General features: G+C 34.6%; 3 protein-coding genes and 1 pseudogene across 5 annotated transcripts; 3 read left to right on the plus strand and 1 right to left on the minus strand.

Annotated features, from left to right (window-relative positions):
- Positions 1–30,946: 30,946 nt before the first annotated feature.
- Positions 30,947–31,868, plus strand: LOC140754575 (uncharacterized; annotated as a pseudogene).
- A 7,108-nt stretch (positions 31,869–38,976) lies between these two features.
- Positions 38,977–94,653, minus strand: LOC140754518 (uncharacterized). 2 transcript variants are annotated; one of them, XM_073089544.1, is made up of 8 exons: positions 94,530–94,653; positions 92,996–93,198; positions 92,031–92,069; positions 71,601–71,714; positions 41,862–42,026; positions 41,345–41,436; positions 40,568–40,715; positions 38,977–39,733 (listed from the first exon to the last, which is right to left on the minus strand). In XM_073089544.1, the coding sequence occupies exons 2-8, from the start codon at positions 93,105–93,107 to the stop codon at positions 39,453–39,455; spliced, it is 951 nt and encodes a 316-aa protein (XP_072945645.1). In that variant the 5' UTR covers positions 93,108–93,198; positions 94,530–94,653; the 3' UTR covers positions 38,977–39,452. The 2 variants fall into 2 exon arrangements, with proteins under 2 accessions (XP_072945645.1, XP_072945646.1); XM_073089545.1 differs by lacking the exon at positions 92,031–92,069.
- A 1,642-nt stretch (positions 94,654–96,295) lies between these two features.
- Positions 96,296–98,152, plus strand: LOC140754330 (uncharacterized). Of its 2 annotated transcripts, none has more exons than XM_073089325.1 (6): positions 96,296–96,404; positions 96,922–96,950; positions 97,059–97,162; positions 97,239–97,351; positions 97,454–97,577; positions 97,659–98,152. In XM_073089325.1, the coding sequence occupies exons 1-6, from the start codon at positions 96,374–96,376 to the stop codon at positions 97,807–97,809; spliced, it is 552 nt and encodes a 183-aa protein (XP_072945426.1). In that variant the 5' UTR covers positions 96,296–96,373; the 3' UTR covers positions 97,810–98,152. The 2 variants fall into 2 exon arrangements, with proteins under 2 accessions (XP_072945426.1, XP_072945425.1); XM_073089324.1 differs by lacking the exon at positions 96,296–96,404 and adding an exon at positions 96,446–96,842.
- A 9,748-nt stretch (positions 98,153–107,900) lies between these two features.
- On the plus strand, positions 107,901–114,407 carry LOC140754279 (uncharacterized). The gene has a single exon (XM_073089250.1). The coding sequence runs from the start codon at positions 108,984–108,986 to the stop codon at positions 114,168–114,170; it is 5,187 nt and encodes a 1,728-aa protein (XP_072945351.1). The 5' UTR covers positions 107,901–108,983; the 3' UTR covers positions 114,171–114,407.
- The last annotated feature ends 28,624 nt before the right edge of the window (positions 114,408–143,031 follow it).

Genomic DNA, 143,031 nt, shown 5'->3' on the forward strand with positions numbered 1-143,031 from the left:
TGAATACAACGACATATTATGTCAATATTAGTGAAGTCGTTTAGGTTTGACAAAGAATGAAAAATACATACGTACAAACATATGGTCGAAAAACATTGCCTTCCTCAATCGGATCATATAGCTTTTCTTCATAAACGCAATTATCCAAATTTTTGATAATCCGAATGCCGTACGACAACAAATAGTTCGCTTTATCAAGTTTTTGCGGGAGTAGTATTATGGCTAATTTTGATAATGATTCCTAATTTAAATATGTCCTACTTTGGTGCGTAGCGAAAATACACAGTCAAAACAAACAATAAAATTCGATACAGCTCAACAGTAAGTCTTACATTGATGCTATTGCTTAGAATATACATGTCGGAGCAAATACGGCAGTTCCCCTATTATAAAATGAAATGATTAAACACCTGAGGTAAAACTACCTGCATTTTAAATAGGAAAACAAGTGCACGTGCGCCGGTCCTATAAAAAGGGCCGTACTGGCGACATCGAGACATTACTGCTCGAGCTGTGGAACAGTGCGGACCTCCTTAGGACGTCGTTATGCTGCCCGAAGAATAAACGAAGCTCAACAATTCTCGTGTGGTTTGCTTTCGAAGGTTTCATCGAGTCATTCATCAACATCATAACAATAATTATGACGTCAGCGGTGCTGACGTCACGCCTTTTAACCTCTCTTACTTCGTTATCAGAATTGGGATCAGAACAAGCTCCTATCTCGCCTACATCATCAGCTGCGGTTCCACCTGGCACATCGATAGAGGGCGTCCCAGAAAAGTGACCTATGATCAGCTTCATTGTTGCATACGGGCGACACGTTTGATACTTGTGTGGTCTATTGGTTCAGTTTTATAATGTTCACCTAATGTTTGAGTGTTCACAGGATAAGAAACTACTATAGCTGCTTATTGGTGTTATTGCAACTACACTGGACTTGTGTTGACCGCAAACGGAATGGGTGGCCTATGATACGGGTGGCCATAAGGCAGGATACTTTTTGACTGTGGTAAAACCAAGGCGGTGAGTTAGTAAGTGCATTTTCGGTAAGTGACTTTGGGCTCTTAAAAGATTAACGTACTTGGGGTACTTCACAGTTCAAGAATTAAGCCACTAAAATGTGATCACTATTTAATGAGAATTATTTAGTGTTTGAATGAACTTGCGGGTACACTCTATTTCTTGTAATTTTTTTTGTGAAGGTTATCATATTTCTAAATCAATTTTGATAGTTTACACTTTACTCAATGGAGATACTGGTGTAACTGTTCAATAAAGGTGTTTCCAATGTGGAGATACGATACCGTAGTGTTCGGTAGCGAATAATCTTAATACGAGTTAATCAGGATTAGCCGAGTAGAAATTTTAATATTCGGTTTGTTTATCTGACTTACAGGAACAGCACACGAGGACGTGTGACTCGTCACGATGGCCGAGTCGGAGATAGTCACCAGTAATAACAGCTTTGAAAAGAAAAGAGAAGAAAAAAAAAAAAAAAAAAAACAAAAAAGAAAAAAAAGTTTTTGCTTTCGTGTTCTAACTATTTATTGAAATGTGTTTACAGATACCTACTACAAGTAAATGGTGAAGAAAGCACGTAATCCAAGTGGTCCAGGACAACGAGCACTCAACGGATTAAAGAATACTTACAAGTGAATGGTTGAGGAAACACGTAGTCAGTGGTCCACGACAAGAAGCATTCATCATCTGAACAAAGTGTGAGTCGAAAACAATTTATTTGCTTTCTCTGAATATCTACGAAAGTGTTATCTCTGAATTAGTCATGTGCTACGCTTGTGCTAAAAATGGGTTTTCAATGCCGCGTCACACCGTCTTGAGAGTGGTACCTCTGAGCTGGTCATGTGTTACCCCTGAGCTATACCGCGGGTCCTTGATGTATCCACAAGAGAACCTTGAGACACTGATGGATAGCCGGGTATAACCGTGACCAGACACGTACACACCATAATCTGGAGAGTGATACCTCTGAGCTATTCACGCGTTACCCCTGTGCTAACCATGGGTCCATGATGTATCCACAAAGGAACCATGAGATACCATTGGGACCCCTTGTGGAGCCGTGGTAGACACGTATTCACCACAGATCGCCGAGAAACTTTAAATAACCTAAACATTATGACAGTTCTGTGGATAGAACTCATAAAAACGACCCATATTTATTTACAAGACAGGTGCATGGGAAATGTCTTAATGTGCCGCTTTTATAACACCATCTGTAACCTGTAATGGCAACATGTGTTGCTTACAGATACCTGCCTCAAAGAAATTATTTTCTTTCAGAGTTTGAACTTCACAACGCAGGCAGGCGCAGAGCACGCGCCGCCTGTCAGAATGGCCGTGTCGGAGCAAATACGGCAGTTCCCCTATTATAAAATGAAATGATTAAACACCTGAGGTAAAACTACCTGCATTTTAAATAGGAAAACAAGTGCACGTGCGCCGGTCCTATAAAAAGGGCCGTACTGGCGACATCGAGACATTACTGCTCGAGCTGTGGAACAGTGCGGACCTCCTTAGGACGTCGTTATGCTGCCCGAAGAATAAACGAAGCTCAACAATTCTCGTGTGGTTTGCTTTCGAAGGTTTCATCGAGTCATTCATCAACATCATAACAATAATTATGACGTCAGCGGTGCTGACGTCACGCCCTTTTAAACTGTTACTCCGTTATACAAAATGGCAAAAATATTTATAAATACATGCAAAATAAAAAATTAACATAAATATTGCTTTAAACAAAATAATCCTTACTCACTTTTAATTTTCAAATGACATTTAAAAGTATGAAACGTTCATAGCGATGTTTATTTTTTACAACTGTGAGGGTAGTATACTGACATTAATACATTGTAAGAATCGGCTACTTTGGAGACGGAAAAGCGTGGCTAAAATGCGGGTTTAGGTCACAGAGTGCTATAATAGTACATTACAATACGAGGACGAAAAATTTTTTCTGACAAGTGTGAGTGCAATCACACGAGTCAGAAAAACATTTTTCGTCCGCGTGTTGTATAAAATTTTATATTACGTGATATAAAATATTTTTAAGGCCAAGTAGCAACATCCAGGTTGTACCATGGCCACTGACCAAGAAACAACTGATCGACAGTGACCGAGGTACGATACTACTCCCACTTCAACAAAACCGTAGATTTTAAATAGTTTTGAGATTACTTATCTCATAAGTTTTTTATTGTTTTATCACTTGTTAAACTAAAGAACCCGTAGCATATATAAAGTCATTGACTACTATAAAACGTTTATAAGTATCAGACTTCAAAATACATTAGAAATACTTACTTTTTCACCAAAAAAACTTTTTAACGTCGATAATACCAAACAACGGCTAAATGGCGGTATGTAACAAACTTCAGATTGAATAGTCGGTAGTGCTGTACCGTATACCATAGATAGTAAAATGTAGTATTGCGCGAATATTTGAAACGAGCCCAGTAGTCTAGGTACACATAGTGCCAAGGTTCAACAGGTTCCCCTACCATGCAAAGAAATTTATTGTAAAAATTTAACACAATACAACATTCTTTAACATTTTGGTAGCTAACAACGATACCAAATAGCTGAAAAATTGTGCCATCTCAGAAAGATTCGTTTCAGACCGTAAGCGAATTCTAGCACTTTTCGAAGCTTTAGCAGTGTTACTTATCTTGCTTATTGCGAAAGCATTAGTGCATTTTACGATTTCTTGTAAAAGGTTATCTGTCACCAATAGCGTATAAAAATCAGCTGGTGACTTATCAGTCATTAAAGTGCGAATAGAAAGCGGCATGCCACAACAATCAGTAAAGGGAATTATATGTCGCTGATTACCTTTGGTATCTGTCTACTTAGACGACAAAGTAATTTGAAAATCCTGAATTGCGCCATCAATTTTGGCTTCACTACCCTCACTCGAAGACATGATCCGCAAACTCCTTTTGTTCATACAGGGGGGTGGAATATTTTCTTCATCATCACTGATACTTAGGTTTAATGTTTTGTCGAGAAGATCGATTTCTATCTATATATAGAATATACATATATAGGATGTCTTGCGTAATCCCAAAATCTTCGAATTCATCCATAGTGATAACAAATACTTTTGAAAACAAATGAATGTGTTGCAGTAGTAACGTATGTTAGATGTAATAGCACAGCACGGCGTCTCAACTCAAGATACGGACGGCAACTGCAAGCGCAACCGAACGCGGGGGTGTGCGAGGGGCTACCCGACACCGCGACCCGCGCGGCCCCCTGTAACCGAAAACCGTTTTTTCTCTCTCTGTAGGCCGCGCCGGTCAATGCTGCCTGACGTTAATTATTTCCACAAAAAATAATGGCTCCAATTGAATTTTGTTATAACTATGTAACATTTGAGTAAAAGATAAAAGGATTTATGCAAAAAAACAATTTAGTAAATTATAAACAGATTTATGATTTTTAATAGGCCCAAAGGAAAACTTCTGTGGTGAAAACGCCATAAAAGATTTAAATGATTAAAACGTATGTCGCTCAAATACTACTGCTAATGTCACCTAGTTTTCTGTTTAATAAAACCTTTAATATTCGTGTTTATCTTATTACAACTTCACTGACGGAAAGCACTGACCGCGTCAGCAAAGAACGTGTTAACAGTCACAGTATAAATAAACGTCAAAGTTTAGTATTTTTTTCTTATAAAATTTGATATTTTCTTCACAGGTTGTTATTAGTCAAAGGCAATGGTAGTAGTTTGAAGGTGGTAGAACCTTTTGTGGTTCAACTCCGGCGGAACCACCGCCACACCTATTTCTGCCTTATAACAGCAGTGTTAGGCGCTGCTGTGTCGGGGCGGCGGGCTGTGGCGGGAGTCTTATTTTTCTGAGGCGTTCCAGCATCTGTGGCCGACCTCAGGTAGGAATATCTCTATCTGGGTTTGATTACAGATGTCCATGGGCGGTAGTAGCCACTTACCATCAGGTGTACTGCTTGCTCGTCTGCTACCCCTATATTATAATTTAAAAAAGTACAAGACAAAATTCTACATGAAAAGCATAAGAAACTATCACGAACAAAAACGTCAGTATGCATTCGTTTTCTTAAAGCTTCAGATAACCTTTGAGCTAAATGTATTAACTGTAATAAAATAATAAAAACATCAGGAGGCTCATCTTCAGGGCTTCATAGAAATTTAAAAACAGCACATTCTAAGCTGAGCCATAGAGCTCATATAGAGGCCGTGAACAGAACCTTAAAAGGCCTCAGGAACACCTCCGCAGTCATGGGCGGGATTACTTTTGTATTTGCTGGAGATTTCCGACAGACTCTCCCCGTTATTAACAGAGGTACGCGAGCAGATATCATCAAAGAATGCTTGAAATCGTCTCCCTTATGGACTTCGATTGAAACATTAAAATTAAGGACGAATATGAGAGCTCATCTTCATGGAAGTGACAGTGATTTCCCACAACATCTGCTAAAACTTGGAGAAGGAATTTTCCCTGCTCCAAATTTAAGCGTATATAGTGACATTATTCTGGGTGAGTCTCTAGGCTAAATACTCCATGATTTGGGAAATTTAATAGATGCGGTATACCCTGATATCGATAATTTGCACGAAAAGGACTTTCATTGGTTGTGCTCTAGGGCAATACTGTCAACGAAATAAACAATCTAATCGTTCAAAAAGTCAGCGGTCAGATAAAAAAATAGAAGTCGATAGACACTAACTAATATTGAAGATACAGTTCATTATCCACAGAAATTTTTGAATTCCTTGAACCCTTCTGGATTACCACCACACGAATTGACGTTAAAAATTGGAATTTCAATCATGCTTTTGAGAAATTTAAGTCCTCCAAGCATGTGCAATGGGACTAAGTTGCTTATTAAGGAGTCAAAGGAAAATTTAATTGTAGCGACTATTATGACCGGTCGAGCAGCTGGTCAACTAGCTCATAAACCGAGGATACCGATGATCCCAACTGATTTGCCAATCCCATTTAAACGGCTTCAATTTCCGGTAAAAACATATTTCGTGTTAACAATTAACAAGTCCCAAGGTCAAACCTTCGAATTAGTTGGGATCGATCTGCGAAAGAATTGTTTTACTCATGGTCAATTACACGTTGGTCTATAGCGGGTTGGAGCCCCTGAAAATCAATTTATTTTGCTGCCACAAAATAAAACCACATCAAATATTGTTTACAGGGAGGCTCTTACTCAATAAATTAAATGGCTTTTGTTTTGCGGTTATGACCTTTTAACAATTAGTATAAGTATAAATAAAAAGGAATGAAAAATGAAAAAAAAAATAAAAGTGAAAAATAATATACAAAAAAAAAAAAAAAACAAATAAAATATAAAAAACAATGTAAATACAAAAAAAATATAACTTGGTTTTTTGTTTTCAATGAATGTTATTTTTTTAGAAACTCACTGTAAAACATTGTATATTTTCTTTTATTATAATATTATGCCCGTGCGAAGCCGGGATGGGCTGCTAGTTAGTAGTATATCGATGATTGGCCCCTTTGACCGGTAGGTTGATATATTTACATCAAAGATATTTATAAATTATGTCAGATATTATTGCACCGTAGTTGACGTCACATGTCATAACACATGACACAATTATTTCATCAACGTTATCATCACATGTTTTTGCTGCCTATAAATGTCAGATATTATTGCTGCGTTCGTGCAGGCATATATTATTGAACTCGTTATTGGGTCACATATTTTTGCTGATCTGCCCATAATAATATATTTATGCTCGTGACTGTACATAAATACAAAAAAATGACATAATTGTATTTATGCATACAAATAAATGTAACTTGATCAATTCCATTGTTATTACCATTTACGACCTTCTCTATCGGCCAGCCTCAATAACCTACTAACCTTTAAATGAAAGTTAAATTAGCTACCAAAAGTAGCTGATGGCAGTTGTTTGCGTTTCAATAACTCATGATAGTTAGAAATTTTAACTTTTACTATTTATCTATCTTTGGGAGGGCTTGGAGGGTTAGGAAGAGTCATACAAAAATGACATCGAGCGTTTCAATAACGTTTTGGCGGGTAACTTTAGTTTAATTAAAGAATTCAACTGTCAATGTTTTGCGATCTCTCAAATCGGGCTATTATCATCAGATAAAATTCGTAATTTCTAAATTCTAAAAAATAATGGCTTTGTTCAGTGACGAAAGTGACAATGAAATGTATGAGGCTGGAATATTCGACTCTACTGCTAATACAGAATCTGTAGAACGCAGAAAGTAGTCGTATAAACTATGAGAGTGAATTATCAGACACTGAGTTTACGTTTAGATTCCGATTAAATAAAACCAGTGTTGATGAATTATTAATAAAACTACTACCATCTTTGAAGGTAACATCATCTCGGTGAGTAAAAAGTTACATTAACATTATGTTATATTCAAATTGTTATATTCGGACTGTAGGTATTACTTTCATTTAAGTTTGTATATAAAGTAATATAAATTGTTTTTAGGAACTGTGGTGTATCGCCACTACATCAGTTACTGCTCACCCTCAGATTTTATGCATTGGGGACAATGCTTGTATCTGTTGCGGACTTCATTGGAGTTTCGATAGCTACAGCTAGTAGAATTGTGTCTGACGTATCACGTGCGATAACTGGATTATCCTTAATATGTGAAAATTGTAGATAACACTCAGCACGCCTTTCACAACATTGCAAGATTTCCAAAAGTGCTTGGTGTAATTGAATGTACACACATCCCTATACAGTCGCCCGGTGAGTAGGAAGTTAAGAACATTTGCTCTTTAATGTTAAAATATTTCATAACTAGTAATTAAACATTATTGCAATGAAATTTAATATTGTAATTTTTAGATTCATCTATAGGCGAAGAATTTAGAAATAGAAAGGGAATATTTTCTATAAACGTACAAGGGGTTTGTGATGCGGACTTGTTGTTCATGAACGTAGTTGCTCGATGGCCAGAGTCTGCACGATTCCACTATATTTAACAATTCATAAGTATTCAACTTGTTAAAAATATTTGATTGCATTTGCTAATATTATTTTCAGTGCAATGTGAAGATGGGTTATTTGGAAACAGGTGGTTCCTTGGTGATAGCGCTTATCCTTGTTCTGAATATTTATTGACACCTTTACTTAACCCCGTATCTACTGCGGAGAAACGATATTATGAAGCACATATTAAAACGAGAAATACAATAGAAAGGTTTCTATTAACACCGTTACTACATTGTTATAAGCAGTAGTCATTCATTCAAGTCATAATTATTGTTACAACAATTATTACGTTTTCAGATGTTTTGGTGTTTGGAAAAGGCGCTTTCCAGTTCTTTCGTTAAAATTACGACTATCGCTGCAAACAACACAAGCTGTTATTATAGCTACGTCTGTATTACATAATATTTGCCGGATAAACAATATCAGTGATGTGGAACCAGAAATAGAAGTATCGACAGAGCAAGTCGTTGATATGGTTGGAACAGCTGACCAACACCCAAATCATGTTCGGCAAAATCTTATAAATAATTATTTTAGTTTGCAAAAGTGAATGGATTTGCTTTAAAAACCCCAAATAAAGATTATTCTATTATTGTCATGTAAATATATAATATTTAATATATATAATAAAGAGGATAAAATTTTTATTTGATGTAAAATAATGACCATTGACCATATTCATTCATTCATTCGGGTGTTGTATGCGCTCGGTGACGGACGCAAACAGCGCTTACGAATAATTTATTTTATATTCGCGATTTTGCGCGGCAATCGCCGCTGCACGGAAAATGGCTATGAGATGTAAACAACTCATAGCCAATGAGGTGTTGGCGTTTATACAGCACGCCATCGACACCATGGATGAGGTCAGCATCCAACTTCACGCGTGAGGAGATCTGCAGTGCTAGGAACCTCGTGTTTGAGTCGCTTGGGATGAGCGACCGGATGCCATCCCGCAGGAAGGACGAAAAAGGAGAGAAAGGACTCCAGGACATAATAAATATCCTGAAGGTGACTGATGGTCCCTTCTGGTGATCCTGATGACATACCAGCTTTCGTGGCAAAGAACATCCACAAGCTGCCGCCCGTCACGTTCGACCATGCGGATGTAACCAGGCTGTTGAAAGAAATAACAACGTTGAAGACAAGCCTGGCAGAAGTAGTGCTGAAGTTAGAAGCCATCAGCGACCTACGGGCTGAAGTTGCTACATTACGCAATACGCTAGCAGTAAGTAGGTCGCCAGAGGTTAATAACGTCAACACGCGTCGTGGGGCATGTAACACCTCGTCAGCAAGTTTCGAGTCTGCGAAACTCAACACGACGCCGACCGCTGCGCCCGCATGTGGTGACACGTGCGTCACCCGCCCCGCACCTCCCCCCGCCGAGGTGTCGCTGTGCGTCGTCATGTCCACGCCTCAACGTGACTACGCTGCAGCTGCCTCCCGCCAGCTACCCGGGAAGCGGAAGACAACGAGGCCAGAGAGGGAAAGCGGGAACCCCCGCATCGAACCCCCTCGCAGTGTGGTGTCCAAACGTGTGGCGGACAAGGATGGCTTTATTAAAGTGGAGAGGAAGAAGAAAAAGCCTCCTTGTCGTAACCAATGTGGCACAGCACCGACAGGAGCGGATCATGTACTGCGTCCTGCTGTTCCCGTAACGCTCGTGTATGTTTCGCGGCTTCACTACAACACGAAGCGGTCTGACGTAGTGGAGTACTTGGCGATCAACACCAATTCCCGACTGGTGGTCGAGAAGTTGGAGGCGCGTAACGCAGTGAACTTTAGTTCATTTGTTATAAGCATCCCAACCGAACAATTGTCGACCTTCCTGAAGGAGGAGCTGTGGCTGAAGGGAGTTGTGTTCCGGAAATTCCGAGGACGGAGAGGACCCCCGGCAGTCACCAGACCCGCGTCTCACGTCGCCGCAAATACGTGATTTAGTTATAAGTAGATATATATTAATATGTATGTTCGTCTGTAAGGTATATATGATATGGACCTCTGTACTCAATTATACTTTTGTATCTTTGTTTATATTGTCTGAAATAAATGATAATTATTATTATTATATTAAATATTTTTTTATTTAATACTCATAACATACGAGGGTGCGTTTTTAAGTCCGCGGAATGGCAGGGTTGGAGGGGGGATAGCGGGCTCGTTAAGGGCGGTACGTGTTAAGTGACTCATAAATAGTATAAATATAAAGTTTTATCACAATTGCATCATTAGTTTTAAAACTATCGACAATTAAACAACTCAATCCGGAAGAAAATTGGAAGTATGGAGAAAATCGAGCATCGCGCCGTTATAAAGTTCCTTACCAAGCAAGGAAAGTCTGTGCAAATCATAATGGAAGAGATGTCATCGGTTTACGGGGACTCTTGCCCTGGAAAAACAATGGTTTACAAGTGGAACAACCTTTTTAAGCAAGGCAGGGATTCACTTGAAGACGACCCACGACCAGGACGGTCTGTTGAGGTGACCATTCCGGAAACGATAGCGGAAGTCGAAAAATTAGTACTGGAAGATGCTCGGCTAAAGAAGAAACAGCTTGCAGAAATGGTTGGAGTATCGGATACAACCATTTTTAAAATTCTGCATGACCATCTTGGCATGACTAAGGTCAGCGCGCGGTGGGTGCCGAGAATGCTCACGCCGCCTCAGAAACAACAGCGCGTTGAATGTTCCCGTGCGTTTTTGAACCTCTGTGGAGAAGATAAGGATATTGTACTGAATCGAATTGTTACTGGAGATGAAACTTGGGTTCACCATTATGAACCTGAGTCTAAACAAGACTCCATGCAGTGGCATAAAAAGGGTACAGCACCTCCTAAAAAGTTTAAGGTGTCACAATCGGCCGGCAAACTCATGGCGACAGTCTTTTGGGATGCAGAAGGAATTTTGTTAATAGATTACAAAGATAAAGGTGTCTCTATAACCGGAGAATATTACGCAACAATCTTGGAGCGGTTAAAAGAAGCCATCAAAGAAAAAAGACGAGGAAAATTATCCAGAGGTGTCCTGCTGTTGCACGACAATGCGCCCGTACACAAGAGCCGTATTGCACTGGCTGTCCTGCATAAGGTGGGCTTTGATATTTTAAATGACCCTATAGTCCAGACCTGGCTCCCAGCGATTATTATCTCTTTCCAAAAATGAAAAAAGAGCTTCGTGGAAATAAATTTTCTACAGACGAAGAAGTAAAGGACGCAATTTCCTCGTATTTTTCCGACAAGGACAAAACATTTTTTTATGAGGGTTTAAATAAGTTAATACAAAGATCTGAAAAATGCATTCGTCTTGCAGGAGAATATGTAGAAAAAGAAAAATAATTTTGACATTTTATTTTCGCTCCTTGTCCCTCATTCCGCGAACTTAAAAACGTACCCTCGTACACATCTTGATAAAGATAGCATAATCCGCCTTCTTAATATGATTCCCAAGCACGAGATAATAACTAATAACATCAGAATCGACCAATGCTACAAACAATAAACTCAAAGAAGTTTGGAAATCAATTGCCGAGGAATTTTGTGCAGTGACGGTAGACTTTGGGCATCCTAAACAACTTCAACGCAAGTGAACGGAGTGGGAGAATTTTACAAAGGCTCCATTAATAAGACAGAACTCTCGTAATAACTTGAGAGAACAATATATATAACCTATGTGTGGAAAGAGCCAAAAATAATATACACAAAAAGAGTGCTTTTAATACAGGTATAAAAGTGTTTAATCATTTACCATTTGAAATTATATCACTGGATGGATGTAATTTCAAATCAAGATTAAAAGTTTGGCTTTTTGAAAATGTTTTCTATAATTTGAACAAATATTTTAAATATAAACATTAGACTAAGAAATATTGAACTATCTGAAATGTATAAACTGTAATAAAATAATTATAACATCAGTAGGCCCAACTTCAGGGCTTCATAATCATTTAAATTCTATTTTTTCATTCTATAGTTTTAAAATGTAATATCAATGCTAATAGTCAATGTCAGCTGACAACGACTTCCACGGCAAGCACATCATCTTTTGCCACTACTACGGAAGATGAAGCACAAAAAAGAGCAAATTAAGTAAATGAACAGATTATTTTATAAGTTTCAATAGATTCCCAGAAATGCTTTCCCATATGACGTCTGTAGATGTCTTACCATTCAGTTTTTTTTACTTCAAATGACCGAAGGCGAGTAATGGCACAATCTGGCTACAAAATGACTACATCATCAACCGAATCAAAATATTGTGATGAAACACGGTGAAACTGTAAGATTGTCTTTAATAAAAAAAAATTAAAAACTGAAAAATGATGGAGTTAAGGTCTCTGTGACTCTAGATGAATAGATTAGGTAATCGGTGTTTTATAAATGTAAATATCCATAGTCCGATATTGTGTAACAGAAATCATTAACTCCAGCAATAACTCTAAATATATATATGTCGAGGGCAGTTGAGAATAAAAATCGATATTAACTGGGTTTCTGTTCAAAACATTGTAATTAGATTATAGTTTTAAAAAAAAGAACACTGTATTAACTTTACGATAATTTCTGAACGAATGTTTAATTTCATAATTCAAATTTGGAACTGTATCCAGTAAACACTTACGTATACGAACAAAGAGCTGAGGCTCTGTTCCGTCTCTATTCGGGTGGTTGTGTAACCACTATACGAACATAGACCTAAGGCTCTGTTCGTCACTATTCGGGTGGCTGTGAGGCCACTATACGAACATAGAGCTAAGACTCTGTTCGTCACTATCGGGTGGCTGTGTTGCCACTATACCAACGTAGAACTAAGGTTCTGTTCGTCATTATTCGAGTGGAAGTGTCGCCATTATTTGAACGTAGAATTAAGATTCGGTTCGTAACTATTTCAACTTTGTTTTACTATTTGTACACCTGTTATTATATTGAGTGTTGTCCTATCCTGTAAGATTAGTGTGTAAATAAACCTTTTGATTATTATTTATGGCTATTTAATCCCTGCAATATGGGAATTACCTTCCTTGGCTCCAGATCCTACATACATATATATATACAGGGTGTCCCGTAAGTACCACGACAAACTTGGGGAGAACATAGGTGAGGGTCTGGCCTCTCTGGGAAAAAAAAATTACCTTAGTAAAAGTGTCACCGTTTTTGCACTATCGATTGTTTTAGATTTTTTGAGAAATTCAGCCCTCTTCATCTTCTTTCGTTAACTGCGTGTACAAATTTGGTGATGCAGTGTTTATTTTTTCTGTTAAATACTATCAGATAGTTGGTCTATCATATTGAAATGTAAATTGGTTAAAAGATGTAAAGGAACCATGAAAAAAATAGGGATATTTTAATATTTTAATTTTTCAACTATTTTTCCCTCAACTTTGACTCGTCGCGGTGAAAAAAAAATGTACTGGACTATAAGTGTACGTTGCGCCAAAAAATATGTCCAGTAAATAGAGATTTCAAAAAGGTACCACACTTACTATTTAAAGTGGAAAAAAAAAGGTGCATGGTTCATTTCTTAGTAAATCCCTCGAATTTGGGCTAAATTTATAAGAAATCTACCATCCATATCCTGGCTCCATCATCAGATCTGTTCCAAGATGTCAAATTATGGTATTGTCATTCAAATTACATACATGTACGAAGTTTTACTTCGAAACGACAGTTCAAAGTAGGTAAAAATTGACTTAATAAATTGTAATACTTTGTTTGCTAGTTAGTTACTAAATTGTTTTTTTACAAATGAAGAATGATATTTTTAAGTGTGTAACTAGGTAATAATGTGATTTAGTACTGCCTGACACGTTGTGAGCCGGTAGAAACCGTAATTTAAATAAAAACTCGATCATTACGTTTTAGTTGGTTTCAGTCCCTTTCATGCAAAAACGGCCTTAACTTTTTTTTTCCACTTTAAATAGTAAGTGTGGTACCTTTTTGAAATCTCTATTTACTGGACATATTTTTTGGTGCAACGTACACTTATAGTCCAGTACATTTTTTTTTCACCGCGACGAGTCAAAGTTGAGGGAAAAATAGTTAAAAAATTAAAATCTAAAAATATCCCTATTTTTTTCATGGTTCCTTTACATCTTTTAACCAATTTACATTTCAATATGATAGACCAACTATCTGATAGTATTTAACAGAAAAAATAAACACTGCATCACCAAATTTGTACACGCAGTTAACGAAAGAAGATGAAGAGGGCTGAATTTCTCAAAAAATCTAAAACAATCGATAGTGCAAAAACGGTGACACTTTTACTAAGGTAATTTTTTTTTCCCAGAGAGGTCAGACCCTCACCTATGTTCTCCCCAAGTTTGTCGTGGTACTTACGGGACACCCTGTATATTCAAGGAAACTGAAATATTATCGTCAAAACTCAATGAATCTGAATGTAGATCTGAATATATCGACCAAATCGTGGGATATATAGCTGGAGACGTAATACGTTATTTAGTCAAAACTATGAAATGTGACGCATTAATTTGTTAGCCCACGATACTGTTTTCACAATCTAATTGATGTGAAAAGTTTACGCGATCTGTTTTATTCATCTCTAGAAATATTTTGTGTTTTCAAAAAAACAGCAGTTTCAATTAGGCTCTACCAGATGTGTCCTAACAAGAATTTAGTTTCTCTAATTTCCACCAAAGTATTATCATAATTTTTGGGTAATGGTATCTTTTCATCCAAGTACCAGAATAATAACTGTAGAATTATTCCAATAAAGTCTATTGTCGAACGATACATCAAAATAAGATTGCATTACATAGCCAAAAAAGGTACGGAAAAAAATTAACGGGTTGCACTCAGGGAGTGCCGGCAGATATGAAAACTTTCGAAACATAACCTGAATAATAAAATATAATAAATAAAAAACTAAACTGATACTCATTGACATTTTTTTCTATGCCGACACCGGATGACATCTTGACTTTTGCAGTTCGCTTTTCCATCTTACGAATTTTCGATCAGGCCACGTGACCTGACGCGAGTTTAACATTTTTTAACCATCACAAATAGTGCACAACGCCGCTTAAGAAGTTTTCACTTCAATAAAAATCCATCGAAAAGACGGTTATATAATAAGCTCATTTTATTTCAAGGGAATATGAAAACGATCAGAAGGGATTCACGAAATTACAATAATCATATTTATGTTTATCCACACCTCCATTATAAAAGACATTGCAAAAATCAGTTGACAATTCATAACTCATAGCAAGACTGAATAATCCAAAAATATAAAAATAGACAAAGTATTTAATAAGTGGTTTGTACATGAATCAGTGCAATTTGTCTGTAACAAACAGGGATTGATGACATCGTGTTGATTCCGTATTTTTATTTTATTTGATTTTATATTTAAATAAACATTGCGTCTATTAACTTGGACGCCATTATGGTTAGATTTAACAACACCTCATACTGGAGTTATAAAGATGGCATATTTTCTAGCAGAGCACAATCTACCATTTAGTTTAGATGACGATCTAAAGGATTAGTTACAATCAGTTGCCCAAGATTCAAAGGTTGAATCAGAATTAACGTTGGGAAGAACAAAGGCACATGCTATCGTTACAAATGTTACAGTAAAGTAGCAGAAAGGTGGCTGTCCTTATTAAAAGTTGTAAAAAGCTTCTAGAACAACTACCAGCATTAAAACGTATTTATATCCGTATTTACGGATCACTAGAGCACAAGAGCCACATCGGTAGCAAGTTCGCTGAAACATAAATCCATTATTTAGAGAACATAGCATCCATACTTGGACCAGATCAAGTATTTTCGTAGCAAGCTCGAGTCCCTATTGGCGTAACTGTGGCAAATAAGCAAGCACCTCTTCTAATGCACATGGAATATAGAATCAAATTGCCTGATCACGATTGGGTAATCGCTGAGCGTCATAAATTAATACCATCTGTTTCTGATGGTATCAAAAACACTTCCAGTATGCTAGGACAACCGCAAGCCGTTGCATATTCAGGACCAACATACATAGCTATTCGAGGTGAAAAGCATAGTTCATCTACTGCTAATACTCATGCTCAGGATTTAGAGACGCTTCTCGAACTTAAAGAGTTTTGACCATTAGCTGAAACTGACCATGCACTAGTAAAACCAGTGGTAATCATGACGTTTGATGGAGGGACAGATGAAAAAACGCATTATCAAAAATTCATATGGTTTGCTACACAACACTTTAAGCGACATGATCTCGATGCATTGTTTTTGGCTACCAATGCTTCAAAGTTACCCGTATCATAAAAATATTATGATGTTTAAATTTGAATACAGTGCTAATGCAAATATGCGCCGATAAACTCAAAATGTCAACCCCGGCATTGGGAGGTATGGTTTAAAAGCAATAATGCACCTGAAACGCCTGAAGCCTTTAGCAAAATTCGTTCCGGTGTAATGTTCGAAGTTGTACTAAATACCCGCGGTGACCCTTTTTTATGTATTGAAAGTAAACATAATAAACCCGTAGAAAGATAACTTCAATGTCCAATTGCTGTTGCTAACATTTAAAAAAAAATACCGGGGTACGAGCTTCCTAGTAGAAAAACTCTGCCAAACTCATTGATACAACAAGCTTACACTAAAATCTTTGATTTGATTCGAGATCCAATACAAGGAAGTTAGCTCAATTTGCTTAAATACCGATATATGGACATCATTAAAAACCGAGTTACATAGCCCTCACAGGTCAATATTTAACAGCCTACCTAGAATTCAAAACAGTGTTGTTAGGTTGCTGTCATTTTCTCGGCCACCATACATCAGAAAATATCGCCACAGAAATAACAACACTGGTTGTCAAGATTGGATTAAAGGATAAAGTTAACTTTATGCTGACTGATAATGCCCCAAATATAGTAAAAGCAGTCAAAGACATTCTAGGATAGAAAAATTTTGGGTGCTATGCACATAAATAAATTTAGTCGTTGAGAATGCTCTCACAGTAGTAGAGGACGATATTACCAAAGTAAAAAGGATTGCTCATGTGAAAAAAGTACGCTTTCTTCAGAGAGGTTACAGAAATATCAAGTTCAACAAGGCAAGGAACCAAAACGTCTTAGCCAAGGCGTAGGTACAAGATGAAACTCAACATATTTAAAGATTAAAAAGATTTGTTGGGCTTGAAGAAGGTGACGCTGCTGCTTTATCTTTCTCAGGTTTACTACAGTTAGATACAGATAATCACTAGTGAAGATTGGACATTTTTGTCACAATTGTGTCAAATATTAAGACCTTTTGAAGAGATTACCAATTCTATGAGCAGGGGGAAATACATATGGAGAAGTTCCATAATAGTCACAAGATGCCTAGAAGAAGCGTTTAAAAAAATATTTTTTTAAGTGCAAGTTTTCCATATGCACTTTTATGGACCCCCGCGTCAAAACGCAAGGTGTTGGTGATCAAAATGAAGCAAACAGAATAAAAGAAAGGGTAAGAAAAATTGACGTTGATCGCAAAAACAACTGAAACAACATGTCGAAAGAATGGATCATGTGAGGTAGAAGGAAACTGCGGGAAAAGTACAAAGAGACATAAGATGTCCGAGGTTAAAAATTAAGACTTTAGTAATAAGAAATGTATAAGATTGTATTAAGGCCTAATAAAAAAGTAATAAAGCATAATTGTGTTTCAACATACGAGTTGTGTGTCAACATGGTTGCAGGACAAGAGAAAATGGTGCAAGTCTCTCCACCGGGACCATTTAGTTTTATACCGGAAGAATGATCAAAATATAAAAGATTTCTCCGGCGTTGTCTAGCCATATAGAATATGTGGATCAAAATAAAATTGACTGTCTGCTTTACTGCATGGGAGAGAAAGCAAAGGACATAATTATCCAATTAAAAAAACGTATGAAAACCTTATAAAAACATTTGACATATTCTATTTTCTAAAAAAGAACGTCATTTATGAACGTGACAAGTTTAATTCGAGAGTACAAAAAGAAGGGAAAAAATTCGATGAATTCATTACTGAATTACACAAAATAGCCGAAAATTGTGAATATGGGACACTCAAAGAAGACTATTTGTATCGCAAGTAGTTATGCGCCTGAAGAATATAATGTGAAATGGAATCAATTTAGGGAATTGCTTCTTTACAAGTAACTTAGGAAGTTTAATTTTTTTTCTTTCTTCTTTGCTTTTCTCTTGTGGGAATTGTTGCTGTGATTTGATATGTAAAATCAAAGTATTTGTTCTATCTATTACTCGGGTACATGCCAGTTTGTAGGAAAAATGTATTTTTTTTATTTACGATCGAAAATTGAGGCAGCTATTAATGATTCAATTTGTCTGACTGTCTGACTTGTCCGAATGTCCTTTTCAAGCCTTCAATAATCAAAGTTTTTGGTTTAGCACCGACAGTCCGACACTATGTTCCAGTAAGACAAGTGTAATGTATGCTCTGGGTGTTTGCTTATATCTATTGTGTTGGTCATGTTATAAAAACTGGGTAGCAGCTAGTTCTGATGGTTACTGCTATGTATTTGATTTATACTGTGGCAAATATACTGATACCACGAAAACACCTCTCAGGACTCGAGTGGTTACATCGCTATTAGCAAAAATGCCAGCAGTTCCTGAAGAGCATAAAATATACATTGATTTTTTTTTTCAAGTTGCGACTTGCTTGACAAACTAAAGGAGACTGGTTTTAGAGAACAGAAAAAGAAAAAAAATGTCTTCTTACTTCTGTTAAAGAAATGAAAAAATCTCAAAGAGCTCATTTCGATCATCGCTTTGATACCAAGAACGAACTTTTGCTTGTCAGGTGGAAGGAACACAGTGTATGCACTATTGGTATGAATTTTGATACAGTTGAGCCCATTGGAAAAGTCAGATCTGATCAGATCAGAAGCCCATGGAGACAGAAGGTCGATGTAAATATTCCACATCTGTTTCAAAAATATAACATGTCCATGGGCGGCGTTGATGTTATGGATGCATCTATTTCAATCTATCGAGTGAGTATACACGGAAAAAAGTGGTGGTGGGTTATTTTCACCTACTTGCTTACTATGTGTGTATCTAACGCTTGGAGTCTGCACAGCATGAGCAGCAATGAACGCTTTGACCAATTAGATTTTCGACGACACATACCAAGACATTATTTACAGCGTAATAGCTGTATCGGAAGCCGTCAAACCGGTTCGGAAATAGCAGGACCAAGACAAATAACAACGGACTTAATGATCATCTCTACTTACAATTATTTGTGTGTGATTTGCATATGCCACTAAGTAATTCAATGTTTTTCCCTTGGAACATGAGCCATGACATGATATGGCTAACATCTGGCCTTCTTTAATTCCACAGTTCATATGGAGTTTTAATGTTCTTCTTTTTCATGATAAAACATAATAATGTCAGCGTGACATTTTATAGGATAAATATCTGTATGAAAAGAAAAAAACTGCTGATCTAAACGCTGAAATTCTTGAGAAGCTTAAGACAGACGATTTAGATATCCTGATGTGTCGTTCCCAAAGCTATGACAATGCTGCTGTTCTGAGCGGTGTGCATGGAGGAGGACAGTCCATTATTAAAATAAAAAATAATAAAGCAATTTTTATTGGTTGTATTGATCACTGAATTAATTTGTGTGGTAAACATTCATTTGTCCAAAATGTATTTTGCGTTACATTTTTTGGAACGGAAGAGACGATTTTTTCCTTTTTTCTGCCTCAACAAGCCGTTGGGAAGTGGTTATGAAACACAGCGAATTATCTGTAAAAAGACTCAAAAACGCGTTTGAGTGCATATTAGCGTGCAGTAAAAGCACTAGCAGAGAATTTTGAAGGACTTGTAGACGCAACTGAGGAGTTGTGTGATGGACAAGAAAATGTAGACACCAAAGGTGCTGCACAAAACCTTATGCATGCTGTGTGCAATTACACTTTTTTATGCTATCTATTCTTCTGATATGAGGTTTTGGGGATATAAATGCACATATTTCATTGTAAAGTAAAAGCTTGACTCTTGATGAAACTACTACAACAATAGAGGCACTTCGTCTTTTTATCGAAGAAAAACGAGATCACAATATGGAAGATTCAATAGATATTGTTACAAAAAATCAGAAGATTACGATGTTCTAATAGAAAAATAAATTCATTGTAAAAAATATTCATGACGGCTTGTGTGTCCGTAGCTTCATCTGAGAGGAGTTTCAGTAAACTGAAATTAAAAAAAAAACCTATTTGCGGGCAACAATGACCCAATCGCGGCCAAAAAGATGAAGGCGTGCTTTGTGACTTTTTGATGGAAAGTAAGAGAAGAAAGTTGCAAAGTTGCCAAATTTTAAGGCATCAATATTATTATAAGGATGACTTAATACAGTTGCTGTCATTGCATTACTTAAGCTACTAATTCAATGCTGAAAATAATCCGGTTATATTTATGAGGAAAATAAATCCAATTTTTAGTGAAAATAACATTAAGGATGTAGAAGAAAAACATATGAGCAGCACAAAAGTCCAACTTGGCATGAACTTCGATATGCCCGAATCACCGCTTCGAAATGCTTCGATGTAACCCGTTGTAAAACATTTGATGGCTCGTTAATTGCAGCATTAATGGGTGCAAAAGTACCTGATACTGTTAAAATACCAATAAATTAGAATCTGGGGGAACCGAGATCTGAAGTGGAATCAGAACACTTGAGTGTTCATAGTGATAAAAACAGCGAAGTGGATGCCGAAATTCTTTCATCCGAGTTTGAAAGCGACGACGAAGTATCCCTATAGAGGTTCGCGCGTCGGGACGAAGTTATTATACTGGCAAAGATAAGACAACAAGTTGACAAAAAGTACCATTCCGATGCAATGTTCGTAGTAGAGCAGAAAATATTATTACTCATTTGCTTGGTGTGAAAACAGCTGCAAAGGGTAAGTTGTCACCTCTTGAGTGTTTTAAACTATTTATTTCCGATGCTATGACAGATGAAATTGTGAATTGCACTAATGAGAAAATACTCTCCCGATCAACTGCTGATTCGCAACAGTCACAAACTACAAAGGAGGAAATAAAACCCCTTTACGGTTTACTTTTCCTCAGGTTTGATTCGTTCTGGACGTCAAAGTAAAATTGATTTATGGGGATGGGACAGAAATTGATATTTTTAGAGACTATGAATACAAATAGATTTGCTTATTTACTGAATAATTTGAGGTTTGATAGCGCGGCAACACGAAACGAGAGATTAACGACCGATAAACTAGCTCTTTACAAAAAACTTTATAAAAAAGCTTTCAGGATGCTTACGTTCCGTTCGAAACCCTGACATTAGATGAAGAATTGGTTGCTTTCATAGGTCGATGTGGATTCCGCCAGTATATTCCGTCAAAATCAGCAAAGTACGGAATAAAAATATATTCTTTAGTAGACAATAAAACATATTTTACTGGAAATATAATGTGGAAAGCATCCCGAAAATAAGCCTTTTTCTGTCAGCAACAAGCCTTACGATGTGGTCGATTATCTAGTCCAATGTGTATCTCAGTCTTCTTGGAACATTACAATGGATAATTTCTTCACTAGCTATAAAAACAGAAAATTTGCTCAAAAACCATACGTTCACTATTGTCGGGACTTTGCGCGCCAATAAGACGTGTATTCCTCCAGTTTTCAAGAAACATTGTGAAGTAAATACATCTCTATTTGGATTTTGGCCATGAAACAAAAAACAAAAAACGTATTAAAAACTATTACAGAGTCTTCCCAAGAAGTTTATAATAGAACTATTAATAACTTCATGCTTTTTATTGATAAGGCTAATTCATATTTAGAGAAATGGTTCGATTTCAACCAGACTAATTGGTTTTCTTTAATTAGCTGTTTGTCATTGAAGTCTTCGGTCACATTCGATCATTTTGAGAAAATTATAGATAGTCTAAATTTGTATAGACTCAATATTGGTATGGATGATTTATATTCAGAATTAATAAATTTCAAAGTAATTTATGGAAAAATATCAGAAGACAAAGATTTTCTTGAAATGAGTACTGGCCAAAAGTGGAGCCATTTATTAGTAAACACTTCAGAAGAATTTAAAAACATATCTAAAATTGTCCTATATCTACTTTCTGTTCCGGCCACCTCAGCATTTACTGAAAGAGTTTTTTTCAGTAATGAATGCTAAGTGGCGGGAGGATAGAAATAAAGCATCTATTAATTTAATAAAAAATGAGCTCCTCATTTATTTCAATTTGAGTTTTGATTGTGGTGAGGCGTTTGAAGTTTTTAAAAAAGATGGTAAATGAATAAGTTGTGCGAAAAGCTCCAAAAATTATGTATTTAAAAATAAATAAACAATAAAAAAAATATACTGTTCATTTTTCTAAAATACTGTTTAATATTCGTCATAGACCCTGAATATACTTTATTTCTTGTAAAAAAAGTTGGCAACCCTACTTACACAGCCCTTAGACGTGGCAGTTTTTTGGCCCATGAAGATGGTTTGGCGTCAATTATTGGACAAATGGAAAAAAGCAACGATGGGAGAACACAATCATGTGTAGCAAAGGGTTGCTTCCCACGGCTGTTAAAGCTGCTAATAGATTAGCTAAGTGTGAATGCTGAAAAATATTAAAGCTGGATTTAAAAAATGTGGCATTGTCCCATTAGATCCTAACCAAGTTTTAGCAAGACTTCCTCTTCAAGAAGAGAATGAAGAGACAAAAATAACAGCTGTGAGCGATAGTGTAATGAAGTTTTTAAAGGAACTGCGCTATGGATCCATGAATATTAGAGAACCCAAAAAGAAGAGAAAGCTAGAAATAGTAGCAAGAAGAAGTGTAAGTGCGGAGGAAATAGAAAAGAATGAAGAGCAAGAACCTGAAAAACTAAAGAAAAAAAGAACACCAAAGCAAATAAATGGATCAACTCCAAAACTTACATTGTTAAAAGGGAAGGGTATCAGATTCGAATACAGACGTAAACCTTCGTCAAGACCACAAAATACCAGTCAAAAAATGTGAAGACACCGGATAAAAATATCCCACACCTTTTAAAAATGCCCATTTTTAGCCAAGAAATACAGAAAAGAGGAAGGCTACAACAGATAACAACAGGCAAATTAAAAAACCAAAAATGTATCCCACTGTAGCAATTAGCGACGAATTTATGGAACATCAGCGACGACTTGAGGCAGAGAAACTTGCTAAAGAGAAAGATAAACTGGACAGAGCTCAAAAGAGGAAAGCAAAGAGCCAACGAACAAATTCAAAAGTGAAGACAAAACATGTAATGAAAACAGATGTAACTGGCACAAAAGAAAAAATTGAATACCCAGAAGGTGCGTTTGACAATAGTTGCTATGGTTTGTTTATGTAGATTCTGAAAATATTGTCTGTCTTCCTACTTTATATTTTATATGTCGTATTGTATGTAAATATATTTATTGAACAAGTACGCGGTGGTTTCTCTACATAGTTTTTGTTATTTTAGGTTTTGTTATTTTAGGTTTTATTATCCCATTAGAGAAGTTGAGGTGTTCTCGAAGACTTATTTGCTCTATTAGACGGAAAAAACTCCGAAGATGGCAATGAGAGTGATGAGGACGGGATGAAGCAGTTTTATCATCATTGACTACTATAGTGACCGGCATGAGTCGTGAGCACAACTGACAGCTGCGCAGTAGTTAATGTTTCGGTCTCTTTGGCGGAATGAAGAAGCCATGGGGGCGAGGCGGGGTGCCGAGCTGCACGCGATTGGTTCCTCAGTCAATGCACATCATCTATTGGAGGCTCGCGTGTCATTCGGCTACTGTACACTTTCGTGCAATTTTAGCGACTTACGTTTTGGATTTTAAAATAGTAGTTTATTTGTGAGTCTGAAGTTAGCCGAAATTCGAAAGTAAAAATGTTCAACATGTCATATAGATTCGAAATGTAGCGTGATTTAAAATAAAAAAAAGGAAACCAAATTTTAAGGAAATGAACTAGATATGCCTTCAAGTATATTTTTTTTTTGACTTACCATTCAAAAATTATATTCAAAAAACTTTTTCACCATGAGATTCTGATAATTTAAATTATCTTAGGAATATTTCGGAGTATGCTTTTCTTGATTGCGATATTATCTGCTGGTGCCTACTTTTTTTTTTTCGATTTTCGAAAAAAAAATTTACCTTATCATATCTCTTAAAAAAATAGTTATTTTAAAAAATAAAAAAAAAGCATTTGTTCAAAGGAGATGTTTCAAAATGTATGGGCTCCCGGCCACCTTTTGTACACTATACTAAAAACTAAGAAAACTTGCAAAGAACAATTCGTAGGGGTTCATTCTCTTCAAATCATATTCGTTTAATTGTTAAAAAACAATAATTTACACTTAAACTTGCAACACAACAGTGGAAAAACATCATGGCGGTAGTGATTACCGTAATAATGTCATCTGTCATCCTATTTTAACTTACTATATACATTATATACGCGAATGGACGTAGATATATAAATATTGTATTGTATGTATTGAGAAACAATGCCTATATTTGATAAACATTAATTATATTTACTTTCATAAATCTTGACTTAAAATAAAACATACCAAAATATGTACTTCTATACCAATTTATTTTAGTTAAAACATTTAATTGTGTAAATAAAACAACTTTAAGTACACATTTGATAATATTTTACTTATTCTTCACTTAGATACATTATTTATTCATTTTAAATATCTTCCCTTATCAATATTTTCATCCAATCATGTAGCAGGTTCTGTAATATCCTGTGACGAGCTCAGCCCAAACATCAAACAATGGTCATAATGTGAGCGCAACTACCTACGAGTACGGTTCGTTGCTCAGCGATGCAGTTGCAATAATAACTGATTATTTTGTCATCCCAAGAATGTCCTTGTCTTGTTAATGTAATTATCTAAAAAAAGAGAAATGTAAAAAGATTAGCTTCTCTAGTTTAAAATTATTAACGATTATTTCACGATTAATACAACTAACTGATGTATATTTTACCTGATGATATTGAATCCTTGTCAACACAATCCACAGCGATCGCACGAAAATCACAAGAGTCCATAAAACATAAGTTGGGTAAATAAGTAAGGTAGAATCACTCCAAAATCGTAAGCAGCACAGAGCAGAAACATATTCAGGATTAAAATGGAATCTCATCATCAGTACATATGTATTCAACGTTTACATTGGAGTCCACTATTATATAATATGTATATATCCACTTTTACACATATCAAATTGACAACTTCTTCTTTTTTAATTTGACATGTCACTTACATCTATAAAACCAGATACTATTTAAAAGGTGGTTTTGTTATTATTATTATAAATAATTAATTAAATTCAGAAATAATGACGGGATACCCAAAACAAAAGCCAGGTTGTAAAGTACTAAGGTAACAATAACTTTACGACAAAAACAGCGAAATACAGAATTACCGACATCCAAAGAGTATAGTAACCTATGTGTGGGGTACACATAGGTTCCCTGACCGACATCGACAGTTTTGAAAACTTGACATTGACAGTATTCCGCCATATTTAATATTTCAATGAGGATATTTTAATGCTAATTTTAAATATTTTTAAACAGGAATACTTTAGGTTATCAAAATATATGTGTATTTTTCTTCAATTATACAAATTATTTGTGTTTTTTAGATATAGTGTACATGAGATGGCCGAAAATGAAACATCTCCTTTGAACCATCTAATGGTGCCTATTTTTATTTTTTTCAATTTTTGAATTTTTTGTTTAAATAATTAAATAAATTAATTATTTCATTTATTTACATTGTCATATTAACTTAAAAAATCAATTTATTAACAAATACTAAAATGTCATACTTTGCTTTTTTAATTATCTACATGTGATCATTTTTATATTTTATTTTTACTTTTTTTAATGACTAGAGATTTGAATGAAGAGTTACATTCGCGCGTTTTCCCAAATAGCCAATCAGAGAGTAAGTATTCAAATTAAACCAATAAAAATTTAAAAATTGTTATTTTTTAATTTTGACAATGTGTCAACCGTATTTTTAATTTCAATAATTTTTTTTCTATTTATTTACAAAAGGTAACACTGATTGAATTGTTTCAATCTATACTTCGCGCTTAGAAGCAATTAGTTATTAAATAAAATAAAGTTCGTTTAATATCATGTATTTGTGTCAGTGTCTTTTGTGTTTCTACTTATAAAATTTGTTAAAAATGCAATTCGAAGTCAATGAGTGCATTTATGCTATTGTAAAGCATGTGAAAAAATTTGAGGATATTGGAGATAATCCTACAACTAATAAACCATTGTTCTTAAAAATTTGCCAACATTTCGGCATCAGAAAATATCAATTGCGAACTTTTCGGACGAATGTATGCTTCGCTTGGAAAAAAAATCGGGATGATATGGTTGGTAAAGTGAAACGAGAATTGCTGAAAAAAAAATGCTACAGAAAATAAAACAAATAATATAACTCGATCTTTAAGCGGTTTGTCAGTGACGTTGGAGCAGAATGAGCCTGAAGTAAAGTTGGAAGTTCAAAAAAGGAAGAAATATGAATACCATCTGAGAGGGTCACTTAAAATACCGTCTGATGAAGTTCTATTTAAGGCTCATCTCTCATCCGATTTACTTCATCATCATCTTCGAGAAGTGTTGCCTAAAGAAGTTAATATTAAATGTATTTTGATCTTCGATGGATTAAAGCATGGTAAAGATAATAAATTTTATGATTATGGTTACTGTCGTCAATCTTCTTGCCACGTCAGAATAAAATTAATTGGCCAGGTGAATGGAGTATCAACCAACGTTGATGTTTATTCTACAGATGATACTCCAATTCACACTGAATCGTATGCTTATGAACTTCGCGGGGCACAAAGAACAATTTTACAAAAACGGTTACAAAATACTTGCCCTCGCGAAGTTCATAATGAGCTAGTGAATGAAATAGATGAACTATTAGCAAAAGATGAAGGCAATCATCAATTTTGTTTTTCTGAACAAAGTTTACAAAAAGCAAAATCTGAATTTCAGTCCAAAAACGACCGGCATACTGATGACATCCAAGACATTATGATTAGATTGTCAGAAAGCAATTTTAAACACCCGTATATTAAACAATTTAAGACAGAATTCACGATTTATCTGGGCATCGAAGATCAATTTCAGCTCCTGAAAGATTCAAATGACTTAATAATTCATTATGACGCCACCGGATCTATAATTAAGAAACCTTTTGCTGATTCAAAAAGAATTTATTACTACGCTGGAATTGTCAATATCAATCACAAAATTTACCCAATTTTAGAAATGATTACGAATAGCCATACATCACAATCAATAGCCCAGTTTTTAACATTTTTTAAAAATTCTTACGCTGAAAATAAAATAAAATGGCCCATTTTTAATGGCATAGTCACTGATTGGTCTTGGGCGTCGATAAATGCTATTATGGAAGGTTGGAATAATTGTCGCGTTAGTGAATATCTCCAAAAATCCTATCAATATATGCATACACCGAATTCGAAATTTGAACTGCTTCCTCTTTACACTTGTTATCCACATTTAATGAAAATGGTTTCGCGACATTTAAAATTAAAACAAATTAGAAAACAAACCGCTTCCATAATTTTGGAAGCTTTTGCTGTGCTAGTGCACTGTAAAAGTATTACAAATTTAATGCAAATGATCGAATCATTTTTAATAATATTGATATTTCCAAGACAGTGTCAAAAATTTGAATCAGCCTTGAAACGTTTGACCGGAAAAAAATTATTTAAATATGAACTTTTTAATGAGAAAGATGATTTTACTGAAGTTCCAGATTCAACCAGCAGTGATTCAGCTTCAACTATATTCGAATCTAGTCCATTTTATCAAGATTCTGTAACAATATTAAAAAGGGTTCAAACAATGGCAGAAAAGTGCAGTGAATCAGCAATAATAAATGATTTACTAATTAATTCAGAAGTGGTTGATTATTTTATGCAGAAAATTTTTCCGTACATACCTTTTTGGTCAATAATAATGACTCCAGAAGAAAAACACCTAACAAACAGTTCCGTGGAAAATTTTTTCAAGCAACGTAAAACAATCATCGACGACAACACTAAAGTCGGCCGAGCAATCGACACGTTGTACTCAGCAATCACTGCTGATTACAAACGTTTGAATCTGGTACCACCCAAGGTCCAAACTAGAAAACGTTCTCAAAAAATAAATGAGCCAGATAATTTGAACTCCGTTGAAAGTTGGAACAGGCCTAAACAACAGAAGACATCAGCTGACTATCAAGAAGGAAAAAGATTGAAGAGATTTTATGAAACAAACGAGAAGATTAAAACTTTGCAAATTAATGATGAGAATGGGACAATAAATAATGAAGATTATTATTATTTTCCAGATGCTCCTCGGCAGTATTTGGTTGGGTTGGTAAAAAATGTGAATGATGACAATCGTTTTGAATATTTGTGGGGCGAAGACTACATTAGATTGTATGATTGTAAATGGCTGTTTAATTTTACCATCGATTATTGTGTAAATTTTTTAATTAATAATTCTCAATATTATAAAAAATTTGCATACACATTGTGTGAGCTAAGTTCAACAATACTTTTAGATCCTCATGCTGTTGTTGGATCCGACTTTATACCTGCACGAAGGAAGGAGTGGACAAATAAGTCGGCGATATTTTTTCCACTGAATTTAAAAAATATACATTGGGTTTTATTCTTCGTTAATTTGATAAACTATGAGGTGTACTATTTTGACCCGCTAGTATCCAGTGATGAGGAAAAATGTGATAAGCTGTTGAATAACTTTAGTTTTTACTTTAGTAAAATTTTTCCAAAAAGAAGGCAAACTTGGATCGTAAAGGAAGTAAAATACCCTCTTCAAGAAGATGACTTCAACTGTGGTATTTTTATTATACATTATATCAAACAAATTCTGCTGGGTAATTTAAATAATATTGATGGACTAAACCCTGATGAATTAAGGAAAGAACTTCAGAAAGAGTGCGTAACTAATTCTTTAAATGTATTTAATCTATGTACAGTTTGTGGACGGGGTGATGATAAAAAAAAAACAAGGTGGTTTGAGTGCGGGATGTGTAAGAGATGGACACATTTTGTATGTTTAAAATATTTAAACAAAACTGTTAAAGAAATGAAAGACTATTTTTACAAATGCGACCTATGTCGCAATTGGAGCAAACTCTGAAAATATTTTTGTTGTTCTTTTATTGATTAAAATTTTTTCATTGTTCTTTTATTGATTTTGAATTGATAACTTTGTTATTTTATAGATTAAATAAAAATAATTAACGAGAAATGTAAAATGTTAATATGTAACGAGAGAAATAAAGAGAAATATCGTTAAAAAAAGTAAAAATAAAATATATATTACTCAATTTTATAAAAATAATTTGATTTATAGTGTTTTTATAATTAACGTGTCATATTAATAAACTAATAAAAAATAAAGAAGAAATAAAAATGATCACATGTAGATAATTAAAAAAGCAAAGTATGACATTTTAGTATTTGTTAATAAATTGATTTTTTAAGTTAATATGACAATGTAAATAAATGAAATAATTAATTTATTTAATTATTTAAACAAAAAATTCAAAAATTGAAAAAAATAAAAATAGGCACCATTAGATGGTTCAAATTTGAACAAATGCTTTTTTTTTATTTTTTAAAATAACTATTTTTTTAAGAGATATGATAAGGTAAATTTTTTTTTCGAAAATCGAAAAAAAAAAAGTAGGCACCAGCAGATAATATCGCAATCAAGAAAAGCATACTCCGAAATATTCCTAAGATAATTTAAATTATCAGAATCTCATGGTGAAAAAGTTTTTTGAATATAATTTTTGAATGGTAAGTCAAAAAAAAAATATACTTGAAGGCATATCTAGTTCATTTCCTTAAAATTTGGTTTCCTTTTTTTTTATTTTAAATCACGCTACATTTCGAATCTATATGACATGTTGAACATTTTTACTTTCGAATTTCGGCTAACTTCAGACTCACGTTTATTTTTGTTATTTCGTATTTGTTAAGTGTTTTTGTTTTAATGTAGTTTATTTTTATTATCTCGGTGTATAAAAGTGTTGTGTTTTTTAAATTTTTGGTTTTAGAGTATTTCTTTTAAGTTTATAAAATTCTCGTTTTATAAAATTATTGTTTTTAAATTTTTGGTTTTATAAAAATTTTTGGTTTTAAAAAATGCCGAGGGTAAAAAATACCGTTTTAAATAGACAGGCAATGCAAATGGTCTATTCTGTTTATTGCTTCATAAAGAACAACGCCGAGTTAGGGATTGACAAAAGTATGCTGGAAATTTATAAACAAACAGCGGAAGCGACCAACACCTCAGTAGCAACTGTACGGCGGATCGTTAAAGAAGCCAATAGTTCAGAATTTCTGGTCGTATTCAGAACACCAGGAAAGAAAAGACCAAGAGAACACCCTGTCACAGATGTGGATAGTTTGACCAGGGGGTTATTAAAAGGTGTATTCAAAACTACCACCTCACCAATAAAGAAATGCCCACCATTGAAAAACTACGACAAAAGTTGCGGGCAGATATAAATTTTCAAGGGTCTGAGCGCAGTCTTCGCCGTATAATAAAAATGTTGGGTTTCAAGTGGAGAAAAACCGAGAATAACCGGAAAATTTTGATCGAACAATCCCATATTCGCTTCCAGGTATATATAATGTTCATATTTCATATTTTTAGATAAAATTCATCTTAATTTTTAAAGCAACACCGCTTTTAAAGCTTTAATAATCGTAAATCTTAGATCTTGCTAAGATAAACTAAATCGTAAAAGTAAATATTATTCACTTCATTTGGATTAACAAAATACTTATCTAGAAACTTATCTTGTTCCAGCGAATAAAATATTTGCAAAAAATGCAATAATTCCGAGAAGAGGGAAGAACAATTATTTATACGGATGAATCATACGTAGATTCGTCCCATTCATCGTCTCAGGCATGGTCAGATGGCACAACAAAAGGCCTAAAAAAGTCTATATCAAAAGGGCAACGAATCGTGATTGTCCACGCAGGAACTGAGACAGGTTTTGTACCAAATGCCCTGCTCACATTTAAAGCAGGTACTAAGTCGGGGGACTACCACGACAACATGAACTATGACAATTATGAAAAATGGCTTCGCACGCAGTTAATCCCAAACATTCCTCCTAAATCTGTTTTGGTAGTAGATAATGCATCCTACCACAACAAACAGTATGACCCTGCACCAAGTTCAAATGCCAGGAAGTGCTGAGATGCTGGGATGGTTAAGGGAAAAAGGGATTCAACACAAAGAAAGAATGCTGAAGCCCCAACTACATCATTTAATAAAAATTAATAAAGATCAATACAAGAAATTTAATATTGATAAGATTATGGCTGAACACGGCCACGATGTGATACGATTACCTCCATACCACCCAGACCTCAATCCCATTGAGATGGCATGGGCTGCAATAAAAGGCTATGTCGGCAGTAAGAATGTGACCTGGAACGTTAGCCACGTAACGGGTCTTGTTAAGGAAAAAGTAAATTTAATGGGAGCTAATGAATGGACAAAATTATGTCAAAAAGTAAAGGAAAATGAGAAGGAATATATAAAAAGCGATCACATAGTGGATGCAATGACAGAAGAATTTATAATTCACATTGGTGACGATGACTCCGAGACCAATTCGGAGGATGAGGACAGTGACGATGTTGAGGAGATAAATGAGCCAGTGGCCTCTACCAGCACCAACGCAGCGTCTAGTTTTATGGAAGGCATGTTACCTATTGCTTCAGATTGAGGCGATTTAAATTTGAAAAATAAAGAAAAACAGTTATACTCAGATTATATTGTTTTATTGAGTTGAGATTATTATATTTTATTCACGAAGGCCTACAACATTACTCTATCAAAGTAAAATTTCAAGTACCACTAATATTTTAATTAGTTTGTATAAATATACCTATCAATCATTTTGGTAAAAAACGGTACTGAATAAATTTGGCCAAAAGTGTACATGCGCGAGCTTACCCCCACTACTGCCCACCTGTGCTCACGACTCGTGCCGGGTATTATACAGAGCTTGAAGAAATTTTAGACGGATCCGGTTTGAATGATTCACAGCCAAGAACATCATCAACAATTTCAAATCTTCCATCATTTTCTAGTATGGATGTTGCTGTCACACATGGTAATATCGCAGGTAGTATTCAACCTACACCTTCCACTTCTAGAATGTCTTCAATTACAAGACCTGTTGCCCCTGTGGTTATACAACCTAATGACTCAGGTACCATGGAAGACAGTTTTGAAGATAGCTCAGAAGATGATGGCGATGAAGGGCGGAAAAAAGTGCAGTTTCCACACATTGAGAAATTTGAAGAATTTTTAGTGAAACCATTACAGTTTTACGCAGCACAAAATCAACAAAAAGGTTGGGACATTGTAACATTACAGGAATTACAAAATGCGGCAGCTTTAGCTTTTTGCTATTTACAATCACACGCACACATAATTCGCAATTCATCATTACAAGTGAAACATAAAAATTCTAAAGTTTAAAAGTATCGTATTAAATAAAACAAACTAAATAGTCCGACAAAAGAAAGACAAGAAAACTGATCAACTGACATTTAATTAGTTTTTTTTTTATATACTTAGTGTTTTACGGTGTTGGCATCTTGCCTTTTAGCCTAAGTTTATTGTACCAAAGAGAATGTAATCACTACGTTATTGTACTTTCATCACATATGACCAATGACAAGATTTGTTGAATACAGGGTTGCCAACTATAGATTTTTTTTCTGATAAATAAACAGGTAAAATCTCGTACTTACCTTTTAAACCTCGTACACACCCGGAATAGTGGCAATGGTAGCGAAGAAATCCCTGAAATGTGTGTAACAGCTTAAAAAAATCCTTTCCGTTCCTTTTTGAATTTAATACCGTCTCCCGTTATGTAAAAATCTCGTACATATTCATACGAGGCTGATAGTGTCCTCATATAGCCCGCGTCATACTTCAAGTCCGCTCTGAATTTAGTCACCGCGCAGGTGTCAGTCAGAGAGCCACTGCGGTCAAACACAACTACAAGCATATAAATCCGTAGCAACATAAGGGGAAGGGCACACTAATACAGCTAGGTACCCGTGGGGAGAGAGCGGGCAGCTGATGGGTACCTTACTGCTAATATCTATAATTTGCTGAAGCGTGTACCAATTCCCTGTCTGTCTTGCTCAAATGTACCATTAAATCCGAGAGAGGAAGATTCATGTGATTTTGATGAAGAGAACTAATTTATCTTCGTTTGAACAATTTCTAGACACTCAGCAAGAGGAGGAAGAAGACGAAGAATAAATCGAAAAAAGCATGATTATCTAAGTTGAGTATGATTTTTGAAGGTGGCAGAACCCTTTGTGGTTAGACTCCGGCGGCACCACCGCCACACCGTAACAGCAGTTTTAAGCGCTGCTGTGTTCTAGTTTGAAAGGTGTGGTAAGGAAGACATACTTTTCCGAGGCGTTCCAGCTTAGTTAGTTCTCAGAGGTAGCGGCGCATCTGTGGCCGACCTCGGGTATTCGATTCGGGGAATCGATTTCATAACTTTGGATTAGTACTTCCGTTTAGTATTAGTTTTATAAAATTTATATTATGTAGTATTAGATATAATTGATTGCCAACATAAATGTGTGAATTGTTATTTAAAACATCAACAGTTACAGTCATTATATTTTCCAAAGTCATGAACATTTTTTATAAAAGGAATGTAAGTAATGAAACAATAAATAAATAAACTTCAAAATGTGTTCACCATATTTATTATCAGAACTTTATTGTCAATAAAATAACATCGGACGGAGATTATCTGCAATACAAAATAAAAGTAAAAGGTACAATTTGACGCTAATAGTTTCATGCTAGCTGTGGTCAGATATAGGGCCCGTTCAAATTAAGTCGACGCGACAGTTTTTCGATACCGACTAACAGATCTTGCTGATCACAATAGCATTTGTTTAATGTTACAAGAATGTGAACAAAGCGGTTCTTGTTGTTTAATATGAATCGCAATATTTGTTTGCGGACCCATAAAGTTGGAAACAATTTAATTCTTTTAACATAAGATCAACCACAAATTTTAAACTATTTAAGCATCTTTAAATAATGCTCTATTTGACAATCACACGAATTTCAAAATAATATATTCCATTAGTGAATTATGCAATTTAAAAGGGCAATACAAAAGCAAAATAACAATTTTACATGAATTGTCTTAATTCTTAACATTTATTTACACATACAAATGAGATTACTTGACTGACGCTTCAATAATAATGTTACTAAACAACCCTTATTTCTATCATATAGAAAATAAAAATATATTGGACACCAAAAATAAAGTGTGTATTCTTCAAATAACATTTAGATTCAAAAATTCAAACATAATATTTGCTTGGCAAATCATTGACATAGTTCCAACGACACAAAATAACAATAATAAACATTTGAATAGGCATTTTATACTTACACTAAACCAGAAATAGGTATACATTTATTTAAGTAGGTACGTCAAACTAAGTAAGACCAGAATTTGGACGGACAGCAAAATTAATTTAAATTAAAAATTACTTAAAACACCTCTAGACAATGCAATATTTTAAGACACGTCGTGACATTTATCTGCAAAAAAAAGTGTTTAAATAGTCTGCCATTTGCTAAAAAATATATTTAATTGCAGGAGTTGAAATTTAAAGAGGTTTTTTTTTTATAAATATTTGGGTACTAGCCGCATTGAGGCATGAATATATTACTATTCCTAAAAAATCATTTTAACCCCTTTTCTGTAGACAAAAGGCAAATGCATTACCATAAACCAAAACCCAATAAAGCAGATGTAAAAATAATTAATTTATGTATAACATAATTCATGCTATTGGCATTTTGTTGTCAAACACAAATATTGCACTGTTCGAGGCTTTATAACATAAATAATTTCATAATACTACACAAGACTGAGAAAGGCGAAGGTAAGGCACATTCTCTCGAGGACCAAGGCACTAATGTCTAATACTTATTATCTCATATTGGAAAATAAACACAAAGTCAAATCTATTCAGGGTCATATGTAATATATTAAAAGTGGCTTGAAGTAATAAAATCAAAAAAATAAGATAATAATATTTTGTTGAGAATTATACCAGACGAATATCGATATCGATTTTTCATTTCACAAATTTAAATAATGCAGATTTAATTTGAGCTTGTGAGTTAACCTTAAGGAGTTGACTAAACATGACCCGGAATATGCAATGTTGGCGATATTTATACCTCAAAATTCTTTATTCCTAAGTGCTCATTCCTATTTTTTGTAAATAATAGTACATTACATCTGAAATGTCTAATTAAATTGTTATTATCATAAGTATTGGAAGAGAAAAGAATCCATTTTAATGTGAACATGTTGAAAAATTTAAAACCAATGCTGAAATCATTTTTTTATCGATTATGATTTTCTTCAAGTCATTAGAATTGAGCAATAGGTCTTAAAGGTTTATAAGAAGTATAATTTATTTTTTTACATTTAATTAAATTTCGAAATCAGGATTGAGGTGAATATCATGGAAATGTTAAACTTTACTATCAGCTAATTCATTACAAAAGTAACTATAATTTTATTGCCTTTATAAATTTATTAAGTGTAAAAGAATTATAATCTTTTGAGATGTATTTTTAGGTTTTATTAAAATCTTTCGTTTGAATGTTTTAAATCTTATAAAAAATCACCTTGAAAATAACTCGAGTTTGACCCATCAAGTCTACAATATTTATCGCAATGCCACCCTAAAAAAGAAATAAAAATGACAGAGGAATGAAGCCTGGTGGGTTCGATTTAAAATATTAATACATTATGTGTATTTACAATACTAATTCTTATTTTACCTGAACTTATAACCTATATTGCAACTAATATAATAATCTTAACATATTTGTATTATACCAAAATATACAACAAGCTTATATAAAAATCGTGTGTAGAAATATTTGTTTTTTTTTTTATATTACAACACTTTGTGCTGCCCATGTATATTTTATATATATATGTTTATCGAACTTTGTTCATGCAAAATATACATAATAATGTGCTTTGTATGATAATCAATTTACTATAATATTATTATGATTAAAATAATAATTTGAGAGGCGATACGCACAAAATGCATATGGATTAAACTTTAAGCCTTAAAATGTAGTTGTCAAATCCTAGATGTGAAATTTTACAAAAAATCTGCCAAAATAGTATAATAAGGCATACTATTGATATTGATAGATATATTTTAATTTTAACAGAAAAAAGAATCCAGTGGTCTGTCTCAACTAAGGCTAATATAGTCCGCGCCAAACTACTAGTCCGCGCTGAAGTTATTGCACGCAGGTTTAGTTAGCATATACTCCATAACGTAAGGACCCACTAACCCAGCTATGTACCCGTGGGCGAGAGCGGACAGCGGAGGGCTAATATCTGCAATTCGCTATTGCGACGCCACTTCTTTTTTATATTCGGAGCGGACTAGTAATTTGGCGTGGACTATAATATCTATTGAAATGGCTTTCATTATGAACTTTCTTAACATTCGAATGATATCACTATGAGGTACATTGTATATGTACCTGATTTTGTACATTTACACTTTCAGCCGACAATATAATCAGAAATTTTAAATTCACATTTTTTAATCTGGCTATTACACAGTGCGGGATCGAACATACAAGTTGAATAAAGTCATATTCGCATAGTAAAGCAACTCGATTTTACTCGACCAAAAGATTCGAATCGTGAACGAAAATATCCATAAAAAAATGGATTTAATGAGATTCTCATGTCTCCAAAATGGTTTGAAAGAAACTTACACAAAGATATCTCGTCAGCACTAAGTAAAAAGACCTATGTTCAAGAGAGCAAATGGGCTTGTTGTTATACATTTTCTTCAGATCCATTTATCCATATCATTTACGCCGTGTATTCACCAGAAGACACATAATTATATCTTGAGTCGATAGATATTTATATTATTTCATCCTGTTATGTAATTTTTGTCAATTTGTAGGATAGCAGATTCGATTCTTTACGATGTCACTGCCATGGAATGGGACATCATCTAATAAATACAGGGCTTAATATTGTCGTAGTGGACTTCATCTCTAAATATACAAGCATATAAAATTCAATATGAATTATTGTAAATACTTACATAGTACCTACATAAAATTGGTTCAATAGATAATTTTACAGTTATATATTTTTTTAATTATTTGTTCTATCTCAAACTATAAAATGCACGTAGCATACATATTAACGTTCCGCATATTAATAATAATTTTTCAGTATATTGTTTTATTTAACATAATTAAATGTCAGATATTGATACCTTATTCGCAAATCAGCCAACTCCACTTTTTGTCAAAATGTTTTTTTTATTTATTTAGATAGTAAATGGCGTTGAACGATATCAAAATAAATAAAAAAAAACATTTGGACAAAAAGTGGAGTTGGTTGATTTGCGAATTAAGGTATCAACATATGATTTTCATTGAGAGATTTTTCAAAAAAAACATTTATATAATGTATTACACTGACTTATTTTGTACCTTCGTACAAACTTACTTGTAATGTTCAAAAAGTACTAATTTTTATTCCAATAATATAGGAATAAAAAAATGTTGCTTTATATACAATACACACTATGTTATACAGGGTGAATTTTTCAAACGGGCCTTCAGGGCCAAATCCGAAACTATAAGGATTAGCGAAAAATGCTGAAAGGAGTTACGAGCCCGATTTTGATAAAAACTAAAACTGCATCATTAGTTTTTTAAAATATTTTTTTCCTTAGCCGGGAATCGAACGAGTTCATTTTGAAAAAAAAAATACACCTCTATATTATTTCACTACCTGATAGTGTCGCTTATAAGGATCAAATTCTGGGAAGTAATGTTATGTGACAAATTAAAGGAAAAGGAAAATTTTGAAGAAAACACGTACTTTTCCATACATTGGCATACTAATCCTCAAGGATTATGCATAACAAATGATTTATGTATAATTCTTTAGAAACATACGTAAGTCATACCATTGAAAAATTTGTTGGTTAATCAACTAATTATTCGATGTTATAACCGTGACATTCGGCTTAGTATGAGAAAGTAATAGTATGGCAAATAAATTACCGCCGTGTTTAGGATTTATTTTTTAATAAAAATAGATAAGTGATAAAATAATATTGTTTTATTGTTTGTTGTTTATAACTACGTTTCAACAGTAAATATGATTTTCTATATCTCTTTGTTTAGTTATCACTCGGATTTGATTCGAAAAAGACATTCTCGCAAATTGGCAATTTTACATCTGTATTAAACGAAACTCCGCTCATAGCAAGTTAAATCTATTATAATGGTCCTAAAAGTAACCTTAACTAAGTCGGACATAAAAATATGAATTCTTGAAGAACAAAACGTCTATTTCGAATGATTTGAAGCATTGAGCAAAAAAATTGTTAATACGCGAAATGTTAAAATTGACGAATGGCGGGAACTTAACTGCCAAATTAATATGAAGAAATATGTATTTTCTTAAAATTGAGGCTTTTCCTTTAGTTTGTCATTTACCATTACTTCCCAGATTTTGATCCTTATAAGCAACACTATCAGATAGTTGAATAATATAGAGGGTGTATTTTTTTTCAAAATGAACTCGTTCGATTCCCGGCTAGGGAAAAAGTTATTTTAAAAAAGTAATGATGCAGTTTTAGTTTTTATCAAAATCGGCCTCGTAACTCCTTTCAGCATTTTTCGCTAATCCTTATAGTTTCGGTTTTGGCCCTGAAGGCCCGTTTTAAAAATTCACCCTGTATAATATAAATTCTATAACAAGTTATTATTAATAAAAGAGCAATTTGTTTAAATCATTTTTTTAAACAATTATGTTCTTATTTAAGAAATTTATTGTAATATTATTGACATATTGTCGGTGTATACTATAAAATAGGATTAAAATCAATTCCCATTTTATATCATAATTCATATAAATTTAATTTGTCTAAGAAACTCAGGAAATCGCGGTCGAATTACGCTTGCTTACAATATTGCTATTTCTGTTAACTTTTTTCCCCCAAAACTTATTTAAAATCTTTCCTTCGAATTAGCAGGATAGAATAATAAATAATAGTAAATTTAGTTTTCTATGTTCTATGTTTTCTAAGTTTGTGCTAATTAAAAGCTGTCTTCTTTATGTATTTGAATCTTTTGTTCCCGGAAACCTTTAAAGTTATTAACAAACAAAGTAGAGGGAATACCATAGTTGCCTAGCGATGCCTAACATTTGAGCTGTCATTCATACTTCGGTGCTATGTGTTTGTATACGGACTTTCTTCTGGCTACCGTTCCTGTTTAAGGGCGGTGAGTGGCCTGAATACCCTGGGTTATGGATACCAAGGGCTCCGGGCTCACCCTCCTTGGGCCTGGGCTTTTTGAGTGAGGATCTGAGTGGAGATCTTGTGATGGTGCTGGCATCGGAGAGGCCTGTCAGGGTGGTTGCTGTGGTGTTCATAGAGGCCACGCTACCATGCCCGTTGGTACTGTAGGGCTTACCCGACGCATCGGTCATTGAGATTCCTGGAACGCAACATCAATTATGATAGATTTAAGAATGAGTGGGGTGTGTCGTTGATATGATAATCTGAAATAATTTACACAACACACTATATTCTATAGTTGTAGAGATAACAGTTAGGAAGCGAAACTAAGCGAACAATAAGGAAAAATTAATATTAATTTGCATATATACAGTTGACATGACATACTAATGACCTTATTTATTTTTCATACAAAATATTAGGTTTTCAAGAGAGTGTAACTAACAGATTTTTCTTGATACTTTTGGTTTTATGTATTATTAACGAAATAAATATTATTAACAAGATGACGTCATATTTTATAATGTTTTAAGATGGTGCATAAAAATAATCGGTCCGCCCTCCTGAGGTGTACGTCATATTGAATTTAGAATAACGTTACTAACCAAACATGTATACAAAATCACAGGTGAATTAATTAGAATTACTTACACATAGGAACTTAAATAAATAATTGTTAAATAAAGTGGCTGCAGTAACGGCCACAGATGCGCCGCTACTGAGGACTAAGCTAGAACGCCTCGGAAAAGTATCTCTTTTACCACACCCTTCAAATCAGTACATTAGCGTTTAACACTGTTGTTATGAGACAGAAATAGGTGTAGCAGTGGTGCCACCAGAGTTGTACCACAAAGGGTTCTTTCTACCACATTCAAATAATTATAAAGAAATAAATTAAAAAACTAAGCCAGCGCGGTGGACAATGGCCTAATCCTTCTCATTCTGAGAGGAGACCCGTGTCCAGCAGTGGGACAGTAATGGATTGATGACGATGACGAAATTAAAAAAGATGTTATAAAAAAGGTTACGTTACCTCTGCCTTCCTTGAACCCCGGATTGTTGATAGTGGTACCCTCCGGTTCTCCTAATGGGTTGGTGGGGTCGCCACCGGCCCGCCGCGAGAACAGCGCATCGTACACAGACATTATGAACAGCAGTGAGTTTAGCACTATGCACACTATCTGAAATGTTACATACAATAACAATATTATATTGTGTCTGTAGTGGACTAAAAGAGGGAGGGGGGCAGAAGGGACGAACTACCCTGGGCTCTCGATCCTGGGAAGTCCTCAAACACAGTTGCTAAATAAAAGGTCGTCAGAACCAATAAATCTGTGAAATGTGTATAAATCAGCGCAAAAAAAATAGATCACCGGAATCATACGTAGGTATTCTTCGGCGAATAACTCTATGGCACATTTGTAATTTTGTAAAATCAAATCATTTTTTTACACTGGGAGCCTCCATTAAAATTTCCGCCCCGGGAATCCGATGATCTTAGTCCGCCACTGTATTGTGTCCTATCGAAAATAAATTCGCATATACGTAGGGCCGTATTTAGAGTTGTAGAGACCAATGATGAACAACCGAAGATGTTGACAGAGCAGATATCTGTAATCAACCTCTCCCTTACCACACCCTTCAAACCAGTACACAGCAGTGCTTAACACTGCTGTTATTATGTAGGAATAGGTGTGACGGTGATGCCGCTGGAGTCGAACCACAGTCGTCCAACCTTTTGACACTCGTATATTGTTCAATCTTAAAACTTGATCCAAAACTGAGTACCAATGGGTAAAAGAGATGTTACCTGAACGTAGAAAGCTTCTCCTCTCTCCAAGTAGAAACCCCTGTCATCACCTTGGATAGCAAACAGACCAGCTGCCGCTATTGACAGCAATGCTGAAAAGTAAAATTGTGATATTATAACAAACTTATTATAAGTATACTACTGTATGAAAGAAATAATTAAAAGCGGAAACTTAGCCAATATTTAATTATGTCCGTTTATGTAAAATATAAATCAATCGCTCTCTTGCTTTATTTACGTCTCTACAGGATCTAATATTTGAAAGTGATCATACGTATGGTTACGAAATTCAGATATTTTTAGCAAAAGGGAATCCCGCAAGGTATGTTATTGGGACCAATATTTCTTTAGATTACTTTTAAGCAAATGAACCCAGTGTTTTTTGTAAAGCTTAAAATGGTTCTTTGGATATAAATATTTCTACTCTATTTTTCGGAAAAATAAAAATTTGGTAATGGAAGGGATCCCGGGATCACGGGAACTTCATTGGGGCCACTATTTTTCCTAATCAACTTACTAGCTAGTAGCGCCAGCGCCAACTTCACCATAACCAGGTGAGTGTACTTGAGGCCGACACGCTCCTTCGAGGAGATCATGGCAAGCTGCAGGATCGACAGGATGCAGAACACACCGAGCACGGTGACACCCACCGCTGCCACCACACCGGCTATGTACACCGCCGCTGTTGAACAAAGAAAAGATAATGTTATATTTTAGGAAATACCTATGTATTTCCTGATTGTACGTGAAGAAAGTTTAACTTTATAACGTCGGGGACTAACTATATGAAATAAAATAATAATAATAAATGAATTAATTATACCGATGTCATCTTAATTGTAACATGGACATTGTGAAGCGTGCGTTTTGTTCATGTATGATATTATTCGAAATATGATTTACCAATTTACTTTTGTTAAATTCGCATATAGATGTGCACTGTGCATCCTTCAAATGATGTCACATTTGCCAAAACTAAGCAATCACAATAGATTTAATAAAATAAATACACATAAATGTCGTAATTACAATCAGATCATACCGCTGCTTACATTTTTACGGATAGAAAATTCGAATAGGATAAAATGTTGCCGTGAGCTTTCATCCTGCCTGTAACACACATACTTTGCCTAAAAGATTTTATCATTGTAAATTTAGTTACGAACAAATCATCATTTGGAAAGGAATATGAATGAATTGTAATAAATATAGAAACGTCGTGCATAGTATGTACGCCGTGGAATTAACGATAATTTAAAATACCACTTCCAGCCAGCTCAGATACCAACAAAGGGAGTGGCTATGGCTACCCAAGCTAATCCTGCAATAACCATTAGCTAGACGTTTGTTTTGATAACAAATCCGTTTTGTGTTTGCTAAAGTTCTATTTTCTTATCCAAATCTGATCGACGTCTTTCGCGATCGTCATCATATTATGGTTTGATACAGAAAGGGTTTCGGATTCGATTCCTGCCCAGAAATATCCGAATGATGATTATTGATTTCTTCTAAGATGTTTGTATATTTGTATTTTTCTATCGTATTTTCTAATGTGGAGATTTCTATTCTGGAGTCATCTGCGTAGAAAGGGGTCACCCCTGGCCAGAGCGACATCTAAATAATGAGTTCTGGATCAGCGTATTTATGTATTTTTATTTGTCTTTGTGTATGATCATGGCAGCCACGACACAGGAAATAGACTAGTGTGGGGCTGTATGGAGAGCGTCTTTTTAAGAATAAAAAACTTGGGATATTTTGTTCACACAAATGAACCTCGCAAAAGTGACTTTAGTCCGTTACGGTACAGATGTTTTGTATGGAATTCTAAAGTGTTGCAGCCTCACCGAATAATCTGTTAAGCTGTTGTTGCAGCTTAAACAGTACGCCATTAGGTCAATGGTTACGCAAAATTACGTGGCATTTTGACGACAGTGGTGGTCACTATATCAGTCTGTCATACAGGGGTTCAGAGTTCGATTGTTGGTCAGACAGATATGTAAATGAATTTAGATTTTTCTTCTGGTCGAAGGGGTTTGTTTGTATCTTTGTGTGTCCATAGCATCCACAACACAAAATATTAGCGTCTACCAGTGTACATTAGGGGCTACCAGCGTAGAATGCGTCGTTTTCTATTTTCAAAATATATTTTTCAGAGTTGCCTACATACTCGCATGGCTCGACTCCGGAGGCGTTTACTCCTCAGGGCAACGCTTCTATGGCCGAGCTTACGTAGGATTCTTATGTTTTCTGGATTGATGACAAATAGGCAGTAGTAGCCACTTACCATCAGGTGGAATAAATAGTACCTATATAAAAATATAGAATTTTGATTATATATTTTTTCATTTACTTTGGTGTTTTTCTTTAATATAAAGCCTTTAAGCTTGTACGATTTAAATATACGAAAACAACGAAATATAACGAAACATTCACTTTCAAGCGAACATAAGTCTGTTGTTTTAATACAACATATAACATTTTACATACCATTATAAATTCATTAAAACAGGATTACTTACATAGAACGACAGATATTTATGGAACTTTCATGCATATATTTATCGCATTGACAATAAACACTCCATTAACTAAGTCTTATTATCACATATACGAGTAACTAGTAAAGCTTCAAAACTTTCACAGTGTAGAACAGTACTTAGCACTCCGCTCTGTTAGGGACTAAACTTAAATCACTCACAGAAATCATTAACATATTGTATTGCCTATATAGTATCGAAAATAGATTGCGTAAAAATATTTACATTTTTTCAGTGTATACTAACATCGATAATATAATTTAAACATGAAAGTTATTGTTTTTCAAAAAAATGATAACACTACTTAAAACGTTTGTTTTTAAAGACTTTTCCGTTTTATCATTTAATTTAACTAGTAAACTTTACACAACAGTTACAAATGACACTTTATTTAACCACTTTATAGTACATCGGTAAAAAAAAAACACTGATTTATTTATAAAAATTAATAAAAAAAAGTTTTTTTTTCACACTTGCCCTATCAACTCGACGCGACACACGACAGACTGACACGTCTGTCACAGCTCATGATCCTGAGTCACGGCGAACACAACTTTCCTCTTACTCACTGTTTCACAAACGCGACCACATATCCTGCGGACCTGTGCCCGGCGTGCATACTAAATGATCGTCTTGTTTTGTTAGACGATGCTATGAATAGTAATTTATGTATTCTTAATGCACTTTGATGTGACCGGAGCATTGATGCTGGTGGACGGAAAAAAATTGAGGCCACTCGTCCGGGAACAGATTTTTTTGAAAGCCTATTCGAAAACAATAGGCGATTCTTATTTTACACGCAACTAATTATTACTATTATTGTCTTGGGTTTCTTGGAATATATAGATAAGTATATTGTTAAATATATTGCAACGTTAAATGTTTTTTGTACTATTGTAAGTTTGGTTTCAAAGTTTTAATGTCACACGCATCTTAAATTTGGTAAATATTCCTTTAGTGTACTCTTCATTCACTTCGCGGAACCCTTAAAAATAATTTTAAAATTACATTTAAGGATTACCTGTAAAAATAATTTTAAAAATATTTTTAAGAGTGTTTTTATTTTTACCGTTTTTTATTTTACTTATAACTCATTCATTTTTATTAAATAACCCTGTTCAGAGCTTTACGGTCCAAGTCCAGAATTTATGTGTTTTTGTGACTAATTAAAAGTGTAATGCGGTATTTACATAATTATTTGGGTCGGTTTTCAAGGTTGTCGGTGTTGTAGTGTTACATGCTTCAGGTCATTTAGCAAATGTTGCCATTTAACTAATGACTGTTAATGAAATCCTGTCTTTCATGAATACGCAACGTGAGTAGACATTATGACACTTTGACATGACACAATATTAGGTGTGATTAGGAAATAATTTATGAGAAACAAATGTAAATTACTTATTGTTAATGACCTCATTAATGGTATATTACTCTTAATCGGTTCATCCAATGTGCTCCTTCTAAGTGCATTTTGCATAGTTCGATAATGGGTTCCCCTAGAAAGGGAGATATCACACTACCCATACTTGTAAATATTTTTAAGAGTATTAACAGGGTCCCATTATAATAGATTGATATATTGATATAGATGTTAAACGTGGATACGTAGTAGGATTACGGGTAATCATTGTTTTATTATGATAAACTTTGACAACTAGTAATAGTTCAGTGGTATTAAATGAAGCCCCCCTCTCCGAAGCCCCGGGTTACGAATCTCAGTTACGATTTTTAAGTTATTCACGTACGTATTGCTTATTTATTATTAATTACTGATCATTTACAGCATACCTCGACGTGTAACGTAAACTTACTAATAACGTATTTGAAAGTGTACAAAATCCTACAATACTACCACAAATATGCATTATCTAACTAAAGTCTATTTGGTTAGGCCGCCTCGTCGATACAGTTATTTCAATCTGAAGACTTCTCCAAACGAATACCAAGCACAAATGCATTATCACTCATCTCGCGATTATGGCGCGTGAAATTGCTACGCTAAAAAAATATCGTACTCGTACAAATATTTGGAATGCTATACACATCATTGTAAAATGATTTTACATCTGATGTCATTCTTATTGTGGAACTGATATTGGTCGAACTGAAAAAATTTATACTTTTTGTACGAAAAGTCATACATTTTTGTACATTGGCGAATATTTTTCTTTCGTGTTTCTCAGGCGTAGTATTGTACAGTATTAACTAATATTGTAGAATATAGTAGAGGTGTGTTAACTGGTTAGTAAAATAAATATTATATACTGATTCTATACAGTTCTGTAGTTCGGTGGAAGAGTATATTGTGGATACGGGCTCTTCACAGGAATAACAACGCATCTCTGATCAGCTTCAGGTAAAGCGCTTATTGTATACGGAGGTGGTTTCAGATATTCATGGCGGCAGTGGCCACCTACCACCAGATGAACTACAAGCTCGTTCAGTACTTCAATCACATTATAACAAAAAGTTCTCTTATGTAAGCCATGTACGCTGCGATCTACTGTAAGGTTTACCTGCCTGCGCAGGTTCACCTGTACAGGTCTATTCCCACATACAGTACGGTGTACCTACGCAGGTATATCTGCACAGGTAGACCTCTCCGGTGCACCGTAGTGTGTATGGCAGGCATAACACAGCTCTCAGGGTTATCAATGAACTTCTGACAGACTAGAGATACGACTCGCTTTTTATTTCCATTTTTACATTTCAAGTTAGTCATAGATGTCAGCTAGTTAGTAAAAAGCAACAATGAAATACCCGTGCATGCTAATAGTCAAACAATAGAATCGTAAAAAGCCGCCGTCCGCTGTCGTGACAATAGCGTGACATTGGAACTGCATCCACTTGTGTCTAATCACCGGTGGTTTCCATTGCACGAGATGCAACTTCGTTGGATAATTGCTTTATTAAATAACTAGCCAGCCTCCGCTATGGAGTAGCTCGTTTTATATTCAGGTAAGATAAAACAAATTCCTTTGGCTTTTTATAATATAGGAATAGCAGACGAACGTGCAGTCCACTTGATGGTAAGTGGCTACTGCCGCCCATGGACATGTAATCAATCCTAAATAGAATTATATATTCCTACCTGAGGTCGACCACAGATGCGCCGCTACCCCTGAGGACTAAGCTGGAACGCTTCGAAAAAGTAAATCTCCTTACCACACCCTTAAAACCAGAACACAGCAGCTTGTCGATACTGTTATTAGGCAGAAATAGGTGTGGCGGTGGTGTCTCCGGAGTCGAACCACAAAGGTCGATTTTCTCTCCTTTAAAATCACCGAAAGATACTAAAACATTTGGGACTAGGTAATTTTTAATTGACAGTTATTAACGTTAACTTACACAGCAAGTATACAGAAATGTACTGTAAACAACATTTATTTATGTATAAACATGATATTTATACACATGATGTATGCGTTGTACATATGTTCTATACTACGTTATTACGATAAGAGTGATGTCATCTAACATGTCAATATTAATAAAGATTGTGTTTCAGCGAAGGTTGCAACGTGGGTGCGTTTATAAGGAAGTACTCATCAGGGCACCGGATAAAGGACAAAGGACCGGGAAGAATGGACAATTGAATGGCTTCCACCCTAGTACCCATACGATCGCAAAATGTGGTTTTTATAATATTGTTTTGACGAATATGCCAAAATTCATCTTTTATAAGGATTGGCGCAATGGACTTCCGTTTCGTGATTAAAATTTCAAAACTAAAACTGCTACAAAAAGCAAAATGTGCCGCAATGGCGGACTTGATGTAGTAAAAAGTAAAGCACTAAACATCTATGGACGACTGGCGTAGGGGAGAGTATACCATCATCACCATACCAGTCTGATGCGCAGTGGGTTTCGAGTTCGATGTTCAGCCTGACATACATCGAAATTATGAATTTAGACTAGGTATCGCTTGTGTGCGCTCGCTGCTAAAGCAGCTCGCGAAACGGTTGTCTTCTTTAGTTTTGCGTGCAAAATTTTTTACATTTTTTACCCGATATTGAAGTTTTATTAATTCTGTTTGGGGCTGTTTGGAAAAGATATGAGTTAATATTTGCAAATTACCAAGAATTTGGGTCGTGATTTTTTTATCTATAAGCCATACATTTTAAAGACATAATAAGGAGACAAAAGCTTGAAATATTATATACAAAAATAACTATTTATAAAAATTGTTATTTCTTGTATGACAACACTAAAATATTTTTTTACCAAAATGTGTAGTCTATTAGTACATAAAAACGCGTCATACATTATTTCTATATATTATATTATCTATATTAATTCTATACTTATAATAAATCTGTAGAGAGGTCAATTCTGTACAAGAAATATATTTCCAAAATAACTATCAGAGGATATTTAGGGATCGATACTGATGTCAAGAATGCAATCATTAAAATTTTTGTCTGTCTGTCTATATAACCGTTATAGAAAAAAAAACTACTCGACGGATTTTAACGAAACTTGATACAATTATTTTTCATACTCCTGAGCTGGTTATGGTATACTTTTCATCACGCTACAATCAATAGGAGCAGAGCAGTGCAGAAAATATACCTCTTATACTATATCCTTCTTTTGTAAATCGTATATCATATTTATCCTGTCCATCCTTTGAAAATATCCAAATATACCTAATAGATTATGGCCCTTCTTTAGTAAATCTTATATTTTACCCCTCTTTTAAAGTCACAAAAATGTTGAAGATTAATACATTTTGTATCCTTTATTTGAGTACATACCATATCCACAAAATCTGTGTCTGTGTCTGTTAATAAATAATTGTAAATTAATACGTAAGAAGAAGAATCTAACATCTTACGCCCCTTCCTGCTATGTGCATGGTAGAGCTACACTCCAAAAAGAATAATCACGGGTAAAATTCATATAGGTAACTTAAGCCACAAACAATTTAACACATACAACGAATTAAACTAAAATAAATAGAATACTCAAAAACTCAAGTCATAAAAAAATTTCAAACCAGTTATAGCTTTCTCAACATACCAATAAGTTAGCTCATTAAGATTAAATCATATACATTTTTAAACGACTCATAAATTAATTCCGAAATATATACTTATAAACCCTGTAACCGATAACCATCAAATTCTCTCCAAATAATCTAAACAATTTGTCTTGCTTTTCTTCTTTCATATCTTATGACTCGTAATTCTTCTCCTTCGAAATGGTAACAGGTGCTTTTAATACTTTAGTGTTGAATGCCCAGTCCGTTATTATTACATTCCAAAGACCACAGGTATTCTTCATTGTTTAATCCAATATTAACATGAAAACAAAAATAAAACTTGCAATTAATTCTATTTAAAAATGTAAGTAAGTAAGTACAAGCTGTAACCATACTTTTCCAATTGTCCGTAACGTAATGGACACTTAGGAATAGAACAAACTTTCTATAACCTAATCCCATTATTATTATACGGATAATATAATGTTAAACAATATAACATGGATAATTTTAAAATTCAATAATTACTTTCGGATATTATCCGCACAATGAACCCTAGTAAATATTTAACATATACTCCAAAACGTGAGGTGTTAAATGTATCACGAAATATTAATAATTTGAAGCCTGCAAAAGTTGTCTTATAACATTAAAGTTCTTCTAAACAAATATAACATTTGCTCATAACAACGGTACTGCCATTTTATATCTCGACTGTGTAAGTAAGAACTTCTAATATAGTGTTATTATGATTTATATCAAATTAAGGTAAAATGAAAACAAAAACATTTGACCCAAAATCAAATCAAATTCCTGAAAAACGCCCGGCTAGGCTTACTATATATCTATTTAATAAACTCAGATAGCAAACTTAAAACAATCTGTGCCAACCAACATTTGTATCGATTCTTAATTTTTTGTATTTAAATATATCGAATAAATTAACTTACGCAGTTTTACGCACCCGATCCCACTGGCTGAATTGTTGGGGGTATCTCCAATGGAAGACTTGAATCAACCTAGTTATTTTTATTTATTTCCAAGACCTCCACAAACATCGTCCTTGACATCTGCCGTTTCCCGCCATAATACCCTTTTGTTTTTTTTTTTAAATCACGAATACAGCGTTACAGCCAATTAAATATGTGGCCAGTATTATTTTTCGAGTGAAAGGTTTTAAACTAATTTTAATTTTATTTATTTTTATAATGTTAATAATGTCTCGCCTGTCTATCTCGCTCTAACACATACGTATACTATGCTCTGACTCTTTCGGATTGCCAATCTATTAGTATAATATATCTATGGTTCAAACTGTTAGTAGCTAACAACGCCACGTATTAGGTAATAACATCAAAAGGAGACAACAGTTTTAAATATTACATACAAAGATGCATGCGTATAAAAAATATTATTTTGTGTACGGCACCACTGATTTTTTTTTTTACCACAATGTGAAATCTATTAATACCTACAAACGCATCGTACATTTTAATGTTGTCAAAATATACAACAGCTTGAAATATTTAATAGAAAATACATATGTATGAAAATTATTATTTTTTGTATGGCCACACTAAAATATTATTTTATAAAAATGTGCAGAATATTAGTACTTACAAACGCCCCATACATTCTAAAGATATCAACAGAAGACAATAGCTTGAAATATTGCATACAAAAATACATATATATGAAAATTATTATTTGTTGTATGGCAACACTTAAATATTTTGTTACCAAAATGTGAAGTCTATTAGTACCTACAATCGTGTCATACATTACAAGATTGTCAAAAATATACAAAAGCTTGAAATATTACATACAAAAATGCATATGTATGAAAATTATTATTTTTTGTATGGGAACACTGAAATATTATTTTACCCAAATGTTAATACTTCTAGTATCTATAAACGCCTCATACATTGGAATGACATCAAAAGGAAACAACAGCTTGAAATATGACACATAAAAATGCACTTGTATGAAAATTATTATTTTTTGTATGGCAACACTGAAATATTTTGTTACACATTGGTACAGTCTATAAGTGCTATTAAGCGCCTCATACAAAAAAATGACGTCAAATGGTGGCAACAGCTTGAAATCTTCGATAATCCTGTAGAAAATGCATTTGTATGAAAACATTTTTTTTGTATATGGCAACATTGGATTTTCGATTTTTTACATAGGGTCCATTTAAATTAAAAAATATCTCCCATACATTCCTTATATGCTCTGTCCACGGTTTCCGCCCAAGTACTCAAAAAGTGAAAATCATGAAAAAAAATTCTGTATCCCAGTGTTGCCAGTCGATTAAGACGAAAATGGTCAAATGTCATTACGGCACCCATAAAAAATTGTCCTGTGAAAAAATTTAATTAAAAATATTTCTCCTTCTACTTTTCACATTTTTGAATGAAAAGTTCCAAAAAATGTATGAACATAGAAAAAAAAAACTTTACCTGGCAACACTTCGAGCCGAGCTCCATGACCGCCCCATAAAAAGCGACTCGCTCAAATGTTGTCAACCTCAAAATATTTCACTTCGAAAAATGCATTTTTTCGTACATTTTACAAAGTGGCTGATACAAGGTCCGCCATCTGGTTAAAAAAATATGACACTGCCATATGATAAAATTGAGGCTACACTCCGGCCAATAAAACAAAAATCTCGAAAAAATATTAATAATACCACCGCGCTACGGCCCCACAAACACACCTCGAAAAATGAAAGATTTCAAACTCAAATATCTCGGCGGCCATCTTGTTTTTCCAATTTTTTCTAATTTTATCGTAACAGTCGTCCCACAATTAGGCGAAAATGACATCAATCTCAGGTAGGCGCGCAGAGTAAAAAAAAAGTTGAAAATCGCAGGAAGGCCGCCATCTTGAATTTTGTATGTTTCCCATTTTTCCTATAACCACAATAATATACCGAAAAAATATCTCATACATTATTACTACCCCCCACCAATAGTTTAGGTTGGGCTACTCGAAATGTCAAAAAAGTGAAAAAAAAAATCTAGTTCCCAGTGTTGCCAGTTTATTTGGATGAAAATGGTCAAATGTCATTACGACCCCCCTGACAAATATCCATGTAAAATATTTTCATTAAAAATGTTTCTCCTTCTACTTTTTACATTTTTGAATGGAAAGTTCCAAAAAAAGTATGAACAAAGAAAAAAAAACCTAAGCCTGGCAACACTTCAAGTCACGCTCCACAACCGCCCCATACAAGGCGATTCGCTGAAATGTTGCCAACCTCAAAATATTTCACTTCAAAAAATGCATTTTTTCATACATTTTACGAATTGCCTGACGAACGATCCGCCATCTGGTTAAAAAATTAAATAAATCCAATTTGGTAAAATTAAGCATATATCCGAGAAAAAAAACGAAAAAAATAAAAAAAATATTTAAAAAAACACATCAGTGCCACCCCGCGAACACACCTCGAAAAATGAAAAATTTCAAACTCAAGTATCTCGGCGGCCATCTTGTTTTTTCAACTTTTTCTAATTTCATCGTATCAGTCGCCCTCAAGTTAGCCGGAAACGATACCGATCTTGGTTAGGTGCAAAATAAAAAAAAAAGTTGCCCAATCCAGCTCGGCCGCCATCTTGAATTTTGAAAGTTTCAGATTTTTCCCATAGACACGGAGGCAAATAAAAAATTCCACTCATACATCAAACCCACCCCCCACCACTCCTTCAGGTCGAGGAAGTCGATTTTTCGTAAAACTGAAAAAAAATTCCTGCGGCCAGTGTTGCCAGTTGACATCGACGAAAATGGTCAAATGTCATTACGACAGTCAAAAAAAATATTCCAGTGAAAAATTTTCATCAAAAATATTTCTCCTTCTACTTTTCACATTTTTGAATAAAAAGTTTGAAAAATTGTAAGAGTGGGGAGAAAAAAACTCAAACCTGGCAACACTTCGGACCGAGCCCCACGACCGCCCCGAACAAACCAAATCGCTCAAACGTTGCCAACCTCCGAATATTTCACTTCAAAAAATCCGTTTTTTCATACATTTTACAAATCGCCTAACAGACGACCCGCCATCTTGTTGAAAAAAATAAATAATTCCGATTTGGCAAAATTGAGGATATATCCGAGAAAATTTAAAAAAATGGCAACAAAATATTAAAAAACCCAAGAGATACGACCTCCCAAAAACACCTCGAAAATTGAAAAATTTCAAACTCAAATATCTCGGCGGCCATCTTGGTTTTTCATTTTTTTCCAATTTCATCGTAACACCCACCCGAATATTATTCGAAAAAGAAACAAACATCAGCATAAAGTCAATAAATAAAAAAGTTAAAAATTTTAAATCGGCCGCCATCTTGAATCTATGGCATCTCATATTTTTCCCTTTGCCTCGGGGGGGAGAGGAGAAAACCCGCCATAGACAACAAAGTCGCTCCTCGCCGGCATCATGGAGAACGGCATGTCAGTCAGTCAGTGGTAAGTTCAGGATTATATATATATAACTAGGTATCGCTTGTGTGCGCTCGCTGCTAAAGCAGCTCGCGAAACGGTTGTCTTCTTTAGTTTTGCAAATTTTTTTTACATTTTTTCCCCTATATTGAAGTTTTATTCATTCTGTTTGGGGCTGTTTGGAAAAGATATGAGTTAATATTTGCAAAATACCAAGAATGGTCGTGATTTTTTTGTCTATAAGCCATACATTTTAAAGACATAATAAGGAGACAAAAGCTTGAAATATTACATACAAAAATAACTATTTATAAAAATTGTTATTTCTTGTATGACAACACTAAAATATTTTTTTACCAAAATGTGTAGTCTATTAGTACATACAAACGCGTCATACATTATTTCTATATATTATATTATCTATATTAATTCTATACTTATAATAAATCTGTAGAGAGGTCAATTCTGTACAAGAAATATATTTCCAAAATAACTATCAGGGGGTATTTAGGGATCGATACTGATGTCAAGAATGCAATCATTAAAATTTTTGTCTGTCTGTCTATATAACCGTTATAGAAAAAAAAACTACTCGACGGATTTTAACGAAACTTGATACAATTATTTTTCATACTCCTGAGCTGGTTATAGTATACTTTTCATCACGCTACAATCAATAGGAGCAGAGCAGTGCAGAAAATATACCTCTTACATTATATCCTTCTTTTGTAAATCGTATATCATATTCATCCTGTCCATCCTTTGAAAATATCCAAATATACCTAATAGATTATGGCCCTTCTTTAGTAAATCTTATATTTTACTCCTCTTTTAAAGTCACAAAAATGTTGAAGATTAATACATTTTGTATCCTTTACTTGACTACATACTACATCCACAAAATCTGTGTCTGTGTCTGTTAATAAATAATTATACATTAATACGTAAGAAGAGAATCTAACATCTTACGCCCCTTCCTGCTATGTGCATGGTAGGGCTACACTCCAAAAAGAATAATCACGGGTAAAATTCATATAGGTAACTTAAGCCACAAATAATTTAACACATACAACCAATTAAACTCAAATAAATAGAATACTCCAAAACTCAAGTCATAAAAAAAATTCAAACCAGTTATTGCTTTCTCAACATACCAATAAGTTAGCTCATTAAGATTAAATCATATACATTTTTAAACGACTCATAAATTAATTCCGAAATATATACTTATAAACCCTGTAACCGATTTTTTGTATGGCAGCACTGAAATATATTTTCACCCAAATGTTCAAACCATAGATATATTATCCTACTGACGTAGGGTTCAAACTGTTAGTAGCTAACAACGCCACGTATTAGGTAATAACTTCAAAAGGAGACAACAGTTTTAAATATTACATACAAAGATGCATGCGTATAAAAAATATTATTTTGTGTACGGCACCACTGTTTTTTTTTTACCACAATGTGAAATCTATTGATACCTACAAACGCATCGTACATTTTAATGTTGTCAAAATATACAACAGCTTGAAATATTTAATAGAAAATACATATGTATGAAAATTATTATTTTTTGTATGGCCACACTAAAATATTATTTTATAAAAATGTGCAGAATATTAGTACCTACAAACGCCTCATACATTCTAATGATATCAATAGAAGGCAACAGCTTGAAATATTGCATACAAAAATACATATATATGAAAATTATTATTTTTTGTATTGCAACATTAAAATATTTTTTTACCAAGATGTGCAGTTTATTAGTACATATAAACACGTCATATATTATAGGGTTGTCAAAAATATACAACAGCTTGAAATGTGACATACAAAAATGCATATGTATGAAAATTATTATTTTTTGTATGGGAGCACTGAAATATTCTTTTACCCAAATGTTAAAACTGCTAGTATCTACAAACGCCTCTTACATTAGAATGACATCAAAAGGAAACAACAGCTTGAAATATGACATACAAAAATGCACTTGTATGAAAATTATTATTTTTTATATGGCAACACTGAAATATTTTTCCAAAAATCTGTACAGTCTATGAGTACCATTAAACGCCTCATACAGAAAACTGACGTTTAGTGATGCTGGGCATGGTGGTGGTGGTCTTTAAAGGGAGACAACAGTCCGAAACACCATATACAAAAATACAAATGTATGAAAATTATTATTTTTTGTATGGCAACACTAAAATATTTTTTAATCAAAATGTGCACAATATTAGTACGTACAAACGCCTCATACATTCTAATGTTACCAATACAAGACAACAGCTTGAAATATTACATACAAAAATACATATGTATGAAAATTAATATTTTTTGTATGGCAACACTAAAATATTTTTTTACCAAAATGTGCAGTCTATTAGTACATACAAACGCGTCATACATTATAACGTTGTCAAAAATTTACAACAGCTTGAAATGTGACATACAAAAATGCACATGTTTGAAAATTATTATTTTTTGTATGGCAACACTGAAATATTTCGTTACACATTGGTACAGTCTATAACTGCCATTAAGCGCCTCATACAAAAAAATGACCTCAAACGGCGGCAACAGCCTGAAATCTTCGATAATCCTGTAGAAAATGCATTTGTATGAAAACATTTTTTTTGTATATGGCAACATTGGATTTTCGATTTTTTACATAGGGTCCATTTGAAATAAACAATATCTCCCATACATTACTTATATGCCCTGTCTACGGTTTCCGCCCAAGTACTCAAAAAGTGAAAATCGCGAAAAAAAATTCTGTATCCCAGTATTGCCAGTTAATTAAGATGAAAATGGTCAAATGTCATTACGACGCCCAAAAAAAATTGTCCTGTGAAGAAATTTCATTCAAAATATTTCTCCTTCTACTTTTTACATTTTTGAATGAAAAGTTCCAAAAAATGTATGAACGATGAAAAAAAAAACTATACCTGGCAACACTTCGAGCCGAGCTCCATGACCGCCCGATACAAAGCAACTCGCTCAAATGTTGCCAACCTCAAAATATTTCACTTCGAAAAATGCATTTTTTCGTACATTTTACAAAATGGCTGACACAAGGTGCGCCATCTGATTTAAAAAAAATAATATTGCCATATGATAAAATTGAGGATACAATCCGGCCAATAAATCAAAAATGTCGAAAAAATATTAATAAAACCATCGCGCTACGGCCCCACAAACACACCTCGAAAAATGAAAGATTTCAAACTTAAATATCTCGGCGGCCATCTTGATTTTCCAATTTTTTATAATATTATCGTAACAGTCGTCCCACAATTAGCCGAAAATGACACCAATCTCAGGTAGGCGCGCAGAATAAAAAAAAAGTTGAAAATCGCAGGAGGGCCGCCATCTTGAATTTTTGTATGTTTCCCATTTTTCCTATAACCACCATAATATACCGAAAAAATATCTCATACATTATTACTATCCCCCAACAAATAGTTTAGGCTGGGCTACTCGAAATGTCAAAAAAGTGAAAAAAAAAATCTAGCTCCCAGTGTTGCCAGTTAATTTGGATGAAAATGGTCAAATGTCATTACGACCCCCCTGACAAATATCCATGTAAAATATTTTCATTAAGAATGTTTCTCCTTCTACTTTTTACATTTTTGAATGGAAAGTTCCAAAAAAAGTATGAACGAAGAAAAAAAAACCTAAACCTGGCAACACTTCAAGTCACGCTCTACAACCGCCCCATACAAGGCGATTCGCTGAAATGTTCCCAACCTCAAAATATTTCACTTTAAAAAATGCGTTTTTTCATACATTTTACAAATTGCCTGACGAACGATCCGCCATCTGGTTAAAAAAATAAATAAATCCGATTTGGTAAAATTGAGCATATATCCGAGAAAAAAAACGAAAAAAATCAAAAAAATATTAAAAAAAACACATCAGTGCCTCCCCGCGAACACACCTCGAAAAATGAAAAATTTCAAACTCAACTATCTCGGCGGCCATCTTGTTTTTTCAACTTTTTCTAATTTCATCGTATCAGTCGCCCTCAAATTAGCCGGAAACGATACCGATCTTGGATAGGTGCAAAATAAAAAAAAAAGTTGCCCAATCCAGCTCGGCCGCCATCTTGAATTTTGAAAGTTTCAGATTTTTCCCATAGACACGGAGGCAAATAAAAAATTCCACTCATACATCAAACCCACCCCCCACCACTCCTTCAGGTCGATGAAGTCGATTTTTCGTAAAACTGAAAAAAAATTCCTGCGGCCAGTGTTGCCAGTCGACATCGACGAAAATGGTCAAATGTCATTACGACACCCAAAAAAAATATTCCTGTGAAAAAAGTTCATCAAAAATATTTCTCCTTCTACTTTTCACATTTTTGAATGAAAAGTTTGAAAAAATGTAAGAGTGGGGAGAAAAAAACTCAAAACTGGCAACACCTCGGACCGAGCCCCACGACCGCCCCGAACAAACCAAATCGCTCAAACGATGCCAACCTCCGAATATTTCACTTCAAAAAATCCGTTTTTTCATACATTTTACAAATCGCCTAACAGACGACCCGCCATCTTGTTGAAAAAAAAAATAAGTCCGATTTGGCAAAATTGAGGATATATCCGAGAAAATTTTAAAAAAATGGCAACAAAATATTAAAAATCCCAAGAGATACGACCTCCCAAAAACACCTCGAAAATTGAAAAATTTCAAACTCAAATATCTCGGCGGCCATCTTGGTTTTTCATTTTTTTCCAATTTCATCGTAACACCCACCTGAATATTATTCGAAAAAGAAACAAACATCAGGATAAAGTAAATAAATAAAAAAGTTAAAAATTTTAAATCGGCCGCCATCTTGAATCTATGGCATCTCATATTTTTCCCTTTGCCTCGGGGGGGAGAGGAGAAAACCCGCCATAGACAACAAAGTCGCTCCTCGCCGGCATCATGGAGAACGGCATGTCAGTCAGTCAGTGGTAAGTTCAGGATTATATATATATAATATCTGTTTTAGGTCTGGGTGTGTGTATTCTTGCGGTCTTTACATGTGTCTATGGCACAGGAACTGGAAAATTCTGTGTTTATCAATAATGCCTGCAAATCCATGTTTTAAAATTATACAAAAAATCACAATATAATAAAAATGAAAAAATATAAATCATTGATCTAAATATGTCTTATTGATTTGTCAAGCCATAAAATTCTGTTGATTTCCATATGAGACATAAATTGGCTAACAAAGTTCAAAATTATTACTACTAACGCGCGTGTGTCAATACTTGTAAAGTTGTTTTTGGCTACCGTAGCATGAAAGCTTATCTCCCTGAGGTAATCATTTTGTGATCTCGACAACGCAATGGCATTTGGCAACAGTTCTAGTGTTACTCACCTCACTGATCCGCCAGCCTTTTTAATACTGAATCATCGGTAAACCACAACACAAATAGTAGTAAATGAGCACCAAGCATTATTGAATAGTCGTTTAGTAGTAATAAAAAAGGGCCGCAAAATCTGTACACTTACATACATTACTAGCAATATTTAGAATCTTGGTTGAAAAGAAATACCTATATTTTGAACAACTATCAGTTTAGATTAGTTTCAAAATCTATGTTAATTTGAAGACTATTCGGCTTGATGGACCATTTACATCCGCAGTCAACAACAAAACAAAAACAAAACGTTTTTTTCTCAGAATATTATCATGAACTTATACAAGACATTCAATGTATAGAAGTATCGACATATTTGCACGTATCATGTCGTGATAGTGAGTCATGATACTAGTATCGAATTAATTTCAATCATAAACGACCATAATGAAGGAGTCTTTTAGTAAATCATTATCTCGACAATTGTGCCAGCGATAATTATTCAGGTTTTTGCTGGCTACTCCAAGGCTGTGGTTAAATTAATTTGCTAATTGCATTGTTATTTCAATTCGTGCAATTTAACTTTTGATTTCTATGGTATGCGATGACCTGGCCATATTACATCCTTTTAAAATTTTGTTACTTTGTCTTAAAGCACAAAATGTTGCATACCTTGTTTGTATATTCCATATCATTCCAAATTTGGACTAAGTCAGCTTGGTAGGCCCTTAATAATTCACACTATAAGAGGTTTACGGCTAGTAGTGGAACAGAGATGATGATGATGATGATCATATTAAATAATAGCACAAGTAACGTATACACGTGTCTATTATGTAACAGTTTTTGAATTAGAATTAGTCTGTCATGAAAAAAACAAACTTCCCACGTATTCTTGTTAATAATCATCCATTGAAATAAATTTCCTTTACTGTGTACCATTGTAGCAAATAGTTTTCAATAATGTTTTAATTTAAAACCAGTCCTATACGACTGAAAGTAAAAATATTAATAATTTCTTAATTTATGGATTGACTTATTATCATGTTTATCAATCTTGATACCTTTGTTTCTCAAGGGGGTCTTCAGAAAGAAGAGTCAAATCTCTTTTTATAGGCAGCGAATAATAAAAAAATGAAAAATTAACTAAGTTTATATCATACAATAATTGTAAGTATGTCTTATTATATCATTAAAGATCATTATCCCAAATAGCGAAATCTCTATCTACTTCTCGCTAATTCTTCATATTAATGGATGAGCTATAAAAGTATAACAAATGCTGACAATTTGCATTGCTCTTTATTGAAACAACTAACATATGTGTGCCTAACTATTAGTCCCCTCTACGCACCTGTCAATTGCCTGACTCATATGGGGAGTGCAATCTACGAGCACCGCATACTAACAGTTGTTCTAAAAACACAGGTGTTCGCTCGTACTGGATATGGTATCGAAAACACCGTTAGCCATATATGGAGCATTTTGAATTTACTTTACTACATAAACATAGTAGTGTATGGGACAGAATTTTTTTAACAAACTCAATTGTCCGTGTCTACCGCACCTATAATGTCCATAGAGTTATGAATAATAGTTATATTTTATGTAAAATATGTGTGTCTGTGATAGTCGGAAATAGTAGTACAGAACAGACTCCTTCATCACCAACTAAATAGCAATAAAAGATGGTTTTAATTTAAGTACAGCAGAATGCACAGTACTACAGTGGTAGTACCTAGTGTACTGTATTGTTTAGTATCTACCCAGCGACCTTGAAAATTCTAGAAAGTACGTAATATATTTTTTGTAAAAGAAAAAAGTGTATGCCAAAATGTAAGAGTGAAGAAAATGATAAGTGCGAAAATCATTCCTACTGAATCCTACATTAATACTGAAACTCTCACGCAATATGGTCCTTCAAGCCGGATTTGGACAAAAATAAACAGACATACCCATATTTATACAATCCTGGCACTTCTAATAATCTACCGATCTGCAAATGCATAAGGACGGTATGAAAACAATGAACGCATACATGCAGTGTGTACTTTTCGGCCTCAAACAATGATGACAATGACATTGTTTTGACGTTACGTGGGCTTCATAAATGGCCTGCAGACTATTTAGTTCCAACAAACATTTATTACCAACCTTCCGGTTGCGAGTTTGTCAATAAAAACAAACACGCCTCTTAAAATCAAATGTATAGAGCAATAGGAAATAAACAGTAGTTCGAGATATTCCTATACTTATTTCTGCCTTATAGTTGCAGTGTTAAGCGCTACTATGTTCTCATTTGATAGCAGACATAGTTAGCCAAGGCATTCCATTTTAGTCCTCAGTGGTAACAACTATTTTGTATTCGATCTCGTGTTAGACTCTATTGATCGATTACAGATGTCCATGGACGGCTGTAGTCACTTACCAACACGACTGCATGCTCGTTTTCTACTCATAGATTACAAAAATATATTGAAATTGAATCTTGCATGGAAAGTATAAAGAAAAAACAGACAGGTAATATTTGACTTAGATTTGACTAGATTCAATTAGACTCCGAATGACAAAGCCGTTACCGGTTCGACACGTAAGAGTCAATATGATCTGCAACAAGGAATGCTGAACTTATATACCCGTATAGATGTTTATACTCGTCTTTGTATGTCCAAGGTCCACATTGGGACTAGTAGTACGGGCTATGCGAATAGAAAGTGTCATTCATTCACTCCGAAACGATTATTGTGTGGCTGTGCGTACATGTATATTCATGATTGCAATTTTATTATCATCGAGTATATGGAATACAGGTATATAGTAATAATGTTTATCGGTATTCGTATTAGAACGGCATATACTATGTCTACGGCTGTATGCAGAAATGTCATATTCGTGCATATTAAGTGGTAATTTTAGTCTATGGACATTCATAAAACAACCTTTATATGATACGTCATAGAAGCGTGGCTTTTAAGGACTAAGCCTCACTTTTACTTCATTCTTACAGCACCTTTCGTATTATAATATAACAACTTTTGGAATGTAACGTTTATCAAGTCATTAATGTTCCACATCTGCGACCGGGTCTCCTCTCAATATGAAAGGATTAGGGCATAGTCCACCACGCTGGCCAAGTGGGTATTGGTAGACTTCACATACTTTTAGAGAACATTTTTTTTAAGATCTCTCAGGGTGCAAGTTTCCACACGATGTTTTCCTTCGCCGTTAAAATGAGTGAGAATTAATATCTAATACGCAGATTCAAATATCAGAGGTGCGTGCCTGGAATTCGAACTTCAGACACCTCGGTCGGGAGGCCAAGTTTCAACCACTAAGCTACCATTGCCTTTTCGTTGGTAATGTTTTCGAACTACAATGCCCAAACTGGTTCTAAAACATATTTAATACAGCTTAGTGTACAATACCCAAGATACTAATTCAAGTCTTATGTTCTCAAACCTGCCCATTGTATTCTGATTGAATGTTCTCGGCTCGGCATTATTGCGGGGGCAAAAATTATAATCATCATGGTCGTTCAAATGCACAATTCATTTGATGTCTGTATAAAGACTTTAAAATGTAATTTGGCATGAAGGAATAGAAGAGAAAGATTTGTGAATCATCACGTTTAATGTTTTTGTTATAAAACTTCAATTAAAAACATATTAAGTATTAGGTTTTAACTATTATAAATTTGAAACAATATTGTTCTTCTGGACTATTTTACCTTTTATAAGGGACATATTTAAAGTAAAACAATGTTTTCCACCTAGTTATCTTGGTAGTAGATCATTCGGTTTTAGGTGATATGTAGATCATCTATCATATAGGAAAAAGCACTTATGAATATTCATACAAATACTGAATTATACAAATATTAATTTAATATTTTCAAACGTAGATTGTCTTTAAATACATTATTTGTTGTGAGTTGTCAAATTACGTTAAATAGGTAATTTTGCACAAATGTTAACATGTACAAATACTCGCAATCGAGATCATCTCATTACGTTTGTTGTCAAAGATCTTTTACGTATAATTATGGGATCACGTATTTCGTTGCACGTTCTCACTCTCAGACATTATCGTTTGTAGCTGAACGTCTAATTCAGTGTTAGCATCAGAGATAAATAGACGCACAATTAGGACAATTAAATCTAAAAGCTCAGGTTAAAGTTGAGACGAGACAAATTCCCAAAGCCATTGTACTTTATTCTGAGATGTGCTCTAAATGAGAGGCGTATTGTGAGAGAAGTGGCGCGTGCGATCTGACCGCGAATGCTCACGACTTTGTGTCGTGACCGCTTTCAAATTGCACGTCTGTTTCCATATACTTACTATAGAACCATTTATAGAGTAGGATTCTAGTTTCGTTGTAATGATATTGAGTTTTTATTAAACTATTTATAATAGTAGACGTGTTGCTAGGCGTGGAAACGAGTCAAAAATTCGCATTTATTTAGCAAAAAAGTAAAAAACGTTTTTCTCTCTTGCTTGTTAACTGATTTTCTTCATTTTTTTGTTTTGTATGTAAGTTTTTTGTTTATAATCGAGCTTTAGTATTACTAATAAAAATATGGTCAAATTTCGATTTTTGACCTTTGATTTTCGTATCTACTCGTACATCTTGATTGTGATTTGAAGCATGTTGCTTATATTAATAAAATTATATACTATATCACTAAATAGCTACACACCTTCTATATCATTATTTCATTTCATTGTTGTAAGTCATCACCCCCCATAAAATGGTCATTGTCCTTTTGGTGTTAGAATTCCGTCGCACTTTAAGTACTCTTATCTCAATAATTAGTTAACGTATTAACTATCTGAACTTAAGCTGAGAAAACTGACAGATAATGTAACAATTGTTAATGGGACTAGTCTTTTTGGATGAGCTAACGACTACGAAGGTACTCGAAATACCCTAACAAAACATAATAGTTTTGTTAGGGTATGTGAGGGGACTGATAAAGAATTCTCTGATTTCTTAATTTTCTAACACAAAGGGAGTTTGTGTCAGAAAATTATTAACAAGCAAATGCTCAAATGGTAGCCAAGCAAAGCAACTCAAGACAGGACTCGTATCCTGATACATAAGTACCATAACATTATGTAAGACGATCGAACTTTGAAAGATATATGAAACATGTTTTGCAAAGTTGAGGTAGTTAACTCATAATTGTCCCACTGCCGGATACGGTTTCCTCTGAGATCGATAGGGCTTTAGGCTATAGTCCACCGCGCTGGCCAAGAATTGGAAGACTTCAATAACCCCTCTTGGGTTATTGAAGTCTTCCAATTCTCGAAATTCTGAACTTCTTACAACATTTTTAACTTATTTGATAAAAATAAACACTTCATTATAAGCCAAGCCCTTCAGTTATGAAAGTGTTAGAATCCTAATGAGCGAGACAAACAATGATGCTTTGTGAAGGTCGTGTTGATGTAACACCGAACACTAATGTAAAGTCGCGTGAAATTCTGTTTGACCATCAATCACATGTTAAACAAATCGGTGGAGTGTTTGGCAATAGAACAGTGCTTTTCGTTGGATTTTCTATGTACCTTTAACCTTCCATTCACGGCTTCGTTTGTGTTCATACGATTTATTAGTTCTAGTGTAAATAAGAAGTAAAAACTCTTTCAAATCATGTCTAACGGTATACTATGAAATGGTTTTCAATTTTATATCTATCACAATATTCTTACATCATCCTTATCAATATTATAAAAGCCAGTGTGAGTTTGTTTTTTTGATACACTACGATTAACTACGTAACCGATTGTCATGAAATTATTTACACACGTTGTCAAGGGTTCTGAAAAGGATACAAGAGCATCTTGTATGCCGAAAAAAGTGCCATTCCTGAGGGATACATAAAACCGAACCGCCAGCGAAGGCGCGAGCAATAACTACCACATCTTATTTATGAAATTGTGCACCAATTCAACATATAAATATAAAGATATAGATAGAAACAGCAGAAAAAAACCACATATTCTAAATCTAATTAAGTAAAAGATACAGAAGATATCGTTTCAGAAATAAGAACTACTTGTAAACATAAAGTGGGACTAGGCTTTTAATAATACATGGGCTTTTGACTCATTGTCACAGTGTTATCTTTGGAAAGTTTCCAGCTTCGTAATGAGTTCATTAGCTAGATTTCAGATTATACGTGTCGCCTACAACGCTCTTTTGTGCTTCTTTGTAAAATTAGCTTCACACTTCAGTTTTATATATAGCCTATACCTACTATATCATGTCTTAATTTTAATGATTCTCTACCGAAGATAAGTTTTCAAGATTTTTTGCAAGTTTATCCACACACGTTTTAATTTTTCAATCAAATACAATAACTAGCGTAGGGATTTCAAAGAAAACAATTATATCAAAAACATGAAGAGACATTTACGTTCGTTATTTACGTTTTCTAACTTTAATCTGCCCTGATTATTGATAACAGAATCATCACTGCTGTCGATAACAGGTGACTTCAAACAACTGTCTAAGGTCTTATCTCATAGCAAAATAGCATTTTCAATAATTCAACAATTTTGCTTTCAATTCTTCATTCAAAAGTTATTTTACTGAACTACCGAATAAAATAACATAACTGAAAGTAATGGACTGAATGGGCAAGTCGTGATTTTGACAATCGTAGAAATTCTGTAAAGAATACGAAGCTAAGGAATTTCAATCAATTTTAATACAAATGTTATAATAGTCACGAATCTTTATTGTCAATATAAATTCAATTTAGTGCTTCCGTACTTTTCATAAATTTGATAATGGATTTTATAATTTGTAATTTTACACTTAGTAAAAATGCTAAAAATAATACATAGTATTCATGGTTCGATTACAGCACCAATATTCTTTTAACACAATATTGAAATAACAAGAGAACAAGAAGTCGTACTGATGGGTAGAGCGTGTTACTTTACCCTAGAAAGAATTAGAATTCTATCTGAGGTCGGACACAGATGTGTTATTACCCTGAGGGCTGAGTGAAAATGCTCCTTAAAATGTTACTTACAAGATTTTTCAAAGGAGAACCACGCTACGAAAACGCTACCGTTATTGGACAGAGATAGGTCTTATATCAGGGCGTAATGTAAGTTTTTCCAATTGGAACACAGGAAACTACCATAGGTCTCCATAGTATTTGATTGATTACAGAAGTTCAAAAAAGGCTACCTACATTATTATGTCATTTTGGTTTTAGCAGTTCGAATCAAATATTTTTAATTCTTCTCAAATTAGGTATTTGACCCTGTACATATTGCCAATGTAAACAAACATTGATTTATAAGCATCACCCTACGCTAATTCAGAGCGTATTCTATTTTCACCTTCACCCTAATTTAGAACCTTCTCCTAAATCACAATATAAATATGACGGAAAAATTAGATACATGTTCGTGACATGCGAATGTCGAAACGTGTGTCAAATATGTCAAGGTGTTAATGAAAACGCCCCACGGGTCACGCTTCATGAGTCCTCTGGGCCAGCAGTACTCAACCTTTGGAAATTAACAGTAATTCTCAAATTCTGGTATTAAACATAGGAAAACTAGGAAAATTTCTGTTAATTGGGCTTCATTCATTTGACTAAACAATGTCATCACATAATTAATTAAACGTAAGCCAATTTATTTTCAGTAAAACTGTTTGTGAGTTGTAAAGTTGCTATATTTTGTTTTGAAGAGCGTGATAAGGAAAAAATATTCATAGCTCAGGAGTGCGACAGTAATGACTTCATAATGATAGTTTTCATATTGGTCGTAACTTTAATTATACACTAATGTTGAAAATTATTTCACAGATTGAAGTTTGAGCACCTCTGACGTAACCCAGGTTACGCATTTAATATAAATTTTTGATACATTGATCACAAGGATAGCGAATTACACTGATGTAATCTAAAGTGGTGTTTTTATAACAATACGTAGGGGAAAATGACAATTTACAGTGAGAATTAATTTAAAATCACCCAGGGCAAAATAATAGCAATTAATAGGGGTTTATTAATTCACATTAACTAATTTTTAATACTTTATTTAAATTTTTTAACCAATGGCTTTTTAAAGAAGCACTGAACGCCAAATAAAATGGGGTTTAACTCTACATTAATGCCCCCTAGTTGGGCACGGGTCTTCTCTCAGAGTGATAGGATTTTGGACCATAATCCACCACGCTGGCAAAGACTTAATATTTTTTATGAACTTCCTAAAAGATAAAGCTTACTTATCTTTATTAGAAGAACTCTCTATGTGTAGCGTTTCTCGCGATATTTCTTATTATTCTATCTATCTATTTTGAAGTACCTGATTACCGTCACAATATACCTTTTCAACTTCTTATATATAAAATTCTCATGCCACAATGTTAGTTACCGTACTCCTCCGAAACGGCTTTACCGATTTTCACCAATTTTTATATGCATATTCAGTGGGTCTGAGAATCGGCTACTACCTATTTTTCATACCCCTAAGTGATAAGCGTTGTTCACCCTTAACATTTTTTTAATTATATGGCAACACAACGTTAGCCGGGTCAGCTAGTTTAATATAATATTAATATGTTGCAGTACGTACGTCCATATGTACTCGTAATAAAAGAAATAGGTTACAACGAAGAAATGAAATCCTACGTGACTCAACCGGGATTTGAACTAGCGACCTTTTCGCATTCTAAGCCGCATTTCAACCGACTGAGCAACGAATTTTATATTCAGTATATTTCGCGCGTTCGAGTCAATGCACTTCACGAACGACCGAGGTCGCAAGTTCAAATCCTGCTCCGTCTTTTTTTGAGTTTAATTTTTGTTATTAATGTTCATAAAATTTTACTTTGACCTCTGGTTTTAATTATCATAAATATTCCGTACGTACATTTGTGATCGCAAAAGTCGACAAGATTGACAGCCGCTTTTTCATTACAAAACCTTGCTTTTCTGTATAAAAGTTTATATATATTGATGATGATTATTGATGTTCCCACAGATATTTCACTTAGTCACAGTGAAATGTGCCTAAGTGGAACATTATATTCGATATAACCTATCCTTTGAACATCATAAGAATGTTCTCAAGTTTTATACTTTTTAGAGCGCTATTTTAGGAAGTCCGGTATTTCTTTTTTTTACTTATATTTCTCTTTAAGAAATATTTATCTTACTCTGTCCAACTAATCCAACGGCTGTTTCCTTCAATCTCACATCGAGGTCGTAGTGACTCAATTATAACACTAACCTCTTACGAGTGTCGTAGAACCAACAGGTAAATCTAGATTACACACAGTCATTAATCACGACCAACGGGTACTACGGATGGTAAGTACAGTATGAGAAAGCACGTTATTAAGATAGCACATGATTAAAATACCGTCATAACAAATACTGTAGTTTTAACGACTGGGCTAGGCAGCTTATTAAGATTTAAGAACATCTTATTAAGAACATAAATACTTTATACAGAAAACGTTCGAATTGTTAAGATAAAGCAAAGAATTTCTTAATAAATTTAAAACTGATTATTATTTGGAAAATATAAGAAGATTAGAAAGCTCTGAAGATGCGTCATAAACCATTTCTTTCCGACGTTATTTTATAAATGCAAATTATATTTTTGTTTTCCTATAACAGTTTTTATAACCAATAAATATTTTTCACTAAATCTCCATTAAAATAATCACAGTTAAAAAACTTCAACTCCCATCAAATAGCAAAAATGCAAAAGGATTAATGAAAAACTTTACTTTTACTTACTTACGAAAAAACCTATGATATCGAAACTAAAAATCCAGTACATACAGTCACTGACGAAGCTAGCTACAATATCTTAAACAACCCATATCGATTTAACGCATCAACTTGACCCATTTCCGAATAGAACAGACATGAATTACGTTCGAAATTTCACGATAGCATTGCCAAGCGTGATACAGACCATTTCTCATCGCTAAATGGGCTCATTAATCCAGATTTCAACCATCAATCACCAAGACTACCGGAACCAATGAGACCGGTCGTCGACGCAAGAAACGAACATAAAATAAAAATAGTACTTCGCTAGAAACCAGGCAACCAAGAGAAATTCAATTACTTGTAGGGACCATTGAAATGGTTAATCTACTTTTTATTAGACCACAAAGTTGCAAATGAGCATGAAATTCCATCAGTTCACGATTATGACTTACAAAGTATCAACCTTATTAAATAGGTATATTCATTAGGTATAGGTATATTAAATATTAAAGTTTAGTTTTGGCACGGTAATCGTATTTGTAGTTTTGGTACAGTATATTATATTGAGTATTTTAAAGCCATCAATAAAGGATATTATTTTAAACAATGTATTCCTTTATATCATCATTGGAAAGAAGTAGAAGATAACGGCTTGTGAAAAACCAATGTAATATCAACTTCTGACTTCTTACTATTAAATTACTATTTTTATGACGCACTATTTCAATTACCTATGTATATGAGATATGCTTCTCATAAGTATGCTTTGTTTATTGCATTCGAAGGACGGAGGTTTCTATAATCTTCGAAGTAATATTATTCGTACTTTACATTGTAATGATGATTATGATCAATAGCATCATCACTTTGAATAAGGTGTCCTTTTGTTTGTATGCAGTTTTCATTGATTTCTTTTGCTTTAGTTTATTCTGAAATGTCCAAACATTAAAGAGTATTTGCTTCTCTATCTATATCATATATTTACTTAGGACCAATATATTTACTTAGGACCAATAGGTCCTCCGAGTAATGTGGTCAATTTATTAAGCCCTCCGATCCGGGCCGATGGGGTCCTCGAGTGGCGATCACGTTTAGGCAATGGGAGCATAGGTCGCCCCCCGTCCAGGTGGTCCGTCGACTTGAAGGACAGGAAACCACTGGATTTCCAGGGCAAGGGACCGGTTGGAACGGCGCCAATTAGGAAAGGCCTACGTCGAGCAGTGAATCTTAAAAGGCTGATTGATGGATGTACTCAACAATCAAAATTTAGGAACTGAGTTGAATCATTTCGTCAGAAGTAATTTGTTCAGCTGTTTCTTGCTAACTACTCCTATTCGATAGTAGTAAAGCAGTTACGATTTCAATTTGTCGGTTGAATTCAGTCGTCACCTCGACACCTGTTGGTGTTGTAAAATCAATACTAGGTAAAGTACTTATTTATGTCTAACCATATTCTGTATTTCCAAGGCTAATCTATACTACATTTGTATACATTTATTGTTAGTAACTTACATTATTTGAGATGTCCTATGCCAACCATGCCATAAGATGGTAGTTTAAGACAGTTCAGAATATGGTAAATTGTACGCTTTATTGTTATTATAAAACTAATAATCGTGTAATCTTCGAATATAATACAAGAATAAAGAACGAGGTAAATATTACAGAAGTAACATAAGGCACAGTAATGGCAAACGCACTAAGCTAAAGTTATGATACATATAAAATAACAACTTTATACTTTTCTTTAAAAAATGTAAAACTTATTTCTGTCTTAATTCTAAAAATAACTCAAACGACATGTTTATTAATATTTCGATAACGTTCAATTAAACACAAAAATGCCATAATCGTTATAGGTTGCGATATATTTATGTAAACGAATCGACCTCCAAAATAGGTCAACCGTCCCCTAAAATAAGCCACAACCCTCGGCACGCTTATAGACGATAACATTTTTAACTAAGTTCATAATAACGCAGGCTGGTTTAGAAGTATTTGATGTATTTATATGATTTTCTGCTCGCGATTCGTAGGTTAAACCTTCTTTTAAATACTTTAACATTATTATTATGTTTTTAAAATTAAGCACGTAATAGAAATTACTTAACATTTGCTATACATATATACATATATTCATACAGCGTGAAGATACGTGCAGTACTGAGAGTTCTTTCAAAAATGTTTTGAAAGGTGTGAAAAATCCCTCCAATCGCACTTGCTCATCGCGGTGGAGTATGGACTAAACTCCTCTCTCTCACTATAAAGGGATATTCGTACTTATTAATGGGACAGTAACAGGTTGACGACGAAACGAATATGCCAGAAGAGAACTTTGTTCCCTAAAAGTTCTAAATCGTTAGAAAAAGAGTTTATAAGCGCTATCAAAATTTCCATACGTATACAACTAGAACAAGGCTATTAAAACCTTCATTATTATACATTACAACTATTATGTAAAACGGATAACAGGCGATAATAATATAATATTTTGCAACCTCTTTGAAGCCAAAATAGAAACGTATCAAGGGCGTCTTTAAAATGTTAAATCGTTATAGAATTCAGCCGTGAACAAAACTCCTTTTATCTTGACCATCTGTTACTAATTGTTTCGCTGAATTGTATAATTTAAATGTTTTCTTTTGGATAAAGTGGACTTTATATGAATTTACGATATAGAATCATCGTTCGGATAGCTGAGATAAATCCGAACCGTTAAAAAGACAACGGCGCTTTTTGCAAGCTTCAGTACAAACTACATTTTGATGAAATGTTACTGTAATTTATCTTTATTTATAACTCGTAACTAACTCCTAAGCGAACATTCTCTTTCATATGCTTAACATTATAAACTACGCTAAAATATGTGAAATAAATTCCTCTTCGAAATTTAATGAATTTTGACTTATTTTATTCTACTTATCAGGTATTTCGTACGTTACCCCGATCGTTTTTTTTTATCGTGTATACCAAAGGAGCATGCACTTTCCTTGGTATCAAGTGGTCAGTGTCAATAATGTCTGTTTCCAATCAACTCCTAATAGGATTAGACTTACATATCAGTCACAAATGTGACCTTTGAGAACAAAGTTACAACGCCTCGTGCAAGGCGGCGCCTTGCGACACCCCTCAATATCCATTCAAATAAACTTTAAAAAATATAAAACTTACTGGATGGCCGGAACTTGGTGACGTCGGCGCCACATTTTTCCCTGTTGTAGAGCAACTTCTTGCAGACACGCCATGGCCCGAAGTACCCACCCTGGTCGAAGTTAGGGTTATCCACTGAAGACAAAAAATAAACATATAAAAAAAACATAAATTACAAAATAGTATACAAATTTTAGAAAAAGTGCAAAGGAAAATTCGCTCAAGTATATATGTAGATATTTTCGATATGTGAAGTAGCCAATGCTACCGCTTGTATCTTTTCCCTATTTTTGCATCGTACTTACAAAATTTTATTCAATTATTTTCAAGGTGGTCCTTACAGACAAACAGGTATATACAGACAGCCAGGTAAAAACATAATTTCATATGTAGCCCAACCTATTTAGGTTGATAAGATATTCATCTTGTAAAATTTAAGATAAGAAATAATTGTATTTATTTATTTATAAAGATTTTTACAGATCTTTACAAGCATTGTCAATAGTTATTACAACAGCATTTGGAAAGGGATTACAACTCGGCACTGGGGCATCGACCATCAGTTGGTTGCACGGATTTCTAAACGAAACACGAACTACATTAAGATTACAATAAAGGCCAATTGGAAGTACCTGTACCTATACCATACTTCTTGCTATTGTAGAAGTTCAAAGTAAGAAGAAGATCGAAACGACACCAGAAGATTTTTTTCTGATAATAATGTTTTATCATATCCATAATATTGCGGTGAAATGATTACTTTATCAACTGACACTTAATTCCAGCCCATTTCTTATTCGATATTACTTTGATTCATATGAAAACAAAATTTAGTTTTATCATCATAGTCGTCATCATCAACTCATAATTCTCCAATTCTCCTTCTGCTGAGGACAAGTCTTATCTGACAGTGAGATCGGCCAAGGTCATAGTCGTAGTGTTGCCGTAACATTGGCGATGTGCAAACTGGTGGAGTTCACACAACCTTGAGAAGTTCATGAGAATTCACAGGTATCCTCAGCTCAAAACAAATTACAATAGTAATAACTGAAATATCAGCGATTGGTATTTGGGATACAAAAACTCAAGCCTCCCCAGGGCCGAAATACAGCTTAAAACAACATTGACCTCTCCAATACTTTTTTATCTAGACAACTATTCTTAGTTGACCTAAAATATATGAATTTGGACACAACTGAGTCATTCACCAAACAGAATTATCTTTGTGGCGGATTTAGTATCTTCGTTCTCATTGTCATGATCTATTTCCGTGAATACAACAATGACAGGTTTCTAGTAATGAAAGGAATACTACTTAAGAAATCTTGAATTAAAAAGGATTATTTTGCAAAAGATGCAAGAAGATGCAAAATTTTGTGGAAAACACGTTTTTCTTTAACTCCGTTGGTGAATTTGAAAACAGTAAAATTGATTTTTTTGTCAATTTCGTTTGAAAATGTATTTCTCATATAGTCTTTGGTATCTTCAGTTGTTAATTTACAGCGGCAAGTTATTTTCGAGTCGCACGAACTGAAAGAGGATCGTAGGGGGCGTCACGATTTCCACCGGCACGCTAATTTAACTGATAGCGCGGTACAAATTGGATGCCTTCCGTAGTATGACTCGACTCAGCTCTTATTACGACTAAAAGTTGACGGAATTTTAAATTTGCAACACATTTTTTAAATCTCTTCATCTTATAGTGGTAACATAAAATGATTTAATAGGAATCATAAGTAGATATGTGCTTTATTCGCTTAAAACTACTATAAATTTTACTATTAGTTCACAGTATATTTCACCGCGTATTAGAAAATAATGATTACTTGCTTAACGGTGAAGGACGACATCATAAGGAAACCTGCACACATGAAAGTACGTAAAAATTCATGGGTGTTGTAGTCTACCAATATGTATTTAGCCAGCGCGGTGGACTATGACCTAGACCGGTCAACATGAGAGGAGATCCGTCCCCAGCAGTGAGAGTAATGGATTGAGAACGACCACAATAAAACAATTCAATTAGCTAGTTACATTTAAACTTGAAAACTTTTTGCCTTATACCGGGCATAGTAGTATTGGTCTACCGTTCACAACATATGAGTATTGTGTATAAGAACCTTATGCAGTAGCCCTTACAAATCCACTGAATGTAAGTTTTCCTCGAAACTGCCATAGTTATTATGTTCGATAGTGCGTATTGTTGACTGCAGTGAATGGATGGTTTCAGAGAATCACTTGTAACCTGGATTGAATGTCTTAGTCACCTCTGGAACGTACAGGAAGAACGGTGTTTTATTATATTAGACCGACATTACATTCCCTTGATTAAATGATTGCAATGGGTAATTTATTCTGGGAATGCACAATAATGTATAAGCAGTATTAGAACAGTATGAATTGATAAACGCTGTTTTCTATATCCAGATTTTTTAAATTTCTAAACTTTATTTAATTTTTGTTGGTCCAAGAGCTGGAGCTTACTTCAGCCAACAAATAAGTCTGACAATTCATTCAATTGTATTTAATAACTCTATTGTAATCTCATACATAAATAAAGTGTTATGTGTTTGTTTAAGTTCTCAAATAAGACGTGTGTCCTCAAGTTTTTCAGTTTCCCAACAACTAACTAAACCAGTACTCTTTTCCTTATTTTTTCATAGAAAGTATACTAGTTCACCTAATAGCATTGTTACGTAGATAATAAGGGCACAGTTAATTGCACGCACGTAGTAACACGGAAGGGACGAACGGCTTCACATTTGCACCTCATTAAACACCGTGTGAGTCACGTGTCACATGTCAATTGACAACCTTGTAGGTGCAGCGGTGTCATGTCAACATGACTAATATCGTCATCATTGTTCTAAGGGCGATTACTAGATGGTAGCCTTATGATGCAATCATAAGGCAGTTGGAATGATATCTTACTTCTTTCTGCGATGTTGCCTACTATTCTGTAAATAACCTAAGCAACTTACCACAGGTGCTTTTCTGCTACTGAAGACTAAGGTGGAACGTGCATTTTAATGTGAAAAACTTAATGTGAAAAAATTGTTGATTTTGAATCAGGTTTGGAGTTTTGGATTGAATTTAAAACTTATCTTAATTATCTTTTCCACGTAAAAATTAACCTATGTTACATCCGTATGTATGTATGTATGATTGTATGCGTATAAGTTCGGACAATATAGTTACAGCAGTTTCCCAAATTTCCACAAATGAGATAAAGAAAATGGTTATTATGTTTCGATGTAAAGAATAATAATTTTGTTAAAAGTAGTGTTAAATTACATACAAATACTTCAATTTAATTCAGTTGTATGTATATATAGATACCGGCGCCACTTCATTCTATGATGTATCATCATTATATATTATGTTTCATCTATATTCTAGCTTTTATAAGCCAATGTCATAATAACTTATTACCTCGTTCTATTACAAAAAGAAAGTTGCAGGTTTCTAATGGGATATCTTATAAATAGCTTGCCATCGTAGCCATATATTAAATTCGTATATGTATCTTAAAACACACTTCATCATCCTCATCATCATCAACCCATTACTGTACCACTGCTGGGCACGGGTCTCCTCACATAATGAGAAGGATTAGGCCATAGTCCACCGCGCTGGCCAAGAGCGTATTGGTAGACTTCACATACCTTTTTTTTTTGTTCAACTACAGATTAGTGAAAATCTACGACCCATAAAATTGCTTTTATTTAATTATATAATACAGCTCTCCCCAATTACTGATAAAGGTAGTTATATAACTAAGTCAATACAGTTTAAGTGAGACGATATTTTCTATATTATTTGCCTACCACTGACTAATCCTCAGTTTGTGCTAGGTAAATAACACAAATATAATAATTTTACAGTTTAATATTAATACAGAGATATAGAGAAAATATATCTCTGTCCTGCGCCTATCACGGAGTAATCCTCATATTGGTACGCTTCCTAAAAGTGTTTTGCTTTACAATACCCGGTTAAGTGATGTATAATGAAAGTGATTTTGCTTCACCAGGTATTGTTAAACAAATCATTTTGAAGAGGCGTTACAAACAGTTGTAAACCGGTTATGTTTGAAAACAGAGCAAAGCTTCCTGCTATTAATATTTGAACAAAGACTTTGCTCACACATTTGAACACTTATTTGTATAAATTTTTTAACCTGTCACTCTTGACATGGTCTCCTAGAAACTGGACTTTGCGCATGTGAGCAGGCTCCGCACTTACTTAAAGTTTGAACACTTTGATGTGCGCTCGAAAAACCGACACCAAATGGCAAAGTGCAAATATTCGAACAAATACTCAAATACCCGTTCTTTACTGTGCTCAAATTGTATTCAATTGTTTGTGATATGTCTGGCACGGACTTTATAAGATACAAATAGGTGTGGTTGTGGTGCTGCCTTAGAACCACGAAGTTCTATCACACTTAAACATTTTCCCATGACAATTAATTAGATATTAGGTAACATTGATCTATAGATTTCGCATAAAAGATGTATTATTCTCAGACATGCACACAAGATTAAGTACCAACACGTACTTACAACGTGACTAATTATCTACTATTGTTTTTATCTTCAATGATAATGAGATGAGCATTATTTCTACCTTAGGTATAATCGTAGTTGCGACATTGTCACATTCATTTGCACTGATGATCTTAGGATTTCGAAAGATATCGTACGTTTCGTACAAGATATGATATATAGTTGCAAATATCAGATAGATGCTAGTATTTTACAAAATAGTGTTTTAAAATTGAAATGTGAAAAATAGCGTAACCGGTATCAATAAGGTAGTAAATGACGTAGGTAGTATTGAATATTTAATAACCGTGAATCGTTCGTCATATGCACTGCCACTTAAATATGTATACATTAACGTACAACTATAATAGGTTTTGCGTAGTATAAAAAGGAATTACGTATTTATTTATTTCTGCATCAAAATAGTAGGGTTAAGCGCTGCTGTGTTCCGATTTGAAGGGTGTGGTAAGGGAGACAGACTTTTCCGAGGCGTTCCAGCTTAGTCCTCAAGAGTAGCGGCGCATCTGTGGCTGACCTCAGGTTGGAATATCTAAACCTATCTGGGTTTGATAACAGATGCCCATGGGCGGCAGTAACCACATACCATCAGGTGGACTGCAGCTACTTCTATATTATTGAAAAAAGGAAAATAATTTTTCACCATGCAGTAACTTCAATGGCAGCTCAATAACAACTACTAAAAATATAAAAAATATGAAAATTTTGGTGGCACGGAACCCTCCGTGTGACTTCGACTTATACTTGTCAAATTATATTTCGGATATCCGATAGTTTCGGTTACGGTTACGAAGCTCCATAACGATTTTAAATATTACGCTTCATGCGCGCAATACGTCAAAAAAGGTAGTAAAACAACAATACAGTCACAATACCCGACCACGGATCACTACTGACCCGCTTACGCTAGGCCAATTGCGTGTTCACTTACCACTTCGGAACGCAGTAAAAGTGCAAGAAACAATACATCGTAAAGCGACGATAAGTTTAACGATAGCGGCCGTTGGTAAACCGATAGCCTAGATATGTAATGCAGATTTAATGCACTCGGAGACCTAGAAGTCGGTGTGAACTGCAGTTCGCACAGATTGAGTTCTTACATGGAATTTTGTAATTTAACTAGCTTCAATCTGTGACTACGTTCACGGACTTTAGGTTTTTTTTTAATATATAATATAGGAGTAGCAGACGAGCATGCAGTCGACCTGATGCTAAGTGGCTACTGCCGCCCATGTACATCTGTAATGAACCCCAGATAGGATTAGATGTTCCTATCTGAAGTCGGCCACAGATGCGCCGCTAATCCTGAGGATTAAGTAAGAACGTTTTGGAAAAGTATGCCTCCCTTACCACACCTTTCAAACCCGAACAAAGCAGCGCTTAACATTGCTGTTATGAGGCAGAAATAGGTGTGGCGGTGGTGCCGCCGGAGTCGAACCACAAAGGGTTCTACCACCTTCAAAAGGTAAAATTCCAGGTGAAGTAAATTGTATATAGATATAAAATGTGGCTAGATAAAATAATAACGAGGCGTTCCAACTTTGTACTTAGGGGAAGCAATGTATCTATGGTCGATCTCGGGGATCAAACCTTATCGGGGGTTGATTAATGATTACAGATGTCTTTAGACGACAATGGCCTTACAATTAGGTGGAGTGCGCGCTCGTTTGCTAATTCTACATTAAAAAAAATGTAATAGAATGTGGAGACCATTTTTGATGTCCAAGAGGTCATTGGCTCTTATGATATCTGTTACGAAACCCTAATAACTAATTCTTTTTTTGGTTGCAAGAAGGAAATACGGGGAAACCCGATATCTTGTGGCTAAGATCGGGTGATGTGAACTGATGTGGGATTTTAAGTAAAATCATTTGCAGCCAACCGATGCTTGTAGAGATTTCCGGATCTACCTAGGTTTTGTACCTACAAAACCTACCTACCTTATACCTATGAGGTACCTACCTGATAGAATATCTGCATCGCTAGCCCGAAAACTATAACGTATAAGTATGTTTTTCTACAGTCTTAAAAGGAATAGCAATAGTTACTTTGAAGCAGAAATAAGTCTTATGGTGATAGCGCATTCGCATATCTATCTTTAAGACAAATTTTATGTCTATTCAAAATGAGGTCACGGCTAGAGTATGTATGCTCTGCTTGTTTTATCCGTACCTCTAGTTGTTTTAGAATTATTCGTACCGGCTTTGAAAAAAGAGGTGGTTCTATGTTCGGTTGGCAGTATTTGTCAATGTCAATACACTATGTACCGCAAAACTTTTCCTGTATGGAAAAGAAACATCTTATTAAACTCCATTGTTAGCAATATATTCAAATTATCTAATTATAGTATTGTTTTAATTAATTATTTTGTGTTATATTCATGATGTGTTATTTTTATAATAATAAGTGCCCATTTATATAGTCATTGGCTGTATGGGTTATACGATTGTGTGCAATAGCATAAAACAAGAAAAAGTACGCGCTTGGCGCGAGACTTGTATTTTACGGGGGAATTAAAAAAGTTGTAAATTGGGCCAAGAAAATAGTTTGTGTTATTACCATAATATGCATATTTATCAATGACCATGAAATAATAATGAATACGGTGAAGGAAAACATCATGAGGAAATCGGTATCCCTGAGAAAAAAAATCAAAAGCTATGTGAAGTCTACCAATACGCACTAGGCCAGCGCGGTGGACTATGGCCTAATCCTTCTCATTCTGAGAGGAGAGTGCCCAGTAGTGATGATATATTAACGCGATGGTGGCTTCAACGAATGAATACATCATAATATACCGAAAGCATTTATGAATCCATCGATCGGGTAATTTTTTATTTATCGTCACACCACACTGGCTAATGACAATGGATGTTCCTCTCTATAGATTCTATATAAAACGAGTCTGTCCGTTTGCGTAATGTAAAGTAGGTATTGCGACTTTTTCACCTTGAATACTACTGTTAAACGAAATTAGTTGTTTTTTTTTTTGATGAATCTGATGTATTATTGAGCGCACTTTCATACTGTTATGTAAATGGGAGAACAGGCGCTTTGTATTTTTTGTTATTATTGCAACTAAGATATGCCTTTTATTTTCAAGATTATGACACCTTAATATACACCTGTAGACGAAAAGAGTATTCGGACTTTTGCACTTCTGGTTTTAAAAGTAATACTGAACAGAAAATGTATCTAGAAACACATTTAGTGGAAGAAGAAAGAGATATCCATACGATTAAAAAAGGCAAGGAATGCTATAAATAAAAACTTGTTTTCCACTTATCTTGCCGTCTGTCTGTCTGTACTGGCTAGTCTTGAAAACAGCTTAACTGGTTTTAATGGAGACAAGCGAGGATATAGGTCTTAACTGGATATAATAGGCAGGTTTTACCCTGGAATTTTATAGGATTCATAAGACTGATAGAGCGCAAAACGTCAAAACTGAACTAGATCGTAACATAGTAACTTAAGTTAAGCTATGGCGGGCGCGGTCAGGAATTAGATGGGTGACCATTGGTGGCTATGTTCCATGAACACTTCTAGACCTACTACTGGTTAAGCTGTCGTTCCTCGTCGTTTGTTGGTTGAGGTTTGAAAACATCCGAGACGAATGGAGTAGGTACCTACTAAATCATGTTTCTTTCCGACAATTCGTACTAGAGATGTGCCGAGTCAGGTCGACTTGAGTCAGTACTCGAGTACTTACATAAACTCGCATACTCGAGTACCAGTAATCCTCGAATACTGACGATACTCGTACACTACAACTACTACTCGTACAAGTAAAAACTTGTTTAATTTTGTGTAGTGAGTGGCGTTTTTTTTTTTTGCTCTTCCGTGCTATTGGACTGTATGTTGTGCAAAGTACTCGAGTACTTTGGACTCGAGTACTGACTCGATTCTTTTTTATATGAGTACTAAAGTACTCGAATACCAAAAATGGCCGACTCGGCATATCATTAATTCGTACTGATGCAACATGGTGGAATATCCTCTCCCACTTGTGGATACTCGTTCACAGTAGGACTTAAAAAGAGGTTGCAGCAAAGTGACAAGTAAAAACAGCGTACGGAAGCGCCCGCGGGCGGTACCGCGCGGGAATCCTTGTTTTATAAATAAAGTTGTGTATACGGTAAAATTGCAAAGCACTTTTCCGATGTCTATAAAACTCCCACATAAGACCACAAGCCTTGATCGTGTCAATAAATTTTCAATATATATTTCAAGGTTAAAAAACATTTTTTCTTTCAAACAACCCACGCCTTTGTAACATCATCGTGTGTAGATAATCGTATATTTATTACGACAAAAATGTGTCCCAATATGGTGCTCTAAAGCCATTATGTTGGTTCAACATGAAAAGAAAAAATAAAACGAAAACACTGCTTTATATCTCTTTGCTTACAATGACACAAAAATATCTTAAAAATGCATTACTTTTGCAGCTGTGATCTGATAAATTCCAAATAAAGTATCATTATCTTAGGATGTGAAACTTGTGAATAAGTAATTTCGATTTAGTCGAAAAAGGGAAGCATAGGGACTAGCGTGTGTTATGGATATATGAAAAATATTATATCGCTTTCGGATACGGTTACGGATATAGAATTATTTAATAGTTTCAGTGACGGAATTTAGAATTTAAAAGAAATGTAAAAGTAAAGAAAACACAAGTATGGAAAACGATTTGATTTTATTTACAAGGCAACGCTTGTGACTACTGTATCTCTCTAAAGACTTTGCCCCTATTCGAAATTATTCGAGGTTTTTATATCGGATTCTGTTATGGTTTGGAATACATCTTATTATTTCGATATGCGAAAGATTAGGAGATCTTTAACAACTTTGGTTTTAAACGTCTTAGCATCATTATTTCTAGCTAATCTAGATATATTTAACACATTAACAATACTGACGTTTCATTAAGCATTAATGTATGAGCAACGAAGACTCGAGTGGTGATCGTGCTAGCTAAAAGAAATAGCGAAAAAAAGCCTATTGCAAGATACCTAAGAACCTGATCGATCAGTTCAAGCGAAGCTAATCGTAGTCTATATTATTGAACCCTGACTAATTTACAAAGGTTGAGATAAACTATTGAAATTAAAACGTGACTAACTTATATTGTGATTGATAAAACGATGTTCATACAATATTTAGAATCTGTCACTATTTTTAACCGACATCAAAAAGGAAGAGGTTCTCAATTTTAAAGTGTTTTTTTTTTTAATATGCACTTTGACATTATTATCTTGTTTAGACTAATTTTATGGATTTTCTTACAGATTTCCAGACATTTAATCATGAAATTACATCAGCTATTAATAGCGTTTATATGCGTTTATACTCCTCAAAGCGATGATTGCTCATTTATTTCACAAAATCCACTTCTTAAATTATTACCTGAAGTATTACTATAACTTTGCTGTTCTTGTCATGTTCTTGTCATCCTTAATTTTGTCGAAATTGATAAATTCATTGATTATTGGGCTAAGTAACATGATTTTTCAGAACATTATAGATTACAATCAAACATGCCTAACAAAATACAAAATTCTAGTTGACAGAAACAATCAATTGTAGATTCATTATTAAAACTCGCGTGACATCCCAGCTATTACTGGACATGCACCTTGACCACCATACTTAGAATGCGAGTTGGTTGTCAGTCAAAAAAGCGCATTATCATTCCGCCTATCGTGATACCATGCCAGCATTTCAACAACAGTTAGGTATCCCATTGTGATATCGACGGTGTTTACAGTGCCTTGGGAACATCTGAACAAATTTGTTTAGCTGTAAATTATTCATTTGCCCTCTTTTTAGCTAACTCAGTAGTACTTGCGTTAGAAGCATCCTAATCCTAACTAATAATGTGAATGAGTGAGTTTGTTTGTTACATTTTCACGCCTTAACTACATAACTGATTATCGTGATATTTTGTACACAAGATGTCAAGGGTTCAGAAAAGGACATAGGGTACTTTTTATCCCGAAAATAGTATCGTTCCCGTGGTATATATAAAAATCTCAGAATGTAAGCGAAGTCGCGTGTACAAGCTAGTTGCTATTTTAGTTTTGGACAGGACCCCTTCCTATATTTCTCATATTAGTTATTAATAACTATCCTTTGTGTTTTCAGATCATTAGATTTATTACCATCACTAAGTCTCTAGACCGAGGTCGGACCTCGTCTCAGAATAGGAATATTAGGTCATAGTCGAAGGATGTACTAGTGATGTAACACTGACTGAGCTCGAGTAACTATCTGGTACAAAGAATTTTTGTGATTCCGTTATAATAAATTGACAATTTGTTTTATCCCGAGCCAGTGATAATTCCGCGAATTAAGTAAATCATCATTATTTTCTTACAGACACATACACTTCTCGTGTGAATATTTGACTATAATACCAAGCAGTGATAGCCAGATGGTCGAAGCTCGGCCATCAGGCTATCAAGGAATCCCAGGTTCAAGCTACAACTTTTTTAAAAGTTATTTCGGTATTACAAATAAATTGTCACTTGCTGTAACAGTGAAGGCAACATCGTGACGAAACCTACACACCTGAGACTTCTAAAAAATAAAGTTCTCAAAGACGTGTTCAGTCTACTAATTCGCACTTGGCGCGCGCAGTGGACTGAGCCCACTCTGAGAGGGGACTCGTGTTCACCAGTGGAACAGTAATGGGTGGACGATAGTACGAGATACGAGTAAATAACGAGTTACGACGAAATCATAATCTCATACTCATTATTCTAACTGCTGTTTTATAAGACCCGTTATTATAGCGTGGGTTCGAATTGATGGTCACTTAGTTATGAGTATATGGAAGCTAATTGACTCTTAAAAATTGTTCAAACTACTTGAAATAGCTAGTGTTTACATAGTGATTTGTGGTTTACTACAGAGTGACTTCGACGTAAAGATGTACAGGTAGAGCACATGATTATATAGAAAGGTAAAAATCTGAAATAATAAGGCTTAGTTATGTATGCTCCCTTAGGTATGGAAAGATATGTGCAGTGGTAAATAAAAAAAATGCAGTCAATGCAGGCATGCATAGATATATTTATGGTTTATAATACATATTCCGTTTTCTTTTTTTTTTCTTTTTTTTCTTTTTTCTAAATTGTATTGTTTTCTGTTAAAAAATATACTTTTACTTATACATCTTTACGCGACAGCGGCATTGCAAATAATGAATTTTACATAGTGATATGTAAAGATTTACTTTATTTTCTTCATAAAAATACATTAAATAGTTTAAATACCTTTGAAGTATATCATACTCTAGCATTATGTATGTGTGGATCATGATACACACACATGAAAATGAATATACATAAAACCCAACGTGTATTCCTTCGAACATAACAGTCGAACTAAGATCGAATCCAGTTCTTTTCATGCACATCCTTAGATCCAGGACGCTTACCGTCGTATATAGTAACACAGTACACAGGTATTAAGTTACACAAAACATTTAGCTCATACCTCACCTACCTACAATGCATCCAAAAATGCGGCACGCCCGCCAAACGGGTCAGTGAACCCGAGACCTTTGTGACAAACTTGTGGGATGTGCCAACGGTTGCGCTTATGGTAATCAGATTTTTTTATCGCGGGCCGTTCAACTCTTTATGGTATTAGGAATTCTTGGTCCGGTATATTTAGCACCGTAGAATTAGATACACTGTCGACGTCGTGTCGTGCACAAAAAAACATAATATCAGTAAGCTTTCTTAGTCTACACAAATATAGTATACTTAAGTCAGGCATTTGGTTATTTCTATGGTATGAAACACCAATACTAATTTCCAAAGCCATGAAACGGAGTAATACGGATTATATAGATCTCAGTTGTGTATATAGCGCGCGCAGAACGAAAACACACATTTCTTTAAATGACATTTATTTTTACCTCCATTTTCATATTTCAGTTCCGATTGATAAATGCTCCGTGAATTCTAAGCTTTAGAGTTAATCCTCAAACAACGCCCCGACAGTAATAATGATAAACCCGCTACGAATTTCTCCTTTTCTCTACATAATATACTCTGCGTTAGCGGATACGGGACCTGAGTTTATCTCCTCGATCAATATAAATCTTACATAAATACAAAAACCTAGTAATCAAGTTATCGAGATCATACAGCGTAATTGAACTCAAAGAGAGCCCTGTATCGTTTAATCTCATCAGGTACTGAGGGATTTCGAAAGGCAAAGGCAACCAGTGTATTCAACTCGTGCATAGATACTGACAGTGACGCTCAATCTATGTTCTGTTAACTAACAATATATTGACTTTAATTACCATTCATCTCGATTTGCTATATCGCTCGATATTCTTTAACAATTCTTTAAACAATATTTTAGTGGAAGACTACTTTATACATATATGTTTCTGAGCAGTATTTATTAGACATTTTTTTATTAGTAAGCCTTTACAAAAGTAGTGATTTCTAGTATTCCGAATCTTAATCGGCCATCACCCGTAACGACCCCACAAAAACATTTCAATATTACGTGGCGATCAAGACCTAACCATTCTGTCTATCTTTAGGTTTCAAATTGACATTTCGCTACATCATTTAATATACGCGTGGTCTTAAAAATCTTGGGGACCAGTGTCCATCTGATTAGGCATACAAAGTTATAGCGAACGCAAAATTTTGAGCAATAAAGTTATGGGTTATAATTTGACGACCCGCGTGGCGGAGCTTTCACCATACCGGTCTGATGCGCAGAGGGTCCCGGGTTCGATCCCCGGCCAGACGGAAATCTAAATGATGAATTTAAATGTCTATTTCTGGGTCTGGGTGTTTGTGTATTTGTCTCTATGTGTGTCCATGGCATCCACGATACAGTGAATCCTAATGTGGGGCTGTGAGTGTAGAAAACGTTTTAAAATTTGAGAATAGCATCATAGACTACTATTACCCAAGGTTGGGCATCGCTGCCCTAGCGGTTCGACCCACTTCGGACGCCAGGGAGTGCAACTTCCGTTGCTCGGGTCCGGTTTTTTGTTGTTCTGTCTATACACAGTTGGTGATAAGACTTTTTATTTAAACGCGAATCCAATGAGATGGCTCTCTAAAAACAAAAAAATGCGATAAAATACTAAGGGAACCTTTTTGGGGAAAAGACAACGTTGTTCTCCTAAAAGATGTAGACTAGTGTAGATGTTATATTAATGATTAAAACCTTAAAAACTTAATAAGAGACTTTAGGGAGCATTCAGAACCAAATAATTGAAGAGTACAGTAAAGTATAAACTCATACAAATATGTGTGATTAAAAATGTTTTTTTCCTAGGCGTTTTTTGCGATTTACCCATTTTTTTTGTTAAAGAATTAACCATTATTAATAATGATTGATTTATAAGACAAATTGATAAATCAAATTCGTTCATTGATTCATTAACGTTAAAGATTTTCATTCATTTCTTAAGAATATGTATAATAGTATCCGTATATAAAAAAGGAAAAGGAAAAAATATAAACAGAGTAATTACTTTGTGATTACTTACTTATTTTATAAGAATGTCATCTCAATCAGGCTTATAAGTAAGACGCCATAATACGCAGACTAATTAATTAAATATGAGCTTAGATAAAATCCTTCGTCTATATAAGGAGCATATTATAATTATACTTGTTAAAGGCGCCAAGTTATCTATTACGCCTGAATCCAACGATGTGTTACCGGTAAAATACACTACACACATATATTATATACATATCAATTCATCATCATCATTAACCCATTATCGTCCCACTGCTGGGCACGGGTCTCCTTTCGTAATGAGAAGGATTAGGCCATAGTCCACCACGCTGGCCAAGTGCGTATTGGTAGACTTCACATATATTTGAGATTTTTTTTTGATAAATCTCTCGGGTATGCAGGTTTCCTCACGATGTTTTTCCTTCACCGTTTAATCAAGTGAATTAATTTCTAATACACGCATAATTTTGAAAAATCTGAGGTGTGTGCCTGGGTTTTGAACCTCGGACCCCTCGATCGAGAGGCCCAGTTTCTTAACCACAAGGCTATCACTGCTTACAATGCACATATCAATTAAATAAACATTAAAAAAAACAGAAGAGAACAAGCCTTACACTAACGCCAGTTTTTGTATGAAATATATGTATCCACATGTATTACTGGTACACACTAAACACACACTAATTAGACGATATAAGTATGTATATCCAAAATAACGGCATTTTGGTGTTGTATGGTAGAAGAAACTATGTATTTGATTTCTTTAATTTTGTCTATTTCCTCGTTTGTACGGAATTCGTAGCAATTTAGGAAACGGTTAAAACTTTTTGATGAATAACACTCAAAAAGAAGTCTACCCACACATTTAGTTAGTCGTTTAGTTTGTAACATATACTCGTACTAGGTAGTATTTGTGGAAAATACTAACTAAAAATAAACGTTTCGTGATGTAAACACACATTAAATTTACTTACTGATTACTTTTAAGAGTTAAAGCACGTTTTGCGATCGTATATAGCGTCGTATAAGCAGCGGAAGTAAACGTAAGTCAGTCACTTACATATGAGGCGACAATCTTACTCATCAGGATTAGAAACGCATATGTGATCTTGAGATAGAACCCGTTTTCTATGTTAAGTTGGTTGCAGTATCCATGGGCGGCAGTGACCATCAGATGTGCACTGCACGCTCTTACTTCAATCTTATATACTAGCAATGATTATAAAAAGATAAACCCAATTGCCTAAAAATATATGCCTATAACATAGATTAGTAAAGTTTTTTCCAGTTTTGACAATTGAAATTGTCAGTATCATTTATTTTCGTGTTTGAAAAATATTTAAAAAATGTAGTTTTTAGATCCTTTACGAATGAAACGATATTTCTCCGCAGTTTTTCTTCGATTTCGTGTTGTTGCACCACATGACTGCACATGTCGGCATTGTTGCAAGTTAATAAAGTTGCGGCAAGTTAATTGTCGTTATTGTTATTGTAAATACACCATGACAGCCATTAAATGGCTGACATACTTGTCAGCCGTTAAAGCCATTGAATGGCTTCCTACAATTACAAGGCGGTGAGATATCTATACTTATCTATGGCCTATAAAGACTGTTTACTTTCACAATTTAGACGAATCCAACGACACCTCATATGCTAAAATCTGTCAAACCGTTTAAAAAGTTACCGTCAACCGTTAAAAAAACATTACCATCCGTAGTTGTGTAAAAACTTGGTTGTTACTTCGAAGTAAACATAATTCCCTATGTTAGTTCTTATAGTTACTTGCTAAATAGATGGAAATCGCATACACTACTTAGGGAAAAACAACAAAAATATCTGTATTTTAATTTCATTCCTTAACGAGTTAATACTACATGCTGTATGCGCTTGTAATCGATTTGTATTCATTTACGGTTTAATAAACATTGTTACAACGTTATACAAAAAGAAGCAAATGAAGTGTTAAGATTATGTTAATTTTTAATCTAATTACAAGGCATTTATTTAACTCTAGCACTTGGAGAGACTACAAAAGTTATGGAAAGGGTTTTGTAAAAAATTGTTGAACGGTAACAGACATTATGCGTTACAAAAGTCAAAACATCTTTATTAGCGAATAAGCGATTACAAATTACAATTGTTTGTTAAAGAAATAGTTTTATCTTTTAATGTTTAATAATATTTGGCCGATTGGCTCGATTTGTTTAGTATTGTTATAGGTTCGACTCCTTGTAGCACACTTGTGATAAAAGTTATTGTGTTTTGGTTTGAAAGGTAGTTATGATGACTAGTAGGTAAGTAACATTAACACGAGGTGATGCAACTTAGTCTTCGTTTCTTTGTGGAGTTAATTACAAATATATAGGCGGCAGCAGATAGACTAAATGCTCGTTTGACATCATGTCTCGACATACTTCTTTATTAAAAAGAATCTGCTTTAGTAGTCTCAACTACGTGAGTTCTACCTCGTTTTCATTCGCAGGTACTTTACAAGACTGTCTACTGACTTTCTCACAATTCATTATACCAAGTAGACAACTGCCATAGCGAAGTAACTTCGTAGTATTTACCGTTATCGGGTACCTACGGCCGTTACGCTTGATCGAATTCCATACCACAATCCCGCCAATAATACTACAATTATTACGTGCTTAGTTAGACTCATTAAAATTATAGAAATTCCCACTTAATGTTGTCGTTTTGACATTGCAGGGTTATTAATAATTGTGTGTTGAAATGCATTTTGTAATTCGACTAGTTTTATATTACTAGATTACAACTAATAGTGTAGTTGATAGTTATTTAATGTAGTTAATACTTAATAGTTAATATTATGACGCATAAGGGAGATAAGACAATTATCGTTGAATAATTAAGTATAGAGTTATAGAGTATTCTATAAAGTAAAAGAAAGTTTTAAAAGTCTTTTAAAGACTAACCTCGGCAATATGTGAAATTTATATTATATTAAAATCTATGAAATTAATAACTACTGTTTAGCATTTTATTACTTTTCATTACCAATTTATATTACAATTATCAAATAACAAAAATATATACAAAACCACAGAACTTACAATTACTTTATTAGTTGGTTTGAACTAGTAAAATTTTAGACATCAATATCCTACTTAAAAAAAAAAAACAAGAAAAATAATAAAACAATTTAACTCGGGATACCATGTACAGGTCCACGCTCATCAAATTACCAAAGGTTACATTACATAACAAAGCAGATAATAAGAAAAAGAATGCATTGCGTAACATAACCGTAACCGTACGTGCAATCAACCGGAACTACGACCTTAACCATTGAACTGTTCCAACCAAGTATTTTCTATCTAAGACTAACGCCCGCGAGGTTGTCTGTATTTAAGTGCAAAAGGTTATTTAGTCGCTGCAGAATTTGATTAATAAGAGTATTCAATTAATTACAAATTTATCATTTTTTTTAAAGTATAAATCGCATTTCAATCGATCTCCCTACTCACAATACAAGTCTATTATTCGATAATATAAAATGCGTTTTAAATGTCATTTTTATGGGAAAAAAATCAATACTCCATCAAAAATTATATAGAAGTTTTTGGTTTTTACCAATAATAAGATATTTTGTTGCCGAGACATTGATCTATAACCTGAAGATACGCCACAAGCGGGCAAAACTTGAAACATACAAAATACGTCAAGTGGTGTAAAACGAGTTGAAACGACTCCAGTCGCTCTCGCGCGGCGTAGTAATACACACGAATGTCACTGAACACGTTAAACGTCATTATTTTGAATTTTAAGCCTCAAAATGCCTTCTTGTGCAATGCGTAAATGCAAAAATTATGCTCGAAAAAGAAATAAACTTCATGGAATCACCTATCACACGTAAATAAAGAGATTATTAAATTTTGTTTATTTTTCGTGTTCGATCCGCCATGATTACGTGAGTAACCAGAAAGAGACAAAGTATGTTTTTGTCAATGAAAGTGATAAAGACGCAAAATGCATGGTCATAGATCAACAGAACAGAAGTGACATTTTATTGAAGCTCACGATGTTCATATGTCGTATGTTATAGTTTAAAATCCCACTGCTTAATTTTTATATTAGTGTGTTTTTAGTCAAAATATAACTTTTTATAGTTTATTTTAATAAAATAAAAGCGATATATGGGAAATTCTGTATCCTAATCTCTAAATTTTCTTCGATACCTGTGGTAAATAATAAAAAATATTACCATAAAATTTATATAGGATAGTATACGGTATTTTAAAATTTCTTTAATTGAATAAATTAACCTAAACATAATTTAATAAACAATCTTTGTATAGCCAGAAATTAATCCTCAAAAAGACCACGGTAAAATTAGAATCTTATATATAAAATTCTCATGTCATAATGTTAGTTACTGTACCTACTCCTGCGAAACGGCTTTACTGATTTTCACCAAAATTTATATGCATATTCAGTAAGTCTGAGAATTGGCTACTATCTATTTTTCATATCTCTTAAGTGATAAGGGTTGTTCACCCTTAACATTTTTTTTATTTATATGGCAACACAATGTTTGCTGGGACAGCTAGTACATTTATAAAATTTACACAACTTTGCAATTAATGGTCGTGTGTAAAATAAAACTGATAATAATAAACATAGATTAGTAAAGATACTTCGCCGCCTTGAAATTGAAGTAAGCCACAAACGGCTTATTAGTAAGTTCTTTTTTTGAATTCTTGACAAATAAAAACATTTTTAGAGAAAATTTACGAATAAATAACTAATACTGCGTAATTTACATAATAAATAAATAATTATTTCAAATATTTTAGAGACATTTTAGCACGGAGACGTGGCAAAACTTTTTTACGCAACTATTTAAAATCTCAAAACTGGGTACATTTTCTTGTTAGGAGTGAGTAATATTTACTAATCTATGATAATAAATATAAACAATTTTTAAATCGTATATTTTAAAACCAGTCGATACATCTGTATAGATACATTCTTTCAAATTATATTTTTATATAATAATAATTTATTTAGTTAAACTGTACTATAACATTTCTACGTAAACGACATACTAAAACTATTATCGACAGTTTTGGACATGTTTTACCTTCTGTTCCATTATTTCTTTGTCTTTGACAAGCATGCGGATCAATGGGAAAGCCACCATACGTCCCGTTTTTAACGGGACAGTCCCTTTTTTCGATGCTTCGTGCCGATGTCTCCGAAATGAACCGTTACCATTGTCAATTAAGTAACAGTAAATAGTATAATTGTGAAAAAAAACATGGGGTGCTCCATTTATCAGTTTTCATAAAGCGCCCCACATTTTTTGCACAATTATACTATTTACTGTTCCTTAAATGATACATATATTGAAAATTATTTTCTACTTTTTAGTTAATTTTATCATAAAAGCGTGTTTTTTATTATTTTTAACTATATTTTTTCCAGTAAAAAGTATTTCACATAAAAAAAATCGATGTCCCGTTTTGACTGAAGTAATCATTGGTCACTATATTCCATGGTCAATATTTACGTTTGCGTACACTTGAAACGCAAGGTCAAACACTAGTTGTCTTTTTTTATCACATTGTTCTAATAGCTCTGTCCCTTATAGAACATTTGTCTATGTAGTTAAAGGTAAGTAAAATAAAAAACGTGCATGTGTGCTATCAAAGCAGTTTCGCTCAAGTTTTCTCTCAAGTTAGTGGGCGTATAACATGTCTAGTATAAAATGTCATTGTGCCGAGATATCAAAATTTACAACTTCCGAAATAAAATAATTGGCCTAGTACGAATCGAACTCGCACACGGAGGGTTCCGTACCATCAACATTTTTTATTTTTAGCGTTTGTTATTATAGCAGCCACTAAAGTAAATGCATTGTGAAAATTTGAACTATCTAGCTATTACGGTTCAATAGTTAAAGCGAAAAACGTCGAGAAATAACGGTTTCCTGTATTTTCATTTTTCGTATTTGTTGTTATAGCAACCACCTTTATACATATTCTGTAAAAATTTCAAGTGGTTCAGACGGACAGAGGGACAGAAAACGGAGTCTTATTAATAGGGTTCCGTTTTTACCCTTTGGGTACGGAACCCTAAAAATTACAATACATTCGTGATTATTTAATAGTTTGTCAAAGATGCCATTATGAATGTACCAGGTATTTTTTTTCATACTATTGAAGTGGCAAACCTGCATGCAATATTTGTCATTTAAATAAGTTAAAGATTAACATTGTGACTTTATTAACATACATTTATCACTTAACTTTGCCACAATGGCGATTTGATTAAAAAACAATCATAGGTACTAAATAGCTTTAGTTAAAATAGACCCACAACCAAAATCTACATTCAGAGTACTTACCATAGTATGATGGGAGTGAGAGTGATAGCCCAGAGTCATCTGAAAGAATGAGTGGCAATATGAAACTATTACAAGCATTGATATTTACAAATGAACTAATTATGCATTGTGCCAATGGGACTAGTGATAAGTGCATTTCCCACTGCTGGGCAAAATTATCTTCTTCAATTACTTCAGGTATATAAGCATTGGCTAAGTGGAGTAAAGCTTTGCCCAGAAGTAACATACAATATGTACAATAATTTATGAGTCAAATATTTACAATATGTGCAAACATCCAAATTGTTTTTAAATATTATATTTCTTATCTTCATTTTTTTTTCTTTCTTTTCTTTTACTTGTTAACCCTGTATTTTATGCTTTTTATTTTTACATATAGGGGCTCTTGTGTAGAGCATGTCTTCATATCGTAATCATTGTTTAGGTAGCAAAACTATGAATTATGTACAAACTACAAACAGATGCGCCAATATTTCACTTGTCTTTACATATGTGTGTTTGCATGTGTAACACACATCACTGAGATTAAACATGAATGATTTGCCTATAAACGTTAAGATTAGTTTTATCTTTATTGCATCAATTTATTTAATGGTAAACAACATTTATTTTGTAGCATGTATTTTGCAGCATGAAAACAGAGTTTACATATTTATTTATGTAATTCTAGCTACTCAGGAAATATGGTTCTTGAATCAAAAATGATTTAAGCCTTAGCCAAGTGGAACCAATCACACATCACTAAACATCTAAGGAGCTGTTCATCTAGTTACCTGCAATACTCGTTCGAAAAAATAAGAAGTATATATAAAGTTTACCTATTGGTCAAAATTTCATAGTCAAACATAGTCATTACTGATTTTTTTATAAACATTAAATAAAACTCCTTAATAGTTACTTTTAAAAAAAAATGTTTCATCTTTTCCCATTTATATAGACGTACCATAAATGTCAAAAACACTTACAGCTATGGAAGTATCCCCAGTTAGGAAGTCCAACTGCGATGGCTCCGATGATGAAACACAAAAAGCCGAGTATGACCACTGCTATAGAATACAGTGCTTTGCCACTCGCCATGACTACATGACTCAGCCAAGCTCACGGTACCGCTCACACAACATCAGGAACGATTGCCGAGTGATCTGTGTGTGCGTTCTCTTTGAGTCATCTGGAAGGATAGAAAACATTCTTTTTTATTATTATTATTATAATATGGGAGTAGCAGACGAGCAAGCATTCCACCTGATGGTAAGTGGCCACTGCCGCCCATGGACATCTGTAATCAACCCCAGATAGGATTGGATATTCCTACCTGAAGTCAGCCACAGATACGTTGCTACCCCTGAGGACAGAAGTGGTACGCCTTGGAAAAGTATGTCTCCCTTACCACACCCTTCAAACCGGAACACAGCAGTGCTTAATACTGCTGTTGTGAGGCAGAAATAGGTGTGGCGGTGGTGCCGCCGGAGTCGAACCACAAAGGGTTCTACCACCTTCAAAAATGTTGTATCTATAAATATTGTATCTTATAAATATTGTACCAATTTAATTTCAGTTATAACAGTTACATACTTGTCAGAGGTGTTCAAACTTAGTCCTCAGGGGTACATAACCAAGTCCGAGTTGAAATCTTATCTTATCTGGAGTTGATTACAGACGTCCATGGAAGGCAGTACCCACTTGCCATCAGATGAACTGTATGCTTTACAGATCTAGCAATTAAATTTCTATCAAATAACAGTGTTAAGTATGTCTTGATTTGAAAGATGTGGTAAGGGAATTACCATGAGCAATGCATCTGTGGCCAGCTAGCCAGGTAGAACTTTAATCTTATCTGGGTTGAACTACAGAGGTCCACGAACCCTAGGCCACTTAGCACAAATAAACACTTTTTTTTTGCAATATGTCAATAATTTGAAAAAGGCATAATGCAGTACAGTGGTCACTTTACTGTTAATGCAGGAGTATCCTATCTCATCAACACCATCTTTCATTTATTTAAAAAAAAAGCTATTACACAATGTATACTACTTTACAGACAGTCTGCTAGTTTTCATTCCATATTCAAGAATAGTCAAAAAAAAAACATTAAAAATGCTTCCTTTCTAATAACCCAAATAAATATTACACATTATTGTTCTTTTAAGCAAATGAAGACTACTTTATCAAGTACAAATTTAAAGCTTTCTACTGATAATAACATTGATATAAAAAATATTACAACTCTGATACAATTTCGAAAACTATAATAAATTGGGAAACTTTAAAAAATCAAACACAATTAAAAAGGCAAAGGAAATTTTCTTTGGAATGTTTATTTGAGATTCGAGTTCATAGTTCATACCATTCTAATAAGAATTGAGAATAGATGATGTCATAAAAGTCTAATAACATTCAAACTAGAATTCGCCGTACGATGGCATTCAAACCGTTTATTTGGGCATATCTATACTACAAAATACAGTTATGTTTAAGTACATAGACGTTGCTCGTACTCACATTCTTTACAAATATCTCGACTGTGGAATTCAGATCACTCAAGTATGCAAAATAATCGATTCAAATAAGAATTCGCGATGCATTTATCTCTTTTCAACACATTCGATAAAGTGCAACAACACAACAAAACACTTGTTTTCACTTGAATGCACAAACAAAAGTTCACTCACGATTCGAAATTCGAAACTACGACACACCTTTATCACTGAAATGTTTTTTAAACCAACCGGCTAAGGGAACACTATATTTCTAACCATTCACGCCGATGTGAAGGATAACATAAATAACTGTACCGATTACTTTACACTGATTTATCTACGTGGGAAAACACGAACAATGAATTGCAACGAACCACGATGCAGTCACTTTTACCGCGCGCGTCGTAGACACACCGTGGTCGGTAAATAAACTGGTTTTTTGATTAGTTTGACTGCTTTGACTGAACCACAGAGAAAAGATGCATCTTGATGTACCGCCACGACGTACTTTCACAAAGGTGAGCGGACGGAACTGCTTTTGTCTCATTCTTACGTAGCACCCAATGCAAAGAGAGAAAGAGTAAGCAATAAGAATCCGTATTTTAAAAATATTGTTCTCTTGTTGACACTGATTTTGTATAATATAATTGTATAATAGCTATACATTAAATTTACTTTCATAAGAGTAATTGATTTATCAGTAACGTTTTTTGTAACAAAACAACTAATAGTAACTAATATACTAAAGTAACAAAGATAAAGTAATTGTATAATAAAATCTTTACATATTTCTGAACGGAAAACGTTACAATTTACGCAGTAATGTTTTAAAGCTTGAAGTGTGTTGCATTTGACATAAATCATCCGTTATTTTTGAATGGTTCGACTTTTCATAAGCTAAGTATAACTTGCAATGTCTTTTAATTTGATTGTATGGCTAACATTAGCCAAGATAAATAAATATAACTAAAATTGAGTTCAATATAGATGGCATTGCATTTTCATGATAAGCATCACCTGATCCTCCCAGGATTAGCTCCAGACGAATAAACTAACCAACGGTTAGCAGCATTGATACGAAATTTTATATACACTCTTAACCGTTCTTAGGGTAACACTTAGAACCGTTTACAGCTACTGTTAACTGCTTAATAATGTGTTGTTGATAAAAAAAAGTTACAACTAACCTGGCTATACCTTACCACGCTTTTCAGCGAATTAGTATTACCGCTACATTATTTTGCATTCATTTATTCCTGTCCTTACACAGTCATAAACATGCAATAGAGTGCCTTTACAGAAATATGGTTTTTATCTTCTGGATTTAGACATGTCTTTACTGGGCACTGCAGTGGGCACCCGCGTCATCCACGAGATGAGAGGGATTAATGCTACCTACGCGATACTTTATTTTATTTAGTATCTTCAACTTCATCTTTATTCTAGGGTGTTCACTCTTTCAATAATAATCTAATCCTTTTATATTATATTGAGTTGTTACGATACATTTTAGGTACCTAATGCTTTGTTCTTATTACATTACCAGATTTTACACAAAAACAGAAGTTATTAACATGCTCCAATTTACAGTTGCGCTAAGTATGAAATTTAAATGCCCTCATCGTTGGAGAGAGCTGTGGACATTGATATACCACAATTAGGGTGTATCATTATTAAACATGTATACAGGTCATATACGTTCGAAAAGTGGCACATGAAATATAGGCTAATTGTCCCAAGCGAACTATAATCATGTCAAAAAGAGTTTTTCCGCATTCATATACGTGCTATCCTACCTTACACATATTAACTATTTATTAGTGTGTTGTTTATGTATTATTTGTAATGTAGTGTGTATTTCTTGCGATGAATGCCACCAAAAAGCGTCGTTTGTTTTGTTAGTAACCTATCTACGTTCTTACTAGTGGTTTTATTAGTGATTCAATCGGAGTTCCTCGCTAGATCGTGATTACTTAAACCTAAATGTTAATATGTAGATTATGGAACGTAATTTGGTTCACGATCTACCAAAATAAATTGTCTAGCTACTCTCATCAGTACGAGGTCAAATTGTCGGCCTGATCTATTTTAGTCCGACTGTGCTAGAACGGAGATTTCATCGTACTCATTGGCTCAGTACTATTCCATAATAACTTCTTTTTTATTACAATTACAAATTATGGTTATAATCGTGACAATTTTTATAAATTCTTCATTTTGATGGTTGGTAGTTAAAAGTATAGCATAATTATGTTAAATTTCGAAATTCGGTCCAATGACAAAAATATTTTGAACATGCTGGTGTTTGTTTACATTTGTGTGTGTTGTGCCATTTGTAAGTGATTTATTTATAAAAGTTCATTAATTTTAAATCTTGGCAAATAAAATATTTTAATGGCAATTTATTTCGACAGTGGCTGGACCAACCGTGTGTTTGGAAAGCGTACGTATATATTTAATACACCATTAACACTTATTGCTTTTGTGCAAGTAAAATTTGGATATACCTATCTTTACTGCTAATAGATGCATATTGTTTATTTACTTCCAGGAAAGAAAATCGGAGTGTACTGAAAATGGAGACTGTCTTGAAATTAAAGCTGAAATAATTCATGAAGATAAACGCGACTGCCATAATGATACTACTAAAGAACCGTAGGTTGCAATCATACTGAAATATAGAATTATTCCTCTTCATAACAATAATTAACAACTTTGTATTAATTTTCAGATTAATGTACTACAGTCAGAACATCGATGAATTTGGAAATATAATTGGTAACGCGTCTGTTGTGGATATTAAAAATCTATTAAAAACGTTGACTGAAAAGCATAATTCCCAAGGTGAGCTGAATCACACTAAAATAAAAACATTAATAAAAATAGTAACAAAATATTTAGATAAATTTACAGTTTCAGTTACAATAATTGGTATATATTTTATAGATAAAATTGAAAAGGAGGTTGCTACAGTGTTTCGAGGAGTTATTGTAGCAGTAATACTGTTCGGCGTGTGCGCATGTCTTTGCGTTGTTACTGCCTGCATCTATTGCTGTCGAATAAATATCACGTAAGTCTCTGAACTATGTTAAGTAATTTATTGTGGATAAAATTAAACAATATACAATAATTCATGATATTGATATTACAGCGATAATCGCCTCAAAAATGATGTGGAAGCGTTAGCAGAGAAGTTAAAGAGAGACTGCAAGTTTAAGAAATCCATGAAGAAATCCCCACGTGAACCAGTTTCAGAGAGTTGTAATATCATTGTTGAAGATGCTGGCGTATTTGTAGTTTAATTTTGTAAATTTTAAGGCAAAAATGTCTCAGGCATACGATCACCATATTATGATACGTTGTTCATATTAATGGTAATTTTGAATTGTTGGAAACTTAAAAAATGAATGCACTTAAGAAAATAAATAAATTTAAAAGAAAACACTTTATGTATTATGAAATTGATTGTAAATCTCTTCAAAGAGTATAGCATAATCCGTACAGTGGCTGGAGGCTGCAGTTTGGTACAAAACCTAGTTGTCAATATTTTATAGGTTGGCAACACATTTTTAGTAGTACCTTGAACATGATGTTATGTTGGCAGCAGTGTGACACTTGTGACAGTTCAATAAAAAATAAAAGAGTCAGAGTGAAAAATAATCTTATGAAAGAGCCATTTATTTACAGAAAAATCCTTTTCCCTACTTATTAAAGTTAATATAGACTGTCCCGATTCGTGTTCCATAAACTGTATCAACATTTTAACGGAGTTTTGAAGGATTTAGCCTTCAGAAGTACGTTTAATATTTAAAAAACTCGGATTCGTGATCAACTTTGAAGAAATCGATGGGTTGTTTTGTTGATTGTGAATACATGACATGGGTCCTGTTAGCCCTGATGTCCATCACCTTGATGACCTTGGCCTGCTGCGTGTGCATTAAGATCAGGTGATTGTTTTTATTAAATCGAATAAGTAACGCATTTCAAATAAAATAGGTGTTCTATCTGAGATCGGTTGCTGCTTCATTTATTAATATTAACTGTGTCTTGTAATGTATTTAGATCCAATGAAAGTAGAAAACAAGCATGTAGTTTTGTGGGTACGTGGCGGTTACATAGACAGTAATCGACACTAATATTATAAAGAGGAAAACTTTGTTTGTTTGTTGGGTTGTAATGAATAGGCTCAAAAACTACTGGACCGATTTTAAAAGTTCTTTCACCATTTGAAAGCTACATTATCTATGAGTAACATAGGCTATATTTTATATGAAATATATTTGATAAATAGATTTTGAGCCGGTACAAAGTTTGCTAGTCTGTAATAAACCCAAAAAGGACTGAAGCATACTTGATGGTTGCCATAAGATATATTACTTTCCTCAGGACTAAGTTATGATGCCTTGTCTAAGTGTTCCTTTACAACACCCTTCAAACCAGAACATATTATTGCTGTTATTAGGCAGTAGACGTGTTGGTAGATGGAATCTAGAATTTTATCACAAAGGAATCTTTAAATGCTGTAGAATAATAAAACAAGTCTACTATTAAGGTATTACTAACATTACTTAGGCACTAACTCATGTTTTTAGTTCAGATGTATGCTGTAATATTCTTTAAACCAAGTATAATATAATATTCTCAAAGGTATATGAATGATGGTGGTGGAAAGGTATGGTATGATGGTTTCAAACATCAAATCACATCAAACTTGTACATAGTGTGGGCTATTGCCAGAACTGTCCCTATTCTTAGAGGAGATTTGAGCTCAGCAGTGAGACAGAAATGGGTTGAAGATAATGTATTAACGTTAATCTGTGGTCATTTTGAATTGCATTAATTTAAATGTTGTTAATAATAAAAAAAAAACAACTATGTCAAAATTAGGCAAATATCAATTGTAACTACATATATATACTATTATAATATCTGGAATTCATTAGTATTCTACCATATTCATATTGCTTTGGGTAATCAACTAATAATAAACTTATTGAATTTCAGGGACATGAAACAACGCTCATATTTGAGGAAACTTGCAAAGCGCCAAGGAATCCTGCTTGGTTTTGAGCAAGTTTACTCCAAACAGACCCAAACAACTCCTACTTCACGTCTTAACGAAAACTGCACCATCATGGTACCAGATGTCGCTATTGTGATGTAGTACTGTTGGCTACAACAATGATTGAAACTCAACCTCTCATTTTGGGGTTTGAGGTTTAAATTCCAAGCAACCTGATTTTTCAAAGTTATGTCTGTTAAAAAATAATTATTACTTGCTAAAACAGTGAAGAAAAACATTGTGAGGGTTACACACCATAACTAATAATAATTTAATTAATAAAAAAATTCGCAAAGGTGTGTGAAGTCACAATTCACACTGGGTTAGCATGATAGATTTTGGCCTAAATATCTAACACTGAGAGAAGACACATGTCTGTCAGTGGGATGCGTATTATGTTCCACATTGACTGAAAATTATTAACTTGAATGTACTCTGTATTGAGATCTATCTATATTTTAATGACTATCATTCTAATTTGAAGCTATAAATGTCAAGTGTTCTTACCAATTATCTTGCAATATTGGTTCTATGTCTGAAGAGCAGATATCTATTTTTGAATGTATAATTGTGGATCTGGGTGTTTACATACAAGGATAAAGAATACATAAACTTTCACTGTATGGGAATGTTTGTAAAGCATTTATTTAGAATATGAAGCAAATCATTCAATTAACATGGAAAAGAATTTATAACATGACTGTGTAATATATGACATTGTCAATGAATAGGCAGTTGTTCATGGTTGCTTGAAATATGTCAGTATTCAATTTGTTTATTCGAACAAAGCAATATTACCTATAGCAATAATTAATGTTAACATCTATAAATGGTAAAAATGGATAATTTAGTTAAGTTAAATATAATACAGACATGTATAAAGAAAACATGTATGGCATGGGCATTATGACAAATTTTGAAAACCCCTTCTACTGATTCCAAAAATCGTATTAATTTTGCAATAAATTCAGTATTACGAAAATAATGGCATATTTTTATGCTTATTTTGAATTAAGAGCGAAAACACTTGCGGGTGTCTTGGTGTTACGTCACATTAGAATATCCCATACAAAAGTTCAAGCAATTCAGTGACATACCCAAAAAATACATCATTTGCGCCCCGTTTAGCGTTTTAGACAAGATGGCCGACTGCAGTATTTTATACTCTCATTTTATTGAAAATATAATAAATCTTAAATTTTTTTTTAAACTAGGTCATTTTTGAGAATCTTTTCAATATATTGTTATTACTTAAATCATTTATTATTTGATTTTTTAATACTGTCATCATGCCTATTGTCTAACAGAAGTCAGTTGGATCACTTTTTATTCAAATTGTAGAGATTCTGAAACTGATAATCCAAATTGGAAATTCTATAAAGAGTTCAAAGCATTCTAAATTAACTTTTAAATGAACTTTAATGTTCTGATGCTTATGGAGTGGTAATTCTTCTAATCAATTTGAATAGAATTAAGTAAAAATGTTTTTGCACCGGTATAAAAATATTAAGATTTTGCAACATTTGAACACTCTTTACAGTATTTGCTAATGTTTTTATTAACTTCTATTGATCTCATTTTATAAAATAACTTATATGCGAAAATATGCTAAATATGCTATGCGAAATGCGAATATGCGAAAATATGCTATTTCTATTTAAATTTTACATTTTAATGTGTCCTAAAATTATTTTTTAATATTTTTTGTGTTTTTCATATAACTTACTTTTCGATATAAATTTTATTATTGTATTAATATTAAATATACCTAATGCTGTATAACTTTAAGAAATGAATATACTCATAGTTTTAGATGACAACTTTTGATCTCATATTATTTATTGGTCATGCTGTTAGAGAGAATGATAATTATTCTGTATTCTAATTCTAGTCTTTATGGATATTATTACCTTAATAATTGTGAGATGAGCTTTGCATTTATTCAGCAGAAATTTAATTGATTTCTTTGATATATATGTATGTCTATTTTGTGTCATATATTTATGAATGTAGAAGTCTTCATTGGATAGAACCAACCAGGCATGGAGTCCACCTGATATATGTTTGGACCATCCCTGAGCATATGTTGTCAAAAAAGGACAAGTGAAACTCAAAATGAATAAAAAAATCTTTAACCTAACCTCATCTAACCTAACCCTAGGGAATATGTTAAATAGCTTCACACATGTGCCTTGCCAAACCTTTGAAATCAAAATGCTGCCTTTTCTTTTTATATGTAAGATAAATGCAAAGCTCACAACAATTATATTTAGTACAGTTAACTATTGGAATATTAAGACTTATTCTATTTCTAAATAATTATGATGTATTTCACCTTATAGGAAGCAATATTTATATTCTAAAACTTAGGTTTATGTAACAATACTTTTTGGCACCAGTAATGTATCTAAGTCCTTAAAATTATTTAGTATAGTGTCTTTTTCTCTTTGGTAATAGTAATTTGTTTTGGACTTACAACTTTTTACTATTCCCTAACGGAATTTTAGGGTTTGAAATAAATAAGAATAATGCTATCTGGGATATTATTGTAATCAGGATTGTTTTGGAAAAAACTATATTTATTAGTCTTTTATTACATCACAAAAACTTTTCTGTATATTGAGCTATTTTTTTAATAAACTATTTTAATGCATATTTATACATTACAGGTGACAATGACTATTGTAGTGTTGTATTATAGTCCGCGCCAAACTGCTAGTCCGCTCTGAAGTTGTTGCGAGCAGGTGTAGTCATACAATTTGCTATGGCGACGCGATTCATTTCTATATTCTGAGCGGACTAGCAGTTTTACGCGGACTATACAAATATAAAATTCTAAATATTGATATAGATAATAGTAGTAACAGTAGATACGATAAATGCCTTTATATATTTATGAATACATTATGTACTTATTATTAATGGTCAATATTGGCAAGGCCCGGCAATTATTTGGGATTTCTACCCACTAAAATCTTTTAGCAGCCACCCAGAGTATGTCGAGGTCGAACTTTGGCTTTAGATGAATTTAAATGCCCAAATTCATTAAATAATCCTGTTATTAACAGACCATTTAATAAATAGATATAACATCATATTGCCTTATTAGATTTGAATTTATTTACACTGCCCAGTCATAAATATTGGCCTTCTCAATTTTGTCCGTGGAATATGGAGTTGATATATATAGACTTACTACCACAATCTATAAACCGATATATTTATATTTCTAATATATATATTAAGATTTAATGTACCTGAAAGTTATGAAGAAGAGAATGATGTGTGAGAAATATTGATCTAGACCGAGATGGACAATAACAATACGAAATGTACGTATGTTCATTAGTGTGTGTAATGTTTGAAGTATGTTCTCTGAATATAACTGACGATGTAATGTGTTTAATAGAGGGCGCCACTTTCCATTAGGCATTTGGGAAGTGTCAATATTATTATTTCCTAGTTGTCTAATAATTCAATAATCACATTACAATTTTACCTTATAAATATAAATTCTGAATATGGAATTCAATTTTAAACTTATACAATGCAAGTCATTTGTAGTTCTCGAGATGTATACTTGTAAGCAACTAAAAATTAATAAAGGATTGATTTTATGGAAAAAACAGCGCGACATCTAGTGGCTAGAAAACATGAGAACGATGGTTTACATTAATGATATAAACTACTCAAAACAAAATAGGGCCCACCCCACGATCATCTACAAATTTGTTTACAAATATTTTGCACGGTTATCGTAACTTGACTCAAGTACTTAAACGTATAGTTGACATGTTTATGAATCTGTGCCAGCGTTTCTACCGATAACTTTAACATTATTCTTAAGTAGGTAGTCAAATAAAATGTAGGGTTAAAGAAAGTGATTAAATGCGTATTTTTGTCGCTCGCGTTCTCAGTCGTATTCTAAACGTTACTGTTGAAGCTTATTTGGTAAATCATTTCCTTTGATTACGGCGTTAGTTCTAATCAATATGCCTGGTCCTCGTCGTCATATGAACATGGAAACTGCAGCAAGAGCAGTTGCTATGCTTCAGGAAGGGCACTCCCAAAGATTTGTTGCAATAAGCATCGGTGTGTCCCGACGAGCTATCCGAAACCTGTGGGAACGTTATCAAGAGACCGGAAGTATTGATAGGAGATCTGGATCAGGGCGAGCGAGAGCCACAACGGCTCAGGAAGACAGATATATCAGATTAACTGCCCGTCGGGACCGTACAATCACCGCCCGAGCCTTACAAAATCAGTTACGGCAGTCTACTGGAAGACAAGTGAGCGATCAAACTATTCGAAATCGTCTCCACGAAGATGGCCAACGTTCCAGATTGCGTGTTGTCCGGCTCAAACTGACAAGAGCTCATCGTGCAGCACGCTTAAGGTTTGCGCGTGAACATTTGGATTGGACAATGGATAACTGGAGATCCGTACTCTTTACGGACGAAAGTAAAGTCAAGTTTTATAGTGACGACAGACGAGTACGTGTGTGGAGAAGGGAAGGAGAACGTTTCTCAGAACCATGCATCCATGAAACTGACCGTTTTGGGGGTCCAAGTGTTATGGTTTGGGGTGGAATAAGCTTGCTCGGTAAAACAGAGCTGGTAATTCTGGATGGAGGTACCGTAACCGCCGCTAGTTACGTCGAACGAGTAGTCCGTCCTCATATTGTTCCATTTTCACAAAGAATTGGCGCTAACTTTGTTTTAATGCAAGACAATGCTCGCGCTCACACGGCGCGTATCACACAGACTGCACTTTCTGATGCCAATATTTCAGTTTTACCTTGGCCAGCCATGAGTCCTGACCTCAACCCCATCGAACATTTATGGGATCAATTGAAAAGAAGCCTCAAAGAAAACTATAGCAGCGTGAACAGTCAAGAAGAGCTAATAAACGCACTAAAATTGTGTTGGGAGCAAATACCAGAACAAAACATAGTGCATCTTATCGAAAGTGTTCCAAATAGACTCAGGGAGTGCGTACGGAGCAGAGGAGGACCCACACGCTACTAAACTTAGGACTTGTGAACATATGGTCCCAATACAGTGATAAAATTTCAATTTCATTAATCCCATTATTTTACCAAAATATCGCCAAAAACTGTTCTTTGTGTTTAAATTTAAAAAAATAAACAAATTATGTAATTTGTTAAGCTCACATAATTTATGAATCCCTACTTCAACCATATCTAATTAGAAAAACTGAATAATTGTAAGCATTTTAAAATTAATGCAAAAAAACGTTGTGGGCCCTATTTTGTTTTGAGTAGTTTAGTATAATAATTTCCTATTGCGCGGGTTCACGTACGCTCCTGTTATTTCAGATACTTTCCTGACATGCATGCCTCAAGGAAAATGTTTAACTTTTATGCTTTTAAGCATAAGTTACTTGAATATTAGATATAGTTAGATATTAAGAATATTAAGATAAATTGATTCTAAACGTAGTAGAGAAACTTCGCACATACATGCTAAATAAAGTATTTTCTCTTTTTGAGTACGGCACAAACAGTTTGATATTTCATATTATTATTGATATTCTATTATCTTCGGTGTACTCTATCTGTAAATTAATGTCTATAAAAACTGAGTATTATGTTACATATTTTTAGACTATTTTAATGCTATTTTGAATGTTTTATTGGCCCTGCAAAACAATATTATACATACAGCACTGTCGTAGCTAGGGACAGGGGCGCCCCTGGCAAGTTTTATGTTTAGAGTCCACTACAAGGGTCAACTTAAGTCCGTAGCGTTCTAGTCTTATATTATCTGTATATTTTGTTTAATATACATTCGAAATATTTATAGCATTTAATGACTTGTCATGCCTTTCTGATATATTTTTAACTAAAGTATTATTTTATTATATCTGTACACACATTTCTGATGTATTTAGAATTATTAATGTATTTGACTGTGAAATAAATTATATTGATAACGTCTATCGTGGTTTTATTTCACAAAATATTATAAGGTAAAAAAACGTATATTGGCGGCTCTGCAATTACAACCTCGTCTAATTCCATGCATGGTGATTGATGATTGATTTTTCACAAAACTGACATAAAAATCGACACCATTAGCAAAATTTTCTGTAAAACTTGGAATATTTACTAGCAATATTCCAAGTTTTACAGAAAAAAATATTTTTAGGCATAGATTAGTAAAGATACTTCGCCGCCTTGAAATTGAATGAAGCCACAAACGGCTTATTTGTAAGTTCTTTTTTTGAATTCTTGTCAAATAAAAACATTTTTAGACAAAATTTACGAATAAATAACTAATACTGCGTAATTTACATAATAAATAATTATTTCAAATATTTTAGGGACATTTTAGCACGGAGAAGAGGCAAAACATTTTTACGCAACTATTTAAATTTTTCAAAACTGGTTACATTTTATTGTTAGGAGTAAGTAATCTTTACTAATCTATGTTTTTAGGTATAACGATAAGATACTTTACGTTATGTTCCCATTTCCATTGTATCCCATGAAATTTCCAACAAAATGACGCAACTACCAGTCGAATAAAAAAAAATATTACCTAATCTACTAAGTACTGCTCTAGGTATTATAAAATAAGTTTGGAGTACAAGCCATAGTACTCTATATTTGAAAATCGGTATAAATCAAAAAAATACTCATCCTCTGAATATTGTAAATTAACAAAATACGTATATTGTCGATATAATCCCACATTAACAGATAGATAACTGTGTCATTATCAATGACGAATTAACGTTATATCAATGATACTAATCATTTGCTTAAGACACATTATTCCTCATTAACTTCACATTAATTTCGCAACTGATTGTATCCATGAGTAATTACCCGATTACAATACAAGCTAACAATTGATTGCCCTACTACTATGTTGGAAAGCTAGGTTTAGGTACCATTAAGTTGGTCAATTATGAACATGTAAAAAATCGAAAATTCTTCGTGGTTCTATCGATTTTACAATGTTTTTGTTTTTTTGAAATAAATCTCGCGTGGTCATTCTGGTTTTAGAGGCAGGTATTGTACGGAAGAAATGGACAATATGCTTACCTACGCGTTTGCAACTTAACCAAGCTTTTCCGTTAAAGTTTAGAATGGATAACTGATCCGACTCCCTAACAAATTTATATTATTTTAAAAAGTTGTCCATGGACTGTGCAAGTCCGTACGCTACATAAACTATAATATAATTTAAAAACTTTAAGTACCTACGTACTTTATAATATAAAAAAACGAACATTTAAAAATATATAATCTATGCCAAAAAATGAGAAATACCTACATATTACCTACATACATCCTTACTTACATAGGTACGAGTATACAGGGTGAATTTTTAAAACGGGCCTTCAGGGCCAAATCCGAAACTATAAGGTTTAGCGAAAAATGCTGAAAGGAGTTACGAGGCCGATTTTGATAAAAACTAAAACTGCATCATTACTTTTTTAAAATAACTTTTTCCCTAGCCGGGAATCGAACGAGTTCATTTTGAAAAAAAAATACACCCTCTATATTATTCCACTATCTGATAGTGTTGCTTATAAGGATCAAAATCTGGGAAGTAATGATAAATGACAAACTAAAGGAAAAGCCTCAATTTTAAGAAAATACAATTTTTATCATATTAATTTGGCAGTTAAGTTCCCGCCATTCATCAATTTAAACATTTCGCGTATTAACATTTTTTTTGGCTCAATGTTTCAAATCATTCGAAATGGACGCATTGTTCTTCAAGAAGTTATGTTTTTATGTCCGACTTAATTAAGGTTACTTTTAGGACCATTATAATAGATTTAACTTGCTATGGGCGGAGTTTCGTTTAATACAGATGTAAAATTGCCAATTTGCGAGAATGTCTTTTTCGAGTCAAATCCGAGTGATAACTAAACAAAGAGATATAGAAAATCATATTTACTGTTGAAACGTAGTTATAAACAACAAACAATAACAATTTACTATTTAATCACTTATCTATTTTTATTAAAAAATAAATCCTAAAAACGGCGGTAATTTACTTGCCAAACTATTACTTTCTCATACTAAGCCGTATGTCACGGTTATAATATCGAATAATTAGTTGATTAACCAACAAATTCTTCAATGGTATGACTTACGTATGTTTCTAAAGAATTATACATAAATCATTTGTTATGTATAATCCTTAAGGAGTAGTATGGCAATGTATGGAAAAATATGTATTTTCTTCAAAATTTTCCTTTTCCTTTAATTTGTCACATAACATTACTTCCCAGAATTTGATCCTTATAAGCGACACTATCAGATGGTGGAATAATATAGAGGTGTATTGTTTACGCACAAGATAATCATTGCGGTGCAATTTTGGAAGGCGCTTTCACTACCAGGGACCCGTTCCGGGAGTGGGGTAGTGTGGGCGGTTAATCTTCTTCACACGCGCGGTCGAGGTGGACACATCAATCCTATTTTGTATAATTTCGGGCTTGCCACGTTGTAATTTTGAAGTCAGAAATAAAGCTTCTGATTTCCAAGATTTCTTTTACTTAACAAAAGAAAAGTGGCGACCGTGACAGGACATTCAAGCAAGCAATCTTCGGATCACCGCGATTTAGCAATTTTTGGGTCAACGTGGCAGTCCAGAGGGTCTTCAGGAGGAGGAACTGCTTGGCATCGTGTCTCTCCGCCGGTCAGCAACACGCACCGCAGCGCTAACCGATCAGCTAAGTGTCCCTATTTCCTTTTTTTTCAACCTTTAGACCTAATTACCTATCACCTAGGTACTATAAAGTCTAGCTTTCTATCTGTGCCTGGTGACAACTTTAAATTCGTGAAATAATTCATTTCTGATTATTTAAGCCCATAATTTCAAGTATTTTCGTCCATTTACTGAAATTTATTCAGTAATTTCTCGACCGTAGCACGTGGGCACGTGGACACGCGGACACGTGTTTCAAAAATTATTATATTTTGCACATCAGTTTTCATTATATTACATTATACTGCACTAGAAAGTGATAAATTAAATATATTTTCGTTTTTTTTTTCCGTAAAATAACATAACAGTTAAAATAATTCCATTGTTAGATAATACCTACTCTGCTTTCTGCATATTTCTTTGTCTCCTAATCATACATGATTTTCATTAGGATTTGATCATATTTGTATTATAATTACAGGTGTGCATTGTTGGCTGACTTGTTTACGGCGCTCTCATTGTTCTACGCGGCAAGTACCTGCCGTTGCGGGTGTCGGTCGCTCGCCCGGCAAACCGGTTTGTTATCCGAGGATTGGCGTAAGACGCATAATATCTATCCGTTTTAATTGCGTGCAAATATTTTTTTTACTTATTATCTCAACTTTTCAACGTTTGAGTGTTTGTTTGCTAATTCCTTGGGACTGCTTTATATTTCAACATTATGCCTGAATCTAAATTAAAAGAGCTCATAAGCAAGCGTAGCTATATTAAGGGTCGATTAACTAAATTTAGAAATTATTTAACTACTTTGGAAAAATTATCAGGTCCAAGCGATATTGAAGTGTCAACTTTAGGGATTCAATTATCGAGAATAGAAGGTCTATCATGTAGTTTTGACGAGTTGCAAGGTGAAATTGAAATTTTAAATTGTGCTAATATAGACGATGAGCTAACCGAGCGTGATAATATCGAGCTCGACTTTGCCTTTTTAATAGCTACAGCTCAAAGCCTTCAGAGCAAACATAATGCTTCTAACACTTCTAAGATTACTGACGTTAACAGTTCTGCTTCTGCTTGCTGTCCCAGTCAACCAGGCATAGGTTTCAAACCTCCTACTCTTCAGATAGCTAAATTTGATGGCAGTTATTTTAGGTGGCTTGAGTTTCGCGATCTTTACTGTTCTCTCGTTCACGATAACCAATATATTCCGACACCTGTCAAGTTTTGCTATCTCAACTCTTACTTGGAGGGTGAGGCAGCAAGGGTGATTAGTAACTTAGAGGTAACTGAATCCAATTATCATAAGGCTTGGGAGCTTCTACGCGAACGTTACGATAATAAAAGATTATTAATCAAGAGCCATTTGAATTCTCTTTTGAATTTTAATATTAAGAATAGCGAGACCGATAAGGTACTAAGATCTATTATAGATAACATTAATAAAAACTTACGTGCTTTGTCTAGTTTGGGTGAACCTACTTCTCATTGGGACACTTTAATTATTCACATAGTAGCTTCAAAATTATCTAGTAAAACTAGTTTAAAATGGGAGGAGTACAGGAATACGCTCTCTGACTCCCCCACTCTTGCGGAATTTACGAAATTTCTAAAGAACCGTGCAGATATTCTCGAGACGTACAATCATAATCGAACTAGCGATTCAATTCCTAATGTCAAGGTCAATAAAGTCTGTAACAACAATCCACGAATTAATCAAAGTAATATGTTCGCTGCGCAGATCGTTAACATAGTTTGTGAGGTTTGTAAAGGTCAGCATAAGATCTACGAATGTTCTGATTTTAAGTCTAAGTCTATTCAGCAGCGCCAGGGCATAGTTGCTAAGCTAAAGCTATGTCACAACTGCTTACATTCTGGTCATACCGCTTACACATGTCGCTTCGGTGTTTGCCGTAACTGTAAACGGCGACATAATACGTTGCTTTGCAATAACAATAAAGCATCTGCCTCTCAGGCTGACGCTTCTAGTTCTTCTCACACTACTGTTCCTTCAGAAACACAGACGAATATGTCTGTGCATTTTTCTGCTAATAATATTAACAAATTTACTCTTTTGTCCACAGCCGTGGTTGAAGCGGTCAATCCACAAACTAATAAGCGCGCGATAGTGCGTATTCTACTAGACTCAGGTAGTCAGTCTAGTCTAATGTCTCAAAGTCTTAAAGACATGCTAGGTTTACAATCTCTATCTATGGAGCCTGTAAACATTGTAGGGATCGGGAATTCTATTTCTCACTGCGTAAATGACTTTTGTTCATTCCAATTAAAATCATTAAACAGTGACTATATTACAAACTTAACTTGCCCGGTGCTACCTAAACTTACAGATAATATTCCTAAATCATTTGTTAATGCAAAGTTCCTTAATATACCTGCAAATGTTCAGTTGGCCGATCCAACTTTTTATAAACCGTCACCGATTGACGTGTTAGTCGGCGCTGATCTATTTTTTAACATTGTAGGTAGTGAACGTCAATCTTTAGGTTCTAACAAACCTCAGCTTATCTATACAGAATTCGGATGGATTATATCCGGTTCCGTCTGTTTACCATATCATATTTCTAATAGGAAATCTAATTATATAAATTGTAATTTTAATGTTTTAACTAATCAAGATAATTTTAATAATCGTTTAAGTAAATTTTGGGAGCTGGAGGAAATTCCAAATTCTGCTAGGCTATTGAGCGAAGACGAGAAGGCCTGTGAGCAACATTTTAAAACTAACACTACTCGTGATTCTTTCGGTCGTTTTTGTGTGCGTTTACCTTTAAAGTATTCGCCCCATTCCTTAGGTAATTCTTATTTAATGGCAAAAAATAGATTTTTAAACTTAGAGAAACGATTCAAAACGCAACCGGAGCTTAAGGTTCAATACTCACAATTTATCGATGAGTATCGAAAGTTGGGTCACTGTTCTGTTTTGATTGATCATAGACCGCAACCCTCTTACTTTCTGTGTCATCACGCGGTATTCAAACAGAGCAGCGAGTCAACTAAGTTACGCGTTGTATTTGACGGCTCCGCATGCACCTCCTCCGGTCTTTCAATCAACAGTTTACAATATATAGGCCCTACGGTCCAGGATTCTCTGTTCTCCATACTATTGAGATTTCGTCAACACCAATACGTGTTAACCGGCGACATCGAGAAGATGTTCCGACAAATTAATGTTCACGAGGATGATCGTAATCTCCAACTTATTTTATGGAGGGAGGATGAGTCGAGACCTCTTCAAGTTCTTAGGCTTAATACTGTCACTTACGGCCTTGCAAGCGCTAGTTATTTAAGCACTAAGTGTATCTGGCAACTAGGGGAGGAATGCCGGGACGATTTAATCAAACAAATAATTCAACGCGATTTTTATATGGACGACCTAATTACAGGCACTGATTCCATATCACAATTACATCACATATTAAATTCAGTCATTTCAGTTTTACGTTCAGGTTGCTTTCCACTTCGAAAATTTAAATCAAATGTTGCCTCCATTTTTGAAGATACTTTAAAGGATAATCAAGGAGCTTTAACTCTTAGCGAATCGACGAGTACCTTGGGTTTGCAATGGGAACCTTCGTCTGACATTTTACGCGTCATGATAAGCATTCCCTACGAGTGCGATGAACCGGTTACGAAAAGATTGATTTTGTCACATTCGTTTAAAATCTTCGATCCTCTTGGGTTACTAAGTCCATGTACAATTCGATCTAAGGTCTTGTTACAGGAATTATGGCGTCGTAGCATAGACTGGTCTGAACCCGTTCCATCTGACTTGCAACAACAATGGAACGAGATAAAGTTGGATTTTTTAAACTTAAACTCAATTCATGTACCTAGACTAGTCCTATGTGAGAAACCTACTATAATAGAACTTCATTCATTTTGTGATGCCTCTGGTTCAGCTTACGGTTGTTGTATCTATTTAAGATCCATTAATGAGGATGGTCGAGTTATAGTAAATTTACTCTGTTCTAAATCTAAAGTAAACCCTAGCAAGCCAGTTACAATCCCGCGATTGGAACTGTTAGGTGCGTTACTCACTGCTAGGCTATGTAAAATAGTTCTAGGGTCTTTACGATGTAAAATATCGCGTTGCGTGCACTGGTGTGATTCCAGTGTTGTTTTAGGGTGGCTGCATACCAATCCAAATAAGTTAAAAACTTTTGTCGCTAATCGAGTAGTTGAAATCACAGAATCTACTTCCACAGCTGATTGGCGTCATGTACCAACCAGCGAAAACCCCGCAGACTTGATCTCGAGAGGTAAAAAGGCTAGTTTTCTTCGAAATTCAAGCCTGTGGTGGTCCGGTCCAAGCTTTTTACTTGAGACCGAAGACAATTGGCCAGTTCTGTACCATCATGGGGATGGGGACTGTGATTTGCTCGAAGTTAAGGCTAATGTAGTGCAAACATTCGAACTTCTAATTCATTTTGATAGGTTTTCTAATTTTATACGTTTGAAACGTTCGTTTGCGTACGTTTTGCGATTTCTTCACAATATTAAATCACCAAAATCTAAAATCATCGGGCCGTTAACTGCAGAAGAGTTAAATAATTCTTTCATATTCCTTTGCAAATTCTCTCAGCAGGAATCTTTTCCACTCGAGTATGAAGCATTAAATAAAAAACGCTCCATTTCAATTAAAAGTAATTTACAATCACTATGTCCATTTTTAGATGAAAATGGCCTAATTCGTGTCGGCGGTCGACTCGATCGTTCCGACTACGACTATAATAAAAAACACCCTATTGTTTTGCATGCTAAACATCGTTTATGTCATCTTATATTTAATTATGAACATTTGAGACATATGCACGCAGGTCCGCAGTTATTGTTATGTACTGTGCGCGATTTTGTGTGGCCATTGGGTGGTAGGACTTTAGCACGTCGCACGGTACGCAGCTGCGTGCGGTGTAAACGCCTACAGGCTAAAACGATTACTCCATTAATGGGACACCTCCCACCACAACGCACTATGCCTGCGTTTCCATTTCAAACAACGGGGCTTGATTTCGGTGGTCCGTTCACTATCATAAATAAAAGGGGTCGCGGCGCAAGAGCTTCCAAGTGTTATGTATGCCTTTTCGTATGTTTTCGGTACAAGTGTGTTCACTTGGAGGCAGTTACCGAGTTAACAAAGGATGCGTTTATCATGACCTTGCGTAGGTTTATTGCTCGTCGCGGTAAACCGTTAGAAATATTTTGTGATAACGGACGTAATTTCGTCGCGGCAGCTAAGGAACTAGCAAACTTTTTTAAGGAAAATTCAAATAATTTAATTAATTTTGCAACGAATGAGAATATAAAATTTCACTTTATTCCTACTTATGCCCCTCATTTTGGAGGACTCTGGGAGGCCGGAATCAAGTCAGCCAAGCACCATATAAAGCGTGTCATGGGCAATTCCTATTTCACTTATGAGGAGTTGTCTACTTTGTTTGCGCAGGTGGAGGCTATTCTAAATAGTCGTCCCTTGTGCCCCATGTCTTCCTCTCCTCATGATTTCCTTTCTCTCACTCCAGGGCACTTTCTGATCGGTCGGCCGCTCACTTCGCTGCCTGACCCTGAGCTTCACGAAGAGAAATCTACCCGCTTGCAGCGCTACGCACGCATCGAGCAGACTCGCCAACACTTCTGGAGGCGTTGGCAGAACGAATATATATGCGAGCTGCAGCAGCGTGTCAAGTGGCGCTCTAACAATTCCAACTCTCTGCACGTGGGGGATCTCGTTCTTCTTCGAGAAGATAACGCTCCGCCTCTTCAATGGCGTATGGGACGTGTGGCGCACCTTTATCCAGGAGTTGATGGTGTAGCCAGAGTGGCTGATGTTAACACGCAAAGGGGCCAAGTAAGACGGACACTCACGCGACTTTGTCCACTGATGGAGTATTAATACTGTAATACCAGGAGGTATTACAGGGGGGGAGCCTGTTTACGCACAAGATAATCATTGCGGTGCAATTTTGGAAGGCGCTTTCACTACCAGGGACCCGTTCCGGGAGTGGGGTAGTGTGGGCGGTTAATCTTCTTCACACGCGCGGTCGAGGTGGACACATCAATCCTATTTTGTATAATTTCGGGCTTGCCACGTTGTAATTTTGAAGTCAGAAATAAAGCTTCTGATTTCCAAGATTTCTTTTACTTAACATGTATTTTTTTTCAAAATGAACTCGTTCGATTCCCGGCTAAGGAAAAAGATATTTTAAAAAACTAATGATGCAGTTTTAGTTTTTATCAAAATCGGCCTCGTAACTCCTTACAGCATTTTTCGCTAATCCTTATAGTTTCGGATTTGGCCCTGAAGGCCCGTTTGAAAAATTCACCCTGTATACCTACATACGCTCAAAAAACCTTCACGTTCTGACATTACTCTGGTAAAAAAGATGTGTAGGTTGTAGATATATTCTGTTTGTTTAGTGTTCATTGTTGTATATTTGTAAATACGAACGAAAGAGAATGAAAAAGTGTCTATTTGTAGATACTTAAAGCAAAATGTTGAAAACATGAACTTTTTGTTTATCTCACGTCATACGAGCGAGTGAGGTAATTTACCAGCTTTATTTGACCCGGTATGTAAGAGCTGAAGTTTTGAAAGCAAAGTTATTCGACTACATCCCGTGTTTGGTACAAGTATCAAAAGTTCTTAACTTTAAATCTCTATGAAGATATGCCAGTAACTCCGTTTGTGCTGTCGATGATTTCCATTGGGAGGTAAGATTAGGTACTTAAATCTCGTATTATTGATGATATTATTCTTTAACGCAGCTTCCCTGTATGTTGCCAAGAAAGTAGATACTTATTTGGTAAGTTATTTATTATCCCGAGGCGATTATTAATCTTCCTGCAGTTTTGCCAACTTTTGGCAGTTAACTTATACAATAGTTATATTGAGGTCAAATATAGGTACACCTAATTTGTCCGTTAAATACCATTTCTTGAACAAATTTCATCAAATTCCATTAGGTAGAACCATAGATATAGGATGTCAAAAAAATTCTAAGTCTATGGGTAGAACCGTGATTACTGCGGTGGCTCATGTCGACAGATAGACGCCTAGGTTTTATATTTTATTCATATGCGTAAACAAAAACAGAGTTTTCATTATTGTTTGAAAACACAAAAGCTCGGTAGGTACAAATGAAAATTGCGGGATAATCATATCTTATATAGAAAAGTTTCAAACTCACCATTCGGTGAAGTATGCTCTTTTGTTCTCCTAATATAAAAAAAGTTGCTCATGGAAACCAAGGAGACCTAGAGCGCGCTCCACCACGATATTCTAATGTTGGGTTATACTAATTTGCTGCTTGATTTTTTTTTTGCTGCCCATACGCGTGAATAAATAAAACCTTGTTAATTCAAGGGTTAATAAGAAAAGGTTCTTATTTAGCTTAAATATATAGATTTCGATTTCGTCGTCGTCAACCCGTTACTGTCCCTCTGCTGGGCACGACTCTACTCAGAATGAGAAGGATTGGGTCATAGTCGCGTGCCTGGGATTTGAACCACGAACCCGTCGATCGAGACGTCGAGTATCAACCACTAGGCTATCAACGCTTTTAATGTAGATTTACTGTTAGCCAAAATACAAATGACATTATACGCAAATAATGGTTATCTTTTATAATATGAGTCCTATGATATGATTTTTTGGAGTAAGAAGTAGTGAAAGTCAACATGCGTGATGTGAATATAATCTTGTGGGATTCAGTTGGAACGTGACCCAAATATACACTTCGGGCATTAATCTGTTTCTCACCACTACTCTCGTTGAGCTTATGTATTACGATTGCTGTATAGTACTTAGTACTTAGTGTAAGTCAATGGCATTTTTTTAGAACTTCTAGTGCCTTGTTGTTAGAAATAGTAGTCAGAACCACTTGAATGCATGGAGAAAGATAATATACCGCTTAATATAAAAATATCAAAAGTATACAATGGTACTGTTTTAGGATTCAAGTAGCAAAAGAGCTTGCAGTTCAATCCTCATCGTACCAATCATACACCTCCATGTACTTAGATCAGTGGTTCTACCTGAAGCCGAACATAGATGCGTTGTCACCTTGCCATTCCTAAGGACTAATATATTCGCCTCAATCGTAAGTTAAGCGCCACTTTTCTGTCGAAAGTATCCAAAATCAGTTCCGATACAGTCCGCTACGGGCGCTGATTGGAAATCTATGGCCAATTACGTAAACAAATACAAAAACAGACATTTTTGTAAAAACGTAAAACTCATACTAAGGGTACTACTGATCACTGCATAACAATCATTAAACCTTGGAGGAAGTTTGAAAGGATAATATTTTGATACCAACCCACATTGAAACAGCGAGTTAGTAGAGTAGTTAACTTTTAGATCTCTAAGTCTGGGGCAAAGCCCATACGCACCACAGGGACATAAATAGAGTTACAACGACAATAATTTACAAATCTCATCTTTCAACTTTTAACCACAATTCCTACGCAATCTAAAAAGCCAGTACCTCACTGGCAGTGTCAACAAGCGTGATGTAACGCGAGCGTAATCCCGAAGGATTCTGGAACGTGACACTAAAGCCGTGTATTTACTGGGGACACGTGTCCCTCCACACGTCCACAGACGTGTCAAGTCGTGCGACGTGTTTTGTTTTCATCAACTGTCAATGATTGACCCGCTGCTGGGCTTGGTGCTCATAGAATAAGTGTTTTTAAACCAATTGAATCACTACTATTTAAAGATTGTGTGGGAACCCTTTGTGTGATATTAATCAGTACTGTGTTATGGTTTGAAGAATGTGGTAAGGGAGACATAGTTTTTAGTGGCGTTCCAGCTTAGTCCTCAGGGGTAGCGACGCATTTATGGCCGCCCTCAGGAAGAAATATTTAATCCTATCACAGTTGATTACATATGTTCAAGGGCGGCAGTAGCCACTTACCAACAGCTGGACTGGATGCTCCTCTCCTACTTTTATATTATAAAAAAAAAGTATAATTTTTTAGTGTATTTTTATTTCGTTGTGGAGGTTAGGATTATTCATTACATAACATTTTTTGTATTCGGTCGGTTTGTTAAATCGTAGATATATTATAAGGTCGTAATTAAATAGGTACAAATTAACAAGGGTTTAGATCGTAGACCAGAAAGCTGGCCAAGTGCGGATTGGTAGATATAATCTTGAGAATTTTTTTACGGAATCCTCAGGTGTATACTTAGGTTTATTCACCATAGTTTCCTTCACCGTTAAAGCAAGTGATAATCTTCATCGTAAGTACATCCTCCAGTTCAAGATGTCATCTAGACTACTAGGCTATCGCTGCATCTATATCTCTACGTATCGTATTAAAGTTCTAAATATAACAGAAATAAAAAACATGTAATCGATCACTGTGTAAAACGTTTAATGTAAATGTGTTTGGCTTACCACACCCTTAAAACCAACAGCCTTCAATCACTTCTTACGTCAGAAGTTTCGAGCATTTTGTATTCCAGTCGTGCATTTACATTTCCGGCAGTTTAGGTATGAAAAATGAATTATATTAATAATTTAACAGCTTCTTCAAATCTTCTTCGTCTGAATATGATAAAATTCAGACAAAAACGATACACTGCTGTGTTCTGGTTTGAAGGGTGTGGTAAGGGAGACATACTTTTCAGAGGCGTTCCAGCTTAGTCCTCAGGGGTAGCGGCGCATCTGTGACTATCTCAGGTAGGAATATAATTCTTATCTGGCTGTCCATGGGCGGCAATGCCACTTACCTTCCAGTGGCTTGCATGCTCGTCTGCTACTTCTATAATATAAAAATATGCAAGATTTTGTATAGCTTTTCCCCTAGTGAGAACACAGCCTTTTGCACACTTCGGATTCAGAAATAAGCAAATATAATTTGTTTCATTCCAATGCCTTCACGTGTGTACTTGTAATGCTCAGAACAGTTAGGTTAGGTTAGAAATGAATTAGGTGAAATTATTGTACCAAATATTTTGTGACTTTAAATATCATTTCAGAATAAATAACACTTTTGAAAGAGTGCTAGTCAGTGGCGTAGATTGGTTTTGATTCGGTCGGAGAACACACACGTTCATGACCGCTAAAGGCATGAGCGATAAGAGATCATATAGAAAATTAGTATTTTAATACAAAAAAGTGTATAAGTTACCTATTTATATTTTTTTCTCTCTAAGTACTATAAATTATCGAATACTTACAATATCTAATACTATGACGAGTTATCTAATAGATACTCATATTGTATTAAAAGAAAGCATCCATTAAAAATGTACTTTTTAAATGTTGAAAATGCCAATAGATATCTATAAACTAATCGAAAATAAAAAAATATTAGTAATGATGCTGTATACAAAGTTTAAATGGTAATGTAACGTGCCTGAGACAGTGTAGCGAACCTGAGTAGAGTAGGCGCCCCCAATTTGGAAATTATTTTCAAGATACACTTAATAGTACCTAGGTACCTTAGACTTTTACACCTAAATTGCGTTTTTTCATAATAACGCTTATAAATTTCTGTTGAAAGACCAAGTACATAGAAGAAATGTAAGTAAGTGGTGATGTGCCGCGAATATTAGAGATTCTTTGTGAGATTAGGCCGCTACGTGACTAAAATAGGTAGGTATGCGTAGTGCATTAACTTGAGAGGGTTCAGAATTAAGAAGTGATCTAACTTATTTTGCTACGAGATCCCGAAAATTTTATTTTTGCGTGGCTACTGCCGCCCATGGACATCTGCAATCAACCCCAGATAGGATTAGATATTCCTACCTAAAGTCGGCCACAGATGCGCCGCTACCCCTGAGGACTAAGCTGGAACGCCTCGAAAAAGTCTGTCTCCCTTACCATACCCTTCAAACCGGAACACAGCAGCGCCTAACACTGCTTTTATTAGGTAGAAATAGGTGTGGCGGTGGTGCCGCCGGAGTCGAACCACAAAGTGTTCTACCACCTTCAAATTTCGACGCCGTTAAAGTTATCTCCTTGAAAAATAACAATAACTATACCTAGTTGACTATATTAACTATGGTGAATAGTACTTAATGTTAGTATAATGTTACTTTACGGACATCCATGCTATAAAATGTGCATAAAAAACTTTATCACATGGATTTCTGCAAAGTAAAGCCTAATTGTGCGAAGTAGTTATTATACTAACTTCATGATAAGCTTTATAATAATCCACGCTAACGGAGTTTCGGAATACACGATATTATTGGAAATAGCTCAATCATTTTCAATGAAATTTTGTATTTCGTCACTGGATAGGTTAGAATTCTAACAAGCGAAAGGGCTTCTTTGCCTACACTTTTAGCGTTGCGTTGCGTCTAGGTTAGGACGGTAGGATGTTTTAGGCTTCATAGGTGGCGTTGTAATCAAAATCTATTTTTATGATCCAACAACGGCTTCCGCACTCTCTAGTTATTTAAATAACCGACAAATAAAACTTAAAAAGCACAAAAAAACTTCCAAAAATATATCCAGTTCTTTTCAAGCTGAAGTTAGCGAGCAAATATTCAGTTCGATTAACCTGAACGCGTTCCATTCGTTCGTTTGCATAGTCGTGTTTGCCTTCACTACAATATGTCGGTCGGGTGATTCTTGGGAACGGCTCGTTTATTTCCCGCTTCCACATCCGTGAAGTTCTCACTTTATGCTTAATCAACGGGACTTTTTCATTCGTTCAAGGTTTTCTTTGGTTTTGGTGTTTTATTAATTAAAATAAGCAAGTTTAGTAGTAAGTGTAGCAAGTTGAGTATAAGAAATTAATTATCACTGCTTCAAAGGCAAAAAAAAACATTGTGAGGAAAGCTACATTTACATGCCCGAGAGCTCTGCAAGAATAAGCTCAGTACTGAAAAAAAATATTGGGACAGAATTATTTGATATTTGATATTCTTAGTTTTAGTTCTTGTTGATACAGCGGCCACCATTATACAATACTCGGTACAACTGTCCATCTGTTATGGTTTATGTGATAAATCTCCGTGACAGACAGCAAAGACTAAGTAAGTAATAAGGTTCCGTTTTTACCATTTGGTGCGAAACCCTAAAAAAACTTAAAAATTAAAAATAAATCCAGTTCTATTCAAGCTGAAGTTAGCGAGCAAATATTCAGTTCGATTAACCTGAACGCGTTCCATTCGTTCGTTTGCATAGTCCGTGTTTGCCTTCACTACAATATGTCGGTTGGGTGATTCTTGGGAACGGCTCGTTTATTTCCTACCCACATCCGTGAAGTTCTCGCTTTATGCTTAATCAAATGTTTTTTTCATTCGTTCAAGGTTTCTTTGGCTTTGCGTGTGGGTACTGTGATGTTTAAGGTTCCGTACTCAGATGATAAAAACGGAAAGCTATAACAACTAAGCCTTCGCCGTCTGTATGTCTGTTACAGGGCTCTATCTCTTGAATTGTAATAAATACACTCGAAATTTTCACAGAGTATTTATAAAGGTAAATTATAAAGGAGTATTTATAAAAGACGAAACTAAAGATGAAGGAAAATCGTGAAGAATCCTGTGCACGTTGTACCTGCATTCCTAGGATTTCTATAAAAATGTTTTGAAAGATGTGTGTGTGTGTGTGCTTATTTGTGAATGTGGTTACCGTGACCGGCGGAGCTTTGGGACAGAAGTAATTTGATTTTGATGATGGGAACGTCGGTCGGTTGATTAAGGAAAGGTTCTTGAGGAAAGTAGACTTATTTGTAGGATACTCCATTATCGTAGATCTACACGTGGAAATAAAAAATAACGCATAACATAACGCATAAAATGTTCTCAAAGGTGTGTAAAGTCTGCAAATATGCACTTGGCCAGCACGGTGGACCGTGGCCTCATCCTTCTTATTCTATGAGGACACCCGTGCCCATCAGTGGGACAGTAGTGGGTTGACGACTACGACGATGTCTGTAACTGATTGGCTGGTAAAAGTCTTAGACTCTTAAGGATATTTATCAATAATAATAATAATAAGAATGGTTTATTTCGTCAAGAAGTTACACAAGTAAAGTAAACAATTAATTTGGAATATTACATATCTTATTGAGAGCAAATGGAAACGGCTCAGCTAATGCAGAGCCAGGACCGAAATCCAGAACTGTGCTGATTTTCAGTCGCCCCGATTTCCCTGAGATTTTGTGCGGCAATTGATGGTCAAGGCTCCCCGAATGCTGCCACTATACATTTTATATTGTGGTACAAAAACATTATACACAAAAAGATATTTCCTGCTGGACTAATGCGTGTGTGCGTGTGCACCTGTGCCTCCGTGTGTGTGTGTGTGCCTGTGTGCGCGTGCGTGCGTGCGTGCGTGCGTGTGTGTGTGTGTGTGCGTGTGTGTGTGTGTGTGTACGTGTGTGTGTGTGTGTGTGTGTGTGTGTATGGATACATATAAATGGGTGATATTTTGAAGTTATTCGGTCTCTAATTTGTGTAAACAATAAGCAAAAATACAAAAGACAATGCGGGTACACAAGGGTAGCATACCAGTTGGAATGAAATTATACCGAGGCACATTAATAAATTTGTTTCTGTAATTTCGCTAAAATGAATTTCGACGATTTGCTAAGCATATCTTTCCACCCGTTAATTTGAATTTCACATTTTGCAAAGTCAATTCTGTTGGGTCTGAAACATTGTAATTCTATTTTCAAAACCCTACCCCTCGTTAGGTTTGTTGATTATGAAAAGAGCTCGTTCCATATGAACATTGAATGCTCATTCAATAATATTTGGTACTGTAGTTTTAGTACTAACACTCTAGAGCGACCCTCGCGAGCGTTTGCAGTCCATTGAAAGTGGCCTGTGACTAATACAACGATAACCACGTACTCAACGGTCAATGTATTTTAAAATTGGCTTGTTTTCGCTCTTCGGTGGGTATGCGACAATACAATGGTTTTGCCCTTATTGTTTGTGGTGGCCTGACGTGACACAAAACTGAAATGTCCCGTGTTTACCTTTCATTTCGTTTTATGTACATTTGCGGGTACTTCGTAGGGTAATTTTAGAAGCCGGTGTCCATTCAAGTAATTGTTTTAGTGTTGTGCTGATACTGCGGTAAGTGTGCGATACTGCAATATTGATAATATGATGCTTGAGGCACGTCATTAATAGGCAATGTCGTTATTAGTACATAGTTACTACAGAATGCTATTTCAGCTGATATAGTTATTAGATTGCTGCTTAGTTACTTATTATGAGCCTGAGTTAGTAATTGCTAAACAAAAAAACCAGGCTGCTTAAAAAAATAACTAAAAAGTAGTAAGAACAGCTCATGTCATTTCCTAATTTCGACGAAATCATATTAGTTTACTGAAATGTTACAAATTTTGGTCTAGAGTGTGCAAAAGTGTATATTCTGGCTCAATTAGGTAAATTATCCGGCGCATATTATGGTCCCAAATGGAATTATCAACAATTTTGGTTCTATACCTTTTTGTCGCACAAAAAATAACAAAGTTAATAACGATAGTATACATATTTATTTAAGCGCGGATAATATTACGACCTGTGCGTACTTACAGATTAGATGTACTGTTTAATTTTATTCATAAAGAGGTTTATAAATGCCCATGACACACGACAAAGTATGCCGTGCCCTCCTGTTATCTAAATATATATAACTTAAAGGTGACTGACTGATATAGTGATCTATCAACGCATAGCTCAAACCACTGGACGGATCGGGCTGAAATTTGGCATGCAGGTAGATGTTATGACGTAGGCATCGGCTAAGAAAGGATTTTGATCAATTCTACCCCCAAGGGGATAAAATAGGGGGTGAAAATATTACTTCGTAACGCGAGCGAAGCCGCGGGCAAAAGCTCGTTGTTATATAAAATACCTGTAACAAAAATACCAAATTCGTTCAAGATAACAACTATTTTGAATAGCTCAGCGTACGGCAGTATATGATTTGAATAGTTTTCGTGTTTCCACCCGGAGTTCTGAACTATTCATCGATGCCCGCGTATCACGAACTTTTGTAATTTGAACCGACAAGCTGTATGTAGATTTACAAAAAACAAACATGATTTATGGAACCGTATAACCTTTCAACGTAATTGTCATGTCGAATCAATATTGCTATTGACTTTTACCAATGACATTTTATACTTATTAGTAGTATATCGATGACTTTTACATATTGGTTTGCGGATGATGCATATGATTGTCAGAATTTTGGGTTGGGAAATCTGTCGTAAAATATCTGAATTATATGTAAGCCTATTGTTTTGCTGAGGGTGTAGGGATATTACTTATTTGTAGCTTACACTTACAATATATAGAATGTAAGTAGCGTTAGGCTGCATGTATATCTACATACAGAATGTGACAAAATAAAAATGATAGTGGTTAGTCGTTATGGTTGGTGATGGACACGGGAGGGACATGGTAGATTATGAGATTACAAGCCTCAGTTTTAGGGTTCCGTACCTAAAGGGTTAAAACGGCACACTATTACTAAGCCTTCGCTGTCTGGCCGTCTGTCACAGAGTCACATCTTTGGAACCGTAATAGGTAAACACTTGAATTTTTTACAGAATATACGTATTCTGTAAACGGTGGCCGCTGTAACAACAAACTTAAAATAAAAAATTGAAAATACATCAATGTGTCTACAATTGGGACACTTAAACAAACGTACAAATTTATATTATTAACATTAGAAGTAAAACAACAAAATATTGGACAAAATTTTCATTAATTGCCCCAGGAATTGTAACTTTGAAGTATTCCCTTAGAGCCGGTTAAAGCTTAATAATCTCCGCTTAACCGAAACGTCTCCCTCGGAGGGACTGTTTTGGTGTGAATTTTAAATTATACATAATAAAACGACAATTTTGTTGACGGTATTTGAATAATTTGTAAATGTACGTCAAATATTTTAAAAGTCTGACATCACGTCGGGCTCTAATAGGTACCATCTGGGGATTTAATACATATGTCTATGGGTAGCAATGGCTAAATATATAAATAATAAATATGATGGAAAGTAGTCAACGTCGCCTATGAACATTTGCAACACCAGAGGAGTCGCCAATGCATCGCCGGCTAGTAATTCTAGGTATATTATAAAAATGGGAGATCTATTTATTTATTAGGTAATCCAACAGCGATACATATAATATTTCCACAATATATAGTATAGTACAGTACGTTGTTGATTAAGCCAAAACAGGATCATACAATTAGTATAGTTTTTCTACTTATTCAGTTATTCGGATTCTTCGTTCTTCTAAGATGTCAAAGTCACAACAACTAAGAACAGATTTTACCTCTACGAAATAATATCTAAATATATGCATTATTATTTCTAAGTATTTTGATACTTGACTCAAACTTTCTTCTTCAAACAAGGCACGTTGAGATCTTCCGGTGAATATTGAGTCAAGAAAATTGAAATAGACCTTATAATGCGCACGTCTACTTTGCAGGAGAGTGAAAATTTAAGACCAGCTTTGAGTCTCCAACAAGCTGTGACGTGGAAATCTATTTTTGATGCATCTTTTTATCCTTCACTGCACTGGCGCAATATCGAGAGATATTCCGTGAATTCAACGTTTTAAAGTAATATCAGTACGGCAATAAAAACTGGTCGTATTTTCTCGATAAAAATAAACCGGTTAATCGCATGGTTGGAACTGTTAAATAGTTCGGTTGGGTTTTTTGCTTAAAATATCAGGAATGTTTTTATTGTTCAGGAATGGACTGTGTGTCTGAATTGTGTGTGTGAATTTAGAATAGCTTGAATACTAATAATGTTTGTATAATACTCGTATATTAAATTGCGTAATATAGATTAACGTGGTCCAAGACCTGACTGGTGTCTTTATTGAATACTAGGCTTTGCCCATGGCCCCATGTGGAACGCCACAGTAAAGTATTATATATTAATTTAGGTATGAAGGTGGTAGAACCCTTTGTGGTTCGACTCCGGCGGTACAACCGCCACACCTATTTCTAATTTATAACAGCAGTATTAGGCGCTGCTGTGTTCCGGTCTGAAGGGTGTGGTAAGGGAGACAGGCTTTTCCGAGGCCTTCCAGTGTAGTCCTCAGGGGTAGCGGCGCATGTGTGGCCGACCTCAGGTAGGATAGATAGATAGATAGATAGATATTCTTTATTGCACACTTCAATAGAACATAACAATAGTACACAAATATATTAGTTAATTGTATGCAATAGGCGGAATATCTAATCCTATCTCCGGTTGATTACAGATGTCCATGGGTGGCAGTAGCCACTTACCATCAGGTGGACTATATTATAAAAAGGTAATGTACAAATGCACTGTTGGAAATAAATACAATGTCAGCAGGGATAAGAATTTTAAAATTGCAGACTTGAAATTATTAACCTAAATGTCTATACACATAAACTTGAAATAAAAGTGTAAGATGGTTAATATCTCGTACTTTCTTACCTTTCAAATTCAAAGAAGTATATCGTTAAATTAAAAAACAATTTAAATCTACTTTTAGTTAGGTAACCTTCGCATTTGGAGAGTTGCGTGTCTTAATATAACCGGGGACCGCGTCTTGAATATTATATCGTGTCAGACGAACCTATTTTGAAATTCATAGTGTTCATGTAGTCAGAGGTACAGGTGATAAAAGTTATTGAGAGCGGGTGTGTGGCGCTAAAGCCTTATTTAGACTAAATTGCCTTTTTATATTTAACTACCAAACCTCCGCCAGACATTCCGATTTGTATATTTATTTATCCCTTTAGGTATGTGTTAAAATGCGTACCTATCTAAGGTATGTAGTATTTAATAATGACTAAAATATAATAATTATTATCTTGCCTTATTTAAAATGGGTACCTATATATTTATAACAACGTTCCTCTCACTTCACTTTCGGAAATAAGTAAATTTGTATATACACGTAAAAGGGATATTATCCTTCTTTACTACTCGAGTTTAAATAAAGATTCACATTTTTTTGGTCCTATTTGTCTTGTTATTATAAACATTAGTAAACTAGCTTATTTAAATAAGTCTTAAATCAAAGTTTCATTTCGTTAATTCTGTAATGTTGATGTTTTATTATTAACAGTAAATAATAAACCTACTAGTGTAATAGAATAAAAATAAATATTGATTTTTTTAAATAAACTTTTTTGTTTATCTTCTCATAAAATCATATCATTTAATATTTATAATTACTATGGGGGGTTGAGGGTCCTTTATAATAATTGGTCCGCCATCAAAGTCCGCCATATTGGATTTATAATAACGTCACTAAAATAATAATGTATTGTTTAAAAATTGAAAGATTCGGCTCTCACATTCATACGAAATAAGAAGACAAGTTAAATAATATCTTGTGAAAAGCTTGTAATAATATTATTTTAGGGTGAATAAAAAATATCTTCTAACTTAGTAACCCTCAAGGATAAGACCTTTCCTCAAACCACATACATGTTACATTATTATAGATGATAATGACACTACGCGACCTTTTTTCCCTAGCAAAAATCTTATTTTTTCTATATCATATTACGAATATTGAATGCAAAGGGCTTTTTGGCTACATGGGCAGCTGGGGAGAATGTAGCTTGAAAGATAATGGCAGTTTGATACACAAGTTGTGGCGTTTGCCCTATTTTTTGGTTGAATCCCGATAATATTGTATTGTACTATGAGCGGTTACAGATAATATACGTTTAAATATAAAAATAATACCAATGTTTTTTTGTATATTTTGGTAAAACTCGATTTATACAAGTCACTATTTTTTGTTAGAAAAATAACAATACAGACTATTTCAAATATTTAACTGAAAAAAGTACTACCTAATGTAGGCTATGTAGTGACATACTATTTTATTTAATTTTTATACTATTTTATTATATATTTTTCATTTTATACTCTCAGTCACTAGGGCTGCATGTTTATCTGCTACTTGAATCGTATAAAAAAAGTAAGCTGAAAACAAATCCAGGACCTTCCGCGTGTCAGACCGAAATCGAACAACTCAGCCACACAAATCTTCCCTTACCATTCATATTAAAAATTCATGTTCCTATCTATATTATGGATATAATAATTATATTGTAAGCGCATAGACTTATTATCCGTGTACCGTATTACTATAAATATTGAATGCAAAGCTCTTTTGGCTTCACGGCGGTTGGGGAGGAGTAGGGATGGCGACCTGAGCTCGATTAATCGAAGAATCGTTTTTTTGGGGCAAAAAATCGATTATTTTCATAGATCATCAGCTATGAATCGCTTCAGTGAATCGATCTTTACAAAGTTGGTTGAATGTGTTATAGATTTTTTTGCTGACGGATACGTATTTCCGGGCTTGATGATGAATCGATTTATTTCACTTCGATTCGAATCGATTAAAGAATCGATCTTTTTCGGACAGAATCGCCATCCCTGAGAAGCAGATGGCACTTTTGTGTAGAGTTGGGGCGTTTACCTTATTGAAACTGTTTTATTATGAATACAAGCAGAATAAGTTGATAATATTTCGTCTTTGTTAGCGAAAATTTAGATTAAGAAGTAAATAGGTATGTAATCTTTGTACGTGTAGAATATTGTGCATTGAAAGCGTTGTATGCTAAATATTATAATTACGTATAATATCGTTAATATTACCTATACTGTCTAAATATATGATATGTTTTGCTTATTTAAAATAAATAACTGTCTCTATTCACAGAACGATTCTGTGTTGTGGGTGGCAAGCGCTAATCGTAATTATTATTTGTATGTCGACTGTACCATACCCTAGGATTTCTTTAATGGATATTCCAATAAAGTTATCACTCGTCAAATTGTCTGATGGTAAGTGATCACTGCCGTGCATGGACATATGAAATGCAGATTCAATACTAAATCTGTTTGAATTTTACCTGGGAGTTGGCTACACATAAATAGCTACTCAAAGGCAGCTTCTCCTGTCACGCGTGTCTACGCCCGCACACGCGTCCTATCTGCACGCGTGCCACTTGCGTTCTGTCGTTTCATACGCACATAAGGGTCTGCACACACGCGGAGAGACTGCGGCGTATCGTGTGTGCAAGTGTGGATGTGCATACAGGCGTGACAGGAAAAACAGGAAAAGCAATGTATGTACCGTTTTAGCTAGGTACATTTATTGTTTAAATCCAAAGCAATAAGGGCGTGTACTTGACTAAGAATAAAGGTTTGACGTTCTTTATACCGATGTAAATTTTAAATGAAATATTCAAACATAGAATCTTCGCCTTGTCTTAGTAGAAGATGGTGAAATAAATTATTTATTGGCGTAATATTACGCGCTTACTCTGGTGAAAAGCATCCAGAATTAAACATGAAAAGGTTTAATGGTATTTTTATGATATTTAACAACAAGGCCTGTCAGTATATTCTCCAATAAAGGTATTTCTCCAATATATGTTCCTTTACTACACCGTACATTATATAATATTATGACAAGCAAAGTATATTATGTACGTTGATAAAAACAACTAGAAAAACATTACAAGGAAAAACCCGACTACTTATAAGATGTTACTCCCACTATTTGGCGAATCGATTAATACTCGTACCTTATATGCTAAAATCCGTCAAGTCGTTTGGGTTGCAGAGCGAGAAAAAGTACACATACATAGGTATGTGTACATATACGTTCGAAATACATTACCCTCCGCAGTCGGTAAAAAAAAAGTAAATCCGTTAACAAGCGTTTTTGAAGGTGGTAGCACCCTATGTGGTTCGACTCCGGCGGCACCACCGCCACACGCCATTTCTGCCTCATAACAGTAGTGTTAAGCGCTGCTGTGTTTTGGTTTCAAGGGTGTCGTAATGGGGACATATTTTTCTATATTATAAAAAAAGCAAAGGTGAAAAAGGCCCTCGAAATTTTTCTTTGCCTATTTAAGTATACCTTCAATCTACACTTTCTGGTCTATTGGGAGAGCATATAAGACAAAAATATTAAGAACACAAGGGTTTCAAAGTAAAGCTTACCTGAAGACAGAAATGCACGACAATAGATTAATCTATCCTAGCTTTCCTAGCTAGCCATTAGTGTCTCTAGATATTGTAGTCATAGGATACGTAGACGTTAACTAGACATTTATTATTAAAGTGTATCCCCAAGGTGCTAACACCGAACGCATTGTAGCATGTGATGTGTGTGCATATAGTATGTGTTTCATGCCACAAAATAGATACAGGAGTCCATTTAGTCCTTATGTATTCATCGTCAATATGAATCCATTACTGCCCCATTGCTGGACACTGGTCTCCTCGTACAGTGACAAGGATTCAGCCCTTAATTCACCCAATTGACCATGTGCAAAATGGTTATACTCGTGCATACTCATAAATTGCATAGCCTATACATATATTTGGGAACTTTTTTTGTATATTTTTTATAAGTGGTAGAACCCTTTGTGGTTCGACTCCGGAGACCAATATTAATTAATGCGGACTGGTTTGTTTGGCTTTGACGCATATGGTAAGAGACATACGAGGCGTTCTAACTTTCACAGCGGTAGTCACGCATTTGGGATTCACCTCAAGTAAGATTCTAATCTTATTGTTGATTACAGATGACTCTGATAGTCTAATTATCGTAGAGGATTAAAGGTCAATTGATTCATAAATTTACTCCACGCAAGGAAAACAATTAAACGCTTTCTACACTCACAGTCCCACACTAGGATTCCTTGTGTCGTGGGGGCCATGGACACACATAGACACACATTGACAAATACACAAACATAGGAACCGGAAACGGAAATGTAAATTCATCATTTAGATATCTGTCTGGCCGGGGATCGATCCCGGGACCCTTTGCGCGTCAGACCGGTATGGTGACCGCTCCGCCACGCGGGTCGACAATTACATATACAAGACTTATTTGACTGATGTTGTGACAAATTTTCAATATCCTGCATTTGAAGTCTATTTGCTGTTTTTTGCTCGTATTATGATCAGGGGTATAAACATTTTTTGAAAGTATTATATTTTGATCAGTATTATGGTAACTTTAAGTAACAACGGTTGTTCTTTCGTTTTTCGTTAAGGGATACGTCAGAACTTTACGATCCCAAGCGCATCCCAATTCAATTAGGAAGGGTTCGTCTCGGTGGTATTGGAGAGGCGTAGAAGTTAGTTCTCAGTTTATCGGCTTTTGACCTTTATTGCTTTACTTGGTTTTGTTCGACTTTTTTTATACACTCTGCCGAATTTTGTACGTTTTGGTGACGCCATGAAGAATAATAATCCTTTTGAGTTTTCATCGGAATGTCTTGATGAGATAACTCTTTAAAAGGGAAGCAAAACATTTTACGTTCAGAGCTATCAATATGTCATTGGCGTCTCTACTGGTGCTACAAATATCCAGGCGAGAATGACTTCTTTCGATCTGATGGCATATCTGTCCAATTCCTAGAATTAAATAAAAAGTATAGGTACGTTAACAGATACGTGAACTTATTGTTAAGTCACATAAATTTTAATACTTTTTATTTTAAAGTAGTAGAACGCTTTGTGGTTTGACTCCGGTGGCACCAAAGTCATACTATTTGTGTCTATTAACAGCGGCTTTAGCGCTGCTCATTTCTTGATTGAAGGGTGTGGTAACTTCTCCGAGGCATTCCAGCTTAGTCCTCAGTGGTAACATTACACCGAAGGCCGACCTCAGGTAGGAATTTTCTCACATCTGGGGTTGATTACAGATGTCCATGGGCGGCAGTAGCCACTTACGATAAGGTGTACTGCATGTTCCTATGTTACTATTATATTATAAAAAAAATATGTACTCGTAAGTGATAAGTGGATGAACAAAAATACCAAAACCAATACTAGGGTTTACCGCATTGTATACGACTTTCATTATGTAGATATTATTTATGATCTACATTGCAATTGCGTAATGTACTGAAAAAGCACTGAGCCGTAATCGCTTAAATTGATGACAAATGACATGTGAGGCGTGCATTCATACTACTACTGTAGCATTACCATGAGTTGGCATAGAAACGCCACTATAGAAATGGTAAATAGAAAACTATTGTCATTTTGCTAGTGAATAACATAACTACTATCGTTACGGTATTTCTTGACAACGTCTGTCAAATTAATGACTCATGGGACCGAATTTGTATGGCAATAGATCATAATGACATTCGCTAGCGATTTGATTTCGATAGGTTTTTTACGTATCGAGTTACGTCACTACGGATTTTAGTTCTACGAGTAACCACCAGAGGCGCTGTACAATTTTTCATACATTTATTTTACGCAGTCGCTAGCGAGTAATACTTTTGTAAACTCATGGTAGTCCTACTGATTTCGATAGGTTTTTTACGTATCGAGTTACGTCACTACGGATTTTAGTTCTACGAGTAACCACCAGAGGCGCTGTACAATTTTTCATACATTTATTTTACGCAGTCGCTAGCGAGTAATACTTTTGTAAACTCATGGTAGTCCTACTAGCGTCCATCAATTTGTTACGTTTACGTGTCGTTTACGTGTCGCATAAATGTTACATTAGTATTAGTTTTATGTTAAAACTAAAATTGTCATTTTGCGTCGTCTATTTAGTTATTATCTGTGGTGCCGTTGTCGGCCCAATGAAGTTTCCTTTCTGTATTTAGATTTTATTTATGTTTTTCACGGTGCAATTGTGTAATGTATTGAAAAAGCACTGAGCCGTAATCGCTTAAATTGATGACAAATGACACGTGACACGTGCATTCGCGCCGCGCGTCGATCAATTTGTTACGTTTACGTGTCGTTTTACGTTAGCTCGATAAATGGTTCAGTATTTTTGTGTTAAAACTTAAATATTAATGGCAGCAAATACTTTCAGAGGTATTCCGATTCACCAAGGGGTTGAAAAACACATAGAATGAGGTGGTTGTATTCTTCTTATTGTCTTACGTAACCTGGATTGTTCTGGAGCAATTTGTGACACGACACGTGCCTAAACAAGACGTCTAAATGAAGTTTGCTATCGGGAACGTTTCGCCTCTTGAACAGGCTTTAATATAAAGGAGATGTATAGTATCTCTATGCTTTAGAGTCTAAACTGTGTACTCAAGTTTAACAGATTCTGACATCCGTTTTTAATAATCAATCTATCCGAAGTTTTACCTAAGTATGACAAAGCTTGTTATTTGAAAAACGTATGCAGATGTCAGATATGGTGGCAGAACCCTTTTTAGTACGACTCCGGCGGCACTACCGCCACACCTATTTCTGCCTAACAACAGCAGCAGTGTTAAGCGCTACTAAGTATATTCCGGATTGAAGTCCGAATACTATTCTATATACTATACGATCTACTACTACTATTATACTACTATTATACTACTACAAATTTCTACATCTTAGTAAAAGTTGTTATGTTAAGTAATTGATTATTTTAGAGGTATGAAAATGCTCGCTGAAATTTGTTACACCTCAATACAAACCTTTTTAATAACCTACGTAGGTAAAGTTTCTAATGAACATTTATATAAAATCCGGGATTGTTTTTACGGAAAGTCAACATTTCAAAGGTTAATTTAGAAGCCAGGACTATGAATAGATTGTGTAATTTGTAAAGTTATTATTATACGCTATGTAACCACAACGAGCTCGACTCGTGAACAAATAGAAAACAGTTTGTTTTCGCCGAGTTATTCATAGTTAATGTATTAATAAGTAGTCTATAAATCTACCACTGTTCTATATTTAGTCGGTTCGAAAAGTTGTTCAATATACTTTGTTTGCAAGCCGCTAATAGCAGAGAGCGATAAGTAATTAGTTGTATGGCGGTAGAAACTGTGTGGTTTGATCGGGGAGGTATCACCACATCTATTTCTATCGTAATGCTGTTCTGTCTACCGTTTGGCACGCTGGCCAATTTATACCATCTTAGTATTCAGGAAATAGTATCTGTCTGTGTAATCAGTTTTTTATTATATGCGAGGAGCAGACGAGCACGCAGTCCACCCGATGGTAAATGGCTACTGTCGCCCATGGACATCTGTAATCAACTCCAGATAGGATTAGATATTCCCACCTGTGGTCGGCCACAGATGCGCCGCTACTCCTGAGGACTAAGCTGGAACGCCTCGGAAAAGCATGTCTTGTCACACACCCTTACCACACCTCTCAAACCAGAACACAGCAGCGCTTAACACTGCTGTTATGAGGCAGAAATAGGTGTGGCAATGGTGCCGGCAGAGATGAACTATAGAGGGTTCTACCACCTTCAAAAGTATAAAATTACCGTGTGATTGGACTAACATATCCGTAGAGTAGTTTTAGTGGATTTTACCGGATAAACAAAGTACAAACGAGTCACGAATGGTGGAGGTCGTAAATTTATTAGTTTGCTTTTACGTACCTTGCTACGAAATGCGGCTACGTTTTATTTCTTTTACGATGTCTTTCTGAGGGAACCTTCATTATGCTGCATTTTACGGAAGAGGACAAACCTACGGAATTATCTGGGCGGTACCAAGTCTCTATGGAATTGAGATGTTTCTTAAGTAATAGAATTAGTTAAGGTATGTTTGTTTTTTTCTGAGCTATAGTGCAGTCCTGGTGGTTAGTAGCTACTGCTACCTATGGAAATTTGTAATCAACTCCAGATGAAATTATATTCCTACCTGAGGTTGACAACAGATGCGTTGTTTTTCTTAGGACTAAGTTCGAACGCTTTATATATACATGGATGTCGCCCTTCCTGCAACCTTCAAAACAGAACACAGCAGCACTCGACATTGATGTTAATAGGCAGCTATAGGTATTGTGATGGTGCTTACCACCTTTATAACACTAGTGATCGTTATCAAATAAAAAAAAACTTTATAACAATATAACTAAAAAGGGATTTCATGTAGACTGTCACTCTCACAATTTAGACGAAGCCAACGACATGTCCCTCCGCAGTGGGATAAAAGTACCTACTTGTTATCATCATCAACCCATTACTGTCCCACTACTGGGCACGAGTCTCCTCTCAGAATGAGAAGGATTAGGCCATAGTCTACCGCGCTGGCCAAGTGCGTATTGGTAGACGTCACATACCTTTGAGATTTTTTTTTATAAATCTCTCAGGTATGCAGGTTACCTCACGATGTTTTCCTTTACCGTTTAAGCAAGTGATAATTAATTTCTAATAAGCACATAACTTTTAAATCACTGGTGGTAAGCCTGGGATTTGAACTTCGGACTCCTCGATCGAGAGGCCAAGTTTCTTAACCACTAGGCTGTCACTGCTTCAAATATACTTGTTAAGAAGTATGCTTTATATAACAAGGATCGTACATAATTATCAGAAGTTAAATTAAATATCCCATTAAAGATAATTTACTGTAATAATGAGTCTCCTAAAAGTGGTTCAATATTAAGTGGCGAATTATGGATAATAATGTTTTTGTCTTCTCGGCGTAACCAGTAAAGATAAATAAAACTGAAGTGGGTGTGATTGTTCAATTTTCATAAATTTTCATTCGATTCGCATCATTTATTTTGAATATTTTTATGTTCAGTGTCGTAGCTTACGTCACGACAGTTCAGACTTTAGATTTGATTTTTTTTACCCAAAAATTTATCACACACCTTTTTGTATTTAAGCAGCAAAAGCATAAAGTTTCCTTGATGGTAAGTGGTCAGTGGTGTTTATGGACATTTGTAATTTAATATAAGATGGGAGTCTTGAAAGAGTTATCAGACCAAAAGGACTCAGTCTCGGTAAGTATGTCTCCCTTAATGCTTAACACGGCTGTTATTAGGCAGAAATGGGGTTGACGGTGGTGCTTCCGGAATCGATCCACAAACGGTTGTACTTCAAATAAGGGTTTTCACACGTTTCTATTCCAACCAATTGGGTAATCAAATATACATTTTAAAATATTAATTAAGATTGGATTTAACTGTAGTACTGTTCATTCGTGCCCTATAGTTCCGGGCTCAGAATAGGGCTACGGTATCCCCTGCCTGTCGTAAGACGCGACTAAAAGGGGGCTGCCGGGGTTGCGGGCGGCAAGAGTGGGAGCTCGAACCGCCCGGCCAGCGACCTCTGGATGGACGACGGTATGTGTAGTCGCGTACCGTCGGACACACCAGACGGTGTGGCGAGCGTCACCCTCACCTGGGCGGAGCCCGACGGGGCAAAGCGCTAAGAGGACTCCGGTTCCGTACCTTTGGAGATCCCGGAGTCCTCTACGCAGTGCCGAGGACGGCCACCGGAGGGGTTTTAGTGCAGTAAGAGTCCCACATAACCCTGTGTCGCTCCCACGGCACCGGGTACTATTTGAAGGTTTCCCCCTCGTTAACAAAAAAAACGTTTCATTTTATTTTCCTATGTCAATCTAGGCAGCAAAAAATCTTCATCATTACGCAGCCTAAGCATTTCGGATGTCTTGAAATAATTTTCGCAAAGATAACTTCCAGTACGGAATTTGCAATTTAATGATTCCTTAATAGAGTTTTCTTTTTTATGCAAATGAGACACAAATAAGCTGTGCGACCACAGATAAGAAATGTTTTTTAAACAGGGCTACGATAAAACGAGCTTTGAAGTGCCCGGGAAATATGGAAACACGTTAGCGAGTTTTCTTTTCGAAATGAAAACTTCGCGATTGTAACTGTGGAAGGATTGCGACAAAAACTTGTTTTAAACTTTACAACGGACTTTTTTTTAACAGTAGAAGGATTGCAAGAAAAACTTGTTTTGAAATTTAGTAATGGTGTTGTTTAGTTATTTTGTTTCTTTTTCTTTTCTTTATAATACAGACATAGCAAACGGGCATGCAATCTGCCTGATGGTAAGTACGAATGTTTATAGACATCTCTCATCAACTCAAGATAGCAGTATTACGAAAGGACAGCCATACATAAGTTGCTACCATGGAAAATTAAGTTAGAATGCCTCTTTCTTATACTAGAGACTTTAAACCAGAACACAGAATCGCTTGTTTTTTTTATAAGATTGGACTTTTCTGCTATATTTGGACAAAAAAAGGTTTTAATCATTACAGTTATACCACTTTTAATGTCAATGAAACTTGCGATACAAACTTTTCATAAAATAAAAACCATTATTTGTAAAAAATAAATTTGTAAACATATCCATTATAACTTGTTTATAAGTTTCAAGAAAACAATGAACATTAAAACAGGACAATATTATTTCTAAACAATGAAACAAATATTTCATCCAGGATCCCATAAGAATGCTATTTCAAATTAAGTATGAAATGACTTCAAAGAAACTCAATTACCATTTTCTATTTTGTAAACAGCATTGTAAAACAATATTTGAACAGGATTGCAATAAAAATAAAGGTATTGTTTCTTTTGTTAAACAAATAATGAATAAAAGCAATTGACATTTAACAGAAACAATGCTTCGCGCAAAAACAATTTTATTGTCTAAATAAAAAGCAATAAATCAACTTTATTTTAGTTGCGGAGAAACAAGCCAAGCAAGTATTTGGTGCAAGAACAAAAGCAATCATTCCTTTGATTGGAATATCAGAGGTACACCGTATCGATAACTTTGATTGGAGTTCCTGTCCCAATCAACTGAGATTTGCGAGCCAATCGCTAAAACGGAAAATATTACTTTTTTGTGATGTTCAATTCTTACTATCTTCCACTAGTATTATAGAGTTAGTTTGTTTATTCATCCTTGCCTTGCTTTTTGTTTCTATGGCTTTCTTTGCTTTGCTTTTTTGTAGTGCTTGCTTGTGTGTAGTAATTTGTGTTCCTTTGCCGGCCTAGGAAAGATAGTATACATATACTTGCAACCACATGTTTGTAAGTATGTACTTGGTTTCTCTTCTATATAAAATTCTATCTCAAACTTCTAACATTCCGTATTCCAAAAGTAGGTATGCAATAAATAAATACGTGGTGGTACTAGTACTTTATCATTCGACTGCTGTGGTACAATCATAGGGATTGTCTATTGTTGTAGCCTTCATAACAGCTATAGCGCAGCTATGTTTTGGTTCGAAGGGCGTGCTGAGGCAGATTTATCTTAATTTTCAAAAGTAATACATCCTATAACATAAAAAGGCTATGTTATGAAGATCAATTTGTTACGTGATACCGGAACATACAATCATGAGTTTACGAAAAGTCGAGGATTTTTGGTTATTTTACAAAATAACGAAAATAAATCCACTCCATGGGGACGGAGTCGCGAGTAAAGATAGTTAACATACATCGAGGTTCATACTTGAAATTCAGGGGATGAAAGGAAAGAATGTCTTTTGAGGGTCAAATAGTCTATTTGTACAACGCATCTCGCATTCCTAGACTACAGACAACAGAAGACATTATTGAAAATCAAATTACTTTACTATTGGGCTTCGAAATATGCTTAGAGAAAGAATTATTTACTGAACTGAGAAATAATTATTTACCTTTTTGTTTACTAGGTTTTGCCAGCGACTTCGTACGCGTAAATTATAATATAAAATAATACACAGTTCAAACCCCTCTTTTACCCATTAGGGTTGATTTTCCAACAACGGTATAATAGGTGTCTATTATTATTAATAGTATAATCAATAAATATTAAACATAATAAATGAACTTTTACTTCTCACCATGATGATTTTACCCAATTCTGATTAATGTATAAAAATAAAACACCTATAAACCGATAGATAGCAATAAAATCAGTTTTACAAAAAAGTAATATTCATTGTTTTTACCATGGAGTTTTCATTTCTAACCCGAAAGCAACATATAGATAGATATTGCGTCAAAATTGGTGGATTTTCTTATATTGTCCCCTTAGGGGCAAAATATAAAAATAAAACTTCCTTAGTGGGTGTCAGACATAAAAGAAATCTATGGTCCAAATTTAACGTTTCTACGTTTAGTTATTTAGGTTTTGCGAGCAGTCAGGACAAATGAGTAAATAATAATATTTTTGTATTTGAAAATTTTGTTGCGACACTAACTTAACCTAACCTAACCTGTACACGCCTTAATAGCAAGATAAAAAAACTAAATGTCAAATATATTATTTTCACCGAGAGTAAAGAGTAAATAAATAACATTTGTGAAAACCTTTTGTAAAAAGATTTATGTTCTCGGTCAATACCTAACTTTAAGCAGTGTAAGCCGTTGCCCTAAATAAATTTTATCGCTTCTGTAGGCGAATGAAATCTTTTATGCCTTGTTTGCGGTAAAACATCCAGTTACAAATAAATGTACTTAGCTGTATGATTTGTAGGTTTATTGCTTATGTTAATAAACGTCTGGCTACGAATAGTTTTGTTATTTTTATTATTTATGAAAGTGAGATAGCTAACGAGCATGTAGTCCGCGTAATAAGGCAAGTGGTGGTTACCGAAATAATATAATTACTTTAGTCATATATTTTAGATTAACATTAATTAAGTAATAATATAAAGCGACAATCATATTGCATGCCTAAATCAAGTCTCAGCCAATAACATTCTTTTGATTCAAAGTAACACCTAAAGCCAGGCACTGTAAAAGGTGCCAATTTTGGTCTTACTTTGTAGCTTAATTTTAAGTAAAATAGGTAAAAGAACAGTTAATGACTATTACATGGTCTTACCAACAACAAAGGGTTGAAAAGACTATGCACAAAGGGCCAAATTAAGTCACTTCTGTACTTAAGACTTGCGAGTGAAAATTGCAGCGTGGAAAATTGCCGCAATTCCTGTGTAAAATTTGACGCACAAATGAATTTTGGTGCACGTGCATAATCAAAATGAGTTAAGTCATAGCAATTTCACGCAAGAATGCAATTTCTACATTCAAATTTCAAGTAAATTCGTTTAAAATTCACCGAGTGTTCCGTACTATGCTCAGTTTAATTATGCTCTGTGTTGAGTGTAGCGCAACACATTTTATTGCAAATTGCTCCGCGGTCGTGATTTACCTTTATGTCTGAATGCCAAGTGCCTTGGGATGTTCCTCGAAGATTTTCAGCATCTTTGGATAAATAAAATATGTAAATTTAACACGTGAAATTTGACCTTAAAAGAAGAAAGTTAATTAAAGATTAAATAATTTATGGTAGTCTAGAGCTCGAGCTAGAGTGATAGCTTAGTGGTTGCTTATGATGGCGTAGAGCAGTGATAGCAATGGTTGAAACTTTCTATCAACGAATCCAAGCTTAAAATCTCAGACACGTACCTTTGATTTTTCAAGGTTATGTGCGTATTAGAAATCAATTATCATTCGCTTTAACGGTGATGGAAAACATGGCGAGGAAACCAGCATACCTGAGAAAAGTTCTTAAAGGTATGTGAATTCTATCAACACGCAATTGTCCAGCGTGGTAGACTATGGTTTAATCCTTCTCACTCTGAGAAAAGACCCGTGCCCAGGAGTGGGACAGTAATGGGCTGTCGACGATATAATGAAAGTACGGAACAGACGATCAGAAACTAAAGAAAGATAATTAATATAATGGAATTCAAGGCAATTTAGAAACTAGCGTAAAATAACGAATCCTACGTGAATTTATTCCAGTTACTTTAATTAAATTAGCATTTATTTCCATTACTTATTAAGATTCAAACTTTATTAAGATTTGGTTGTAGATACTGACTTTGTGTCAGTGTTCTTGTTATCCAGCAAATGTTTAGAAGGATAGATAAATACCTTTTTACAAATTTTCATCTTTTTAGGTCGTTCTGGAAATTCTGTTGTAATTACTGTCAGTTTACAGCTTATTTTTTGTAGAAAATGCCAGAAGAATAAAATAAAAATCTTTTTTTATAATTTAGAAGTAACAAACGTGTGTGTAGTCCACTTTGCTGCCTATGGACATCTGTATTCAATCTCAGATAAGATTAGACCCCTACCTAAGGTCGGCTGATGTGCTCGTCGATGTGCTGCTTGCTTCTCTTGAAAATTAAGTTAAAATGTCTCGGATAAGACTCCTTTACCACTCCGTCGAAAGCGGAGCACAGCAACCCTGTTAGGCAGAAATAGAAACTTACTTATTATTACATAGTCTCCATACTCTCTCCCTATAAATAATCCATACTATCGACGATACGCTTGATACTCGGGTATTTTTCCCGGAAAACCTGACTAGCTTCAAACCAATTAGAAGGAAGTCCCTTTCCTCCTTTGACCCCCTCGGAACGTCTTGGAGGTTATTGGTACTGGTTGGGAAAAAATAAAAATTATTCTTTTAAAGATAAAATAAGAGGAAATGACAAGATACGACTCAAACGAATCCAATACCTTTCCGTGTCAAAGAAAGATTTAAATTCGTACTGCGAAAAATACGAGTGGGTCGTGAGTGTCAAGTGTTCTGTATAATAAATTGATTTGATTTTGTTTCTTTTCTCCGAATCCATAAGTTATTTATTATATTTTAGTACGGAAATAAGTAGTTATTTTGGTCACATTTTACACTGGGAAATACATATTTACCTACGCAATTGTATCCCGATTCTAAAAAGTACGATTCCGGTATTAGGTTGATTTCTAATATTTTTTCATGGCTGTTATTGGCAAATCATAGAAGTCGAGTCAAAGTTCGTACCAATGTTTAACTAATATTAAAAAAAAGTCCAACAAATGGACACCTCAACAATAGTCTTATGTCCCAAAAGGAAATTAAATCCGAAAACATACCAAAAACAAATAATTCAAAGCGACGCTTCTAGTTGACGCGTCAAATTTAATTCCTGTCCGCGTTAAATTCCCAGAAATTAAATTCTCGCTTCGGCTCTCGTGACTGCTGGAAGTTGTACAATTATGGTACTTTTCCCCCTCAATTTCATTCCGCCACTTTCAATACGCGTAACTTGATGCGATATTAATATTATGTACTAACTTTTCCACGCGAATTCGTTTGCAGTTTTGGATGACATCTGGTTCCAAATCAAAATTAAAAATGGCAGCATTATGCGAGTAACATAAAATATTAAAGAAAAGACGCATTCTACACTCGCAGCCCCACACTATGATTTCCTGTGTCGTGGGTGCCATGGACACACACATAGACAAATACACAATCACAAGTACAGAAACCTAATTACATCGTGTCGATATCTGCCTGGCCGGGGATCGAACTCGGGACCCTCAGCGCGTCAGACCCATATGGTGACCACTCGGCCACGTGGGTCATTATATTGATTTAATAACGAATAAGTGAATCAACTAATAAATAAACTATACGCTATGTGTCAGTGACGAATGGTCTTACAAACTTCCCTATTTTATCTCCTTAGGGGATTAATTTCTAAAAATAACTTTGTGTTCATTTATGTTGTATATGAAAACTGCGTATGTTTCTAGACTCAGTTGTTTTAGCTCTCCTTTAATAAGTAAACCAGATAGTACAATACCATTCTATGTATTTAATTGTGTTATATAATTATAATTATTAATAATGTATTTTATCAAACGCGTGTAATACACCGATGACACAGAAAATGCGTATTACTTTTATGAATTGTATAAATTTGTAAAACGATTTAGCGTCACCTATTGTATAATGGATCTAATAATTGAAAAAACCATCTCCCAACTTATGTACCTTCTTATAACTCGGTAAAGTTTAGGAATGCAGACGAGCAAAGTGTATAGTAATATTCATATTACCTTTTTCTCTGCAAAACGGAAGCTAGCTAAAATTAATTAAAATAACACGTAGTTTTTATTACTTTTTAGCATTCAGGTGCTCTTGTTCAAGTAACATGTTCTTTCTGTTCTTTATCAATTGCCTTTTACTGACTCGTAATTTTTATATATTGTGCATATACAAGTCAACTTTCGGTCAAGACCACAGTATCGCAGCCTTTCCTATAATATGTATTATATTTATGAAAAGACTTGTTCTGACTGATTTATTTGTCGTCGCAGAGCCTGAACTGGTCACTAGGTTCATTTTATGACATATGCACTCACTAAAGAAGGATTTCTTGATTGGCCATAAATTCATTTGTTTTCTACCAATCTACTTGGAGCGTGATGACACTGCAGGCGTCGTCTTAAAAAGGCGTTAGAAACTTTTGCAGTTATTTATTTTAGATTAATAAGGCTTAATCAGGTCCTATCCCATAATCAGGTGGACTACAAGTCCATTAAGTACGATAAAACTTTTTCGATACAAGGCCCCTAATATAATCGAATCTATCTGGGCGCCCTAAATAACTTTCGAGATTACAACCTCAAAGTATAAGGTAGTTATCGTTCGAGAGACTTTTATTGAGTTACCACGCCATCCGAAACTCAAATACGTGGTAGGAATCGCAATTTGTCGCAAAGGGGTTGAAAGTATTAGTAAAGTGCTTCAAGGTAACCTTTATAAGTGTTTGGTCTGTGTAAACAACTTTAGGGGTGTTATTGAAAATCTGACAAAAGTTATAACGCTGTTAATTTATTTTTTTTGTTTTTATTTACGTCTCTATTTTCTTTGTATAAGATTTTGTTAGCAATAGAAAATAATCCTCTGATAATAATTGGTGACTGCTGGCCATAGATTTAACCATCTGTATTTAACTCCATATAGAGCAAAAATCTACCTGAAGCCGTTCACCGATTGTTGCCATTCTTGAGGACTAGGATGTTTGCATGTGAAAGTTAAGCGGCATTCGCAATCTTCTGACAAGACAAGATTGAATGACTTTAAAGATAACATCTACAAGTAATTCTGACATACAGAGTAGCATTCTGCCCAGAAAGTTTGACATTATGGATAAAATTCGTATGTCATCCCTACTTACTATTTATAGCAATTAAAGGGTAGCATTTAAGATAAGGTTTGGAATGGCATACAAAAGGGGATGT

This window comes from Epargyreus clarus, unplaced genomic scaffold, assembly GCF_041222505.1.
Source record: "Epargyreus clarus isolate Ecla_fem2 unplaced genomic scaffold, WU_Ecla_fem_2.2 ptg000029l, whole genome shotgun sequence".
Classification (NCBI taxonomy): Eukaryota; Metazoa; Arthropoda; class Insecta; order Lepidoptera; family Hesperiidae; genus Epargyreus; species Epargyreus clarus.

Excerpts from the sequence above, each read along its gene's own strand:
- LOC140754518 (XM_073089544.1), bottom strand. The coding sequence starts at position 93,107 with ATGGCGAGTGGCAAAGCACTGTATTCTATAGCAGTGGTCATACTCGGC. Across the intron at positions 71,715-92,030 it reads CTCACTCCCATCATACTATG|TGGATAACCCTAACTTCGAC; the intron begins GTAAGTACTCTG and ends TTTTGTCTTCAG. Across the intron at positions 39,734-40,567 it reads GGGGTTCAAGGAAGGCAGAG|GAATCTCAATGACCGATGCG; the intron begins GTAACGTAACCT and ends GTTGCGTTCCAG.
- LOC140754330 (XM_073089324.1), top strand. The coding sequence starts at position 96,758 with ATGTTAAATTTCGAAATTCGGTCCAATGACAAAAATATTTTGAACATG. Across the intron at positions 96,951-97,058 it reads CAACCGTGTGTTTGGAAAGC|GAAAGAAAATCGGAGTGTAC; the intron begins GTACGTATATAT and ends ATTTACTTCCAG. Across the intron at positions 97,578-97,658 it reads TGCTGTCGAATAAATATCAC|CGATAATCGCCTCAAAAATG; the intron begins GTAAGTCTCTGA and ends TTGATATTACAG.
- LOC140754279 (XM_073089250.1), top strand. The coding sequence starts at position 108,984 with ATGCCTGAATCTAAATTAAAAGAGCTCATAAGCAAGCGTAGCTATATT.